We start from the raw sequence: 144,179 nt of genomic DNA, 5'->3' as shown, positions 1-144,179 counted from the left end.
TATTTTAAACCTCCTACTCTTTTGCTTTAAATATTCCATAGTCCATTTAGTATTTTCCATAGGCTTAACCGTTCATAAAATTTCCCTAAACAACTCTTTCAATTTCTAGACATGGCACATAAGCACTACATGATATTCTTAAAAGCACCTTGCCTGGTGGTGTCCTCATCCTCTATGCACCATCTAGATAAATGCAACCACCCAGCAACTTGTCCTGGTCAGACATTTGGGTGAAACTTCATTCTTCCTTATTCTTCCCCCACAAATGGATTCAAATATCTACTAATTTTTTCAGTGTCGAAAGCTCTCTAAAATTCCTTCATGTGCACCAATTTATCTTCAATTCTGACCTCACATTATTACCCATTGACTCCTTTTAGACTTCTATTTGAGCCTTCCCATCATCCATTTTGATCTAGGATTATTCTATATAGTTATTTTTTTTACAAAGTCTTATAATATCCAAATCTTTGAGAATTCTTAACACAATTTTTAGATTGTACCGTAACTACGTAAAATGCTTTATTGACTCTCCAGCCACACTATAATCCTTATCTATCCAGATTAGGCTGGCCTTGAACTCACAGTCCTCCTGTGTACTGACATTACAACTAAGCCCCACAATGCTCAGCTTTATCTTTTTTGTTGTGGTTGTTCATATTGTCAGATTATCATGTACTCCCTTGTATTTTGCTGTTCAAAAGAACCTTTAACAGACCTACGGTTCTGGAATATGATTGTGAATATCTGTGTTAACTTTCTCCTTTGCCAACTTCAAAACTCTCCTTTTAATATGACCCTCAGTTGTGGCTGTTTAAAGCCACATTAACTTACTTCTGCAGTGACACCCACCTTTCTACTTTGCTATTTTCCTGCTTAGCTATCTTCATTCAATAGCTTAAATACTGTAATCGTATTTCTTAGTTTCTTATCACTTACTAGAATGTACACCTAGAAAAATTAGGCTTTGTGTCTGCTTGCACTGATGTATTTTCTATAAACTATGTTTGAAAGCCAATATGTATTAAGTAAGTTACTGACTTAAAAATGCAACTCAATTACACAGAAATTACGCACTCATAGTTTTTTGTGTTTTCTGTAACAAAAGCAATTAGAGGGCAGGAAAATCTTGAATTGTTGCCAGATAAGGGATTCATACATTACAAAAGGAGATACATTTTAAGATTGCTGTAAAGAAAACTTAAAATAGGTATCCCTTCAAAATTTTAGAGTTTTAATCACAGTCCAAAAGGCCAACTTCCTTATTAATAGTAATAACAAAATGCAGGAGGAGATTTGTAGTTTAGAACCAAGACACTAAGATTCTCAGTGTTCATTCTAATTTTCTTTGTAAAGAACAAGAGCCAGGAGTTTGTTTGGTGTAAGACTTAGAGAATACCAACAACAGTTGCAGTAATAAGTGGGAGGGAGAAGAATATGATCAAGTTATACTGTATAAAAATATTTAAACAAACATAAAACTATGACCACAAAGAGAAGTTTAGAAAAGAGTAGTTATCCATAAGAGGAATAAGTGCAGGGAATTCCAATAATAGGCACTAGTTGGGTAGGTAAATACAGAGAAACTAAAGAAGTCATATGTGAAATAAAGAAATATTAGTATTATAGGGACTCTAACAAATCAGAAAACTAGAAGTTAAAATTACTTGGTGCCACACAGATAAGGGGTAAAATTAGAGATAGGCTTGACTTTTTATTTCATGTGTAGGTCAATTTCTGTCAGTGGTCCTTGGTCAGTGAACAAGAAAATCACTAAATATTTTTTGAGATAGAAGCAGTATGTAAGTTAGTGATTATTCAATAACAATTATTTAATATATAACACAGTAGGAACTATTTTAAAACATATTTCCAATGAAATAATTTCTAGATTTATTATATTTTATATATACATGCATTTACTTGGATTTTTGTGCACCATTTGTGAGGCCTAACACATCCCCCTCTTTAAAATTCATCCCCCAAATTTAAACAGTATGATACTTGCATATAAACAGATATATAAATCTGTGGACAGAAAAGAGAAGCCAGATAAATACTTGGATTCACGTATTGTTTCCACCAACCTCTGATCACGGTTTCAAGAACACAGTGTGAGGAGAAGTGAATCTCATTAGTAAATGTCTCTGGGAAGAGACATCATTTACATGCAGAAAAGTGAGATTGGCTTTATTGTCATTCACATATGAAATCCAACTCCATTCTCTGTGGCAGCACAGAGTGCATTAGAAAACAAATGAGGATGGAGCTTAACTCTTCTTTCTATTAACAGTGAGATGTATATGAGGTGATGGCCATGTTGATTCACTTGACTTGACTTTACCCTGCACAGGTGTAGCCAAGCAACACGTAGTATACCAAGAATATAAATAAACAGAGTCTGCCCACTAATAAACAGTAAGTAAATGAAGTTCAAATGCATACGTATTTTAGAGTATTCACATTTTACATAAAATATCAATATCCATAATATTGCACTATAGATCACAGCTAATAAGACAAATCTGCAAAATACTTTAATGCAAGATAAGAAAATGGCACCTAGAAATGGCTTGTGTTATTCTCATTCTCGATACACACTGCCAGCTTTCTTCTTGCACCAGCTGCTATGCAACATTGTCAACCACACGCTCTTGGAGTGGCAATATGTCTTTAGGCCAAAGAGTACTAGAGCCAATATTGTGTTTTAACACTGAAATTTAATAGTTATATCTTATTTCAGACTCTGAGAAAGACTAATGTTTTATTACATTATGGCTTTTATATCATTGACTATCTTATTGGAGTTAACAGGCTGTGGTAAGACATTAAAAGGCATGAGGTGTGTGTCTTTCATTTGATTTACCATGAGTCCCAAACTCATAACCCATGAAAGAGAATGCCCTCACCTATACGTGGCAGTGAGACGGGCAGAACACATAGCGCATAGATAATTCAACTCAATTGGTTTAATCTTGCATTTCTATCATGAAGCCAGAACTATTAAAAAGACACAGAACTAAAGTCGCTAGCTTCAAATATGTGGAACATTATCTTTCACTAATGCAGGTCTGTGAAACAATATTTTTCTCTGAATTCTCAAGCCAATATTGGTCAAATAGCTGTGAAAATGTTCCAAAAGCCTAAAAGATCATTTCATTTTAAAGGATTTTAGAAATGTATTAAAACTGTTATATTCAAACTGAGTCATCATCAGAATAATGTTAGTATCTATAACAACATACCTTAGCTACATTTTGCAAAGAAGAAAAGTCTATTTCAACTCACTGTGAGGTTGTGGTCAATAGCCATTTGGCCACAGTATTTCTGGTCCTGTGGTGAGAAAGAACACAATGATGATGGAAGGATGGTGAAACAATGTTGGCTGGGAAGCAGCAGAGTGAAAAAAAGAAGCCAGGGAGGGAAAGTACTGTGCAAGAGCACACCTTCAGGGAAGTCTGACTTAGACTACCTCTTCTCCATCACCTGCTGAGCCCAGTGAGTAATGAAGTCCACAGATGGAATGGCCTGAATCCTCATGAGCCAAACACTTCCTAAAAGCCCCGCTTGTAAACACTGCTTTATTGAGGACTAAGCCTTCAACACATGTATTTAGGGAAACACTTAAAATCTGAACCATAACGGTGGGTGTCAACTGCAATTTCAATGTAGAAACCTAATAAGAATCTAAATGAGTTTTTCTGAAGCCATAAACTAAAAATATACCATAATAGAGTGTCCAGATGACATTTATGAATGTGTTTCCCATGTAAATAATGGCAACCTTGGACTAAATTCCAACCTCAGAAAAAGGTGCTTATTTTAATATATATATATATATATATATAAAAGGAAAGAAGCAGTAACAGCAGCTAACCTGTTTTTCCAATTAGACGCGCCTTCTCATCTGGTTTCCTACACAAGGGAACATGATTTTGTTTATGTGCCACATCAACAGAAGTCCAACCAACTGAGTAAGACAACAAAAGTAAGCTCATTCAGCTATGCTTCACTAAAAACAAAACCGAGGAAAGTGGTTTATGTTAAGATTGAATAGGATTACCACCAAGCTGGATAGTTTCCCTGAAACCCTGGGCCATTTTCTCATCTGGCACTGTGTTCAGGGTACTGTTCCAAGTTCAGCACTCCACTCCACCCACCTAGCAGGATTGCACAAAAATTGCACTTTGGACACAGGTTCTCATAGATGCAAAGGACCAGATAGGTATCTTTTTTTTTTTTTTCATTTTGTTAATTAACTTATTTACCTTACATCCCAATAGCAGCTTCCTCTCCTCCCAGTTCCTCCCTCTTCCTTTTCCTCCCCTCCCTCCATACCCCCTTTTTCCTCAGAGAAGGGGAGGCCGCCCATGGATATCAACTCTCCTTGGCATATCAAGTTGCAGTAGGACTAGGTGCATCTTCTACAATTGAGGGTAGACTAGGCAGCCCAGCTACGGGAAAGGAATCCAACAGCCCCTACTCCTGCTGTTAGGTAATTTTGGCAGGGTAACTTTCCTTTTGTCCATTCTGATAAGCCTTTTCTCCCTGCCCGCTTTTCTATGTGTACTTCAACCTCTCTGCGAAAACGCCTTAGAAAATTCATTCAGGAATAGTTCTACCTTAATCGAAATGCTTTCAATGCTACCTTACGAAATGACCAGAGAATCTAGTTTCACTACTTAGCCCATAGAAGCTTTGTTTCATAGAAATCTTTGGTTATGAAATATGCATTTATTTGTAAATGTTATATTGCCGTACATCCAAATATTCTTTTGTTCAACATTTCTTTATATTAGTTAAAATAATACCTGATATATGCTCATTGAAAATTATTTGAAGAACAAAAAAGGTATGCAGATAAATTTTTATCAATAATATATGACCACACAGGTGTCACAGAATCACTCTCTACTGTGAAAGGCATTAATTTAGGTTTAAACAATATTCTCAATAAAAAATGAAGATGAAGGCTTTAAGACTCTGTTTTTCTTTGTTTTAAACAGCAATATACCCCACAATTTGGGAAAGAGACAAGAGGGAAGGATGAAAACATTTTATCCCTAACAGTTGTCTCTCATATTAAGAGCCTCCCACAAGTGCAGCTCTCTTTCCATTCAGAACCAATCAATATTCTGTGTGTGCAAACAGACTTACTTGGCCATTTAAGTATTAGCTTTTGAGTTCTGAGGAACAAAGCCACTAAATTAGAATAATTTTTTTCTTTTTCTTCCAGCCTCTCACCCAAACTACTGTTTTTACTCTACTTCCTCTTTTGGTAGGACTTTCCTAGTGGTTAAAGATAAACTTGTAAAAATCCAAATACCACACCAACCTTCTTCTAAACCTCTAGCAATCGGTAGTTCTTTATTCTATTTACATTACTCACTTGTAGCATAATCTTTCAACAGATTTGTTTCATAAACACTGTCCTCCCTGCTCTGCCAGCAGAGCCAGGTTAGGTTTCCAGCATGCACATGGCAGTTCACACTGCTCTGCAACTCCTGTGAGGCAGGACCAAGCCTCTGTGCAATCCATAAAAGCACTATCCTCAAAGTGAGCAGCCCAACCTGAGCAGTCAACAAAGAAGAAAATAGTAACAGCAGCAATGCCTCTTTTTTTAATTCTCCGCCAAGGTGGTTTGATTTTGTTTTGTTGCAGGGTCTCATTAAGTTGATGAGACTGCCTTGTCTGTAGTCTGTAGTCCACTCAGGCTTCACACTGATTTCCTTGCCTCAGGTTCCCTCCTTGGAAGGAGAATTCTGGCCTCACTGCACAATGAGCTAAGGTTTACGGTATTTTAAAAGAATGGTTGGTTTTATTTTTATGTGTTTATGTGCTTGAGTGTACATGAGAGGTCACCTGAGTCCCAAAAAACTGGAGTGTTCTGAGCCATCATGTGGGTACTGCAAATCCAAACTGGCTCCCCTGCCGGAGTGGCAAATGTTCTTTATCACAGAGCCATCTATTCACCCCTTTAAGTTCATTGTAAAGAAATTTGGACAAATCATTCCTCTAACATAAAGTTGTCAGTGCTATTTTAGAGAAGAAAATCTATAGCATCCCCTATTAACTGCTCATGTCCATGCCTTGAAAACATGTTAAACTCTACTACCCATATGTATATAGAGTCTGCTAAATGAGCTATGATTCTTGCTTCTGTTGGGCATAGGTGTAATAAATGTCAGTTCCAGTATTGTCCACCCCCAACAAATACTCACTTCATTTCAGGATTAAGAGAGTTCTTATATTTTCATGTATTTTGACAATTCACATATATTAAGACAAATTAAAATATGTCTTAATTTGTTATGGTTTTCAAAAGAAAGCACCTCAACTGGATATCTTAACAGAGTGTAATTATCGTTTTACAGTTCTGGGCGGGGGGGGGGGGGTCCATGCCCAAGATCAAAGATCTGTTTAGGACCTGTGACACAGAGCCTGTTCCATGCCTCCCCTAACTTCTGTTGGCCAACTGAACATCTGTGGTGTGTCTTGGCTGAGAAAGGCATCATCTTAATCTCTGACTTCACCTTCTCTTGATTCTTGTTGTGTGTATCAATCTGCCAATAAATTTAATCTGACTGTTCTACTGTTTGAGAGCTCACCAATTTTTTTTTTCCTTTTAACTTAATTACTTCTGAGACAATCTTACCTCCAAATAAAGACATATGCTATAGAAAATCAACACATGAGCTTTTTTGGGTACATTCAACCCACAGTGATCTGTATAGATGTATTTCAACACCTATGTCTCCATACAGTAAAATAAAAATTGATGAGGTAGATTAACCTCCTATAAGTTGTTCAGTTTTCTATTAGAGTTTAAATATCTGATGCAGGCTACATTGTAAAGTAAAAAAGAAAAAAAAAGGCTTGCTTTGGTTTATAGTTATTGAGCACAAATTCAGAGAAAGTTAACAGACTCTTGCAATGCCTTTATACTGCATCATATGATAACAGGGGTATATCTAGACCTGTCATGTTCTCTCTCTCCCTCTCTCCTTTTCCTTATGAAGCCTGCAGAATTTAACAGTGTGTGCTACATTGTAATGACCTACTAACGTTTGATCCATAACTTCCCATATGCCAAACTCTTTTTTTTTTTTTTTTTTTTTTTTTTTTTTTTTTGGTTTTTCGAGACAGGGTTTCTCTATGTAGCCTTGGCTATCCTGGACCCGCTTTGTAGGCCAGGCTGGCCTCGAACTCACAGCGATCCACCTGCCTCTGCCTCCCGAGTGCTGGGATTATAGGCGTGCGCCACCACGCCCGGCTATGCCAAACTCTTAAACACCATGCTTCCATCTCCATATCACTATCACTATTGCCTTAGTGTTTCCATTGTTGTGATAAAACATTATGACCAAAATCAGATTGCAGAGGAAAGGGCTCATTTCACTTCTACTTCTACATGTTAGTCTGTCACTGAAGACATTCAAGGCAGGAAGACAGGAACCTGGAAGTAGGGACTGAAGTAGAGAGCATGAATAAACACTGCTCATAGGCTTCCTCAGCCTGAGTTTCTATGCCATGTTGGAGCAGCTGCCCAGGGTGTCTACCACAACCTATAAGCTTGGCTCTTCTATACCAATCTTCTGCCAAGAAAATGTTCCACAAGCCAATCAGGGAGGGGTATTTCTTCACTTGAGTTTCTCTCTTCCCAAATGACTCTAGTTTGTCCCAAGTTGACATATAAATAGATGATTTATAGACAGACAGAAAGATGGATAGATATATAGATAGATACATAGATAGATAAACAACCAGAGGACAACATTGTAGATTAAAAATTAAATTACATGGTTTTGAAGGGCAAAGCATTTTCAATCTATAACAATGAACTTAAGATTGTAATATATCGTCAGTGTTTCCTTGGCTAGGGTCTACTTCCCCTCTCCATGTGGTGATGCATCTGGCTTTAGTTTGCATGAATTTTTTTTTTTTTTTTTTTTTTTTGCCTGCTGTCATAACTGCTGTGAGTTTATTTGTGCAGCTGGTCTATAATACACATAGACCCTGTTTTCTTGTTTTCATTCAACTTCTGGAAAAGTGAGCTTCAGTTTTCTTTAAACGTACAGCCACTGGTGGGTTGACCACAATCCAGTGGAAAGATATAGAACTTTGACCATATGAATAGCACAAATTGAGCTTGATGGATAAAATAAAAAAGAATGCACATTGCTAGGTGAGTGGGAAAGAGATGTAGATCTGAGAGAAGTTGGGGAGGAGAGGGAAATGCTGGAAACTTATTGTTTGAATGCTCAGCAAACTAAAAGAAAAATAATAAAATTTATGATTACAGGAAAATTGTATACTTATTTAGAAGAAGAAAGTTATGTAAGACTCAAATATATGTCCAATAGCACAAAACTGAAAAACATTAATTTCTTCCTGAATAATGCAAAAACATTAGATATGTTGCAAACTATTTGAAGTCTTCAAAATTATTTAAAATCCTCACTTCTCAATAGTATAAGCATGAGAAATAGCAATGAACAAAAGAAAAAGAAAGCAAGTAGATAAGAGACATCAAAGATAGACTGGCTGGCTAACACGGTCCCTATCTACAGTTTAGAAATATAATCATATTCTTATATTGATATGTATTTGACAAAATTAACTGATATACTCCTTTAAATGCATGTGTTATTCATATTTTTATTTTCTGTTAATTAGAAATTACTCCATTAAGTGAAATATCCCATCATTTAATTTCCTCTTTTCTCTCTGTTCTTTTTCTGCCATATTTCAAATCAGACTATTTGTATGAGTATACTATTATACAATATAATCATATAATATCATACATATTAGCATGGTTTCCTGATATATATGAAATAAAAAAATTTTTTTATTTCTGAGAAAATACTACATATAACTTGACAACCAACCGAAGTAGTTCTTTACAAGAAAGATAAAATGTATTAATTTTAATATATTCAAAGAATGTATCAAATAAGTTTTTGGGGCAGAGTGATGTCTCAATGGTTAAGAACTCCTGCTGCTCTCTGCAGGACTAGAATTTAGTGTCCCCACCCTCATGTGTACAATCACTTGTCCAATTCCAGGTCATCTGATATCTTCTTATGGCATCTATGACCCTTCCACACATACTACATACACTCAAACTAATTCACACCCATGCGTAAATAAAAATAAAAACGCACCCTTTAAAAGTTAAGTATTTTCTGTCTCTCAATATATTTCTCATTGTTCTATCAAGCTTACCAAGTGTTTAAGAATTTGTAGGGAAGCTGCTCATTACCATCTGCCATTTAATCACTTTATTAACAAGTAAGATCAAGTAATCATAACATATGTCATCCTGTGAGGCAATATGAACTAGACTCTCCCCTTTTAATACCTTAGCATGCTTTAAGACAGACAGTTAATTTGTTTAGAACATAAATTCTAAGGATTGTAGTCTGTACCTACAAAGTTCATGTGTTGACAAAAACAAATGGAATTAAAATGCTAAATTGAAGTTAGGCTCTTGAACTGAAAACTCTACTCTGAAGTATATAAGACTTAAAAAGCTACAAATACTTATAATTCCAAGTCAAGCCATACTCTTGTTGTTTTTAACAAAATGTCAGTCATTTAATTTTACCAATAAATATTGTTGAAGTGAAAACCTGCTAGCTCAGAGAGGAAGTGAAAAAACCTCAGCTGACGTTTCAGAAGAAAAAGGCTAGCTCTCAGTCTCCACAGCATATCAAAAACCCCTAAACTGAGTGTTCTCTTTTACTTCCTGTGTGTCTCCCTATCTATCCTCTTGAGTTTTCATCTTCTCTATGGTTTATTTCTATGTTCACTTTCTGTCAACTGGCTTGCTTGACCTAGGGTTAACTTTATTCAATCCTACTTTGGGGGGGGCAAAATTAAAGGTGGGTGCTAGACTTGAGCCACACCACAACTAGAAACAGCTTTTGTTTCCAGTAAATAATACAATCTCAGGAGTTCATAGTGTTATGAAATATCCTGCAGCAGACTGGAGAGCCTGAGGCTAAGGAAAAAATAAAAAATATTGATCCAGTCTTTATTTAATTTTTCTCAGATTTAATCATGCCAATAATTATGATTTTAATGTAACCTGGGAATTTATTTGTACCTCTGTTAAATTATGCGTCCAAGCTAACTACCTACTTCCTCAGTCCCAGAGCTAGATATTTATAGTAAATATCCTTTTCTCTGAATACTTCATGTAGGAATAAGGATTTGCTCATTAAAAATGCTAAAATTCTCTTTGTGTTTTCAGTTTGCATATGGAGCCAAGAACTTTATTTTTCTTTTTGTTTAATGAAGCACTATGTCATATCCAGCCTCAATAGATACTTACTGAATTTACTGACATAGTGGGGTTTGGACTACTGTTAACTTGATGATGGTATCTGAAGTTTATGTAGCTCACTGAGTGATGTGAAAGCTTTTAATAAAGTCACTAAGACATCTTAATATCTTCATCAGTGTTGATGTGAACTGTCTATATAGTGTGCTTTGGAAAGCATGACTGGAGTACAGATTGAGGAAAGGTAGAGCCTGTGAGCAGAAGGTGTATAAGTTTGTTTGCTGATAAGTTTATAGGTTGTATTAAATATATATCTGTGTACATATTTAATTTTGATGCACAGCTTTATTGCTGTAAGTACAATCAAGACAAACAGATCCACTTGCCTTACATGTGCGTTGAAACTACGCATATACCAGGTTGCATTAATATGTAGAAGGTTTCCATGCTTTGGCTGGGAGTCATTTACGGAAAAGAAAGGCTCAATTGATCAAATGTCCCTGTCTGAGAAGATATTCATCCTCATCAAATTGCTTGTGCTATTTTTCTCCTTGGCATTCCTGCCAAAGACGGCACTGGCGTTAAAAGGCAATTATTTCTCAGTGTTAGAATACTATAAGGTTTCTAAGCCACACCACAAAGAGGATCACAAGCCTCCTACTGGAACGGTGCTGACTGGGGCTTTTCACAGCACAGACTGGCTAATGGAGCAGCCTGCAGGAGCCCTGGCTCTTTTGCAAGAGGAAATTTCCAATATTTTACAGAGCAATGAGTAGAAATGGGAAACCTTCACACACAGCTACATGTTAAGGTAATTTCCCCCCCTAAAAATTTCCATTAAAATGCTGTCTTAGAAGTGGCGTTGCTCTGAAAGCACTTACTGATGCGCCGTTCCGCAGCTCCTTCATAGAAAGCGGTTTCGCAGACAATTTGGCCAGCCATTTGGAATTATACTCTCCATGTTTTATTTATACAATCAAAGCTTTAAACATGTAGGATTTCCTAAGACTCCTCCGTTTAGCAACCCTCAGTTTGTAAAGGAAGACTGGAACGAATTAAGACTGGAAATGACTTGCTCCATAGCTCTGATCACATGGTGACAGAACCGATGTTAGTTCAATCTTGAGATTTCTTTTCTGCCACTGGAAAGTGCAAGGATTAATTTTCCAAACTCATGCAGAGGGAATTTCTATCACATAAGATGAGGCACCTGCAGGGGGTCCTCTAATCCAGAAAAGTTTCTTTTCCCAGCTACAGCACAATTTTAAAATTTGTTGATTTATTGTAATTCATTCACCTTATATCCCGGTTGTTAACTCTCACTCCTACCTTCCTGAATCCCCTTCCTTTGTTTGCCCGCAGGGCCTCCCCACCCAGAAGTGATCAAATCAGGGGCACCAGAGTTCCTGTCAGAGGCAGTCCCGCTCCCCCCACAACCTTGGATAATAAGTTGTTCATTAGCTGTATCTGAATGGGGAGTCTAGGCTCTCTGCATGCACTGTCCTTGGTTAGTGCATCAATTTGTGCAGGCCCAGACCTGGGTCGAGATTCGCTGTCATTGATGGTATCACCGTGGGGCTCCTGAACACTCTGGGTCCTTGATTTCCCCTTCTTCCATACTACTCTCAACGCTCCTGCCAGAGTCTGGATATTCTATGAGCATATACAGGGGGAGGAGGTCCCCCTCAGTCATAGACATAGAGGAGGGGAGTAAGGGAGAAGCGGGAGGGAGGGAGAAATGGGAGGATATAAGGGATGGGCTAACAATTTAGATGTAATATGAAAAAATTAATAAAAAGTAAAATAAAAATAAAATTATTTTCCTTCCAAAAACAAAAACAAAAAAACAAAAAAGAAAGAAAGAAATGGGAGAAGTTAATTCTGTCACTTAAGTCATTGGGTCTGTTTTATTTTTTTTAAACAGCCCAAACTTGCTTTTTAAAAGTAGAGATAATATTTATTGGTAAATTCAAAAAGTGTGAGGGCCCTCTGAAGGGACTTGATCTCAACTCCTTTGAATGAGAGCTGAGTAGACATGTGGGAAAGAATGCATCTCTTAAAACCAGGTGTAGACCTTTAACAGGGAGAAAAGCTATTTCTTCATCTTCTACCATCACATCTCTGCTTACAGTCACAGCTAGGTAACCCTTTGATGCAATGCATGTGATGTAGCATCGAGGTACGTGTGAATATGCACACACAGGCACACACACATATACACATGCACAACCAATCATCTTTTTCACATCTTTATGAATAATACTTATCAGAGATGAGTTCAGCAAAATAAACATTTCAAAGTAAGAGAGAGAAAAATAATTGCATTCTAAAGGAATAATTGTTTCTTTCACTCTGCAAGAAATTAATTCTGCTAAGTAAGCATCAAATGTTAGTAACTAATTACTGACTCAATATGTCTTAAGTCCTAGTCACTAATTTAATTTAAGATTAATTGAGACTTCACAGTTTTCTCAATGGATTTAGAATGAGAAATTGCTTTCCATTCATGTAGGAAAGTTAGTCCAGGATTTCCCCAAGGCAAACTCCCAATGTTTGGTTGTTATATCCATTTTCAGACCCCACAAAAATTTCAAGTAAGTTTTACATATTTCAGCTAGGTTTCAAGTTATGTGAAAATGTGGATAACCTTAAATTTTTATTTGGTCTTTTTATAGTGTCCTAGATTTCTTGGATGTTTTGCATCAGGAACTTTTTAGTTTTAACATTTTATTTGACTGATGTATCAATAACTTCAAGTGTGTACTTGGTACTCTCTTGCATCTCTTACATTCTGCTAATGTTGCTTATGTCTGCAGTTCCTGTTCTCTTCTCTGTTTTCCAACTCCATTATTGTCTCAGATGACCATGTATGGTCAGAACCTAGACCAACAGCTCATATGAAGTAGATAAGCAGCATGGTCTCCTTATGGGTCCCATAATATGGGTAGAAGGGATTATTTCTGACATGGACTCTGGTCCTTACACACTGATCACTTAACCACTGGTAGGGCAGCCTTGTCAGGCCACAACAGAACACAGATACAGGCAGTGCAAATTACTTTATTGGTTGAGGTCAGATGTTAAGTGAGGAGGGCTCCCCCTTTCTGAGGAGTAGAGGAGGGAGGGAAGAGGCATGAGCATGGAGGGTGAGACTGGGAGGCACCAAGGGAGGGGACAATACTTGGGATGTAAATTGAACAGCAATAACAATAACAACAACAAAAGGAATGCTGATAGCAGTGGGCTGAGGTTGAGTTGAATGTGTTCACCCTGGGTAGGAACTATTTCAACTTATAATTATTTAATTAGTAAAAGGTCAGTGGCTGGAAGTAAAAGGATTTCACTAGGATCAGGTTTAGGCTATGGGATTTGGTTTGTAACTTCCATCTGAATAAGAAGTCTGTGCCTTCCAACAACTTCTGAGAAGCATCCAGAGAACAGGAGAAAATTAAAACCCTAGAGAGAAAAGAGAGTCTAAGAGCCCAAGAAAGAAAGTGGAGAAATGAGAACCCTGTGCCTAAGCTGTAGGTAAAGAAGAGAAGGCAATTAATCAAACATCAGGGCTATGTCAAGAGCATCTGTGAGGAAAACTGGTGTTAGCAAATTCACAGGCTTCTTCTCAGGACCCATAATCTCCAAATTAAGTTGCCACTATTGCTGGAATGCACTGAGACCTGGGGTGGGAGGAGCTAAGGTTCAGTGTACACCCTCGAATGGCTTTTCATCATCTGTAATTTATGTATAATCTTATCAAAATTCATCCTTTACTTCAAGCAGTACACACTTCACTCTTCCCCATCTTTTTTTGTTAATAGTAATTAAGGGGTTGCAAGTTGTGTTTGGTTTCTCTTAGGACTTTCACTATTTTCAATGTTGAGTCTACTTGCCATGCACACCCCCTCCATTCAAGAAGCTGCCAATCTCACTGACTGTTCTTATGCATTGTTCCTTTCCCTTGTGTGCTGGTATTATGTCTGTAACCAATAAAACTCCATTTCAGTTGGAAAATCTTTCCGCTTGGTCATAACAAACCTCCATCCTGTCCCATCATGCCTTTCATTGTTGGCAGCTTTCCCAACACTGCATCAACTTTTCATACCACTCGCTAAGGCTTTTATCATTTTTTAGTGTGCTGACAGAAGAAATCCTGTCTCTTATGTGAAATACAAACCTGTTTATTATTGGCCTAAAGCTACTTGTAACAACTTATGTCCAACTAATGCCAGGCAGATTGCAGGTGTCAACAAGAACAAACTCTAGCCTTTCTTTCTGAGTGACTTTGGCATTCGTCTTTTGCTATTTTTTTTTTTTTAATTAATTTATTCTTGTTACATCTCAATGTTTATCCCATCCCTTGTATCCTCCCATTCCTCCCCCCCCCCATTTTCCCATTATTCCCCTCCCCTATGACTGTTCCTGAGGGGGATTACGTCCCCCTATATATTCTCATAGGGTATCAAGTCTCTTCTTGGCTACTTGCTGTCCTTCCTCTGAGTGCCACCAGGTCTCCCCCTCCAGGGGACATGGTCAAATGTGAGGCACCAGAGTATGTGAGAAAGTCGTATCACACTCTCCACTCAACTGTGGAGAATATTCTGACCATTGGCTAGATCTGGGAAGGGGTTTAAAGTTTACCTCCTGTATTGTCCTTGGCTGGTGCCTTAGCTATGTTTTTATTCACTTTTAAATCCAGTCTCAAGACTGCTAAATTATATAAAAAAAATTGTCCATTACATAACAAAATCAGAGCCCACCTAGGTTGTCTTCAGTCTATCTCACTCCATTGATTTAATTATTATTTATGCTATTTCCCGTTGGCTTAATAGTATTGCAGCTCTTTTTATGTTCTTTGTTGTATGCTTCAGTTTAAGAAAGAGCTGTCAGCCATGTTTTTCAAATACAAAACTCCAATTAACCATTCTTTAAGTTGGTAACTTCGATGAATTCTAACCCTTCATGTCGGGTTGTCTCCTCTATAAATGGATTGTAGGAATGAACGCGGAGCATGTATATCAGTTCCTCAATGGATAGATACTTACAATGCATGAGAATTACTTGCTAGTCTCACCATTAATGTTATTACTTAATGCTAAACTCCATTCGCAAATGAAGTTTTGTAATTCTCTGTTGATTCATAGAGTTTAAAGTCAAGGCCAAGCCAGTATCAGTAATATAACTAATACACAGGGCTTACAGATACCATGAGGCCTACCTACACACAACTGCTTCAACCAGACTCACTGAATCTCATAATTTTCCACAAATTTCTCTCTTGTAGTATTCAACTTCTTACCTGCACATAGCCTACTGACCATGTGCACCAGTAGCCTCTAATTTATGTACCTGGACTTCCCTCTACTAAAAAGTTAGCACATAGGACAACACAGCAAACACCCATAAGAGATAGGATGACTCCACAAGTCAGAGCAACAATCATAGCAACAGCAACCTTGACCCAGCAGCAAGAGCTTACAACTTTTACACTAGCACCAGAGGATTCAGCATGCACAGTAGCAGCAGTCCAACAACTTCAAGGGAAGATTTTTCAATACCCTGCTAATAGGCAGCAGCCACAGTTTAGATGCCAGGAAGCCAGAAGGAAGTGTTTAGCTCTGGATGTTGCCACAGCCTTTCCTCTTATTTTTTTTTAATTAATTTATTCAGATTGCATCTTAATTGTTATCCCATCATTTGTATCTTCCCATTCCTCTTTCCCTCCTTCCTTAACCCTATTCCCCTCCCCTAGGTCTGTGACAGAAGGGTACCTCCTCCCCACCATATGGTCACAGCCTATCAAGTCTCTTCCAGATAGCCTGCTTATCCTTTCTCTGAGTGCCACCAGGCCTCCCCACCAAAGGGAAATGGTTAAATATGGGGCACCAGAGTTCATGTCAGAGTCAGCTCCTGCTCTCCAAACAACTGTGGAAAATGTCATGTCCATTGTCTGGATCTGAATAAGACTTCAATGTTTACTGCATGTGTTGTTCTTGTTGGTACAGTAGTTTGAGGAGACGCCCCTGGGTCCAGATCAACTCATCATGAAGTTCTTGTAGGTTTCTAGAACCCTCTGGATCCTACTATTTCTTAATTCTCTCATATTTCTCTGACCTAGAGTCTCAATAAGAAGTCCCCGAATCTATCCCAATCTCCTGGTAAGGGAACACATTCATGGAACATTCTTTTTGGGTTAGTGACCAATTATAAGTGAGTATAAACCATGTGAGTCTTTCTGTGTCTGGGTTACTTCACTCAGGATAATTATTTCTAGTTCCATTCATTAGCCTGAAAATTTGAAGATTTCCTTGTTTTTAATAGCTGAAGAGTATTCCATAGTGTAAATGTACCACAGTTTTCTTTATCCATTTTTCAACTAAGGGACATTTAGATTGTTTCCAGGTTCTGGCTATTATGAGTAAGGCTGTTATGAACATGGTTGAGCATATGTCCTTGTTGTGTGGTGTAGCATTTTTGGGGCATATTCCAGAGTGGGATAGCTGGGTCTTGAGGTAGCCCTATTCCCAGTTTTCGGAGAAAGTGCCAGAATGATTTCCAAAATGGTTGTACCAGTTTGCACTCCCACCAGCAATGAAGGAGTGTTCCCCTTTCTCTGCATCTTCACCAGCATGTGCTGTCATTTGAGTTTTTGACCTTAGCCATTCTGATGGGTGTAAGATGAAATCTCCAAGTCATTTCTCTGATGACTAAGGATGTTGAGCATTTTGTTAAGTTTTTCTCAGCCATTCAATATTCCTCTGTTTAGAATTCTCTGTTTAATTTTGAGCCCCATTTCTTATTGTGTTATTTGATTTGGTGGTGTTTAATTTCTTGAGCTCTTTATATATTTTGGATATTACACCTTTGTCAAATGTAGGGTTGGTGAAGATCTTTTCCCAGTCTGTAGGCTGTCATTTTATTCTGTTGACAGTGTCTTCTGCCTTATAGAAGCTCTCAGCCTCATAAGGTCCCATTTACTAATTGTTGACCTTAAGGCCTGGGCTGTTGGAGTTTTTTTTTTTCAGGAAGTTGTCTCCTGTGCCAATGTGTTCCAGGCTCTTCCCTACTCTTTCTTCTAAAAGATTTAGTGTCTCTGGTTTTATGTTGAGGTCTTTAATCCACTTGGATTTGAGTATTGTGCATTGTGCTAAATATAGACCTACTTGCATTTTTCTACATGTAGACATCCAGTTATACCAGCACCATTTGTTGAAGATGCTATTTTTTTTTCCATTGAATAGATTTGGCTTCTTTGTCAAAAATCAAGTGTCCATATGTGTGTGGATTTATTTCTGGGTCTTCATTTTCAATCCATTGATCAACCATTCTATTGCTACGCCAATACCATGCTGTTTTAATTACTGTTGGTCTATAGTACAGCTTGAGATCAGGAATGGAGATTCCTCTGTAGAATATTTTATTGTACAGGTTTGTTTTAGCTATTCTGTTGTTTTAGCTATTCTGGGTTTTTCTTCTTCACTCTTAATCCCCTTCTTGAGTTGACTATGGCCAATGATGGAGACTTTCCTTTAGGCTCCATTTTCCATGAGATTTTAGACTTCCTGTTAAAGTGAAATGTTGAGTGTTTTTGATTATCATTTCTATAATAATTCAGAACTGTTGCACTCAACATATAGAAACTCTTTTTTAAAAAATGAGAACAGAAAAACAACAAAAATTACAAACACCCAATTAGAAAATGCTCATAATGTCATATATTATGAAAAACATAATATTTAATAAATAAATTCAGGGGTGTCTATTAGATAGCTATTAGAAGAATGAGAATATTTAAGACTGAAAATAAGATTCTTTACACAAGAAACACATACGTATAAAATCTACTCACAATACATAAATTCTCATACAATATTTCTTAAAGTAAAATTTCATCTTTATTCATTAACCTATGCTTTCATGATTTTGGCATTTTCCTTCCAAATCATCCTAATACAGAAACAGGGTGCTGATAATCTTTTACATTTTTTCTTCAACTCCTGACTTCCTTTTATCTTGTACCAACCAATTGGAAAGTTGGATTATATGTAGCTCTAGGATGTGAGAGAGTCTGGTCCTCTTCTTTGTACCTGTTGTTATTCTCCTCTATTTCCCTTAGACTCTAAAGCCAACCGTTTATTTCCTATGCTCCGTGTACTCTGGATTTCATACACACCACTTACTAATTTATTTTCAGAGTCAAAGTAGATACTCAGTGTATTATTATAGAAGAATATGAGCATGAGTAATGTATTGTTATCAAAAACACACCTCATTCATATGGTAATTTTACAATGTAGTCAAACTCTATTCTTCAAATATAAACATTGATTCATTATGTTTTTTTAAATGCGATGAATAAAATCTTAATATTATTACATAACAATAATTTGCTGCTGGAGATAATCCCAGAAGCCTACAATCCATACCAGTCCCTACAAGTCTCCTAACAGTGAATCTCACTGTTTCCACAGGAGCATGAAAGTTAATGGAAAGGACAAATCATTCAATGCAGCTATAAGGAAGTCATCATTCACACAGAGATGGGAGTGTTTTGTTGTATAGTTGCTTAGGGGTCACCCACAGTCCTATAAGGAACCATTTTCTTAATTTTTGTATGTAATCTCAATAAAAACATTTGTTTTCCAGACTGGACTTGTGTTCTAATCCAACTTTGATTTGTTGTTGGTACCTTCTAAGCATAGTGTAGATGTTTGTTCCCCTAGGCATGTGGATACACACACACACACACACACACACACACACACACACACACACATATACACACAGGCATACACTCTTGCAGGCACACAGGCATGAGCACATACACATACACACCCCTTTTTATTTTAATTTTTTATAATTTATTAAGATTACATACAGATTGGTATCCCCTCATTTGCATCTTCCCATTCTTATGACCACAGCTTCTTGGGTCTCATTTGATAGCCTGCTTTCCCTTCCTTTGTGTGCTGCCGTGCCTCCCCACTGATAAGAAGCAATAAAATCTAGGACACCAGAGTTCATATCAGAGGCAGTCCCCTCTCTCAAACTTGTACAACCTCTTTGGAAGTCAATCTGGCATGTTCTCAAAAAATTGAGAATAATGTTACCTCAAGACCCAGCTATACCAATCCCGGCCATATACCTGAAAATTCTCCACCATACAACAAGAACATTTGCTCAACTATGTTCATAGTAGGCTTATTTGTAATAGCCAGAATCTGAATACATCCTAGATGTCCCTCAACTGAAGAATAGATAAAGAAACTGGGGTACATTTACACGATGGGATACTACTCAGCTATTAAAAACAAGTTAATCTCAAAAATTTCAAGCAAATGGATGGAACTAAAAATGATCATCCTGAAGTGACCCAGAAAGACATTCATCATATATACTCACTTATAAGTGGATATTAGCCCAACACCGATGTCCTCTGAGAGACTTTACCCAGGGAGCGAAGGATCAGGACAGATGCTGGGACTCGCTGCTGGACTCCAGGTGAGAGTGGTACCGAAGAATGGGGAGATACAAGAACACATACATCTCTTGCCCTTTTCTCCCCAATTCTTCAGTCCCCTATAGGGGACAGAGCCATTTATGCTGTGAGTTCTCGCTGCATGGGTGACTTCATATATATATCTCACCTACCTTCCATATCTTTATGAAGTTTTAGTGGAGCACTTTCTTGTTCTCCATGTCACATTCTAATGCACTGGGATGAGTACAAACTTACAGTGTGTGTTTACATATTCCCTCTAGAATGTCAGGCCCATGATAACACGGTTTCTGTGTTATCTTTGTACCATTCTTTAATATGCCCCAGCAAGCATTCTCATTAGAAGTCTGAGATTAATAAACATTTGTTGAATTAATAAAGTAGTTTATATGTATCATGTGGATAACTTTGCAATACTATTGAAAACTGCATCTTTGTGAAATATTTTATTTTCCATATACACAGTTCAGCATGCTGCTTGTTTAAGTAAGACATGAAGTTGTGGTGAGATTATCATTAAATATATAATCGGCTTTCTACTCTAAAATCTTCCCATTTGTAAACTGTTGTAATCCTGATGTTCTATCAGTCAATATAGTGAAAAATCACAAGATCATCAATAAAATAAAACCATACTAAAAGATACGTATTCAGTAGTTACTGTGTGCCATTTGGAATTGATGAATTAAGCTGTGGAAAGAAAAAGAGGCAAGGGAGTTATATTTATGCCAAGTTGAATCCTAGGACAAGCAAGCAATAGGTGAATAAAAGACCATGATCATGGCAGGGAAAGGGAGAAAAATCTCTACTGAAAGCGTGAAAGTGTAAGGTAATGAGAAGCACACCAACATTAGCACAGCTAGCTGGATGGTGTGATCAAGGAACAAAATCTGACTGTATTCTAAGACAGCAAAGCTGTAGCCAGTACTCAGAGCACTGCAGCAGAAAGAGAGGAAGGTACACAGCATCTGAGGACAGCTTAGCCTCTATGAGGTACCAGAAGGGAACTCCAGTGGCTACTGTGAGGAGCATGGAGGGGGGTTGAGCAGGTCTCTGCATCTTCTTTTATTCAGATAATTGTTTGGAAATTTTTGTTTTGCATGAAGGAGAAAAAAAGCAATGCAAAAAAATACTTTATTTGGGTGACTATATATTTTAAAACTGCACTTGTAGTCACTATAAAGGCAAGGCATAATGATTTCTATTTAAGACTTTTATTTTAACATATGTTTTTATTCATTTCTGACATAAAATGGACTCTTTCAACTTTTTTTTTTCTAATCTTAAGCTAGATTTACTTTCCTGGGGCTAAAATGTTCTCCCTTATTTGATATTTTTTAGTCAAATGTGGTGAGAAAGCCAATCCTCTACTGTATGTAACTATTTTTTCTGAGCTTTCCAAAGAAGACATTATTCTTGTATGCCTTGAATATTTATTTGTAAAAGTTCTACAAGGAAGGAAGGAAAACCACAGAAATTTTTGAAGCAAGAGATGAAAGGTAAACACAGTAGCTTGTTGAAACATGGTTAACAAATGATGAGGCCAACTGCAGAAAGAGCACTGAGAATTCTCTTTGGACATGGAAAGTTGTTGAAGTTGAGACCCACAAACTGATAAATCAGGGAGGGAATGTTTAAGTTTAAGTAAAATAAATAGGTTTCAAGAGAAAAGAGAAATTGTGAATCTATTCCGTCTTTGAATATCAGAACCAGACGGAATTCTTAGCTCTTTTAAAGTATAACTCAAATTAAACATTTAGAAGTAAGTTTACAAATGCCCTTTAGCCTTCAATAATATTAAATTTTACAAGATAATCAAATGTTTAAAATATTTTCTTGATATTCATTTATTTTCTAGGAATAGTGTCTTGGCCTATAAAACAGTAATTTCAAAAGAATAACATGAATGGGAAATTTAAAAGAGAGAGACATATGCTACTGTCAAAATATTTCAAATCAATAATTTTGTTAAAAGTAAAGATGGTACAATTAAAAATTTGCTAATAACAATAAACATATAAAAGCTTCTATTCTTAAACTCTAATAAATTTAGTGGTTTGTGTAGGTATAACTTGGAAATTATAATAGACAAGCTACTTATATTAAGACCATACATCTCAGCACTCCACACATTTGTCTAAATACAAACTGATATAAAATAGAACAGGGTACTTTTATTTTCATTCAGTCTAGGAATGTTTAAGTTTCCTTCCTGATTTCTTCCTTCTCTCAAGCTTGATTGAGTAATGAGTTGTTTAGTATCCATGAGCTTGTATACTTTCTGCCACTCTCTTGTTTTTTTGATATCCAGATTGAATCCATAATGGTCAGATGGAAATCAGCATGTGATTGCTATTCTCTTGTTGAAACTTGCTTTATCTCCTAAAACGTGGTCTGTTTTAGGTAACAGTCCATGGGCTGTTGAAAAGAATGGGTATTCCTTAGTGTTTGGGTAGAATGTCTACAGAAGCCTGTTAGGCCCATTAGATTTATGATGTCATTTAATTCCAGAGTTTCCTAATTACTTTATTTCTTCCCAGATGACCTGTCTATTGATGAGAGTGCAGGATTGAAAGCACTCACTGTCTTTTAGAGTTGATCTATGACCTTAAGTCTGTTAGTGCTTTTTTGCATTGTTTTTTTTCCCCCTTTGGGTTTTTCATTTGTTTGTTTCTTTTGTTTTTTGGATGGTCCTGTGTCCAGTGCATATATGTTTGGAATTGTTATATCCTGTTGCTGGATTTTTTTATTTAATGAGTATAAAGTGTTCCTCTTTGGAACACACTACCTAATTCTGAATTGATTTGTCATATTTTTGAAAATACAAATACATTATAAACAATGAAAATGCCAAGGAACAGAACCTTACTCTGGATGTTTGTCACATCTTTATATTAACTACAAAAACTTGAAAGTAACCATGATAGCCTTCAGAAAGTGACTGTCTGAATAAACTATAATAGATCCAAACCCCAAAAAAAAAAAAAATGTCATTTCATCTAAACAGTTATTAGCAATTACCATGGAAAAACATGAAAGAATCTTAAATCCATGTTGTTATGTGACATAGGATATATATGATTTCAGCTCTAGGATGTATGAAAAATATTACTCCTCAATAGGGTCTATTAAAAAACTTTGGGTGTTAAGAAGAAAAGGGGGGATTTTAGTACATAAAAGTGTGCTGTATGACATTCTAACGATACATGTCATTTTATATTTCTTTAAACCTACAAAATGTGTAAAATTGAAAGTTATTATGGACTTTGTATGATAAAGAACTGTTAAAGCAGCCTCATCAATTGTCACAAATATTACCATTAGGATGGGAACGCTGATAATGGGGAAGGTCAGTCATGTGTGTCCCTAACTTTGTTATGAAAAGGTATAGATAAAAAAAAAATACTTGTGGGGAAGAGCCTGGAACATATTGTCACAGGAGACAACTTCCTGAACAGAACACCAATGGCCCAGGCCTTAATGTCAACCATTAATAAATGGGACCCCATGAGGCTGAGAAGCTTCTGTAAGGCAGGAGACACTGTCAAGAGAACAAAGCGACAGCCTACAGACTGGGAAAAGATCTTCACCAACCCTACATCTGACAAAGGTCTAATATCCAAAATATATAAAGAACTCAAGAAATTAAACACCACCAAACCAAATAACCCAATTGAGAAATGGGGCTTGGAACTAAACAGAATTCTCAACAGAGAAATATCAAATGGCTGAGAAACACTTAAAGAAATGCTCAACCTCCTTAGTCATCAGGGAAATGCAAATCAAAACAACTCTGAGATTCCATCTTACACCCATCAGAATGGCTAAGATCAAAAATTCAAGTGACACCACATGCTGGCGAGGATGTGGGGAGAGAGGAACAGTCCTTCATTGCTGGTGGGAATGCAAACTAGTACAGCCATTTTGGAAATCTATCTGGTGCTATCTCAGAAAACTGGGAATAGGGCTTCCTCAAGACCCAGCTATTCCAGTCCTTGGAATATACCCAGAAGATGCTCCAGCACACAACAAGACCATTTCCTCAACCATGTTCATAGCAGCCTTATTCATAATAGCCAGAATATGGAAACAGCCCAAGTGTCCATCAGTAGAAGAATGGATAAAGAAACTGTGGTACATATACACTATGGAATACTACTCAGCTATTAAAAACAAGGAATTCCTGAAATTTGTGGATAAATGGATTGAGCTAGAAATGATCATAATGAGTGAGTTAACGCAGAAACAGAAAGACTCAAATGGTATATACTTACTTATATCTGCACACTAGCCCAAGGGGCATGTCCCACGAAAGCCTTCACTTACGAGGAAACTGGGACAGAGGGGAGGACATCCTATTGGGACTCTAAATGAGAGAAGCATGGGAGAATAGCAAAGTCGAAGGATCCAGAGGGTCCTAGAAACTTACAAGTAGAACATTATGATAGGCAGATTTGGGCCCACGGGTTCCACTCAAACTAAGGCACCAGCCAAGGACAATACAGGCGGCAAACTTTAAGCCCCTACCCAGATCTAGCCAAAGGTCAGAACATTCTCCACAGTTGAGTGGAAAGTGGGATATGACTTTCTCACATACTCTGGTGCCTCATATTTGATCATGTTCCCCGGAGGGGGAGACCTGGTGACACTCAGAGGAAGGACAGCAGGTTGCCAAGAAGAGACTTGATACCCTATGAGTATATACAGGGGGAGGTAATCCCCCTCAGGAACAGTCATAGGGGAGGGGAATAATGGGAAAATGGGGGGAGGGAAGAATGAGAAGATACAAGGGATGGGATAAACATTGAGATGTAACAAGAATAAATTAATAAAAAAATTTAAAAAAAAACACTTACCTTTCTACCCACATATAAGTGGTGTTCTCATCCCTCATCAAAGATGTTTTTTCCATTTATTTCTTTATTTATAGAGCCACTTTGCAATCTAATCCTAGCCCCACCTTCCTCTCCAACCAGTCCCAACTGCATGTCCTCTACCCCTATTTCTCCCTCATTCTCAGAGAATGGAAGGCCCACCCTAGCATCTAACATCACAGCAAGACTAAGCATCCTCTCCAACTGAGGCCTGACAAGACAGCCCATCTAGGGGAAAGGAATTTAAAAACAGGTGACAGAGTCAGAGACAGCCTCTACTCCCATCATTAGGGGACCCACATGTTGACTACAGTGCAAGGCGTCTAGGTCCAACTCATACATGCTCTTTGGTTGTTGGTTCAGTCTCTGTGAGTCCCCATGGGGCCAGGTAGTTTACTCTGTGGGTCTTCTTGTGGTGTCTTTGACACCTCCGGCTCCATATTTCCTCTCACCATTTCACAAGACTTCCCAAGCTCAGCCTGTTCTTTGGCTTGGGGATGGCATCTCTACAGTTAAAACATGACTTTTTTTGCAGCAAATAGAGACTACTGCAGATACCCACAGCTAGCTTAAATGCTGAGATTGACTATGGTCAGCCTGACACAATTGTTACAACTGCCACACAATCCCTTCTCTCAAGGCTCAAGGAAAATTGCAGAATAGAAAGCAAAAAAAAAAAAAAAAAAAAAAAAGATTAAAAGACAGAAGATCAGTCTTCCTGCTGCTAGCTAGTGTCATCTATGTGTGATTGGGAAGTTACATCCATAAAATCTCAACTATATGGTTGCCTGAACAAGACCTACGTAATGGCATCAGTTGACATGCCAATATTTACAGAAAAAAACATCCATATGGTCCTACCCCTTGATGAATAGCTACAATTGGCAAATGTCTGCTGCGAGCAGGGCAATCAATTTTCTCCAAGGATGTCTCTCCCCTATAGGTTGTCACGTCATTTCTATATACCTATACATATGAGCAATGCCAAGGAATATCAACACTACACACACACAACACCAACACCAACAACGAAAATTAAAGAAGAGCTCCTGAATTTGGAAGGGATGTCCGAGGTATCAGGGTTGGGAAAGAAAGACCAGGAGTGATGTCAATAGTGGATGAAACTCTCAAAAAATACTTTTAAAAATATTCTTTTAAAGGGACATAAAATCATTTTTAATATTTTACTTAACATAATAAAGGCCTTTATCTATTTGTTAATTTAATGATATTTTAAAATACAATCTAACAAGAGGGCAGATTCAGAATGTAGTGGTTCGTGGAACAGTGACAATCATTTTTTTAAATAAATCCACTTCATGACTAAGTCCCCAAAGAAGAGAAACCTCCCTACCAACATTAATTCCCTCTGGAATGTGTGAAAGTGCATTATGAAGACTTCATGGAGATAGTGTGACATTAATGATGGGTAATCAAATGAAACTCAAAATTGTTCCAATAAAAAATGCAGTAGATCTGGCTTCTGTTAAAACAATAAGTCTCTCAGGCCTTTACAACTCCAAAGCTTTAATTTTTTTTAAGATATAGAATTAGACCTTGACATCCAACCATGACTGATAAGATAAACTGTAAATGCAATTCTATTTTAAAGTCATGGAAATAACTTGTGAATTTCTGAAACTCATAACTGATTTAGAACGCTTCTTATATATTTATGTAGTGAGTTTAAAATGGCTTATTACTGTTCTGTGCTTAAACTCTCAATTCGGAGTAATCATTCTGAAAGCTGTCATTCTGCTTTCCACTTTGTTTTACAAACTATGAGGGGAGACTAAAGATTCTTTACTGCTGTTAACACCTAATCTGCCTTCTTTAAATACATGGGGGTTAGTTCAACTCCGTCCTTCTAATTCTCAGCCAGCCCCCATTCTATACAATGCTCAGCTTCTTGTCTTTTGGGGAGGGGAAATAGAGAAGCAGGCAGCATATAGGAAAGCTCTCTGTGAGCCAGCATGAGACCGCCTCATCTCATTGGAGTCTTCCTGGATCAATTGGGGAAACCTTAGAAAACCCGAATCTAATCGAATCAATCAGAACTGACTAGAAAGGCTTGAATCCATATGCATGCAAATGTGCCAACCTGTGTTTTCCCTATGTTTGAAGACATAGTAGGTTGAGGGAAAGGAATAAATGTTTAAGACACCGTTCTGAAGAAGAGAAAACCAAGCCAATTTTGAAAAACTATCTTGAAATATTACCTAGCTTTTGAGTGCTATCAGTTGAAAGACTGAAATTGTACAAATATTACTTCAGAGCTGAGCAAGGAAGAGAAAATGTGCTTTGCCATTTTGCAGTTATGAAGATTTAAAACCACAGAAGCATGCACCCTTGTCAAGAATCACTGGATGAAGCAAGCCCTGTGCAGCACACAAGAAATTAGAGTTAGGAGAGGAGGTTACTCAACTTAGCCGTGATCTATTCTGTTTGTATTTTTGAACATACATTCATTTGATATATATTCATTAAGTAGGCTGAACACTGAGAGTAAAATAAGCAGGACAACTGTGGCTCTTGCCTACAATGTTTAGACTATAGGACTGTTGTAGACTAGATTGATAATATCATCTTATGAAAATTATTGCTCACATTTAAGATGTTCGTTTCTAAGATTCTGGGTTAAGTTCTGCTCATTAGCAAATGGATAATTTGTTAGGAAATAATATGCAAGACAGAAGATGTTGTGAGAAAATCTGAATAGAAGGTTTTTCATCTCCACCTGCATGCATCTCCTAGAACATGTTCTGAGGTCATGATAAGGGTAGTGTCTGGCCATGCTGAGCTCACCACATAGGAAAGTGTCCTCTTTATCCATGGAAAGAGACAATGGTATTTAAAATATAAGCTAATGTCATACTCCAGATTTTCCTAACAATGTGACAATCGAGTTTATCTAAATTAAGTTTTCCTGGGGAAACAAGCTGCCATGAAAAGAAAATTTCAATTTTTTAAAGTCCAACTTCTGTCTAGTTTCTAAGCTGAGATTCACTGTTGAGCCTCTCCAGGAGGGGAGAGTATTTGTCACACGCCTTGCACTGGTGGAAGGAAGCATCTTGGTGCATCTTGGTGACATCATGGAAATTACTGTGGTCCTGTTAGTTCATGACTCTAACATCCATTGAAAATAGAAGCTTTGGATATTTGTTTTCTTATTCTAGTGTCCCAAAACATGCTTGGCTTTTCACATATGGTTGTTAGACTCCATTTATACCTTTAGTAAATGAGATTAGAAACCAGTTGTTAATTTTGGCAAGAACTCCAAATGTCATTGAAAGGGGTCTACTTTCTCATATCAAAGACATGGGTGCCCCACTCAAAGTCAAAAGGGATAAGAACAGCATGAGCGTCCTGCAGCTTACTTTGTAGTAGCTCTTTGTATTATTTACTTTCAATCTGATCTTTTCATAAGCAACCAAGATTCTTACCTAAAATCTAGAAACCTCCTGGGACAGTGAATGTTAATGTTATCTTACAGGTAGCTGGTCTCTTAAGGGTTTTAAGTAAATAAGCCAAAACAAACCTGCTAACACTTCTTGTGTTTCCATCAAGGCCAAAGTGTTATGCATTCCCACCAGCCTACTTCTAGGTTGCCTAGCAACCTCTGACATCATCACTGTTGCTGCCAGGTGCCAGATGCAATAAGAGACCCGCCAGCCTCAATCTCTGATGGGTTGAAGCCCAGATAGTTTAGTTTTACAATTAAGCTTAGTTGTTTAGGGGTTAAGATGTTTTTTACGTCTAGATAGATTTTTTTAAATTGATAGAGATGAGATATGATAGATATTGGTTTACAGTCAGAATTTTAGACTCACCAAGATAGGAAATATGTTTTCTTCAATTCCTTCATGGTTCTTGTTGCTGTGTGTAGTTTATTTTATATATGTGTAATAATATAAATATATGTAAAAAATTAAAAATAATTTTTAAAAAGACCCACTAGCCATCTTGTACACTCTCTTCTGGTCTCTTCTACTCTTTCTCTCTCCTTCTGTCTCTCTCTCCATCTTTGTCACCCTCCCCTTTCTCTCCACTTCTGCCTTCCCTAACAATAAATATCCTTTAATACCAGATTTGTTGCATGGCATCTTTATATATTATAACACCAAGTATAAGATTAGCTAAATTTTGATTACTTATTTTTGTGTTTTTATTTACATTCTACTATCTACACGTTCAAAATAGAATGACCATCCAAGGCGTTCTTTTCTTTAGACTTATTGTTATATTGAAATGTAAAACTAACAACTATATGGAACCAAAAATAATTACTACTTGGTTATCTATTTGCAAAAACCCTTTCAAAGGGGTACAATAAATGGATGCCATTTTGTTAGGTATTTAGTGTATCTTCTAAGGGAATTAAACAGAATATTAGAAACATTCCCAACAAGAATAAATAAAGCATTTTATTTGCTGAACTAGACACACATAAGTCAGTAATAAGTAGCTCAAAGTTATTTTAATGTCTGAAAGTAATTTGATATGAAGTAGACTTCAATATAGCAATACAGTTTTTCATAGCATCTCATTCAGGTGGTTTAAATCTTTGAGTTTTTACCCTTAATTATGGCTCACTCCTTTAATTCCAACACTCAAGAGGTAGGAGCAGGCAAACCTCTGTGCATTAGAGACCAGCCTATATATACAGGAAGTTCCAGGCCAGCAAGACCTACATAGTAGTTCATGTATAATGACAATAATGATAATGATGATGATGATGAACAAAATACATTGGATACAAGCAATATGTGTTTACTCTGTCTCATATATCCTGGCTCAAAAAACAAGATAGATGTGCAGTTCTTTAAGACCACTAAGAGGTCTTGAGTTTTAGGAAGTCTGAGGTTATGCTTCGAGCTCTTATGTTTTCTTGAGACACGAGTGTTCTGAAATCTGACAATAGCATTTTCTTCCCTGTTCACACAAAGTTCAGATTATCTGGTTAGAAAAACAGAGGCAACATGCATCTGGTTCCTTATTGCCAGGCAATACACGTCTAATAATCACCTGACATGCAATTGTTTTCCATGGGGTAGAGTTATCATCTGTTCCCACATCAATGAAGAAATATAACACTCAAAAGCACTTTAATGTTTCTAAATTAAATCAACTACTGTGGAAAACAGCTTGGAAATGAGGTAAACAACTTTTCAGTGAACACAGCAGCCTCAGAAATTTAGTTTACAGAAGTGATTTGAAATTCAGGATCGTACTGATGTTCTCAGGGGGCCATGACAGCAGAGACCTTGTAGTTAACATATGCCTTGCTCTATCATTCTGTGTTAGCTTTTGTAGTCTTCAGATTAATGGACATTCAGAATGTATTTACTAACAGTTTAAGAATGATGACTTTCTAACGACTACCGATGTTGATAACTAATCTAAACTCAAATGATAACTGCTCCAACGGGAGCTCACATCTAGGTTTTCCTGCACACCTACCATTCCCACTCAGCAGCTACCTTGAAAGTCCAATAAAACTGGTTTAATTAAACACCTAATATCTCTTAAGTGGACTCTAAGAAAGAAATCTATTTGGTTTACTAAGATGCCTCAGCACTATGGAAATTATTTCATATGAATTTAATATATGAATACACACTTGAAATATTTTGTGCAAAGAATTTTGTATGAGCCAAATACTGATATAAATACTGGTTTGGGTTTTATTACTCTGTCTTGTCACTATTCTACACTAAATCTTTTAATAAAGATTGTTATTTTTTGAGTTTAAAAATGAAATGCCTTTATTTGGGTGAGGAAGCACACACATAGATCAAACACATGCAGAGAAAGACATTCTGCAAAGCAGAGGAAGAGGAGAAGACTCAGAAAGATGCTCTCAGGCCTCTCCTTAGGGGGTGAGGGATTTTTAGAGTCTCAGAAGGGTCTTGCTACCCTAATTTTGTATTGATCATTTTGAAGAAAGACAGGATGGTTGATTGGCCCAGCACTCTTGAGCAAATCTGCTCTGACCACCTTGAACTTGTTAAGCCGGTCCATCAGCAAGGGGCCCTGTTAGGAGGAGAAAAGTCCCAAGACAGCTTTTTAAAACTGTCAGCAGTTTGTCTCGGGTCAGGAAGGTGAAGACGTTGGAAGCTCTCCATCTTGATGACATTGTCACACACTGTCCCTTGCTACCTGTCTGCCTACGAGGGAATCTAACTCCTAGTCACTCATTCCCTCTCTCAGAGGTCACTCTGTTTTTAGGGGCTTGGGGACACAGGCCTGTCCACTCCAGTTTCTTTCTTTCTTTCTTTGTCTCTTCCTTCCTTCCTTTCTCTCTCTCTCTCTCTCTCTCTGTCTCTCTCTCTCTCTCTGTCTCTCTCTGTCTCTCTCTGTCTCTCTCTCTGTCTCTCTCTCTGTCTCTGTCTTCTCTATCTTCTCTCTCTCTCTCTCTCTCTCTCTCTCTCTCTCTCTCTCTCTCTCTCTCTCTCTCTCTCTCTCTCTCTCTCTCTCTCTCTCTCTCTCCTTCTCTGTCAAAAAGTCCAATGAAGAAGTGCGTTCTTCAGAAGAGGAATGATCAGGGGGCTAAAAAAAAAGCTGGTGGCAAAGATCCAGAGCATGAGACACCCTCTTGGTTATAGTGTGTACCCTTACATGTTATGTCAGTGTGGCAGGATCTGTATGCAAAAGGTGAGACTGCTAATACAATTAAAACTCCTACTGAGAGTTAAGGAAATTCCTCACCTTTCAACGAAGGCAAAAAGAAGGCAGGCTCTTCAATACGAAAGCTTAATGCGCCCCCTAGTGGCCCGTTTGTTTAGTGTTCCAATGAGGGTATAAATTGCCTGATCTCTTGTGACTTTAAAATGTTAGGGTCAACTGGCCCTACTTAGAATTTCAATTTAGGAGAACACATTACATGTACTTTTCTTGAGTGGAGTTTTCGAGTCATGTCAAGAATATCTTTTTCTATGATATTCAGCCACATTTTAAAATTGTCTTATTTTCTGTTTACTTGCCTGGTTATATAATTAAAGGTTATTAATTAGGTAATTAAATCAAATTCATAGCTTTGCTTAGTGACACTTTCCTACCGTCCTGACCTCTTCTTAAGCTGAAGGAGAAGGTTTGGCTGAGTTCAAGAATTCCAGACCAAGCTGGACAACTTAGTGAGACAGCACTTCAAGGATACCAATGCAACTTATTAATTGTAGTTATGTCTAAGGGTCCTAGGGTATAATGAGAATGTCTTTGGATATTCAAGGGACATGTGCACATGTTGTGACTATACAGTATATTTGTTAAGTAAATGAGATGTAGCAATGAACTAACAAAGTAAAATTTTAAGTGTGGTTTTAAAATGTGTGGTCTAAATCCAACTAGGAAGAGAGCGAAAGGTGAAATAAGAGGACAGAAAAAATTTCATAGATCAAACAAATAACTGAACTCAAATATTGCATAACTAAAGCTACAATAAATGTACATCTTAATTTATACAAATGAAGGAATATGAGTTACTGATTCCTACCTTTTCTAGTAGTTTCTGGAAACCACTGGAGTCTCTCCACCATAGCTGTAATTGATCCTTCTGAGTCAAGGAGAAACAATCTTGTTGTCTTTAGGGTGTTTCCAATGTACACACACACACACACACACACACAATTTCTTTAAACTATATAATGTTTCATGTTTGAAACTACCTACTAATTCATTATTGTGAGATTTATTGTTTTGGCTTCCCTCACATAATTAGGAGCTTTAGAATATGGAGTCTACATTTCTGCATGGAATTAGCTCTATCTAGGAAATGGATAGATGTCATTTCCTCTAGCCTGGCCATGCTCTCGGTGTGCTGTACTTCTTCAGCACTGCTTCAGCCATTTAAGTTGACAGCCTGACTATTGATATTGATACATTTCTTTAAAGTGTTATGATGACCTCTGAAATGGTCTGGACCCACTCCAGTCCTTCAATCCTATTCATATGAACAAACCACAGTCAAGTCACTCCTAGACATTAGTGAGCCAGCAACACTGCCTCTCTTCCTCTCTCAACATTGTTCTCTTGGATGGTCTGTGCTTTATCTAAAGTTCTTTCTTCCATTGCTCTTCTCTAGACTCTGGATGAATACCTCCTGTCACGTAGACCTATGCCAATACGTTTACCAGGATCTGTGGATCTCTGCATATAGTCCAACACAGAGAAAATTAAATTACTAATTACAAGGCAATTGGTATTATTACTGGGAATATGTTAGTTAGGAAACCCAAAGAACTTTGCTTGAAGAGACTAATCCAAAAGGGGGGATACAAAATAATTTGAGTTATCAACAATAAGCTGGAATGTGAACTCACTATGTTCATAATATGTGCACTGGCCACTTGAATGATAACTACTCAAATAAATATTAAGTGTGGCTTACAAATAAAACTGTGAAGATGAAGCCAAATTGGACATATTTTTCAATGTGCTTCATTACAGATATATAGAACACAACATCCTGACATTAATATTCTTTCAACAAACAGCCAGACTCTTGAGTCTTTAATTCACGTAGTCTTTCCATGCCATTTCTTGTAAAGGTACCTTTAGTGGGAACTCCCTACATTAGCTCACTGAGAATCCTCTTCTTATTTCATATCCAGTTGTCATCACTGCCTTATCAGATTACTCATCATTGAGGCAATGTGAAAATGTTCTAGTTTGGGTTCATCAAGAACCTGTGAAAATTGTTTAGTAAAATTGCTCTTTCTCTTGATGTCTCCTTGTAGCAGTTTCCATCCACCCTACATTCCTCCCTTGTCTGTGCATCCCTGGCCATACTATATTTGTAATTGTGCCCAATCTCTCTCTCTCTCTCTCTCTCTCTCTCTCTCTCTCTCTCTCTCTCTCTCTCTCTCTCTCTCTCTCTCTCTCTCTCTCCACAAGTCTTATTGCTGTAATCTTCATATCTGTTAGAATAGTCCTGAATAAAATGGTACTTCCTTTGTTTAAATAATTGCCATTTAATGTTTTCCAAAAAATATAACTACTTAACAAGCTGCATTACTATACATAGCACTTGAAAGGCTGGATTTGTATCTATCCATTTTGGAAATTTCAGAATCCCATAGTGAATGCATAAAGACAGCTATATAGAGAACAGCAGAAACAGCCTCTGTCTGAAATCTAGACAGTCATTTCAGACAGCAGAAAGGACTGGAGATGAATAAGTAGTAATAAGTTCTTCAGCGCCACCTGCCGCTTTATTGTATTATTGCACAATGTTTTAGTAAACACTGATTTTAATAAAATGCCAGTATTTCAAAACTTAATTTTGTAAACACTTCATGGTAAGTTTAATTGCATTACTGTCAAATTAACATTGTCAAATGCATATAGACTTTCTCTTTATTTTTTAAAATACTTTTTAATCTCAAGTAAAGATTAGTCATAATAACTCAAAGAATAAACAGTCTTGTGCAGACAGAATTCTGCCTAAAATTGGGCAAGCTTGGATGCAGGCAGAGTCGATGGCCAAACTCTGAAAGTCAGGGTAAGCAGTCCTCATAAGCCCTATCTTACAAATATTCCTGTCATATTTTTAAACCAAAAGGCTAAAGATGATGCTCCAATGCTTTGGGCAGCTGTCTCTGTCATTTTCTCATTTAGGAAGCTCCTAACCTGTGCTTCTTGTCTATTCGGATAAGTAATTTTATTCCTTATTACGTCTCTGATGGGGCTGAAGACTAGATATTTTAGTTTTATAATTAAGCTTAGTTGTTTAGGGTTTAAGATGTCTTTAGGTCTAGATAGATGTTTTAGGTTGATAAAGATGAGACTTGATAGATATTGATTTACATTCAGAATTTTAGATGCACCAAGAGAGAAAGAATGTGTTCCTCAAGGTTGCCAAATACAAATAGCCAAAACACTATGAATGTTCCATTTATATAATTCCTGATTGTTTTCTGGTTATTCTTGCTGTAGGTAGCTCATTGAATATATGTGCACTGATATCAATGTATATGTATAAAAGGAGAAATAATAAAAAAGGAAAAAAACTTTAAAAAAAGAACAGGTATGTTCAAGGCACAATGTAGGTGAAATAGTATTAGGTCAAAACTGATAAGAGTGTTCTAGAAGATATCTCAGCAAGTAGTTTAGAAAGCTACATCAAAGCAAGAGCATGTTGCCACAAGAAAGGGGCATGAGAGACAGACAACATGAGAGGAGCCGTGTTTCTAACCATATGCACAACATTGTCTTCAGCTGGGGCATGCTACACTATTGAAAGCGGGGTCTCTGGGAAGAGTACATCAGGCTTTATAGGCTATTGATGGAATAAAAGTAAATTTTAAGATATGAATGGGTACAGGTGACAATGGTCCAAAAAGGATGATGTCAATGTAAAGACTGTTCCTGAATTTGGGATGCTTCCTGTGACATTTGGCACAATAACTTTGCTTTCTCAAGCAGTCTGTTACTTATTCTTTCTTCTTCCCACAAGAGACTTACTTTCCAATGTGGTTGTTGCAGTGAGTACAGCAATGTAATTGAGGCACTGATTAGGCCATGAGTGTGAAGTGTGATGTCTCTCACCTTCATGAGCATCTAAGCAGAAGTGAGAGGCTCATGGGGATGGAGAAGACCTGAATTTCAGCCCTCACCTAACACACCTGGTCAAGTATTTTCCTGAGAGTTAGTGCCTTATGCCCAGAAGAGTTGCCATTCCATGTCCGTATACATCACTCCCCTGACCAGGGCGGCTGGACCCAGCCTGTCACTACCCGCTCCCCAGCCGCACCTTCACTGCGATTTGTAACAAGGCTATAATCTGCATTCTTCATGGAAATTGCTTTCAGAAGTATGTCCCTTGGCCTATTCCAATGCTTTCCTTGTGCACATACATTTTACTCTTACTTATATTTGTGAACTTATGATTAGAATAAATACAGTTTCTCATAATATGAATATCCAACTTGTATTACAAATGGCCTGAGCACTATGTTATAATAGGTACAAATGTCATATAAAATTCAAATCCTATATCATAAGAAGCTTTTCATGATGCATACATTTGCCTGTGAGCCTTTCCTTAACTCATTTCCCCTTTTTCTCTTCATCACTTTTCTTTCTTTCTTTTTTCCCTTTCTTTCTTTTGTCTTTGGTACTAGGGGTTATACTGAGGCTAGGTACTTTTATATCCATATCTGTAATGTTTTCCAATTTTTCTTTTCAAATAAGGTCTCTCTATGGTGTACAGATTGTCTTGAACTCATTTTATAGCCCTGATCATCTTGGCGCTTATGTCTTCTGCTTCAATCAGCAGAGGAGTTGCGATTACAGGCTTCTTCTCCACAGGCTCAGACAACTCTCCATGGTGCTTAGATTCTTTTCAAGATATACAACCATATGTAAGTCTATCCTGCCTGAGTCATTTCTAACACCAAATGGACCCACTTTACTGCAAATCAGCTCACCAGCTTTAGCTTTCCCTCCTGTTTTCTATGCATCCTTTTAAGGTAGCAACCTCACCTTGGTTTTATTCGTCCTTTAAAAGCAGCAGTCTCAGGTTCCTCTCTTTATTTCCTCTTCCATTTCTGTTTACAAATGATACAGTCACTCCTTTGGCCTTTACCAAGGACTTGGATGTTCTAATGAGGAAGATGCCATTCTATTGTCAACTTTCTAAGTCTTCCAGCTTAGGTCTCCTGTCTGGTCTGCCACATTTCTGTTTCTTATTATTGCAAGTTTGACAGATAAATTAAGCTAATCATGATACAATATTTTACAAATTTCCATCAGATATAAGGAATGCACCGATATTTTGATTGTTGAGCTTTCATTACCTGACTATTGAATGTATCATTTCTAGTAATTACCACATTTGAAGAATTTTTGTCTCAAGAAATCTCCAAGTGAGATTAATGTGACTAAAATTCTTTCTTTTAAAGTGGTCTCACATATTGACAAGAACTGTAGTCGGCTTCTACGTGAACCAGCCCCCTTCTGGTTTTGATGCCAAGAGAAGACAAAATGTGAAGTTGTTATACACAGGTTTTCATTGGCTTTATATCTTTCAATGAAAACTGACCTATATAACTGAACCTAAGACAATGCCTGAAATAAAACTTTTCATATTAAAGTAATGCTTTGCTACCACAGGATACCCATATTTAGCCATCTGGAGCTGGAATGCCCCTCCTTCTTTTTCCCCTTATTGGTCATAACTACATGTTTAACCTCTCAGAAAATATAATCACTGCCCTTGGTGGCTGCCATCCCACTAGAATCCACTGTCCAATCCTCAGGACAAAAATAAATCAGAATTGAAAGAAAGATTCAAGCATCAATGTGCCCATTATGATGTTTCCTTTTATGGCAAAGCATTTAAATTTTATGTGGTATGTGTTGTTGCATAAAGGATAGGAAGTTAATTAGTTAACTGACTAATTAAAATAATATCTCATTTACTAATGTATTATCTCACCATAACAAAATACACAACAATTTACCATAATTCTAAAAGCCACCTAAACCAAGCATAGGGTGTTGTACTGTTTTCTTCCACCTTTTGCCTGCTTCACTCATCTCTGCTTCTCTGGCCTGTGAAATCTAACCATTTGACTCTCTCAGATCTCAGCTTTGTCCCTTCTGTGACTCAGTCATTTGACAGGATGATTTGGATTCCACCTCTCTGGAATGAATACTGGATCAGTACACAAAGAACTGTGGCAATCACAGGGCTGACCACAGTTAAAGGTCATTAGATGAGAGCCAAGACATCTTCCTTGCATAGGCTGGGTGTTTCCAGGAATCCCCAGGTGCTTGATGAAGGGGTTTCTTATCAGAAAAGAGTTGGGCTTATAATCCCCCTGAGAGCTATGTGAATTTCCCCAGATGAGGCAAAGAGGGAACTCTACTGAGAGTTCAGAGGCTATGTAGAAATGCCAGAGTTCAACCTTAATACCAGGGTTCCACACTCACTCATTTCTTCTCAATTGCTCTACTTCCTTTTCCATTCCCTACCCCAATATCTTCTTGTCTATAGTTCATGCATTATGTACTTTATTTCTTCAACTTCTTCTTTCAATGCTTCCTGTTCTCCTCATAGCCACCTTTCTAGTTTCAATATCTGTATGCCTAGTTTATATGCATACGGACATTAAAACTGGGTGGTCCAAGATGGCAGGACCAATCATACACCATATGAATCAGTGGAACAACAGTGACTACAGTTACTTAAGGACAAAACTGAGAGCTACAAAACACAAGTGCTGGTATTTCCCAGGTGAGAGGGGTTCATCTGTGAGAAGCACCTGTGCACTGTGTTCCATACTGAACTGTAAGCTATAAAACACCAGGGTCTGGGTCTTCTATCTCAGAGGAGGCCTTATGAACTGGAACAGAATTGGATCTGACTTCAGGTCACCCAGCTGGTCCCTGGAAAGTTCCCTGATCCCAACATGTGAGGGGTCTCAACCTATATCCACTCACCTATGAGCTGCTTTCAATGAAACAGAAGCTAAACCAAGAAATAATGACACTAACAGATGTTGTGAATCAAGTGGATCTAACAGATATCTACAGAACTTTCCACCCAAACAGAAAAGATTATACCTTCTTCTCAGCAACTCACAGAACTTTCTCCAAAATTGACCATGTAGTATGTCACAAAGAAAGCCTCAATAGATACAAGAATATTGAAATAGTACCTTGTGTCATATCAGATCACCATGGATTAAAGCTGGACTTCAACAACAACAGAAGTAACAAAAAGCCTAGACACACAGGGAAACTAAACAACTTTTTACTTAAAGACAACTGGGTCAGGGAAGAAAAAAAATTAGTGACGTCCTAAAATTCAATGAAAATTAAGGTACAATATACCCAAACATAGAACACAATTAGAGCCATGCTAATAGAAAAGTTCATAACACTAAGCCCCTTCATATAGAGATTGGAAAATCTCATACAAGCAACTTAGTGGAAGACTGGAATCCCTAAGGGAGAAAATATCAGACACACCAAAGAGGAGTAGATAGCTGGAAATAATCAAAATCAGGGTTGAAATCAATAAATTAGAAACAAAGAGAAAAGTTCAAAGAATCCACAGACCTGAGAGCTGGTTCTTTAAGAAAATCAACAAGATAGACAAACCCTTAGCCAAACTAACTAAAAGGCAGAGAAATACTATAAATCTACAAAATCAGAAATGAAAAGGGAGATATAACAACAGACACTGAGGAAATACAAAGAATCATCAAGTCTTACTTCAAAGGCCTATATGGCACAAAATTTGCAAATCTAAATGAAATGGACAATTTTATTGATAGATTCCACTTACCAAAGTTGAATCAAGATTAGGTAAACAAATTAAATAGTCCTATGTCTCCTAAGGAAATAGAATCAGTCATCAAAAGTCTCCCATCAAAAAAAAAAAAAAAATTCCTAGGTCCAAATGGTGTCAGTGCAGAATTCAACCAGATCTTCAAAGAAGCTAATACCAATACTCTTCAAAACTACTCCACTAAGTACAAATGGAAGGAATATTACCAAACTCATTCTATGAGGCAAAAATCACCTTGATACCTAAAACACACAAAGACCCAACAAAGAGAATTTCAGACCAATTTCCTTATGAACATTGATGCAAAAACTCTCAAAAAGACATTCAAAAACTGAATCCAAGAACACAACAAAAATATAATTTGCCATTAATCTTACTTAACCTTCATCCAAGACATGCAGGGATGGTTCAATATATGGAAATTCATCAATGTAATCAACCATATAAACAAACTGAAAGAAAAAAATACACATGGTCATCTCTTTAGATGCAGAAAAGCATTTTACAAAATCCAAAACCGTTCATGTTTAAAGTCTTGGAATGATCAGGAATACAAGGCACATACCTAAGCATAATAAAGGCTATATATTGAAAGCCAATAGCTAACACCAAATTAAATGGAGAGATACTCCAAGAAATTTCACTAAAATCGGGGACTACACAAAGCTGGTCAATCTCTCCATGTCACTTCAAAATAGTAGTTGAAGTTCTAGCTAGAGCAATAAGACAAAAAAGGGAGATCCAGGGGATCTACATCTGAAAGGAAGAAGTCAAAGTATAATCATTCTTATATGATATGATAGTGTACATAAATGACCCCCAAAATTCTACCAGAGAACTCCTACATCTGAAAAACACCTTCAGCAAAGTGGCCAGATACAAGCTTAAGTCAGAAAAATATCAATGGCCCTCCTATACCCAAATGACAGACAAGTGGGTGAAGAAATTAGTGAAACTACATTCTTCACAATAGCTGTGAATAATATTTAGTATCTTGGTGTAATTCTAACCAAGCAGGAGAAAGACTTATACAAAAAAACTTAAATTTTCTGAACAATGAAAAAAATTAAGATGATATCAGAAGATTGAAAGATCTCCTATGTTCCTGCATTAGGAGGATCAACATAGTAAAAATGGCCATCTTACCAGAAGCAATGTACAGATTTAATGAAATTCCTGTTAAAATCCCTACACAATTCTTTACAGACCTTGAAAGATCAATTCTCAATGTCATATGGGAAAAAAAAAAAAAAACAGAATAGCAAAAACAATCCTGTACAATAAAATATCATCCAGAGGAAACTCTATCCTGGATCTCAAACTGTACTATAGAGCAACAGCAATAAAAACAAGATGGTACTGGCCTAGAAATAGGCTGATTGATTAATGGGATCAAATTGAAGATCCAGAGATGAACCCACGTACCTATGGACACTTGATTTTTTAAAAAGAAGCCAAAACCATACAATGGAAAAAGTGATAGCATCTTCAGCAAATGGTGCCATTCTAACTGCATGCCTACATTTAGAAAAATGTGAATAGACTCTTATTTATCAATCTGCACAAAACTAAAGTCCAGGTGGATTAAAGACCTCAACACAAAACTAGATAATAAATCTGTTAGAAGACAAAGTAGAGGAAAGCCATGAGCTCACTGGCATAGGAGACAACTTCCTGAACAGAACCCCAACAGTTCAGACTCTAAGATTAACAACTAATATATGGGACCTCATCTAACTGAAAAGCTTCTGTAAGGCAAGGGACACTATCAACAGAACAAAATGACAGCCTACAGACAGGGACAAGATCTTCACCAACCCTATATCTGAAGGAGGGCTAATATCCTAAATATAGAAAGAATTCAAGAAATAATATGCCACCAAACCAAATTATCCAATTAAAAAATGGGGTACAGAGCTAAACAGAGAAGTCTTAAGAGAGGAATTTCAAATGGCAAGAAACACTTAAAGAAATTCTCAAAGTCTTTAGTCATCAAGGAAATGCAAATCGAAACGACTCTGAGGTTCCATCTTACACATTTCAGAATGCTAAGATCAAAAACTGAAAGTGACAGCACATGCTAGTGAGGATGTGGGAAAAGGGAAATACTCCTTCATTGCTGTTGGGAGTGCAAACTTGTCCATCCACTTTGGAAATCAATCTGGCGCTTCCTCTGAAAAGTGGGAATAGAACTACTGCAAAATTCAGCTATACCAGTACTGATCATATACTTGAAAGATGTTCCACATACAACAAGGACATTTGCTCATCTATTTTCATAAGGGTTTTATTTGTAATAGCCAGAAACTGGAAACAATCTAGATGTCCCTCAACTGAAGAATGGATAAAGAAACTTCAGTGCATTGACACAATGGATTACTTACACAAACATTACAAACAAGGAATTTTTTAAAATTATTTTTTTTCTTTAAATATTTTTTTATTATTTTTTTATTAATTTATTCTTGTTACATCTCAATGTTTATCCCATCCCTTGTATCCTCCCATTCTTCCGTCCCTCCCATTTTCCCATTTATTCCCCTCCCCTATGACTGTTCCTGAGAGGGATTCCCTCCCCCTGTATATGCTCATAGGGTATCAAGTCTCTTCTTGGCAACCTGCTGTCCTTCCTCTGAGTGCCACCAGGTCTCCCCCTCCAGGGGACATGGTCAAATGTGAGTCACCAGAGTACATGAGAAAGTCATATCCCACTCTCCACTCAACTGTGGAGAATGTTCTGACCATTGGCTGATGGAACTAGAAATGATCATCCTGAGTGAGGTAAGGCAGACCAGAAAGACACTCATGGCATGTACTCAATTATAAATGGAACTTAGCCCAGCAGATGTCTTCTGAGAGACTCCACCCCATGGGGAATAGGGACAGATGCTGGGGCTTGCTGCTGGACTATGGGCAGAGTGCTGATACAGGAATAGAAGAATGGGTGGATGGAAGGCCCCAGGAAATTCAGGAACCTCAAAAGAGGCAGATCTGGACACCGCAGGGTACAGGGGGTGCTGCACAATCTGTTGCACCAACCAAGGACAATGCATTCAGTAAACCTAGACCTACTGTTCAGATCTAGCCAGTGGACAGCTCATTCTCCATTGTTGTGGGAGGACCAGGACTGCATCTGACATGAACTCTGGTGTTTCTGATTTGATCACCTCTCCTTTGCAGGGAGACCATGCCGGCACACAGAAGAAGGGGATGCAGGCTGTCCTGATGAGACCTGATAGGCTGAGGTCACATGATAGGGGAGGAGGATGCCCTTGTCAGGGGTTTAGGGGAGGGAAATTGGTCAGAAGAGAGAGGAAAGATGGGAGTGGGATGATACAAGGGAAGGGATAACAAATGGGATGTAATATTAATAAATTATAATAAATAAATTATTAAAAATGAAGATCTACACTCAAGAGGACATAGTATTTTTGGTCTTCCTAAGATGTCATCGCCTTACTTGACATAATTCTTTAAATTACATTCACTTTCTTACGATTTCATAATTTCATTTTCTCTACACTGGAGTATGATTCTTTTGCGTACATATACTCTGTATTAAATATTCCCATCTTCTTCATCAGTTTTTCAGGATAATTTTCCTGGGCTACAACATCTTTAGTTTGTTGTCATTTGCTTGGGAATATGAAATATGCAATTCCTTTTTGTCCTGTTACTTTGAATTGCTGGGAAAAGATCTGAAGTCATTCAGCAACCTCTACCTTTGTATATCAGTCAGCATTTTCCCTTGCAGAATTCTTATCTTCTATTATTGACACTTTGACTATGATGTGGGTTTTGATGTTCATCTTAGATTTTTGTGTAGTTGGTATCCTAAATGCCTCTTGTATTTCAATTTCAATTGATTTCTTTCAGTTTAGAAGTAAATTATTAAAATTTTATTAATTTGTCTATATTTAAGTATTTCTTAGCTCTTTCTTTTACTACATAGACTATAAGGCTTCTTAAATATTCAAGATTTCTTGAAATATTGGTTATCTTCTTGAATTTGTTTAGTTACATATGTCTGAGTATATTTTGTCTAAGCCTTTGCTTCCCATCCATAAAATTTATTCTTTCATATAACTTTGCGTCAAGGTGTTGCTTTCTGAAAAATATTATATCACTTTGAAAAATACTGTATTAAACCTAATTTTTATAAGCTAGTGATTTTTTATTTCATACATAACATGTAAATTTAATATATATCAAAGCAAAGATACATATGCACTAAATATATATCTAAGATAATATATATGATATTATATAAGCAATATACATATATAAAGGCAAAGATAAATATATATTTAAGATATGCATATATGTGCATATATATAAAGCAGAAAAACCCCTATAGGGTAATAACACTTATTTTCTACATCATTTTCTTGAAGAAGGATAAATCATCAGCATTTTATAAAAGGTAAAAAGTGTTTCAATCAACTGTTGTGTGTATCCAGGGTTTAGATGTGTCTTATAAAAACAGAATTTGAAGTCAAATTATTAGTTCATAATATTCCATCTATCATCTATTTATCTATAATCTATCTACTTATTGTCTATCTATTATTTCTCTATCTATATGCTATCTTATCTATTATTTATTTTTATTTCCATAAAATCTATCATAATTCTATCATCTTTCAGTCATCTATTCATAATCTCTCAGCACCTATCTTCTATATTAATCTATTCATAATCATATCTATCATCTATCAATTTCTATCTATCTTGTCTTTATCACCATGTGTTTATTATCATCTATGTAATATCTATCAGTATCTATCATTTATCTTTGTATCTATCTCTCATTTATAAATCTCCCATCTCTGATTTATTTATTATCAAATTACTTTTTAAGTGGTTTTTAACAATATATTCTCTTAATCTGCAGCAAAATTTTATTTTCTAGAACTGAAAAGAATGAGTTCTGTGTTTACTTCTTTGTTTCATTTTTACATTGTTATTAAATGGAGGTAACAGCAATTTTAATCCAAAATGATAATCTGGATCATTTGTAGAAATAAACTTTTTAAAACACGGTCTTTCATTTTCTGGTAAATTGTTTTTCTGGTATAATTTCAAACCTAGGAAACAGCTACTATAAAATGCAAGAAAATCCTGAAGAATCTTTATTTAAAAGCTATTTTCATTTTTTCATTAGCTGTGTCTCTTTTATTATGTCTTACACCCATTCCCTGTATTTGCCTCTCTTTCTATGCAAGAGAATTTCAAATACTGGGAATTCAATAATTTGACAATAATACTGCAGTTGTTATGACTGCATCCTACTTTACTTCTCTCTCTTCTCTTTGGGTGAGGTTTCATCATGCATTTCACTGCTGTAATCACTACTTTCACAGAGTTTTCTCTTTCTCTTGTCCATTGCAAGAACTCTTTTTCTCTCTTTTGACTACATTTGATTCCACAAATCAGAGATATATGGATTAAAAATCTCTCTGTGTCATCAAACATAATTCCATCAAGATATACTCAATTCATTCTGGACTACATGGCAGAAATTTCTTCACTTGTAAGGATAATATTCCATTGTATGTGCACACTACAGTGTTTATTTTATCCCCTAAATTGCTAATAGACATTTGTTTCATCTCAGCTCTTTTGAATGCTTCTGTAATGAAAGAAATGCTGAGTTAGGGTATTCATATTTAAAGTACTGAAAAAACATTAAGTTATTTTACTGAGGTATGGCTAACACACAAAGTTGTATACTGAAAGCATACATTTCCCCCTGAGTTTTGTGGTAAGTATGCACACCTATGAACTATCTCCATCATAAAGCCACAAATGATTTCAAGGGAATTGAAATCATCTTAATTATATCTGACAATAACTGACAGTATGTCAATAGAGGAGTAATCAGACAGAGCAAAATCTTTCCAAGTGCCTCTGACTTAGATGAGATCACGCAGAGTCATTCTGCATTGGCTCATGGTACACAGAGATGTTTTTAGCCTCAGTGTCTTCAAGATTTCTCAATTTCCATTACTCCATGGTGTAGTGAAACCACATTGAAAGTAGAGATGTATGATACCTGAAAGAAAAATCTTGATCCATTTATTCATATTTAGCAAGGCTTTTTATGTAAAATGACATATAAGCACATATTCAGTGAATATTAACTGGAAAAAAACAATAAACACTGACACATAAACTTTAATAGTATGTAACATCAGAGTCACATTAGCCAATTTTGAATTTACTTTAGCAATTCATTAAATTGATCCAAAGTTAAACATTATAACATTCACTATATGATTCAGATATTGCTTTACAGATACCTAAACATCTAGTGAAATAATATTATTAGAATTTTCTAACCTTTATGATATCTCATGGAAACAGACTGTGCCATAATTCTGCCCTAATCTTGAGCCTTTTAGAAATTATTTATGTCTCTCTTTTCAATTATTTTTATGTTAAGGTGATAAGTAGCTTCATTCACAGAACTTACAATAATTAAATTCTGTTGTTGGAAGAAGATGATAATGAATATCCCATGAGTGGGAGAGAAGTCAAGATAAGTAAAATTCATGTTTGATTCCTTGTTCACATGAAAAGCCAATCTTAGGAGCTTCAAATACTAAAGGTGAGTTTGTGGATAATAGAAGAGTCCCTATAGAAACTATTATTAGGGAGTATACATCCTTTGGCTTCTGAACAGTTCCACTGCTCCAGATAAAATATTTTTTAGCTACTAGATTCTTTCTGTTTTTGTAATATTGCTTCTATGCTTGTACATAAAAAAACTACATAGGTGTGATTGCTTTTGAACTAAAAACGATAAAGCAACAGTTTGAATCCTTTGAAGTTTCCTTTATTTGACAAAATTTAACCTACAAAAAGATAAGTTTCAGAGCCATTCAACAAATAATTTATATCTACTGCATAATTGAAAAAAATATATAAGCAAAAAGTATTTTAATTATTATCTAAACATATTTAAGCATGCATTTGAAATTTACCTTGATGTTTTCATCCTACAGACATTAAATTATGTTGTTCATGATGTAACCCCATAAACTATTTACATTCCACAAAATGTTGAGGCTTCATGCTGCTTTTAGATGGCATGGAAGCATTCTCTAGACTGGTGTTAGACTGTATGCTTACATTGCGTCCAATATTTTTGCCATTTTTTGTCAGTGATATTTCCTTAATTTACTTTTGTAAATACTGCAAAACTCTACTGAATGGTCATCTGGATTCTTTAGTAAATTGTCTTTTCAGAAATATTGTTCTATTACAACATAAAATACTACTTATTATTTTGGTAAAAAATTGCATTGTAGCAGCGGCATCCAAGATGGCTGCACTATTCTCAAACTGTGTCTGATTAGCAGGAAAACCAGGACTTCAAAGCAATCTAAAGTCTAAACTGATATCTACAAAACACCAGTGCCGCTGATTCCCAGGTGAGAGGAATCCACATTGTGTGGAGCAATGGTGGGTCCTACCCCTGGCCACCCAGCTAACCCACAGAAATATGCCGTGGGATAGCCAACATTAGCCGCCATCTTGGGAAGGACTGCAGGATATCCCTGCAGCTTCGGACTCTCACTGCCCTCCTATTGCTTGCTGGATTCAGGACAGGGAGTGGTGGGCAGGTAGTGCTGAGTTCCGGCACAGGGCACAATCCACATTAGCTGCCTCCCAAGAAGGAGTGCAGTGCACTCAAGCACCTTTGAGCTCTGATCTCTCTCAGACCCCCAGCTGCTTGCCAGCCTAGCCTAGCTGGATTACAAAGCAGATAAGCATAGCCCTGCTATCTTAAGAAGACCTGTGGAGGGCAGAGATAAATCCAGGTACTGGCCGCAATCCGCATTAACCACCTACAAACAACTTCGGGACATAGTCTGTGTTTGTCCACCTGCTTGAAGCATACAGCTCAGACACAGCTAAGACACAAGGGAAACAGGCTGAGCAGAGACCTGCAATGGGCCACAGCCAGAATTGGGTGCTATCCTGTGAGCAATTTCAGGCCTAGGTCGATCTCTGCCCTCCCACCTGAAGCATATTGCTCTGATACAGCTAAGACACAAAGCAAACAGCTTGAGAAGAGACCTGCTCAGGCCACAACCCTCATCAGCTGCTATCCTGCTCATCTCACCCCACCCATCTACAGCCTATTGGCCTGATCCACCTAGGTCACAGAGCAGAGACCTATGCAGGCCACACCCCACGTTAGCTGCTATTTCATGAGCAGCTTTGAGCTCCAATCTCTCTCCACATGCTTGAGGCTTACCAGCCTACCCAAACTAGGGCACAGAGAAGATAAGTAAAGCTCTATCATATCAAGAAGGCCTGTAGAACACACCAGCAGCTTTGGGTTCTGGTTCCCCTCAGCTCCTCTATTGCTTAACATACTGACCCATCTGGAATACAGATCAGATAGACTGAGTTGAGTCTGGCACAGACCAAGATTCATATTGGCTGCCATTTCAAAAAAGGTCTGTGGGGCACACGAGCAGTTTCAAGCTTGAATCTCTCACAGTCTCCCCTAGGCCATCTGGAACACAGCAGGTAGACAGAGCCCTGCCATCTCAAAAAGGACTGTAGGGCACCTGATCAACTTTGGGCTTTGAAATCTACCAGCCCACTCCTCTTCTGCCTGACTCAACTTGGATACAGTCAGGGGACGCAGCTGACCTGAGCTGGGTGTAGGTTCTAACTCCACTGTCCAACCTCCTGAGGAGGCCTATGGGGAGCCCTAGAAAACAACCTTAGGATTGGAGCTCTCTTTATTTGCTCCCAACCTGCTAGGACAACGTAGGACACAGACAGCGACCTCATTGGAGGAACCTCTATGCCTGCTACCACCAGAGACAACCAGATGCCTAGAGGACAGTGCAAAAAGACTATAAACAAAGCTCAGATCCATATAACAACACCAGAAACCAGTGTCTAACACAGCAAGCCCTGGAGATATGAACACCCATGAAGTACAAGGAGAAGACTTTAAATCTGAGGTGATGAAAATGATAGAAACTTTGAAAGAGGAAAATAAATCACTCACAGAAACACATGACAATACATTCAAACAGATGAAGAAATTGAATAAATTCTATAAAGAACTACAGGAAAAATATATCCAAAGAGATGAAGGAATTGAATGAATCCTGTAAAGAATTAGAGGAAAATTCAATCAAACAGGAGAAAGAAATGAATAAGACTATTCAAGACCTAAAGAGGGAAGTAGAAGCAACAACGAAAACACAAGCTGAGGCAATCTTAGATTTGGAGAACGTAAGGAAGAGAACAGGAATGAAGGACACAAGCCATGCCAACTGAATACAAGAGATGGAAGAGCGTATCTCAAGTGTAAAAGATATGATCGAAGTTATCGATAGATCAATCAAAGAAAATGTTAAAACTAAACAGTTTCTGACACATAACACCCAAGAAATCTGAGACACTGTAAAAAGAACAAATCTAAGAATAATAGGAAGAGAAGAAGGTGAAAACTCCAAGCTCCAAGGCCCAGAAAACATTTTCAACAAAATCATAGAAGAAAACTTCCTCAATCTAAAGAAAGAAGTGCTCATAAACATACAAAAGGCCTACAGAACTCCAAATAGATTTGACCAGAAAAGAAAATCCTCCTGTCATATAATAATTAAAACATTAAATGTATGGAACAAAGAAAGAATATTAAAAGCTGCAAGAAAAAAGAGTCAAGTCACATATAAAGGCAAACCCATCATAATTACATCTGACTTCTCAAAAGAAACTATGAAAGCTGGAAGGGCCTGGCCAGAAGTCATGCAAGCATAAAGAGACCACAGATGCCAGCCCAGACTACTACACCCAACATAGATGGAGAAAACAAGATATTCCATGACAAAACCAAGTTTAATCAGCATCTAACCACAAATCCAGCCTTACAGAAGGGACTTTCTAGCTGGAAAGCTCCAACTCAAGAAGGCTAACTACACCCAGGAAACACAGGAAATAAAAACTCCACATCCAATAATCCAAAACACAGAAACATACACACTCTACCACCACCAACATCAAAACAAAAGGAACTAACAACCACTGGTCATTAATATCTGTAAACATCAATGGCCTCAACTCCCCAGTAAAATGACACAGGGTGACAGAATGGATGCCAAAACAGGATCATTCATTCCGCTGTAGACAAGAAGCACACCTCAGTAGTAAAGATAGGCACTACCTTAGAGTAAAGGGTTGGAAAACTGTATTCGAAGCAAACAGACTCAAGAAGCAAGCTGGAGTAGCCATTCTAGTATCTAACAGAATTGGGCCTTAAAAAGAGCAAGCTTGGATGCAGGCAGAGTGTGCAGGAGTCTGGATGCAAGAGACAGCCAAACTCTGCCACGACAGGGTAAGCAAGTTCTTAAGATTAATCATTTTTGCCTCACAAATATGTCTGTCAGATATATTGCACCCGAAAGCTGAAGAAGATGCTCCAACATTATAGAGAATTTTGGGTGACTATTCAGGTAGCTAACTGTCTCTGTGATCTTTTTATTTGGAAAGTTACTAACCTGTACTACTAGCATACTCAGGTAATCAAATTTATTCCTTCTCAAGTTCCTGATTTAGGTCAAGACCAGGTAACTTAATTCTACAAGAAAGCTTAATTGTTTAGGGGTTAAGATATTTTTAGGTCTAGATAGGTGTTCTAAGTAATGACATAATAACGACAATATGTTATGTAAATTGATTTACATTCAAAATTTTAGATGCACCAAGGTAGGAAAGATGTCAGCAGCCAGCACACAGATACACTAGGTGTTTTGGATCCCTGTGTTGCACTGAGCCTTTATCAGGGTGACCTTTTAAGCACAAAAATGATTATCTGGGTCAACACACTTCAGTTAACAAGAACAGTCATCCAGAAGTGGAACTACAGAAGCTAAAAAGCAAAGTTAGTACATTTTAAAACTTTCCCAGAACTATATAGACTTTGATGGACTAGGCCTTTGTTTTAGTTTTGACAGGTGGTACTGTCTATGAGCTGAGTTTTACAGCATGAATGGTACTTCCATTGTGGAGTCAGTTGTGCTAAGGTCTGGGGGCCTATTAATATGTGGGGCCCTGTTACAATTTCCAGTGGTGTTTCATTGATGCTATTGGTTGTAGACACTATTAAAGCTACAGAGAATATGGTCTAATTTGCTCCAGATGTAGAGCTCTCTGGTGCTGTTGTTTCTGTCTGGTACCACAGCTGAAATGTGTGCTTTCTGAATTCACAGGTAGTCTATGACTGGCTTCTCAGGCAGGATTTTAAAGGGCATCATAGCTCCAACTGGATGAGGTAATAATTAGTAATACTTTTCAGCAAAAAAAAGAGTAACATACTTTTAAATATTCATTCAAAAATATTTCATAATTTTTTTAGTAATAGATTTTACTACTGGCTATAAGAATTAAAACACAATTTGAAATGGCATTTCTCTCTAACTTTACTTTTGAAGTACAGCTATATATTTTTATTTTGGTTATATATATATTTATAGACAGTTTTATCTCCTAGATTCCCCTACATTAGAGCAGATACTAAAATCAGTAATCTAGGGCAAAGTCCCCTAATGTTGGAGTGAGGCAGATTATATTGTAATTTGATAACAACTATTAATATTCTTACATTTCTTTCAAAACAAGGAAAAAATGTAGTTATGAGATTTCTAAAGAAGACAAACTGGCTGAGCTGCCTAACCAGTGAGACATGTGACAGCTTCATTTGGATATTAGTAAAATGGGCTGGTTTAGTACAAGAAGTACAAGGTGGCTCTGCATTAAAAACACTGCTCTTCTAGAGGACCCAGGTTTGATAGCATTTAACTAGTGAGTCACAATCATCTGAAACTCCAATTCCAAGGCATCCAACACATTTTTTCTGGCCTCTGCTGGCTGAGGTCTACAGATAAAAATGCAGGCAAAATACCCTTTATACTATGAATGCATCTCTATCTTTACTTTAACACTGGTGCTCAGAGCCTATGCTAACAGAAGGAGGAGGAGGAGGAGGAGGAGGAGGAGGAGGAGGAGGAGGAGGAGGAGGAGAAGAAGAAGAAGAAGAAGAAGAAGAAGAAGAAGAAGAAGAAGAAGAAGAAGAAGAAGAAGAAGGGAGGAGGAGAGAAGACGATGACAATGACAAATCATGTATCTTCATTTAGATAAAACATCCTAAACCCCAGGAATGAGCATTATGAAGAGCCACAAGAATAAACTGGTACATGTCATACTACAAGGGAGAATGTACGTTCAGAACTTGATGCATTAGCCTGTCTATTGGTATTGTTCTTGTTCAGCTCATGTTTAGGGACTCATGTTGGTGAGGCTTTCTGGGTATAACTACTGACATTCCTAGGAGACACAGTAAAGTCCCTGATCCTCTGGTTCTTATCATTTCTCAGACATCTCTTTTTCACTGATCACTGAGCCTTGGGTGCAGGTATGTTTTGCAGATGTGTCCACTGGGACTGACATTACTATGCATTTTGATTAGTTGTGGTTTCCTGTAATGGTCTTTGTTGGAAATGTTCTTGGTGAGGACTACATGCATATGTAGATATAATGGTAAATATTTGGGATGTAATAAGTGATTATATGTGTTGGAACAGCATAGGGCGAGTCCAGAAGGCTTTAATGCTACACAACTACAGGCTCTAAGGAATGCTGAGAGGAGTAAAAAATAGTCTATTATAGGGAAAAGCACACAGATTAGTGTCCAATTACCAATTACCTTGACATATATACGTATGTAACATACAGATTGAGCAGGTTGTACTTATGTATGTATATATACAAGTGTGTGTTTGGATATGTATACATACATGATTGTTTATATACATATAAACTGATAAGTAGCATACTGCAAGGGAGGATGTACATTTGGAACTTATACATTAGAATGTCTATTGGTATTATCCCCATTAGGTTCATATTTAGGTAGTCATGTTGGTGAGACTTTGGGAATATGTATGTATATGTATGTGTATATATATATGTATATATGTGCGTATGTATATGTGTGTGTATGTATATGTATGTATATATACATATATGTGTGAATACATATATATATATATATCACAACAATTCTTGATAAAACATAAAATGAACATTAAAGAGATAAAGTGTATGTATGAGAGGCTTTGGATTAAATAAAGGGAGAAATTGTTTAATTATAGTGTAAGTATAAAATACACACATATTTTAAATTTGTACAAGAAGCATCATACCCTGCCACTAGGTGATAGACATGAGCTGATGATCTCATTGACCAATGTTCTTTGTTCAAAAACTCCATTTCAAAAATCTCAAAATTATGCTAATTAAAATGGTACACACGTATTTATAACTTAAAAATAAACATTTTAAACTGAGAAAATAAAAAAGGCAAAATAATTTAATACTGTGACCTGATTCTCTCTATAATATTATTTCTTTTATATTCAGTGGCTTCCCAACATGGTGCTTAATAAACCTGTAGTAATAAATGAGAGGAAAAGATGCACCGTTCTCCTACATTTATTTCCTCATGGGCTTACATTTCTTCATAGTTGTGCCTTTGTTTTAAATATTAATGGAATTTAAATAGTTTCTAAAAGATGGCAGATTAGGCTACAGTTATTTTTTAAATGAAATAAAATTATGTAATAATAATATAGATTATTTCTATATTGACTTAAAATAAGGAGGATTTGTTTTATTCAAAAATAGATACTCTTTCATCCTCTCTTTTAATTTGGGCTCATTTATATGGTTTTCTTATCTGATTTCTCTGGATATCATTTCCAGCTCTACAATGGATAGAAGCATTAATATCAGATGTGCTTGTTTTGCTCCAAATCTTAGAAGAAAAACTTTGGATTTCAACCTTCAAATACTATGCTATCTACACTCTTTATTATATTGAGGCCAATTTCTTGTGCATTTACTCTGTAAAATACTGTTTATTTCCAAATATAGATTACCTTCTTTTTCTGATTCTCTTCAGATGAACCTTCAGTTTTCACCCCCACTTTTGTTAGTGTGTTTCATTCCTATGTTGAACATTCCTTGCATCATGGTAAACTCCAATTAGTCATTTTTATATGCTACTGATGTGTGTGTGTGAGAATGACTGTGTGTGTGTGTGTGTGTGTGTGTGTGTGAGAGAGAGAGAGAGAGAGAGAGAGAGAGAGAGAGAGAGAGACTTGTATGTATATGTATATGCAGGTTTCGGGGACAGAAGGGGGAATTTGGTATCCTCTTTCATCATTTTCCCTTTATTCCTTTGAGATAAGGTCTCTCACTGAAATAAGGGCTCAAATTTACTAGGCTAAGCTGGGAACCAGTAAGCCTCAGCTTATATTCCTGCCTCTGTCTCTCTTAGAACAAGAAACACTGTGTACTGGGTACCAGGCTTGTTATACAAGTGCAGGGCTGTTAATTCCAATCCTCATGAATATACATTAACTTCTCTTAATCATGGAAACATCAATCTAGGACATACTGAGAAATTCTGCATAAATGTATTCGTGGATTGGCCTGGGGTTTGCACATCTCACCTTGTCTTTGTGTAGCTTCAAAATCAATGCAATGCTCCCGTCAAAACTCTGAGAAGCATTATTTCCTCATCAAACTTTTGTAGAATTCAGCAGTAGGCCATTGATCCCCAGCTGTTCTTTGATAAGAAAACCTTTTTCTCTTTTAATCCAATCTTCTACTTATTGCTGAACAGGTTTTCTCTTTGTAATTAAATATCTTTTTTTTTTTCTTTCTAGGAACTTACCCATTACTTCTAAATTATATAATCAGTGATAATAGTTTCTTATGATATTAATTTTTATCAGTTACAATATTTCCCTTTCATTTTTGAGTTTACATGAGCTTTTTACCTCCAATTTTCTTTATCAGACTAAAAATTTGACAATTTTATTTATCTTTTTATTTTATTTTATTTTATTTATTATGTATACAATATTCTGCCCACATGTACACCTCCAGGCCAGATGAGGGCATCATATCACATTCATGTGGTTGCTGGGAATTGAACTCAGGACCTCTAGAAGAGCAGTCAGTGCTCTTAACCTCAGAGCCATCTCTCCAGCCCTTGTTTATCAGTGTTATTTGTGTATTGATTTTAAATGGCGTGATTGCTAATAACATGTCCTAAAGACAACAAAACTCCACAATACTGTTGTTAAAAGTATATCAGTTTAATGAAATTGCAGGATAAAAATTAAGACAAAAATCAGTGACGTTTCTGAACATACACAACTACCAAATAAGAAAATAAGGACACTAATAATAATACAAAGAGTGAATTTTAAATCTTTTCTTCATTTAACATATTTTCTTCCACTCTGATTATTATATCTTTTTTCTTTTTTACATTATTTCTCTGGGTAGGATTGCAGCACAGTTACAGTAAAGAATGGAATCTATCTGCGTGGAAAGATGCCCCTGCTTAGACCTCTGGGTAAGCCAGTCTGGCTGATCAAGGACCCAGCTTAAGTACTCTCCCACAAGAAGGTGGAGCCATCCCTAGGAATGCAAGTTCATCATTGAGGTAATGGACTTTTTCTCCCTAGAATTACTGGCCCTCCTTGTGCACTGTTCTGGAAAGCCACCCTGAGGGTCAGCTATCTTTGACTGCCTTCCTGAGTCCTGACTCAAAAAGATATACCTACTCTTTATTTTCTCCCTGTCCTCTTCTTTCAGAAGGTGACTAGAGCTTGTGTGTGATTTCCCTAGTCTCTAGGCTTCTTTCCTGTTTCTCTGCATGTGACTGACTCCATGCTGACTTAACTCAAACAGCTAATTTTTCTTTTTTTTTCTCCACTCTCCTCCAGGTGGCTGCTAAGACATACAATTTATCTTCCCTAAGATGTTTCTTTTGAACACTAATGAAATTGCCTTTGAGTTTCTGAGTCCATTCTTAAATTCTTTTACACTTTTTTTTATTTACTTTTATTTTATGTAGATGGGTGTGTTTTGCTGTGTATGTCTGGTGTGCAGAGGAGAGAGGCCAGATGAGGATGTTGGATCCCCTGGAACTGGAGTTACAAAAGAATGTTAGCCACTGTGTAGGGGTTGAGAATTGAACCTGGGTTCTTTGGAAGATCAGCAAGTGTTCTTAATCACTGAGCTGCCTCTCTAGCTCCTTACATTCTTTTTCTTAATGAGACTAATACCACAGTTTCTTTATCCAATCTTCTACTGAGGGGCAGTTAAGCTGTTTCCAAGTTTTGGCTATTATGAGTAGGGCCGCTATGAACATGATGGAACATATGAGACTAATAACATGAGTGGATTCCACTTTTTCTGGAATTGTATGGCAACTCTGCTCAAACTCCCCAAAATATGTACCAAAAGTATATGTGTTTACATCAAGAAATAGGACCAGACTTTTGGACACACACCTTTAATTCCAACACTTTGAAGTAAGATTCAGGTGGAACTCTGTAAGTTGAAAGCCAGCCTGATCTACATAACTATTTCCAAGCCAGCCAGTGATATACAGTGAGTTTCTGTCAATGACAACAACAACAATAATGCAAACACACACACACACACACACACATACATACACACACACATACACACACACATACATACACACACACATACACACACACATACACACATACACACACACATACACACACACACATACACACACACACACACACACACATACACACACACATACACAGACACACATACACACACACACAGACACACACACACACACATATATATATATATATATATATATATATATGTTTAAAAAGTTCTATACAGCAATGAACAGAGTAAAAAGTCAATTTACAGATTGGGAATGGGGGGAGTAAATTGCTAATCCCTAAAACAATCAAGAAGTACCTAGAGTCCAGGATAAAAAACAATGAATAGCCCAACTAAAACATGGGCTAATGACTTTCATAAAATTTTCTCCAAAAGATAATTGTATTACTATTTGGAACTACATGAAGAGAGACAGTCATGTGGGTAATAATCAACGAATAATCTTCATGAATATTGACTTTCAGTGAACTTATTTTCTGTAGGACAGTACAATTGAAAAATCAGTTATCCCAGGGGAGACTTTCTCTCTAATGAATACTAGCACACATGCATGGAGCAAGAAGGCATTCTCCTTTACACTGAGAGCCTGAGACGTGTACCAAGAGAAAGAAGAAAACATAAGCATGTAAGTCAGGGAAATACATTTCTAAGTGACTTGAGCTCTCATCTCTAGCCTCCAATGGTCAGAAAACAAAGCAAAACAACAGGCTCAAGACCAGGACATAACTCCGTGGGGTGTAGACTTCCAGTAAAACCTCAGTTCTTGGGGCTGGAGAGATGGCTCAGTGGTTAAGAGCACTGACTGCTCTTCCAGAGGTCATGAGTTCAATTCCCAGCAACCACATAGTGGCTCACAACCATCTATAATGCGATCTGGTGCCCTCCTCTGGCCTGCAGGTGTAGATGCAGGCAGAGCACTGTATACATAATAGTAAATAAATAAATCTTTAAAACAAACAAACAAACAAACAAAAAACCCTCAGTTCTCAGCTTAGGCAAATCTCTTCTACCAAGGTCAAGACCTTGATGGAAGAGAAATGAAACTTAAAATCAAATAATCTACAAGAAGAAACTCAGCTTTAAATCACTCTTTTCTGATTTTCTGAGCTCCTTGGCCCCATAGAAGTGGCTCATCTCACCCTGCAACTGAATACCCTTGAAACTTATTTTACAAGAAAGTCATGACTGACTTTAACTTTCCATCCTGACTACCAGATTATTAACTAAGCTCAAGTCAACATATATTCTAAAGGGGTAAATTTGTTTTGCTTTGGAAAAAGGACTGGATTATAACTAAGAGGACACATGGCATTAACTCCTAAGAATGCTGAATGTGAACTTGACAGATCAAGAGTTCTGTGACCTAAAACTGATGACAGAATTCATCTATATAATAGTAGAAACTAAGAATCTAGTACAAATCCCAGCGAACAGTGATTTACTAATAGATGTAGCTGGTGTTTGCTGCTTTGTAGGTTCCTTTCTCTTTTACCCTTCTCGACCCTTTACTTCATCCCTTTAGACTTTCTAACACTAGACAGGAGAGAAAATCAGGATTGAGGGGAAAGGAGAAATAGTTATCATTAGACTATGTTGTGCTACAATTGCAGTGAGGATAAGAGCAGACTAATAAAAAAGAAAATATCCACTTAAAGGGTCAAGATTTAGAAACACCACCGTAAGTAGCTCAGTCATAGTGACACTTGGAAGTATCTGTCCCAATGCACGATGGGATGTATCGTTACACACAAAACTTTTTTACTTCTCCAGTGGGAGTATTTCTACAACTAAGTAAATTATGGATCGCTCAACCTAAAGTTTAAGGCATATACTCCAATAAGGAGTCATCCTTTTGGAGCCTTGTGTGGAGGTAAATGCTTTTAATCCCAGCACTTGGGAGGCAGAAGCAGGTGGATCACTAACAAATCAGCCAGGCTAGTGTTGGAGGACCAAAGTTATCTCAGTTTTATGATGATGCAAGCCTGTATACTATGCACTCATCGTCTGTCTTCAGTTACACGATATGTCCCCATTATTAGAAGAGAGAAAATCTTGTGTGTTTATCCACTGAACTTTTGTGGCATGTGGATGCCTGCAGAAAATTGACCACTGCTGGCACAGCTGGTTAGAGAGCCACAACTACCATTTGGTATTTCTCTTTCTTGTTATCCATTTTACATTATTTTTCCTCTGGGATAGAAGCTCTATTGCACATTTTTGAAAGTTCTGTTTCCACTCAACCATGGTATCACTCACTGCCCTTGATATTTATCTCCAAAGCACCACAGAGTAAACAGATGGATGTGTGCTAAAAAAAATTGCAGTTCCCCATTTGCAAGCAAAGGAAGCTTCTCTGATGATGGCTGAGCCAAACACTAAATTATTGGTACAGCAGAACAATAGTATTTGCTTTTCTCCTAGCCCATGGCCTATCTAGTCTAAGGTTCATGGACATCTGAGCAGTGTTCAGTATGGGTTCCTATTTGTGAAGAGAGAGAGAGAGAGAGAGAGAGAGAGAGAGAGAGAGAGAGAGAGAGAGAGAGAGAGAGAGAGAATATAACGTTCAGAGAATTGAAAGGTATGAAGAATGTGGATATGGAGAAATTATGATCAGAATGTAATATTTAATTTTTTTTATTTTTACATTTAAAAAGCTTTAAATTTTGCATTTGTTTGTACCAAATCCAAGTAAATGAAGTGAGCTCTCTCTCTTTCAATTGCATCTGATAAAATACCACTAATTTTCAGAATACCAAATATTTTGAGGTTTGTTGGTGTGCAAGGTTAAATAGGATCCATGGAAGAGTTCCAAAGAGTGGGAAAGATGGCTAAGAGTGATGAATGTTTGGTGATTTTGTAGAAGACCCAGATTTTTTTTCCAGCACCCAAATGAGGTGTCTCACAACTGCCTGTAACTTCTATTCCAGGGGATATAACATTTTCTTTAGTCCTTTGAAAAGACTTAAACACACAAGGTGGACATACAGACAAGTGGAAACACCCATACACACAAATAAAAGCAAATTAGTCAAAAAAACTCATTGTTTCTAGGATATGAAATTGTCATACACAATGAACATTATCTTTAAAAAATAAAGTTCTTTCATAACCTAATTAATAAGTTAATCTTTTAGCATGTATTGTATGTTCTAAGTTAATTTATATAATGACAACAAATCTTAAATACAACTACTTATTGAGATATCAGCACAATCTCATCTCAATTTAGATCTGTTTACTTTTGATTCGTGATTGGTATGTCACAGTAGATCCTTAATTGTCCACATGCAGATCTTTATGGCATATAAATCTGTGGACAAATGCAGCAGTAGAATTCAGGCACATCAAAATTTTGACATGTCACACAAGATTACAAGGCTATGTTGCAGAACTTTGAATCTCTTTTATTGTTAAAAAAATGTGTTTTCAAAGACCTTTTCAAATAGAGCAAATGACATCAAGATATAGTGACCTTACTTCTGGTTAAAGTCAAAATGTCTTCCTTTAAAATATTGTTCTTTTCTTAATAGTTCAACATCTTGACACCCCCTGTCTAGATGTTAAATAGATATTGTGTTTTTGTCATTGAGAAAAGAAAAAATACTGCATTAAAATCTTTAAAATTTCAATACTAGTACTAAAATGTTATTTGATTAATAAATATACCAATGCAACTATTGTACACTGTTAAGGTAATTATTATTGCTTCTGTTGCCACATATGTTTCCAAACTTGCTGATTTTGGTGAAAACAATAATGTACCCCATGATAACAAGTTTCCCCAATATTAACCAAAAATCTCAAGTGTACATTCATTAGATTATGTATAATGAATGAGAAAAGTATAGAGATCAGAGATTTAGGTTAAGTTTAGTTGCTTTATGAACTTACAATAAGCATATATTGGTTCCTCCTTATTGCATCCTGCCAATGAAATCTCTTCACTTTCTTAGGAAGCTGCATGGAGTCACTTGTGCTCTTGAAGGGATCAACTCCATTGTCACTAACATCTGCTGACTCGACTTTCCTAGGCCCTAGGGAGCATTCTCATTGAGAGATTAGTAATGAGAATTGTGACAATGTGATATTCTGAAAACCTCTCTCCCGTTCTAAGAGACCAGAACTTTTGCTGGAGCTGGTTGCCAGAATTAAAATACAACTTGAGGTCACTTGAGACTTAAGACTGCCAGGTTAATGCATACTCAAACTGTCTGTTTGAGATGCCTTTTAGAGAACATTGTAGCAACCAACCTTACTTGCTTTGGACATGCATGTAATCAACTTCACAACCTGAGCTAATTTAGAGCTGCAATCTTAAATCATATAATCGCGTGTGATACAGAAATTTGAAACAACTTCCCTAAAACAATTATAAAAGTTGAAAGCAACCATTTATGAGCTGTTGGTTGATATTTATTATCTGGGTCAGTTGGGATTGGGTTTTATATTTGTTAGCTAGGAATACAGGTTTCTTACTTTCCTCTGTATCGTCTCTTCCAGGTGGAGCAAGTGAAACAGGACTTAGCTCCTAGGGTAGCTGTAAACCTTAAATGAATGTATGTGTGTATACCTTTTATAAAAAATTACTGAAACATTTAGGGATTTTTTTCATTCCTCATAGAAGAGAAGTTCTCTCTTTGTGTATGGGATATAGTATGGGAGATGCAGTCCTGGAATCAAAGATATTTATGTAGTTATTGAATAATCACTATATGAACTGAGACTGAGGTGACTCAGTTAGCATAAGGAATATTCTTTGGGATTCATTATTAGGCTTTTCTTTCATTCCTTTCCTTGAAATAAGAGCTTGTGATACATTTTGGTAGCAAAATCAGCTGTCTAATATTACTTTGCTTCATATCATTGTATTTTCAAGATAAATATCCTAATCATATAAAAAATCATGAAAAAATGAAAGAAAGACAATAGTGCATAAATATTTATGAGTAAGTTGTTTTGTAATTATGGAAAAGACACCATGTACTTGACTCCAACTGGCTAAGAAAACTCAACAATGGATATAAAAGAAACAAACTCAATGTAAACATTTTGGTCAGGTTTTAATGTGTAACCACATGCATGTATGTGCAAACACACATAAAATAAATCACTGATATTTAATGGGACAGTAACACTCCATAGGGAATGTATGGTAAAGAAGACATTGTTGTAGCTCTTTTACCAAGTTGCATGGAGTGATAGGGAAGAGCTTTGGAAGGAAAATCTTTGATGAAAAAAAATGGAAATGTCGTGGAATTTGGATTCTATGCAACAGAAACATACAGAAAGAAAATTAATTTGAGAAATTGACAAATTTATATTCTTTTAGTCCATAAGGAAATTAGCTAAACTAATACTATATTTCAAATATAAAGCATATCAAATCATTCCTTGAATATAAAAATGAGTAAAGTGCATGAGATAAGTAATTTGATGCAGATAATCCCCATTTTCTCCATCTTGAGGTCTATTACACTGGATCTCTAGAATAGTGGCTCCAAAGCTGAACACACATGACAGGTCAGCAGCTACAGGAAGTTTGTTAGGAACTTTTTTTCTCTCGCAATTTTAAAGTTCGTATCTTGTCTTATTTTTTGATGTTCAAGTTAAAATATCATAGTAGTTCACACATAAACATTCATGTGTAATGCAAAGAGGCACTAGATTTCTTCCTGGAAATGTATATATTTCATGATAAAATGGGAAATGTGTGGGACATAACAAGATAGCAAACAAAATGTCATGCTTGTATGTCATTCAGTAAAGTGTATTCATGTCACATGCTTCATGGCTTGGTCCCGGAAACCTGACTAGGGTGATATAGGAATGAGGAAATGACATGCACACAAGCATGCATACAGAAAAACTGGGCTGTTTTCAGACAGATGGGCCATCTGATTCTTGAAGGAGCAACACCAACCATGTAACAAACTGATAGGGTAGCATATTTCTTACGTACAACCCAGAGAAGAAGAGTTAGCTAGTCTCCATGGGGCACAGGCTCACGTTTCAGTCACCAGGGAGGAAGAAGCTGTGCTTCTAGTGTTTGTAACAGTGGTCAATCATTGGTAAACCTTTGTATTTCGAGCAGAGCATACCTTTGACAAGTCCTGATACTGGGCCCTGGAAAGGCTTTACAATTTCCCATGCTGTACAGAATTCAGGTCCTTGTCAAAAATACACATTCACTCGGGATTTCATCTGATTTCATCTGTTCCTTATCGATTTTCTCGGGGCTTCTTTCTCTCATAGCATACTTATATAATCATAACGAGATATTTGTATGTTAATTTATTAACTTGTAGGATAAAATCATGGTTGCCTCTGGAGACAGAGTATAAGGCTTATGTGCACATTTGAGTTTTGAGGCACAAACTGGTGGTTCCTGTATTCTATCCCTACTCATCCTTATTTTTGGTACAGATGTCAGTAAGTCCTAACAATGACAGTAACAGAGTATAGAGAAAGGAACAGGCTAGAAGTATATGGAAAATAAACAATGAAATCATAACTCCAAAATATTCCCAAGCTTCAATTTGTCTTCTTATACTTTTCACATCTGAATCTATGATCTATATTGTTTACCTCATTTATACTTTCAGTAAAATATCCCCATAGCCTATCTTTATATACCCAAGACAGAAACAGGTAATGTCCAGATACAGAGCTTTATAGTATATTTGCACAAAGCTAAGTTATCACATGAAGTCTTCTATGTTGTGCTACTATCCTCTTTCCTCAGTTCTGCTAAAAACAAAACAAAACAAAACAAACCTCTAGAAAAAAAACAGGTCATGCTTGATTGCACATATTATGGTTATTAATCCACTGACCTATGATATTTGTCTTCTTAATGATTACTTGCAATATCTTGAATACAAAATCCCCCTTTAGTCAAACATAGCTTGAATGTCTGGTATTTACTTAGCTGGAGGCGTATAATTTAAGTGGCATATCTTACTGTCTTCTAAGGATATCCGAGATCAGCATTATTCTATATGTTGTTAGTTTCTAAGCACAATAGAGATATTGACATTCAGCTGACTTTATGCAGAGGATATGAATTCTATCCTCTTTTCAAACAAGGGTTAGCTAGTTGAGAAAGAGTTAAATGTGTCAGAAGTCGCCTAAAATTTAAAAATCAACATAACCAGCATATATATAAAGATGTCCTTTACAAAAGGACAAAGACCTGGCATATTGTGCCAGAGTTACAAACTATAAGTAGGAATACAGTACCAGAAACAATAAAATATATTTGGAGATACATTTAAGGAGAGTAAAAATATGTTCATTTTGGTCAGCTAATGACTGCAAGTCTTGGCTATTTGATATCCCCCCCCCCCAACAATTATTTTCTGTGGGAAAATTGCAATGTAATTATTTCTGTCTTTATAAAGTCATGAGGAATACATTTTATTCATATTGGCTTGGACTTGGAACAGATTCCTGCAATGTCATTCATAAATAGTTTGTGTCATTATACAACAGCAAGGAATACAGTACTTGAGTTTCTGAGAAATACAGAAAACAAAGAGTAAGGCAAAATAGGAAGCAATTTCCTGGCCTGAGAAAACAAACTATTACTTAAAGCTGCTCAGGAAACAGTTGAGATTAATGGGATGTAATAGAAGTACTTGAAACTACTTAAATGAAGAATAAGGTCTATGAGTTTTTGTAATATACATTTCAAATATATTATCCCCAAAGTTTGTGAATCAATCATTTGATCAGGAAAAGAAACAATAGTTATTCTAAGAGTACAATAATGTATAATGTAGATGTATCTTTAAGCATATGTATCTTTAATGTGATAAAACCTTTACAGTGTAATATAAATTATATCACAATGTGTCTCTTCAGTGTTATGCAAGCTTTCCCTGTGTTAGAAGCAGGAGAGTTGACAAGATATACTTCTTACCACGATCAATTGCACGTCCATCTTAAACTACTGATGGCTGAAAAAACAAATTTACATTTATTATTTTATTACCAGTTTTCATCACTATATGCAGATGCTGGCATTATTAATTATCTTATAAATATTAATAAGAATAATGTTTTACAATTATGTCCTATTATCCTAGAGTCCTTTATACACAAGAAATCTGACAACAGAGTAACCATCTTGTTTGATACCAACAGGGAACATTTAGTGTGACTTTCCTTTTGGATTTATAAAAATAGGTTTAGTGAAATCACAATTCTCTCCTAAATTGTACATCATAGTGACCTGGGAAGGGGATATTTGAATATTGGTTTTCTGAGGACCCTCTTTTGAGTTGACTGTAGATTTGGAGGTTAGCAGCTATATACAGCTAGTCAATTTTCCTAAGAAAAGTTGAGGTGGTCCTAATGGGTGAATGGCATTACTAAAAATACTTTTAAAACAGAATAGTGAGAATTTGAGAAAATCAAAATAACAGTGACTCCCTATCTCGGGCCATGAAATTAGACAGCAGAAACAGAACAGACAAATATTTTTGATGAAACTATCAGAGAGGGTTACTTTATACATAACAAACATTGAGACATCATGGTACCTGGCAGATTCAATAGAAGAGGATTTCTGATTTGCTATGTAAAGAACCAAGAAAGCTGTTAAAAGATTTATTTATTTAAAATCGTGTGTGTATGTGTATGCATGTAGGTGTATGTATTTTTATGTGGGGTTTTCATAAAGACCAGAGCACCTGATTCCCTATGGCTGGAGTTACAGTCAGTTGTAAGCCAATGGTTTTAGGCATTGGGAGCCAAACATTGGGAGCAGCATATGCTGCGAACTACTGAGGCATCTCTCAAGCATGTCTGACAGAATTTTAAATCTAATCTTGTCTTTTTGTTTGTGAAGTGTGCAGAGATATCACAGTTCAAACTGAAAAGACAGAAATGTGTTAGAAATTAGGGGGAAATGGAAGAGCTGTCAAGTATCCTCATTCAAAGTGGGAAAGCTAATTGATTATAATTGATTGTAAAACATATGATAGTACCAGCATCAAATTGTAGTAATTTGGAATATGAAAGAAATGTACACAGAGAGATGAAAAGGGATTTAAAAGTAAGTTTCTTATTGCCGCCACAACCTTTGAGATGATGGGACTTGTGTTCAAACATAACTTCAATGATGACATTCTTCGTGTGAAACAAACAAAAAATTGTATCAATGAGGAGCATAAAAGATACCGTCTTGTGGAAAATGCATGCATGCCCCTTCGTACTACACGATAGAGCAAGGATGAAGTACGTGCAAGCTTCTGTGGATGCATTTAACTTCGATTAGTAAGGAAAATTAGAGAAGGTGGCACCAAGGCACTGTGACCAGGCAAGCAGAGTCCTAGACATGAGAAAGGCAAAAGAGAGAGGAATACTGTTCCAAATGGAAGGAAAGGTTGTGAAATATCATGGAGTTTGTAAACCATGCTCAGTGCCAAGATAAACATATATGATCTTTCTAAATTTCCCATCATAAAACAATGCAACTTCTTCACGTGCCATCCCACATTCATCCCTCTGCAGTTTCCCTGGTTGTTCTACTGCCCAGGGACAGTAGGATTCTGAAATCATGTGGCACTTACATGCATGCAATGCGCATTTTAACAATCTATCAATTACTATCATTATTTCTTACAATGCTTTATTTGTATTTCTCCAAGATGAAATATGGGCATATGAAGAGTGAAATTCATGTTAATATCTCCTTAAATACTTTCAAGTACTCTGCAAAACAATCTTTATAGTTGGGTATTGAATAAATAATTTTTGGGCTAATAGTATTGGTTAACATTATATAAACGCTAGTTGCCACGGTGTTGACTCAAAAATATTTTACTTGTCAAAGATGCCAAGTCACGTGTAGTTTTAGAAAAACAATCTGTTTCTGTTGTTCAAAAGCATCATGGTTTGAAGTCATTGTTTTATTTGCAATCCTCCAAAGGGGATCATTGCAGAAGAAGGGTGGAAAGTTTGTAAGAGCCAGAGGATGACAAGAACAAGATGGTTTTTATGGGAGCACAGCTTCACATATAAAAATCACAGCAATTGAGAAAAGCACTCACAAGACCTGCATAAAATAAAGCCAGACAAAATTCCAGCATGGCAAGGGAAGGTGGTCACACAGTCCCACCACTAGCTGAGGAGCCATTGGCAATCAACAGTTTCTGGAATAGAAAAAAAAAATCTGTTCTTCTGAAAATGCTCATATTTCAGATATGTTCTGTCATAGATATGAAAGTTCGCTGAGTGCTGGCAACAAACAAAATAAAATTCATTAGGAAGAAAGTTAGTGTTCCTTAAAGTTGTAGCTCTTGTGGCAGATAATCAGGCTTCGGTAGATGGTCCTTCACCCATACACATACTGGCAGCATTATGTGAAAGCAGTAAGGGGGGAAATCGCCTTTTCACCTTAGACTGAGAGGAAATAATCAGGCTCAGGAATAAAGTAACTATAGGAGGATTTATAGCAGAGGACGTGGAAAGGATGGACTTGACAAAACCACATTGCATGTGTGTATAAAATTATCTTTCTTTCTTTCTTTCTTTCTTTCTTTTTGTTTTTGATTTTGAGTTATTGTTGTTGTTGTTGTTGTTTGAGACATGGTTTCTCTGTATAAACTTGGTTGTCTTGAACTCACGTTGTAGAGCAGGCTGGCCTCAAACTCACAGAGATCTGCCTGTCTCTTTGAGTGCTGGGATTACAGGTGTGTGCCACCACAACCCGCTGTGTATAAAATTCTTAAACAGTAACAAATGCATTAAAGAACAACATATACTCAATGAATGCACCAATTGAAACCATCTCTTGAGACAGTTTGACACACGGCAAGTTTTCACTGAGTAACTGAGTTGATAAAAGATAAACAGACATCAAAATTACCCTTAGCAATGGCCCCACCAAATTTCCATGTAGTTTTATGTCACCTAAAGACTGAATAAAGGATACTTGAAAGCTATGTCTGCAATATCCACTACCAATTTGACCTCTACAAATATAACAGCACTGTCTCTTGCCTCCTTAGTGATCTGAGCATCAAATCCTGAAAATGTGGGTGGGACCTCTACCTGCTTCAAGTTTGCCTCCACTTTGAATTAAATTGAATAAACTCTCATTTACATTTATGAGGTACTATTAACTATCACATATTCCCACATGCTTTTTGTTGTCTAGATTCTGTGAAATGGCGAAAAAAAAAAAATAGGCATTCTGGACTCTACAGCTTGTTTTCTTCTCTTTGTCCTTACTTTATCATTTCCAGGCAGCAAGTTCGGTCTTGTGCTTTGTTTGGTGCCAACACTCAGTGAATTTTCATACCTATTATAGAACATATTTGACATATTTATTTTAATTTTAACACAAAAAATATATTTCCGTGCTAATATAAGCAAATGATAAATGATATAAGTTAACTTTTATTAATCAATATGTCTACCTCTCCTATACAATGCCATAGTTAAGACAGTGCTCAAAGTAGTTTGAATAACTTTGAACTTGTTATAACATATAGCTAGTTACATATTAAGTTTAGATTAATAGTGTATATTACTAGTGTTTAATATTAAATCTTCTAGAAATAAGTAATGTGTTTCGATGCAATGCTAAGTAAAATTTCTGCAGAGTATTCTATTGGTTCTTGTTCTTCTGTATGTCCCTTCTCATTAAATAAACAGCTTGAGTTTAACAGTGCCTTGATGTTAAGAGTATCAAAACACCAGTTATAGATTACAATTCTAACTTCAAGTCTGACTTTGCTCTCTGTTATGTCAGGCCTAGAAATGTATTGTGTGGTCAATAAGCATTGATGAATAAGGCTACTTTTAAAACTGATGTAGAATTTAAAGGTAAGGTTTAACCCTTCAAATGCTAACTGACATTACATATTACTAAATTTTCAATACACTGAATCACTTGTAGAGTCTCAGACTTCTCTCTTGAAAGCATCACATCTTCTTTACCTGGGTGCCTGTACAGCATCCTTTTCCGTGAGACTTGCTTGACTCTGTTGCCTGTGACAGGGAGGAAATAGTCTTGAGCAGGCAGGAACCCTGGAAGGAATCAAATACAGGGGTGTGTTTGCAAAGGAAACGGTGACTACAATTCTTCCCTCTATCCTACTGCTTTCCTTCCTAACTCCAAGTGCTCTTGGTGTTAGGCACATTCAGTACACTTAGTGTCAGTTGTCTGTTTATGAATGAAGGAAAATCTACTGAAAGCTGAGTAGCCTTTCAATGGCTGCCTCCCTGAAGGCATAGACACCCTGCTTCAACCCCAGCAGCAGTCAATGTCAATATCTCTCCTGCTAGGAGTAAGAAATCATGATCCCCTTGCCCCTTGTCCCTGCTGGAATTTTGGCTGCCTTGACCTTGTGCAGATCCTGTGCGTGCAGCCTCTGATGCTGTGAGCCCACGTGTAAAATGGTCATGCCATGCCCAGCAAATGGCTCTTACAATCCTTTCAGCTCTGTGCTTTTTTTTTTTTTTTTTTTTAACTTTCTTGCTAGCTTTTCCTTTGCCCTTGGATCACATTATTTTACCTTTCAGAATCTGAAGTCCATCTTTCAGGATAAGAGCCAAGGTTAGAAGGATAACAGCTTCATTTGAGCCCACTTTCATTGTTAGGCATATAAAAAGGAGAATGAATCGCCCTTGATATAAATAAAGTATTTGCGACATCTTTCCTTTATTTTTGCTCCCATTTACTCTTCCAAAGCCCACTGCAGTGTCACTTTCTCATTAAAACTTTCTCTTGCCAGTGTCTTTGGACAAGAAAGAGTTCTATACGGCATAGAAAGATGCTGGCGTTTCAGTCAGCCCCTTATCACCCTGCTCTGTGATATAATTCCTTTTCTGCTGAAGGATGTGTTCCTGAAGAACACACTGTCCATTACCATCCCTGGTCTCAGGCCCTCACCTGTCACAATAGCCCAACCATGAAGATAATTACCGGATTGTTTCAGCCCTCCTCTGATTATTCCTGAGGCTCTTTGGTCTCTTACTTTGTGACTTCTGCCTCCCTTTTAATAAGCAAATATAATCATGGATCCAGATCTTGATTACACATATGGATAGTTTAAAATATTATTTGTGGTCATTAAAAAAAAAAAAAATCAGTGTCTTCCAATCAACCATACCAGTAAGTGACTCAAAGTCCCCGTGTAAAACAGTAATCATGATAAAGCATGAAAAATAACAGGGAGATTTTCTCAATGTCCTTGTTTCCACTGTCATCTCATTTGAAGGTGTCTCTGATTGATTTCCTTATGAACAAGTTCAAAAGGAAGGAGCAACTAAAATCTTACTCTCTGAAGAGGCACCATGCAACTGCGTAGAGACACGTCAAACAGAGAGCTCCTGTTAGAGTGAGGACTGCTGGGAACCAGCTGTCAGGCCTCCAGTAGTATGAGATCTTCCTTAAGACAGAGGTGGTAATCTGAGAAAAAAAAGTAATAAATAGTCTTAAGCATTACGAGAGCAAATGACAAAAAATATAAAATACAGTATACTGAGAGAATTTCTTCATATTTATTTTCTTTGTGACTGTTCCTGATAGAAAATAAACTATTATTGAACAAGGACTATTTCTGATGTATCATTGTGGATTCTGTGAAGATCTTTCTGGACACAAATTAATTAATACTGTCTAAATGGCATAAAAAGTGAGCCAGCAAGTTCTTTAAAGGACAAAGTATTATTCGAAAATGAATCACAGCATTACTGGACTTTTCTGTTTCCTACCAAGAAACACAACATTCCCTTCTTCCCCCTGAATATAAATTTCAACTACTATCCCAACTGTGACCGTTAAGAAACTACTAAGCAAATAAGGTTTTCAGCCGATTGTGACCAAAGTCCTTGCTCAGGTACCAGTGACATCCAGCAGATGGCAGCATAAGACAGGATAAGTTTGTAAATGCATGCATCTGGTGTGACATTTAAGGTAATGTACTCTATAAAGCTAGTTTCACAGAAATGGCATGGGAGAGGGGAGCACCGAAAATGGCTGCAAAGGGAGACATTTGCGAAAAGGATCAGTCAGCAGGGGAGGTGGATGTAATCTCACTACGTATGCAATTCAGCGAAAGGGAATCTAGCAGTGTTGAACCTGGGTGGCTGTTAAGATTAAGCATTGTTATGACTACCATTCGGAATGGTACACGAGTGTGGACATGTCCGAACAAAGAAAGAGGAGGAAATCAGATTAAGCTTAGACAATGCCTGTTTAAATGCTGTGATCTAATTCTCATAAATAAATATTGTTGTACTGTATTTCTAAATAATAGATAGACCCACAGGTTGACAATGTGTCACTTTTAAGCGCAGCATTATGTTCAGATCATTAAGACATAGCTGGGTGTGGTGGAACACCCTTAGAGTCCCAGCTACTGTGGAGGATGAGGCTGGAGGATTTTCAAAGCTAAGGAGCTGGAGTTCAGTCTGTGCAATATCATAAGACTCCCTCTCAAAAACTAAACTACTACTATAATACTAAAATGCCCTTTCGAGTACATTTGCCACAATATACAAAGAGAAAGGCTAAACTGAGCTTGTTTATCTTCCTTTCTCTCTTCCTTCTATCAAGTGTTTATTGAATATTTATAGTACTCTGGGGCTCAACATATAAAGATAATACAGAATCTCGAATCTCAGGCACAAGATTTATTTACTAACCACTGGGGACCCTAATGTCAAGCTACCTTAGTCATTTATGGCTCCTGATTCCCATCTCAGGGGAGAGGGCCTCACCATGGTCAAGGAAGAAGTGGAGGTGGGTGGTACCTCAGAGCCTCCTATATGGTGCCAAGTCCAAATGGCAGAAAAGGAGTTCACAGGCATATCTGTGTGTCTTCAAAGACTGAACTCCTTTCAGTGTCCTGTGCTACCTACTGTCAGACTTCGAGCATTGTGACAATTTTAAGTTTAAAAAGTGAGGCACAGTCTTGCAAACAGCCACTGTCACTCCCACACACAACTATTCCACTCTAGGACGCTGACTGACAGCGCTTGATGCTCACCTGTGGTTTGTGCTTCTCTCCCTGACAACAGGAAAAGACTTGTTTTCGAGGCTCTTCCTCTTTTGTTTTCTCATGTGCTCACCTAAAATTTATCTAACACTATTCATTTCTTATAAACCCAAACTTAATTGTCAATTATGTCAGCTTCCTTTGAGAAGTGACATAAAAAGAGCAAAATCTTTCTCCAGGTATTAATACAATATAAATGGCTTGTATTTGTACAGGGTGTTTAGTACAAGACCTTTTCTGTCTCTTGTTTCATTTTATCCTAATAAAAACTTTTGTTCAGCACATTGAATTATTCTAGTCCATCTAGTAATCCTGTACCCTGAGTAAATATTTAAATGTGGATTTAGTGTAGGTTGGACTCTCTCAAGCTACACAACCCTCACTTGTGATTCAAAACAACTTGTAAGTCCTAGATGTGGGATTTTATAGTCTCACTGCTCACAAAGCTTGTTAAAGTTTATGTTTGTCTTCAAGTCTGTTGGAGACCCCTGCCTGACCGTTTGTTATAGCACCGGTCTGTCTAACTTACTTGCCTCTGGGTTTGTTTTTGTTGTTGTTGTTGTTTTGTTTTGTTTTTGTTTTTGTTTTTCTACTTTCCAAGTTTTGTCAATCTGCCTAATTTAGTCACTATCCCTACCTCAGGCCAACCTCCCTTTCTGTCTAAGGACACATTGATCTTAGAGGGGAAAAAAAAAAGCCATGTGCTCTCGAATCTACATTTTCTCAACTGTGGCCGTTGCTTAATGTCCGTACTCCTCATTCTGGCCATCAGGACCCACCTAAAATTCCACCAACTCTTCTGGGATTTTCTCACATGCTTCATGCCAGAATTTGATATGACATCTGCCCCACATTTGTTTATTCTTTACAGCACTTGTCAAAATGACTTGTAACTTAATTTGCTGGAAACCAACCTCTGTGCTTACGGGGACGTCTCAGGCTTTGTGTGCTATGGACCTTTTCTTCTATTTTATGTTTCAGTTGCTACACTACTCACATGATTCCTCAAGTTTCCAGCCTTGCTGACTTTTTATGATCTTAATGACTATATCATTTAGTAAGTCTGTGGCCTTGAGATAATAATTTAAACTTGAGAAAAGAACTTGGACGTTCAGTATTTCAGTTTTTAACTTTGTAATGTGACAAATACAGTCAAACCTTTGAATTTGATTAGATTACATCACTTTTTAAATGTGAAAGCTCAAGTATCGATGCATTTAAAGACAAAAATTCCACTTCTAGGTAAGAAATCTTGCTCAAATGTTAATTGTACAATGTTCCCAAGGAAATTGACTTTAATTATTAAGTTCTAAACGTCACAAAATTCATTTTAAATTGTGCACTGACTGTCATGCAAAATGTATAATTTTAATGTTTGCTTTGAAATATAGCGTGATACATTTTTCAAATGCTTTCACATTTACCGAAGCAGACTAGCGAACTCAGACACTGAAGTGGTATCTCCTACCATGAAGAACATGAGGAGCGATGAGACAAACTGCCCTGGACTGGCCAACTCTGTATGTCATCAGACACTTATCTCACCCTTAGGTAAATCACTGGTGAAAACAGAAGAATTTCCCATCTGTCATTTGGTCCTGCACTAAACTTTTTATTGCTATGTGCAGCTAATTAATTTTGATTCATAACCTTGATTACTTAACTTGTTATACTTCACGGAAAAGACAATAATACTATTTCTTGTCATGGAATATTTCACCAGTGTTTGTAATCAGACGTACACAGGTGTCCCAGGCTATGTAGTTGTACAGCTCAATTTAGATGAGTTCTACTACCTTTTGTATTATTCCATTTCCCTGTCACTGAGAAAGACTTTTTAAAAAAAGGTTGTCAATGAGAATCTTCATCTTACTCTTATTCTCAAATATTTTATTAAATACAGAAAAGAGGTCTAATGAAAGTGTCAAATAACTTTAATTTCTGACTTAAGCAGAAATGATGTTTTTTTCCCACTTCCATAGAAACTTACTATAGATAGTAAAAGCTACAAAACTAACATTTAGAAAACCTTAATGTTATAAAGAAAACATAGAAAATTTTCTCCTATCTTCATGAGAACTATAAATGAGAACTAAGTTGTTTGTGCTGAAAACTTCATAACAAGAAACATCTATTTCTATGTTTTCAGTCAATAAGAAAACATTTATGAAGCATGTTATATATTAATTACATCTTGTGTTCTGGTCACTGTGCTAGGAAGTGTTGATGAAACCTCTGTTAGTAATCCTTATTGACAGACTGGAAGGTGAGGCTCAGTGTAGTAAATTACTCAGCACAGATTTACCTACTGATGGAGAGGAAAGACAAAGAGTCAAGCCAGGACCTGCCTCATCTCTAAGGCTGGACTCTGCCACTCCATCTGGACCTAAGATTGTTTTCTACCAGTATGAAAACTGTGTTAGCAGACTCTACATGACCTGACATCATTTTAGGTCTGATTACAGTTTCAGAGGCTTAGTCCACTATCACCATGGTGGGGAGTGAGACAGGTATGACACAGGAGAAGTAATTGTGAGCTATATCCTGATCTTCAAGAAGAGGGGGCAGGCTGGGCCTGGTATGGGGCTTTTGAAACCTCAAAGCCCACTTCACTTCTGGAGACACAGTTTGTCCAACAAAGGAATACTTTCTAATCCTCAAATAGTGCCACTTTTTTTGATGAGTAAGTATTCAAATATAGGAGCCATTCTTATTCAAACCACCATAGTTACATTATCATCACTGAAACAATTGGACTTTGCTCTATGCATTTTGTACAAGATTACAAACTACTGACCTCAGTGAGTGCAACCAGATACAATCTTACTCAGTGAGGATGCTATTGTTTCTTTTACTTTCTATGATAAATTATTTTACTTTTAATTATTTTTTGAGATTATAATATAATTGAATCATTTCATCCTTTCCCTTTCTCTTGCACAACTTTCCCCATGGATCCCAATCCCACCTTCTTTCACACTCAAGACTATTTCCTAAAGTGTAAAAGGCAACAAATAAAAGACTAACATAATGAATGCTTCTTTCTGTCTCTCTCTCTCTCTCTCTCCTAAGGATTCTCCTTTTCTTGAAAAAAACAAAAACAAAAACACACACGTATTTTAATGAGGTGCCCAGTGAGGCTTAATTTGTACTTTAGGCAGATGAGTAACCAAGTGCCATTTAAAAAAAGGAATTGTATTTCTCCTGCCTAGGATGTATTTCACTTACGAAACAACTGTCAGATACAAACCTGGTGATTTTTCCTCAGGGGTGCCCATACCTTTCTAAACAGTACCTTCCATGTGTCTATTCAGTTATTCTGTATTAATTTCCTAAGAAAGTTCAATGAGTACTGAAATCAAGAAAAGCTGACTAAAAATGAACTAGATATGCATGTAGCTTACTTTTAAAGGAGTGGTTATTGTGACATAATACACATAGGGATAAGTTCTCAAGCACTTGTCTAACATTGTCTAACATGTAACACACAATAGAGCAGAAAGTGAAATGTGTTCAGGATCACCTATTGATGACCTTTAGGTCCTGGGCACACCTGAGAAAGAAAGGTGATTTAAAGACAGTTCCTTTGCCTGCAACTTAAGAGCAATATATAGTCTTACAAATAGAGCTTGACCACTGGAAAGCCCAAACTATGTAATAGTATTTACACCCCCTGTGTCTTCCAGGGTCCTGTTATTATGAGTTCATACACAGAAGATATGACCATCATGCCTTTTATGCACGTGTCCTACATCCTGTTACAGCCAGTAAGACAGACACAATTCACTTCAAAGTTACACTTCACAGGCTCTTTAATTTCTACCCAACGATGAAGGTTCTATATTTATTGTTATCAGTTCACTGATTCAACATTTAATGGTCTGTTTTAGAAGTAATTTGATATGCTACGAAATTCTTTCACTTTACTAACAAGTTATATGTTTCCATGTCTCTTGGTTGTAGCCCATTAGTCCCAGATACTCAGAAGGCTAGGCAGGAAGACCACAAGTTCAAGGCCAGCTTTAGCATGTTAGTGAGACCCTGCCACAAAAAACAAACAAACAAACAAACAAACAAACAAAAAAAACACTTTGTAAAAGGAAATCTATGGGTGTTGCTTATTGGCAGAGTGATTGCCTGGTATGTGTGATGCCCAAGGTTAATTTTCTATGCCACAAAAATAAATTATTTAATATATTTTTCTTTATTCTTCATAAGAATGATAGTCAATCATTGGTGTCTAGAAAGAGTTAAGTGTGCATGAACATGTTTCAAAATGCAAAATTGGCAGAAAAAGTGGACAGAAAAGGACTCTGGCACTAGCTAGAAACTGTAGTTATGACTGTCTCTTTATTTGGGTAAACAGTCTCTGTTTGAGTCCAGGATGCATAGTTAGAAAGATTATAGTAAAGACTATAAGAATGTTGCATGAATTCATAGCATTCCCTGGCTAACCAGTGTATGATCATTTATTATTACTATGGCTCTTTTTCTCAGAATTCAGCCTTCATAACAGGAAAATAGAAATATCAAAGAAAATTCAGTTCAACAGATAAAGATAGGCAATGATCAAATAAATTCCAGAGAGCTCTACTTTCTAAGCTAATGCAGAGTGTGTTTAGACATAGCTCACAGCAATGCATACATTTATCTTATCTCTGCCCTTGCTTTATAAAAGCAAAGATTACATTTATCCTTGAGCACACACTTGTAATCTCAGTAGTTCATCTTCTAAAGCAAAGCCATCATCAATTTGAAACTATCTTGCAACATACAGTAAGACCCAGTTTCAAAATAAAAGCAAAAAGGCCAGACACAGTGGCACATTTCTCTAATTCCAGCATTTATGAAAGTAAATGCCGGAAGATGATAAGTGTCAGGCAAGCTTTAGCTACATATGGAGGTCAAGCCAAGTATTTACATGAGGTCCTGTATTAAAAATCAGACTAAACCAAACCAAAAACCATAAAAGGAAAATGATTAGAGTCAGGTTACCAGTTGCTTTTATGGGTACTCTCTCTTTCAAAAAATGGCTTCGGTGATGCGTTATTTTTTAAAAGGACTAAGTTTGTAAAAAATACATGCTTTCATCCATTTTGGTCACTTAATAGTATTTTGTTATTATATGTAAGAATGAATCCCACTCGCATTGAAATGTTTTCTATGCTTGAAGTTCCATAAGGAATAAGATAAACAGGTCTGAGAGCATGCTGATGTAACAACTCTAAAAAGACAAAACAAAGCAGAATCCTGGGATGGGGCCTTTGTGTACCTCTATGGAATCGTCCCCACGGTGATCAACTTCAAATCTATGGGAGGCTTATCAGAAAAAAAAAAAAAAGGACTTACTGAAAACTATAGTGGGCTTTAGTTAGTTACATTATTAATTGTAAATTATTTCATTGGATACATATTAACAAGTATATGGTTTTTTTTGTTTTGTTTTGTTTTGTTTGTTTTGTTTTGTTTTTTTGCATGACTGAAGCAGGCTTGGGAAAGTATTATGTCCTTGAGTACAGTAGGGGAGCAAGCAAACAGAGCTGGAAGTATCCAAGACAGCCTTAGAATTCACTTCTAAAGTTTAGATTCAGTACAGGCGACAAAGAATTACAAGTTCTGCCACACCGTGCACTAATGTCTTCTCAGTTCCTCACTGACAGGATAAAAGCCTTTTCACTGTACTGATATGCATCATGAAGTATGGATGTGTTACCCAGAAGACCTGATGAAAAGGGTGAGCAGAGTTATTTACAGACTCTCTCCTTTCTATGTTCTATGTTGAAATAAGAATAAAAACCATAGTTACAAATTAAGATGATTTAAAGTTTCTACCATCTTCCCTTCTGTCAAAATAGACATTAGGCCTGGAATTTTTATTATGGGCTCAATTTGCTGCACACAGTCTCTGGAATTTTGATTCATGATTCCTTTGGGGAATTGTATTTGCAGGAAACGGTGTCTAGCCAGTTACCTCATTGTCTCTTTAGACAACATACATTTAAGCTGAAGAATTTAATTCAGCTCATGAAAGATGACTTAGTGTCTCTCTTCCCTACCTGTCCTGAAGAAAAAGGCTCTGAATGAGGAGGTATGAGGTGACCAGGAGACACTTTACAATGCTTCTGTTTTTTTTCATCAGTCCATGGTTGGGCTTACTTATTGCTAGCCTTTTAACTAAGTCATTCTGTAGTTAAGTGATTCCATCTTGTTTCTGCCCTGTAGGCATTATGCTATTTATTTTAATGACTATCTTGCCAAGTGTCACCATGTTTTATAGTGCTCTCAGTGGCTAGGTAGTCTGACTTCTTTGTTTACTTTGTACCAAGGGGAACATATTTATTCATGGAAGCATTTTTTTTTTTTTACAAATTCAGAGGCAGTTATATACTATTGTTTTAATCAAGGTTTTGTAATTTCAGTTCCTTGTTTTTTTTTCTTACTAGTCTCTGAAGTGGAATATAAAATTATGCATATGCATGTATTGTTCTGGATTGAGGGAAGATAGACTTCCTCAGATTCTACAATAGCTCATGAACTCCCACGTTCTCCAATTAAAAAGTGTCACATAACTTTTTTATGGCATGTGATATTTTTCCTCTGATCATACTTGCGTTATAATTGCCATTATAAAATATGCAGAAATTTGTGGAATATTTTATATAGATTATAATTTCTGAGATAGCCTATATATTTTTCCCAAAACTACAAGAAACTTATGTTGATATCTCTCTCTCCTCTATCTGTATATATGTGTGTGTGTGTGTGCGTGTGCGTGTGTGTGTGTGTATACATATATATAAACATGTATATATATGTACATTATATAATCTTTCTCTCTTTGAATTTATAATGAATTTCAGAATGACGATGTATCCTATAGAATTTATGCCATAATTGAATAAAAACTTAACTTATTAAGCTTTTTATCATTAAGACTTCATTTCTGTAAAACTCACAGGGAAATATTGTGAGCAATCTGCTTTTAAGAATGTTCTATTTTTATAATGGGATTCGTAATTGTATTTTAGAATCAGATAAAATTCTGGCAGTGTACTTTGACCATTTAAAAATATTTTTAAGTTTTGATATTTAGTTTGACATTCTAAGTAGAAGATTGTTTTATAATAACAATAAATAGTTTATAATAATAACTGCTAAGGCTCAAGAAAAAATTTTATTCCAATGATGTATTATATTCATTTCCTTTTGAGCAAAATGCACAGAAATTTTTATATCATAGTATATATATGAACTATTTCATATATATATAATTTTTATGCAGCCATATATTTCTATACAAAGTCCTTATTTTCTGGCCTCCTTCATCTCAATCATTAATATAAATGGCTAATTTCAACTGTGCGCGTTTATTCCACAATGTTCACTTAGTATTCTTTTGGCTGTTATTAACGGCTATGAAACTTAGAAACATTGTGTCTGATACAAGTATCTCATGACCCCTCTGTAGAGCCTCCACAATGAAAAACAAAGCCTCTATTCCTTAAGTAGGCCATTAGACCTTTTAAAATCTTTCAGTAGGAGTCTGCGAGAATTCTCAAAACAACTTTTTGTCATGGAAGCCATTTTCAATCAATTTCTTCATTATCTATTTTTCCTTAACTTTCTTAAATATTGTATGCCAACAGCTAGCCGAAAGCTTTCTCAGGAGGTTTGTGAAGAGACACATAAAGGCATGGATGAATTTTATCTGACATTTTTTATAGTATCCTTAAATTAAATAGCATCTGCTCAGTGATTCTTTTAACAAATTTTTTTTTAATTCTATTTTTTAGGAACTATTTTATAACATGTAGTTGCTTTTGTATATATGACTACTAACTCTCAAGCAAGCACATTGAAGTTAGAAATGTTTGAGTGAAATGCAGAGATTGTAAGATGATTTACAGTTTGGTAACATTTTTCTGTAAGAAGGATACATATGTACCTCCCTGTAGGAGTCTATGTGTTATGTAAGTATGGAAACAAACAGTAACGTTGATATGGCTTCTAAGGGAAAAATCACTTGTTTCATGGAAATAATTTTGTAAAGCACAAGTTCGTAATCATTTCCAGACAGTTTTAATTGTCCTGCCTCTGTTAGAAAGCCTAATGTGCATCGCCAAGGGAACTGTATGGATTACAATACCACTTAGCTCTACTACAATTAAAAAAAAAAATCTGTGTATGTTTTGCTATAGAACTTGTTTATTTTCCCTACCATTTTAGTGTAATGGCTTCTGCTTTGCTAGACCTTCTTAATCAGCCTTTTGTTTGGCAGAAATTTGGATGTAAGCATAAGTTGTGAGGGACGTAGTTACCACCTCTCAATGCCAATGTAGGCTAAAATAATCTCTCACAGAAGAACAGGATCCAGGAGAGTAGAATGACTGAGAACAGGATGGTGAGGTACACATTGTCCCAGGAAGGAGGGACGATGCATTTTAACTCTTTGGAATACTACTCTAACTTAATCTGAGAACATTTCCAAAAATATAAGCCCATTGCAATGTTTACCTGACTTACGAAATAGTTCAATACATGCCCATGGAATGTGAAAGTTTGATGAGTATATACCCTGCAGTGAGGAGAGAGGCCTAAAACGAATTGCTGATGACCAGAATATTCCTATGTAAAATTGTAAATGATGGAGTTTGACTGAATAAAATGTATGACTAGAATCTCCTAAGCAGAAGACAAAGTGTCAATCAGAGAGTGAAACTATTTTATTTATGAAGGCTGTATGAGAAGGAAAATCCAAGTTGGTACATTCTAATGGTTTGATAAAGTGCATCGCTTCATTAAGCAGTACTGTGTCATCATAAGTCAGTGTATTTTCTTTAGCTTTAGAACTATTAAATTTGGCATTATGTTTTTGATTGCTAAAACAAAACTTAACCATAAAGTCAAGAAATGGGATGTTTTCTGTAACTTATTCAAAAAGTGACTATTTGGCTCCAAGTGTGCCTCTTCGGGTTAGAACTGTTACACAAAGAGCATCAAAGACAGATCAGTGAGCTCACGGATACGCTGCGAGACCTGGCTGTTTAAACTTTCCTTGTCTGAAGTCGTCTACAAATCGATTGTCTACCACACCAGAATTTGCTCTTTATTTGAATATTAGTAATGTCTTCCAAACACTATGGGTTATCGTCTCTGCTGTGAAATGACTGTAATTTCAGGTCTTTCCTAATACCCAAACCTTCAGCTTCAAGACATCCCATGCTCCCACAGCTTACTTATCTACCAGGCATGTTCTTCTTCATCAGTAAGCTACACCGTCAACACTCTGTTCCAAAAGGAAAAATAGCTTATGGCATCACTTTCTTGGCATGTATTATATTCTTCCTTGGATAACTGAGGCCTATTCCTTGAAATATTTTCCTCTGTTGGCATGAAAATATTAATATCTTTAAAAAAAAACCAACATTCTTGTTTTCCTCTACAATGGAGAACTAAAGACTTCCCGCCCAAACATACCTTATTTTCAACCTCAAATATTGAAATAATAATTTTGACACTGTGTAGTATTTGTAAACTATCCTAAACTTATTAAGTTCAGTGTGTTAAGGGCTGAACACCTGTGCTTCTTCAAAATACATAAGTTCCAATCCTAAACAACAACAGAATGGTGCTAAGAGGCAGGGCCTTCTTAGTGGGTGATTAAGTCTTGAATGGAGAGCCTCCATGAGTGGGATTGGTGCCCTCCCTGAAAACTGGAGAGAGCTCCTTCTACCATATGGGGACATGGTACTAAGGAGGAAATCTTTTTACTTTGTTCTGTTTATGACAGGGCCTCACAGTGAAGATCTGGCTAGCCTGGAACTTCCTTTGTAGTTCCAGCTGGCTTCCAACTCACAGAGGAGCATGAGCCACCAAGTCCTCCTACATGGGAATCTTGGATCTAGAAATAAGAGTGTATCCATCTAACTCAGCTACTGCATTAACCTTCTACTACTCAATGCTTACACGTGTCAAGTCTAAGTGCTTGTACTGTCAGTTACTAGTTATGTGGAATTGTTACTTGAATTGACCAACACAACACACAGCCTAACTTCTTGTGAGGCTGTATGCTTCTTAAAAGAGAAAGATACTAAATATTATTTCTAAGCATAAAATGATGCTTTTACCATAATAAATTATTCTTGACTACTAACTTAAACAGGGAAAAACATACTTTGACAAGAATCAACAGAACTATTAGACATTCTGAATAGCTAAGAATGTGAAAATGGCTATGTGTGATATATTCACCTCACTTTAGAACTGACAGCTAACCAACGCAATAGCTTCTCCTTATTGGAAGATGAGAATTCTACTACATTGAAGCAATTGCTCCCTCTAATGTCTTTCAATCCCAAAACAATAGAAAAACTGCCATGAGAGTTCTCAAGAGCTTTCTACAAGACCAATTCAAACTACTTCAAAACCCCAGGCCAGCGCTGTTACTCACCGTAGTTGTAGCTGTTCTTGTGGAAGAAGTTGGCCGTGATGTGGTCCAGGGGAGCACATGAATAATGACTGTAGTAGTGCCTGTCAGCTGACTAGCTTCATTCCCACCCAATTCATCAGTGACTTCAATAAGTAACTGGAAAGTCACCATATCTTGAGTTCCTTGAAATAGATCGCGCTGGAAATCCTGCCTGGTGGCCAGGAATGGTGACTCAGCACCTTCTCTCCAAAGTGTGAAGTGATTGTTTGTGTTTCCTAAGAATGATGAAGTAATGCAACAATGGAAACTGTATTATGAATGGTTATTTTCATTTCCGTGCTTGAGTTTTCATTTAAGATATATTTTATGATACAAAATGCCTGACATGAGAATCATGTAAAACGGCGTGGACAAGGCCAGTGTGAATTCACATGCTTTACCTTCCGTGATTGAATAGCTTAGTTGATCCTGTGGAGAATCCTGGTCTGCACAATTGAGGCGAATGAAAGGACCCCGAAATGTGGCATAAATCTGAGTTTCTAAATGTGGTGGTGTGCATACAGGAGGCCTGTCATTCACATTCTATAACAAAAGGAGATAGTCCTAGGTTAAATCCCCTTCCAAGATATCTCGCCATAGACAATTAATTGCTTTTCAACTTTCATTGCCTATATTGTTGGCCTAGATAATTTCAAGTAAACTATAGAAATACATCACACACACACACACACACACACACACACACACACACACACACACACACAACCAGAGTGGGGGAGAGAAATTCCTCACTTTTACAATGTGTCCCAATATACTCCTTCATGAAAAACTTATTTCATCACATATATTTTTTCTACTGACTTATGCAGTCACCTTTTTCTTTTTCCTCAAGTTACTAACTTGTGAACTCAAACAGGTATAGTAGACAGATGATACAATTGGTTTGAGCCTGGAATAGCTTCTTCATGAACCACACATAGGAAACATTATGATTTAATTTTCACGAGCCCTATTGTAGGTTTTGTTTTTTAACAATTAAACTTTATTATACAGCCCAACTAGCTTACACAAGAGAGAAAAAATGTTAAAGGGGAAAAAAGAGTGAACCTTCTGGTATCCATTCCATGGGACAGGTCCCTAGGTGTCTCTGGCCTGCGCGCTGGTCCGGCCTGTTCTCTGATCCTCCTTCTGATTCACATGTGCTCAAGCCCGGTATGAACCTGTTGCTGCTCTCTCCTCTCTGCCTCCCTGTCTCACGTGCGAAGGGCAGTCTCCTTCTCCCATTGAGGGTTGATTAGAAAAACAATAGTCCAGGGGGAGTCCCCAGGTCCACTTCCTGAATTCCAGGCCTAGGATGGCTCCACCCGGTCTATCTCAAGGTATCCATGGTATGTCCAAAGGTAAAGCCCGCCAAGACTGCTTTCACCTGTGACAAAGATTACAGTTTTTCCCACACCCCATGCTAAGGATTCCTAGAACCATGCAGAGGAGCTCTGCTGACTTTTCAAAGGAGGCTTCTAATGTCAAGTTATGAACTGATAAACAGAATCATCAAAGTTATAAGGGAAAGACTGACATGATAAGGACAGGAATCAATTAATCAGTTTAAACTGACAAATTCTGAAGGATTGTGGTTACCTTTAAAAATTAATCTATGTTCATAATGCAGATTAACAGGTATAAAAAAGTAAACACATCATCTTAGAAAATAAGGAAAGAGCCAAGAAAAACATTCTCAGAAAGAAATTCTCTAAACACTTTTAACAATTGTTCTTATGATCATATGTGGTTGACATTTGTTGGTGGACTCCAAGCGCACCCCTCTAAATAAACTCCCAGGACTGATCTTCTCCACAATGGTTTTGATATTCCTATTACATCTTGAAGCTCTGGGAACATTTTGGAAGAAGGAATTCTTAGTTCTCCAACATTATTATGGCCAGCTTTTAAGCTTGTTCTTAAATTAAACAGAGGGGACACTGCCAACCTTGAATCATCAGTTTCTTATTTTGAGGTGCTGTTTCTATGGCTTGGAATTTAATATATCATTCCAATCTTGCTTGCCAGAATTAATTTTGGCAAAAGACCCTCATTTTCTTAAATAACTGGATCTCCGATTACATTAGAACATAGCATATTCACGTTAGTAAATTATTATTCTTTATGGAAAATTGACCAATAAGAAATATACAAGAAAGCAAAAACTGTGGTTTTAGTTGTTCATACACCTTAAAAATTAGAATCACCATAATTCTGGAACAAACATACTCTGAAATGTTATTACATGTATTTATTGACTAAATTTCAATAAATAAAAACAAACTTAGCCAATGCATTTGGTAAATTCTTTAAAACCTGTTTCCAATTAAAGAGAAATAAATTGAGTTGCAATTATCTTTAAGTAATCTGGAAAGGCATTTTCGATCTCTGTGTTGTTATGCAATTACCTAAGGTGGTTATTAAATAAAACAGACTATTTAAATTTTCTTGATTTCTAAAAAAAGAAAATGTAGTCTCAATATATAATTATAATTTAGCCATATTTATATTTTTATTATATTTTGAATAAAATAGACTACCTTTACATACAGAACTCCAACAAGTTCTTAGCTGCAGATACTGGTGAATGGCTCAGCAGTTAAGAGCATTCACTCTTTCTGCAGAAGACCCAGGTTTGGTTCCCAGTACCTATATGACAGATCACAATCATCCATAACTGGAGTTCAAACACATTCATCTGATGAGGAAAACAGAAATAAGCAGTTTTTGTGTTTTAAATACAAATAGGGTAAACTTGGACAACTTGGGAAGCTTTGGATCATTTGTTTAATATGATTTATACTATACATTCTAGAACAAAACAAAAATATTAAGTAGATTACTTGTGTAATTGGGGTGTCCTTGTTTGGAGTTCATGGGTGTTTAGAATCATAATGTCCTCTTTGTGGATTTCCTGGAATGACAATAAAATATTCTGCCCTACCTCTTCTGATTAGTGCTGGTTGGAAGTTATTTTGTCAGTCCCAGCACTGAAAAGGGGATGGACATAGGGTCTCAACTTTAAACAAGAAGTTATTTGCAACTATAGCTCCTGGGAAAGGGAAAAGGAGTATTTTCACCACAAAACCAACTGCATGATTTTGTTCTCTCTCTCTCTCTCTCTCTCTCTCTCTCTCTCTCTCTCTCTCTCTCTCTCTCTCTCTCTCTCTCTCTCTCTCTCTCTGTGTGTGTGTGTGTGTGTGTGTGTGTGTTTGCGCACGCATGCACACGTGCGCACTCAAGCATGCATGCACTTTTGGTTTTGTCTAAGTGATCTTTTTCTTGCTTATCTTGATTTTAATTGTAGTGTTTTTTGAGAAAGAAAGGAATACAAAGTAGGCTGGTTAAGGAGGATCTCAACGGAGTTGTGGTAGAGGGAAATGTGATAAAATACATTACATGAAAAAAATTTAAATATAAAGCAATTTTAAAAGAAGAAAAGGGTAAAATAAATGACAAAATTGTCACAGTTGGTGCAGATTTGGCATGTTGAAAATAATTAGTATCCTTTATGATCTTTAGTCTCTTTATACGTGCATGATCCTCAATAATTAAAGACAGAAAAATGTTTACTATTGCTCTTCTTGAGTTTTGAAACATATGTATGCATTTCAAGAGAGAAAAACTAGCCCATGTAAACTTCTGTAATATGAAATGGTGAAATATAAACAAATTGCTACTGAAACCATTTTTGTCTGCTACTTTAGTGGGTATTGTTAATTTCCAATGTGGTAGAGACTTATCTCTCTGCTATGTGACACTGGGTAAAACGTAGCAAGCTCCTGCTCTGACTTCCCCACCATCAGAGACTTTATCTGGAGCTGGAAGCACAAATGATGCCCTTTTCTCTACAGTTGCTTTTGTCAGAGTATCTTATCACAGCAAAAGATAAAAGTGACGCAGACACCTTTTTAAAACATTATTTTTAAATAAAATAAAACAGGTCTGACAAGATGGCACAGAGGGTAATGGCCGTCACATGTCACAATCTGAGTTCTGTCCCTGGGATGCTCACTAAGGAAGGAGAAGCTCATACATAAAATACATAAAATAAATGAAATTTAATTAAATTTAAAAATAAGACAAAGAAATAATGTGAAAGTGAGAATCCAATGTCCATTTTTATTTAAAGACAATAATAAGAAAAGTAAGTGCATAGTGTGATTATAATGCCTAATGTTAAAATGTGTACGGATAGCATGCCTATCAAAGAGGTAAATAAAATGAACTCACATTTTATAGGCCTAAGTTGATAATGAAAAGTTTTCGGTAGTGACGCTGATGCAAGTCTTTATCAAGCTTTTCAATCTTTACCCATGATTTTTGCTTCTGTTTTGTGGAGAGTTGGAGCCCTCTTTCACAGATGTGCCTCTCCTACCTGACATTCTTAAGGGCTTTAACATAGAAAAGTCTTAGAGTAACACTACTAAGCAAAAATATCCAGAGCAAGAACCCTCTTTCTCAACCTTTAGTCCTCTATTTACTACCTTAGTGTGTGTGTGTGTGTGTGTTTGAGAGAGAGAGAGAGAGAGAGAGAGAGAGAGAGAGAGAGTAGTTTAACGTACCTTTTAACAGTTTTTCTTGCATAGACTCCAGTAACCTCTCATATGACCATCTCCTCACTCCTAGGTAACACTCCTCAGCAAGTGGCTCCCAGCACAGGACATGTCATAGGTGTCACCTGTGCTCTGAGCAGCCTCAATAAACTATGGGCAAGCCAGCTGTCCCAACAAGTTCTCCTTCTCTTCTATAGACCACTTAAGCCTGTCTAACTCTCTCCAGGGCTTGGGTAGCAGGTACACTCCAGGTCTTGTACTTCTGGTTACTGTGGCAGGCTGTAGGCTGCATGGAAGACAGACACCCTTCCCTCTAAGATGTTCTCCAGCTAAGAAGGAGGTCCTGTCATCATCCCATAGTGCTGGTGTTATCCTTTCTTCCTGTGCTTTGAGGTGGTGGCTACTTTTACCCCTACTACCTTGGAAACACTTGACATTTCCTTTTAGCGCCATTTTAGTTTTCCATGATCTTCTTCGTTTTTACTTCTTAACTCACTACTGAGTGTCTTATATTTAATAGTGTGATCTCTGTTTAGGTAGCATTATGAGCAATGATATAATATATTTTGACTGATTTGTATAAAGTATAAAAATACAGTCCTTTATATGAAATGCTGTTTAATTTTATGAATGGGGCTTTCATTTGCTTCATGCCTTCTTGATTTATTCCTGGGGAATTTTTTGCCACTGACAAAAGTGTACTGTGTAACTCAAAACAAACAGAAAAAAAAAAAAACAGTCAACAGAAAAAGAGAAAAATGTAGAAAAGGAAATATAAACACATCTGTTAACACGTAAAACAAAATAATAAATAAATACATTAACAACCATAATGAATGTAAAGGCACTAGTTTTGCCAGTAAAATGCAACTATATAAAAATGCAACTATAATAGTCAGTCATAAGCCATAAGATTATATAAAAATATTTAAAATCAAAAGTATAAGAATGTGTTAAACAGTACAAATAAAGAAATATATAGAAATGACATATCAAAATTGTACATAAAGCATTTTAGTGTATTTGTTTTTTGGTTTTTTGTTTGTTTGTTTGTTTTTTGGTTTTTTGAGACAGGGTTTCTCTATGTAGCCTTGGCCATCCTGGATTCACTTTGTAGACCAGGCTGGCCTTGAACTCACAGCGATCCGCCTGCCTCTGCCTCCCGAGTGCTGGGATTAAAGGCGTGCGCCACCACGCCCGGCTGCATTTTAGTGTATTTGTGACTAGCATTCATTTTTTCATTTCAGTGAACATCACTACAACTTGTCAGTCACCATCACAATGCAGTGGGGAGATGCTAGCTAAACCACACTGGTTAGAATAAAATGGTGACAACACCAAGCAAAGAAGGCTAATTAAATTTCTTGCACCACGTGGATTGGTATACAGCTATCAAGTCACCTTGAAAAAATTGTTAAGAGTTTCCAGACACCTGAGAACACATTTCTAGATGTGTCTGTGAAGGTCTCTGAGAGTTTAACACCTGCAACATAAGATTATATAATAACGAATACTCCAACCATGAGGGAAGACATTTTTCAGTACACTGAGGAATCAGACTAGAAAGGCCAAGAGTCTCATCTACTTCTTTTGGGCATGGGAGCTCCAGGCTATTTTGCTTTGATACTTGAGAACTTATCTGAATGTCCCCATCCCTAATATTGGCTATCAGTCCTTTGGGACTAAATGGGACAGTGATTCTGATAGTTCTTCTAGCTTTTCCTCCATAGTCTTAAGTTTCCAGGAATAAATTAAATATGAAGCACAGTTTCTACAGGCTTTTGAGAACTTCTGCTCAAGATAGCATAGTTATTTTTCCTCCCGGAGTTAAGACTTATCTAATTCTTATACTTTGGGAACCTCAATAAGAACTGTAATATAAATTTTGATCCAGAACACATTATATTTAAATAATGAAGAGCAGAATGAAACTAGATACATAGACATAATTTTATGATCCAGATAGTTCCTTTTCCATTACAATGAGGAAAACCTGAAAGGAGTATGTACACAAAATTGTAAATCACAAACAGTCCTCTATAAAATGACAGCATTATCAGAAATGGACCAAAAATATACTTGAATTGGAGTGCTATTTTAAACATTAAATCAACAATTGAAGATTTTATTAAAATACAACTATTTCATAATTTGGAAATAAGAGTAAAAAACAAGCTGCCAGTTTTATATGTGCTTATGTTGCTTGTAGTTTTTTTTTTTTTTTTTTAGTAAATCACTGATATCTACTCTTCTCTAATAATTCTAAATGATGTAGCCAGGAGGATGGTTCAGTGGGAAGGAATACTTGCCTCCACCCCAGAAACACATGGTAGAAGAGAAACAAATCTCACAAGTTCTCTTCTAACCCTTAACACAGAGATGATGGCATGTGTTGTGCTCAGGCATACACACATGTGTGCTCCTACACACAAATGCACACATACATAATAAACAAACACACAAACAAATAAATAGCACTGTAAGTGTATCATTTCCCAAAAAGAAGGAATCTTCCCTTTGGTGTTTCTATTGGAACTATCTACAACTTAAAATAAATTTACTATAATCCAACAGTTTCTGGAAAAAAAAATTAAACACGTACCTAAACTTTTATATAACACAGAAAATCAATAATGTCTGCCCTGTCTTTCTTCTATTGTTGTCTTTATCTGACTCTGCCTCCCTCTCTCTTTCTCTCTCTTCTCAAGTTGTTTGTTTTGTTTTTCAAGCAACAAGACAACGTAGTCAGTTGTGTAAGATTTGCAAAGAAACTCAGACAAGGTCTTGGAAACACTTGTCAGATTCCCCCACTTCACAATTTAGTCCTATTTTCTGGAAGTTAGGATAAAAGACTGGAATATATCCTTTAACTGGCATAGTGGGATTCAAAACTCATTCCTTTAATATGTTTTTCTTCTTGGTTTACGGGATCAATTTTCCATATGGTATTTGTAGTACTTAAAGGAAACTTTGTATGTTGGCTTTTTCCCTTGTAAAACATATGTTCTTGAGTTCTTGGACTCGTGAGTGAGCATCCTCTGTCTCAGAGGACACCAGAGGCATTTTCATGTTATCTCTGGGGCTTATGCTCACACAGACTCTATCCTCAGGCTGGGCTTTAATTACCATCTTAGGAAGGCCTTCCAATTCTGGGTGGGCACAGACATCATTTTCTCCTTGCCTGTTTTTTTTTTTTTTTTTTTTTCCTAACTTACACTAACCATCCTTGATCCAAATAACAAGAAAAAATATTAATAATACTCCCTGTTCTTCCACTTATTGTTGCTTTGGTTATTTGCTGTGTTGGGAAAATGACAAGAAAGTAGGTTGTATTAAACAACAGCAACATTGAAAATGAAATCAAACTCATATACAAGGTAAAAAAAAAAAAATGACAAAAATCAAACCAGCTCACGGGTCTGTTTCTGCATTTTCCTCTTTTGGCCAAAGAAGAAAGAGAAGACACAGAAAGAGAAGCACTCATGTGGCTAGACTATCCAATGCTGTTGTCGTTCCAATGTTCAGAATCTCATGAGGAATCTTGGTTTCCATGGCAAGTGCAATCCTATGTCTGACACGCTACTCTAATACAAGATGGTGTGGTTGTTGACAACAGCAAAATGGCACTGCAGCCAACACAAGAGTATCTGCTAATCATAATCTGGAACTTGCTTTGTTATGGTCTGGCAGACTTCCAGTGATCAAACTAGATTAAAAATAGCATCACTACTGGGGATTCTTCAGCAGTCATTTGTTCCAATCTTTTCCAGCTCCCTTTAGCTTCCAATAGATTTTTTTTTCAACATTTTTAGAATATGGCCCCATCTATTTTATTGAAGTCATTTGGGGCTTTTAACAATGTTTCTTATATTATAGCCCTTAAAATAAAATTTCAATGATATGTATGTATTACATCTCTCTTTATTTAAAACATGATTTCTCAAACAGGTCTTATCCATTCACTAAAGAGCATCCCACTTGTTTCTAAATTTGAGTAGTTATAAACAAAGATGCAATAGACACCCAAATACCCGCTTTGAAGTAGACATGCAGTTTTCAGCTAACAAAAATAAATGTTATGGAGCATAATTTCTAGATGGCAAAGTTGAATGTTTTTATTTTAACTAGACACATTGTTTTTAATATTGCTGGTAAGAAACACAAGTGCCTGTTGTCCCACAGCCTTGACAACATTTGGTGGTTTCAGTGGGTTTTCCCCACCATTTAATTGCATGTCTACTAGTCTTTCTTTGCAGTTTTACTACTTATGTCTGTAAGGCAATGCCATTGAGCACATTTTCTTATGCTTGCTTCCACCTACAAATTGTTAGTAAATTATCTACTCAGGATCTTTGTTGTTATTGTTCATGCCTTGATAGAGGTTCTTTTCTTACAGCTGACTTTTGTTCTGCATCCTTGGAATACTTTTGACAATAGTCATAAAGCAGGCAGATCTTTTGCACATATTTACTCTCACACTGTAGCTTGTCTTTAAATTTTTAGACATCATTTTGTCAGAAACAAAAACATTGAATTTTATGACGTTTAGTTGGCCACAACTTTCATGTGTCCTGTTTCCACGCTGTATATTTAAGATGGCCTTCTAAAAGCACTCCAGAAATCTTCTAGAAGTTTTACAATTCACATTTCACACCGAAATCTAAAATTCCTTGGAATGAAGTCTGTAAAGGTTATGAGTTCTTTCACTCCAGCACTATTCACTGGAGACACTATCTTTACTGAATGCTTTGGGTTTTGCCCCCATGTCCGTGTATCAGTTTATTTCCCTGTACTTTCCCTAATATGAAATTGTCTTAATTACTATGGACTTATCCTTTGTGGAATTGGCACTTCACATTGTAGCTATCTAAACCAAGCCAATCCTCCTATCTGGGCCTCCCAGGTGATGGAATTAGAGACACATGCCACCACACCCTGCTACATTTTCTTAAAGATTTTTTTTCATATCTTTCAGTATTTCATGTAGAGCCTTTGGTTCTTCCAAATTGCTTGTCAATATCCATAAAGTGAATATGTAGAATTTGGATTGCATTGCATTGAATCTCTATAGCAAATTGCAAGTAAGTGAAATGTTAACAATATTGAGCCATCTGTTTGAGGAAATGAAAAAGCTATCCATGTAGTTCTTTTTATTTTCTTCATTTGAAGTTTATAGCTTTCTTCATATAGTCCTATTTGTTAGCTTTATAACTAGTGTTTCATTCTTTAGACTTTTTATGTAAATCCATTTATGATTTTAAGTTCTACTTGCTCATTGTGGGTTATTAAATAATAAGTTTCAGAATATTATACTAATATTTGGTAAGCTTGTTATAATAAGGTCTTAATTCTGGGACTCTTAATTTATTCTTTCCTAATTTTCAAATACAAAAATATCTTACATGGACAATATTTATTTATTTATTCAAATACTTGAAATAAATAAATAAATATGTTATCCATTCTTGCACTAACTAGAATTTCTGCTTTAATCTCAAAACAACAATGAGAAGGGACATCCTTAAGCCATTAAGATATATTATCTGTCCTTGCACTAACTAGGATTCTGTTATAATGTTAAAATGCCAGTGAGAAGGTACATTAAGTCAAATATTAGGTTGAAGAGTTCTGCTTTTTTATTTCTTCTGTCAGTCAACGTATCTCTTTATGCCTACTTTTTTAGAATATTTATCATGAAGTAGTGTTTGATTCTATCAAATGTTTTTCCATCTATCAGTGTAATTTTTCCAATTTTCTTCTTTAACATGAAAGAATGATGGAATGTATTATTATTAAACTATTCCACTATCCTTGCATATCAGAAATTATTATATGATCATGATGTGTCTTTCTGTATCTTTTAGATATGGCTTGCTTTATTTTATTAGAGATGTTTGCATCTACATTTTTGAGACTCATTAGTATGTAATTTTCTTGTGAAATTTTCATCTGAATCTGATATGCAATTGTGTTAGTCTGTTCAGAAATGTTCAATTTTTTTCCTCACAAACAGAAGTAATTCTTATTAAGTGCTTCTGACTTTTACCCAAAAATGAGACAAGCATGCTGATAATATTTTCAATCACAAACAAGACAGGGGCCTCTACATGTCCTGGATGCAAAGAAAGCAATGGTTTCATGGTTGGACAGCATTTCTCTCTGCCATCTTTGAGCCAATAGGTTACAAGAAGACTCAGAAACCTCTTTTCTTTTAAAAAAAAAAATGACAATTGACTAAGAGAATGATACTTTGAACATATGCTTTCAATATGGGCGATACTAGTTTTCACTTACAATCAAAACTGAATTAATCACCTATCGCTAAGTAAATTCTACATGTCAAAGTATTGCCTGGTGAGGAGAAGACAAAATGAAAAGTGGGCATGTTGTCAAACCGCTTCCTTGTGTTTATTTTGTATCTATAAATTAGTGCTTTCCTTAGCTTTGACCAAGGAAATTTTCCCTTTCAGAGTATGGCGTTTATGCAAAGGCTTCTGGTTGCCTAAGTATGGAGACCATGTGGCTATTGTGAGCTCTAGAGGAGATCCATATAGCCTTCTCCAAGGTGAAGGGAGCATCACGGAAAAGCACACAGAAGGAATGGAGAGGAAAATGATAGGGAGGGTAGCTACCAAATTCTGTTCTAGGAGTACGTTGATGGCCAAGCACGCAGAGCTTACAGCAATTGCAGTTGCCCACATACAGCCTTCACAAGACGGAGACAGCAACAGTTCAGTCCCAGATAGGAGAAGGGATCACAGGGCCCTGCTCTGCCCAGAGGTGTGAATGAATGGTAGTAGAGGGCTACTAGAGGAAAGGAAATCATTGTCGTCAGTGATGTAGCCATGGCTGTGTGACTCATGATCCAGTAGATACCTTTGTACTCATGCCCATATGAGTGACCTGGTTAAAGTTTGGTGATTAAAAAGTGATAATAATGGGTTTCTTTGAAGACAAGTCTCTTAAGTGAATGTGTGTGTTTTTATGTAAGCTACATAAACAATGGTTGTTGACTCTTAAAGCATGATAATAGAAAGGCAGGAATAAGTTTGTGAGAATTCTGACGATTGATGGGATCCTTCTAGAAAACAGGGAAAGTCTTCAGTATGTAAAATGTAGTGGACCATGTAGTGTCAAAAATAAGCATGAAGCATGACTCACTATGCTTGAACTGAGACTAATTTTGACTGTGTCACAATTAGATATGTTTGATGTTTTTAAAGGCTTATTTTTATGCAATGACTTAGAGATTCATGTTCTTCATTGTATATCTTTTCCACTTGTAATGGCTTTGTTTCAGAGATTGGAAAGGTCATTCAGTTGGTAAAGTGCTTGCCACCATGTAAAAGTAAAAACAAGTTCAATCTCCAAATAGCCATGTTTGAGGGTTTATGTTGGTTATTTCAGCACTGAGTGAGAAAGCTAGGACCCTGTGACAGGATGACCAGGAGCTTTACAATTACAAAGATAATTCCAGGCCTGTGAAACTATCTTAAAATAGAAAATAGACAGTTCCTGAGGAATGACACACAGTGCTGACCTCTGGTCTTTACACAAAGGTACACACATAAGCAGATACATCAGGACGTGCATGCAGACACATACATACATAAACACACACACAGACACACACACACACACACACACACACACCTTCAAAGCAGCCATTCAAACAGGCAGACTGGACAGAGTTTTTGATGCTCGTCAAAGCTCTTCATTCCATTAGCTATTGACATGGCCATGGTCTTACTGAAAAGTAGCCAGGAAATATTACAAGCTTCTTCATGTAGAAAATAAAATATCCCTTGAGCACAAAACAGTCATGGCTCCTACATCATAGTAAAAACCCAGAAAAACATTTAAAATACCACATTAACATTGAGTAGTAATGAGGGGTATCTAGGTCTCTATTGTGTAAAAGGAAGAAGTATGTTTCCATTACATTTCCTCAAGCTCTAAAATTCTCCTTCTTTTGGAATTAATTTAAGAATTAGTGCATTTTCTCTACTCAAACTTTCTAGCCACGTTTCTAATATATATTCTGCTAAAAATATTTAAATGAATCGTTTTATTATTAGATAAAGGGAAAAGATACATGAGAAAGAATTGTGCCATCAAGGGCTGAATGATGTAATAAATTAAATATATTATTTTATAATTTACTTCAGAAGGATTTAAACGATGAAACATATATATATATATATGAAGAATCCAGGGGCCAGTGAAAAGAATGGTTAATATCCAGCTCTCGGCATCTACCAAAAGAGTGTTTGATATTTCTTTTGTTTCCCAGCTTGCATTCTTTTTCCCTCCAAATGTGATCTTACACAACCAATAAATAAAATCTGTAGTAGGTTAGCTCTTTATGCTATATTTTAAAATTCCCTAAACTCTGCCATGTTTAGTGCATGAAAGAAATTGATTTACAGTTTTTACAGTTTCAGTTTCATATTAGCATAAACAATTCAAGGAACATTGTGTTTTTAAAAAATATCCAAGATGAGGAATATTTATGTTCTAGCTTCAATTCCATAATCTATAAAAGCAAGAACATTTTAACCATGTTTATCAGTCACAGTTAAGTCGACTCTGGCTTTTGTTTGGTGGAAGAAATGATGGAAACTCCATCATGATAAAATGTCTTGAGCCAACAGAAAGACCATGTCAGTCATATTCTTCTCCATCTCTGAGTGGTACTACTTTATTTACTTGTTAATGACAGATGGGTACAGTATTCAGTGTGAACCTCTGAGTGCTTTATACAAAGCTACATTTTAAATTTGGGTAGACTACAGGATGACACCATGTGGTGTCATTAGCATTTTATGATGAGGAAACAATTCAAACTGTTTCAATAACCTGTGCTACATCCATAATAGTAAGTGGAGAGGCTTAGATTCTAATTCAAGTTAAGACTTTGAAATATGTACTTCCTTCTGGGACAAGTATAAGTGAAATTAAATGACATATTGACACTGAACATGTGCACATAGCTCCACATCATTTTGGTTCACAGCTTCTGTAGCTAACAGATCCAGGATTAATATCTTTTCCTGTATTGCACTGGCAGGAAGGTACAACCCACGTGTAAACCTTCATACTTCAAAGGGTCATTTCCTTTAAAAAGGACAATTATTAAAACTCCCTTTCTACATAGGTAGTTCCCACCAGACTTATTCTGCATGGACTCTCCAGACCAAGTGGTGCCTACAGGAATGAATTTTCAGACTGTGACCACTCTGAAAGGCACTTTCAAGGAGGGACAGACATTCATTCTTTAGCCATTATTCAATTATTAGTGGAGATGTATAGAGGAAGGGCAAATCTTTACATGTTCCAGAAACAGAGCATGCATCTGGCATGGGAGAGCCACAGTACTTTAGTCTGGAAAGAAAGGGTACATGCTTGGTAACAGTTTCTTCAAAAAGATTCACAAAAGAGACAGCGATGATTTAGAAACTGTCCTCTGAGGAAATTGAGCATGCTCTTCGCAGGAGACGAAACAGCCTTCAGTTTTGTATGCAAATTCTTGTCAGCAAGTGTACTATGGTGTAATACACAATATATGATCATGCTATGAAATGATTTTTTGCTTGGGGATTTTTTTTTCACTTTGTTTTGTTTTTATTTGAGTAAAAGCATCTGCCTTTGTTTTGCTTCAGACCCTGGCAGGCACACCATTGGGATAAAGAGTGATCCATGTACCTTGAGTGTTATGGAGACAAAGGTTTGGTGTCTGGCTGGACAGGAGCACAGTGCTGATTAGCTATGCTTATTGTTTTCCAAAATGAGACTTTGAGTTATTCACCCCATTTATGTACCAATTTATCATTTAACCTTGTTCCATTTATCTATCCACATGTTTGCTAAGCATATAGATTTAATAATGTATCGTTCAAATATTTTCTTCAAGCTTTTGTGGGCTGCCATAGAGAAATACAAAAAGTTGTAGGAATTTAGCCAGGCGTGGTGGCGCATGCCTGTAATACCAGCACTCAGGAGGCAGAGGCAGGCGGATTGCTGTGAGTTTGAGGCCAGCCAGCTCTACAAAGTGACTCCAGGACAGCCAAGGCTAACACAGAGACCTTGTCTTGAAAAAAAAAAACAACAACAACAAACAAACAAAAAAGTTGCAGGGATTAAATAACATAAAGTTTGTTTCTCGCAGTTTAAGAGAGTAAAAGTCACGATTTGTTGAGACTTTTGGTCTCTCTCCTGAGTGGTTTGCTGCAGCCAGTGTCTCTCAGAAGCTCTAAGCTCTAAATGATGGTGAGAAATTATTGCCTTGAATGTTTTTTTGTTTGTGTCTTTATTTTTCTCTGACTATCCTAGTCCCATCAGATTGGGACCCACCTTCCTGACATCATGTATCTAATTACCTTCTAACATGAATGCAAATGACTCCAAACAAATCACACTGGAGATGAAGATTCAACACAGAAACTTGGGTGTGTATGATCATTGTTCCCAAAAGGACATTAGCTTTCAATGTAAATAACACACTTGGTTAGATCATTTTGACAGATAAAGTATTGTTGCATTTTTACACTTCTGATTTAAGTAATAGAACTCTGCTATATTTATCTTCATTACGGGCCCCAGTCTCTGTTACAATGAGGTTCTATTTTAGAAAACCTACAGTTTTATATATTTGAGCATTGACTTACTTTCTGAAAAAGTATTAGTAACGTTCACCAAAGGTTTTATCTGGAATATTTTCAGAGTAAAGAGTGTATAGTTCTAAAAAAAAGAAGTACATACTTTGTCTGATGTCAAGATACCAAAATAGAAAAGAGATGAATGCTTCATCAATGAAGAATACAGCAAACTCTTCTCATCCTACCTACTGAATAGTAGACATTCAGAAGCAGAGTGAAATGTCAATAGTAGGTTTAGAAGTCCTAGCAATCAGACCTTCTCCAAACAGAGCAACTAAAGTACTGAGTGTGTCTAGGTGGATTACTAAAAGCTTGCATAGTAAAGAAGTTTCATTAGCAAATTGACATCCTTGAGTCATGGTTGAAACCATTCAAGTCACTTCATTAAATTGCTCTCTAAAAAGATTTTGGCCTGGTTTATTGTATTTTCCAGACGTAACGAGGCTGTAGAGGGGATTACAGCACTGAGCCATGGACACCGCTGAGAGGTTCGGCTCACCATAGCACATGTGAAAATGTTCACCTCAAAGCATTACGCAATGGCTCTACTCAGTGTCTGCAGCTTTAAATCATCATTTGTTTAGAAATAATTGCCTTTCTCTGGGATCCAGGCTTGAAAACCTTACAGTCCTCAAGCACAGAGAGGAACTCAATCATTTGATTAAGAGAGTTTGGCTCTATCTATAAAAATAAAAATAGTTTTGCACAGTTCCACCAATGACAATGGCACATTTGATTACATTGATGTAAAGCTCAAACAAGCAAGGTCAGATATATTCTCATGTTGAATATTTTAAAGTCTTTGTCTCATGGTATGAAACACTGACTGGTATGTTAGTCTTTACCACTTAAAATATGAAGGTATTCCCTCAGTAAAAGTGAGATGGGAAAAATATTAAAATGAACAAATAGACAAATTAAAATGAATCAGAGTTGCTACCAAAATCTTTAAAGTATGGTTGTTTGTTTGCAAATATATGCTTAATTGTTAAGTAGTATTTCTAATAAATTCAGTGCAATTTGTAATACCAGGACATTTCTTCATGCAAACTCTGATTATGTGATTCAGAAATCACAGAGTATTTTGTATGTATTAATGATTTTGGACCATACCTTTCAATCTGATCTTAGGTCATTGCTGAGAGATTGTACTAACCATTCCCAACTGTCCTCTGTTTTCATTGTTGAATTTGTTTGTGAAGAAATAACAATCCCTCAAGCATTGATGCATTCTTACCAGAACATGGATGGTCACCTGAGCAGTAGCACTTCTCTGCCTGAGAGGGTCAGGGAGAGCATCATTTGCTACATCTGTGACTCTCACGGCCATCTTATACTGAGAAGCTACTTCCCTGTCCAGAGAACTCAGCAGCCTTATTGTTCCTAGCACAAAAACAATACAAAAGGTGTTATCTCAGTGTTACTAAGTAGGTTCAATCAATGCAAATAACCCCAAACCTGTATAAATGAAGTCTTTGTGACAGGACCAAATAGAAATTACATGACATAATCATTTTTGTTACATTTTTATATAATTATTTCTACAGCTAAATCATGGCAGATGTTAATCCATATATTAGTCACCTACTGTACATTTCTAGGCATTTGGAAGAACACATGTGTGCAAAGGCTTTCTGAACTTCAATATATCAAAGATCAAAGCTTCAGGGTTTACTCTGTGGTTGCTAAGAATTATGGATACAGCTAACAAACCACGGTGAACAGTATGTAACTCAAGGGAAGGCCTCTGATAAAAAGTCTTCATTCCCAAGAATACCAGCTAAAATATATTTAAAATGAGATCTGTATGTTTTATTTTAAATTTTGAGAGTTTCATACATGAATATAGTGTTTTAGCATAATTTAAACCCTTCCCTATTCCTCCTCTATCTCATTCCATGACCATCTTGAACTCATTACCTCTTCTTTTATAACTGTTATTGTTGCACATATATGCATACATATATGTACTATTGTATATTATATATACAATTTACCCAATCCAGTTAGAGTTACTGGTATGTAACTCGTAAGCTCAAAGCTTACAATTTAGGACTGGGAAGCCTACTAGTGAGCTTAAATTGCCGCTAGAGGAATCCTAGTCTCCCTTTTATTGTTAACTGCCATCAGTGCTTTTACATTACCTGTATCTGATTCAATGTAGAATTTTGGAGGTATTCCAAAGTTGCCTTCAACAATGGTGTACTGCATATTGTTAAATGGCCAGTCTCCATCTGTAAATGCAATTTTTCCAACTAGTGTATCAATTGGACTGTTTTCATATATGTTGAAGGTAAAAGCCATCACAGATCCAACAGGATTCAGTTCGTTTATACGGCTTACCCTTAATATGATTCTAATGATGGCTATGGAGAAAAAGAATTACAAAATATATATAAAGCAATGATATGTCCTCTTCAATAATTCTTATTTTTCCTTTATACCAGGCACTGACCTATTAGATTTTATATGCAAAGATTTCACAGATACGTTCATACTGATGCTTTATTAATAAATTGTTAGCTTTTAGTTATAGAGTCCTTAAAACTAAGTTTAGCATAAAATGCTTTATTACTGATTTTAAGTAGTCTCCAATGTAGAACAAATTGATTCATTGTTGAATATCTTAAACATGCACATTTTACAGAAAGACTATATTAAAACTGTCTTCAAGGGACTGCAAAGAGCTGTATTATGCATTTGAGAGAATTATCTCAAACTAATTCTAGTTTTATTTTGGCTTTCAGTGTTTAAACAGTAATATACATGAACTAAATGAATTAATTTAATTATAACTATTTATATGCATTATTATAACTTATGATTGAAACATCTTTATCTATGAAAAATCTAAGAAATAATATTTAAGATACATAGTATCTTACTTAATTTAAACTATGTTAATATATTGATTTGATAACATCTTACTTGAGAGCACAGGAGTTCCTTCATCAGACACTCTTACAAACAATGTGTGTTTAAAGTCCATTCCTGCAAAAATTATGTTATCATAATCTAGATGCATAGGTCCAATCTGCACATGAAAAATAATATATTATTAGTTTTGTTTTGATTGTATACCCACTTTGCCAATTGGGTACCCAAAGTGAAGATAGTTAATAAGTAAATAAATAAATGTGTCATCTTACAATACTATTATTGTTTAGTTGAATGTTCTATGAACCACAGACACAAGCCATGTATTAGTTTTAGCTTAAATAGTAAACACAGGAAAAATTTAAAACATATGTAATTAATTTTAATAAAGTACTTTATTCAGGAAAACATTTTTAAGTGCTATTGTTTCAAAATGTAACAAAGAGGGAAAATACAGGACATGCATATACTTTTTATTAATAATAATCTGGTGGAGAATCTTGCTTGTTTCACAGTTTCAGTGTAACTGAGAAAAATTGCTTTTCAGGTGGTCAAGGGTGTGTTTAGCTACTGGCTTCCACGGGACAGTTTAAATTCTTCCTGTCCAGCAGACTCTATGACTTTATATATAATTTGACTGTTTTGTGGTTCTTATTGCTATAGATAACTTATTGTACATATGTGAAATGATATAAATGTGTATGTAAAATATTTAACTAAAAAAACTGTAAAAAAAAAAAAAAAAAAAAAAAGGCTAGGAGAGATCAGGGAAACAAGGCACATACCTAAACACAATAAAGGCAATATATAGCAAGCCAATAGGCAACATCAAAATAAATGGAGAGAAATTTAAAACAATTCTACTAAAATAAAAAACAAGACAAGGCTGCCCACCCTCTTTATCTGTTCAGTATAGTACTTGAACATCTAATTAGAGCAGTAAGACACCTAAATGAGATTAAGAAGATACAAATGGAAAAGAAGAAGTCAAAATATCGCTGTTCATAAATGACATGATACTATACATAAGTGACCCCCAACATTCTACTAGAGAACTCAGACAGGTGATAAACACCTTCAGCAAAGTGGCTGGGTAAAAAAATAACTAAAAAAATCTTTATACAGGTGATAAACAGGCTGAGAAAAAAATCAAGGAAAGAACACTCTTCAAACTAGCCACAAATAATATAAAATATCTTGGTACAAATCTAACCAAGAAAGTAAAAGACCTATATGACAAGAATTTCAAGTATTTGAAGAAGATATCACATGATGGAGAAATCTCCCATGCTCACAAAACAATAGGTTTAATATAGTAAATGTGACCATCTTACTAAAAGCAACCTACAGATCCTACACAATTCCCATCAAAATTCCAATACTATTCTTCACAGACCTTGAAAGAACAATTCTTAACCTTATGTGGAAAAATTAAAACCCCACAAGCTAGAACAATTTTGTATAATAAAAGAACTTTCGTTGGTATCACCATTCCTGATTTCAAGCAGTACTACAAAGCAATAGTTGAAAAAAACTGCATGATCTTGGCATAAAAACAGACAGGTTGTTCAATGGAATTGAATCAAAAATAAAACACACACACACACACACACACACACATACACACACACACACACACCTCTATAAACACTTGATTTTGATAAAGAAGCCAGAATTGTACAATACAAAAGAAAGAAGCTTTAACAAAGTTCTAACTACATGTCTACAGGTAAAAGATGGCAAATAAATCCATATTTATCATGCTGCAGAAATCTCAACTCTAAATGGATCCAAGAACCAAACATAAAACATGATACAGTAAATCTAATACAAAAGAAAGTGGAGAACTAATTGGTACAGGAGACAACTTCCTGAACAGAACACCAAAAATTCAGACATTAAGAACAATAATCAATAAGTAAAACTTCATGAAATTGAAAAACTTCTACAAGGCAAAGAGTGCCATCAATAGGACCAAAAACCAGCAGCCTACAAAATAAGAAAAGGTCTTCACCAACCTTAGATCCTATAGAAAGCTAATATCCAAAATATGTAAAGAACTAAAGAAAGGAAGCACCAACAAACCAAATAACCCAATTTTAAAATGTAGCACACAGTTATTCAGAGAATTCTCAACTCAGGAACTGAAAATGGCACAGAAGCACCTAACTAAATATTCAATGCCCTTAGTCATCAGGAAAATGCAAATGAAAACAACTCTGAGATTCTATCCATTACCGGTGGATGCACAATCTTGTATAAGCACTGTGGTAACCAGTCTGGCTGTTTCCAAGAAAGATTGGAACAGTTCTACATCAAGGCCTAGCCATACCTCTCCTGGGCATATACCCAATGGTTGCTCTACCATACCACAAGCACACTTGGTCAACTATGTTCATAGCAGCCTTATTTAACAGCCAGAAACTGCGAACAACCTAGATGTCCCTCAACCAAAGAATGGATAAACAAAATGTGGCACGTGTATATTATAAAATTCAGCAATTAAAAACAAAGACATCATGCAACTTGCAGGCAAGTGGATGGAATTAGAAAATATCTTCCCGAGGGAGGTAACCCAGACCTAGAGAGACATGCATGGTACGTACTTACTTATAAGTGGATATTAGCCATAGAGTGGAGGATGACCACTCTAAAATCTACAGATCTAAAGAAGCTAACTAACAAGAAGAGCCTGAGGAAGAATGCTTGAATATCACTTAGGAGAATAAATAAAATACATGTCAGAAGTAGATGGAGGGAGGGAACTTGATGAGAGGAGAGGTGGGGATGGGAACAGGGAGTGGGCGTGGGGAGAGTGTGGGAAAAGGAGGACTGGGAGAAAGAATGAAAGTCAGTGAGGGCCATCTCTTGGGTTGGGGAAGCTCTTGGGAGTCTGTGGGAGTGAACTTAGGCAGAACTCCTTGCAGATGGGGATATGCACCCTGAAGTAGCCATCTCCTGTAGCGAGGTGGGACTACCAGAGGAGAAAAGGGGATACTAACCAACCCATAAAACCTTGACACAAAATCTGCCCTGCTTACAAGAAGTTTAGGAATTAAGGTGGAGCAGGAATTGAGGGAATGGCCAACAATGACTGGCCCAATGAGACCCATCCCATGGGAAGGAGCCACAACTGACGCTATTAATAATACCCTGCTATGCTTGCAGAGAGGAGCCTAGCATAACTATCTTCTGAGAGGCTTCATCCAGCAGTTATGGAAACAAATGTAGAGACCCACAACCAAACAATAGATGGCGCTGAGGAGCCTTGTGAAAGATTGGGTAGAAGTGTTGATTGAGAGAGTCAGAAGGATCAAGAACAACACAAGAAGATTAACAGAGTCAACTGACCTAGGCCCATGGGTGCTTACAGAGACTGAACCACCAACCAAAGAGCATGAACTGGCTAAGCCTAAGTACCCTACACATAAGGTAGCAGACGAACATATTGTTCTTTATGTGGGTCTCCTAACAATTGGAGTAGATATTGTATCTGACTCTGTTGCCTGCCTTTGGATCCCTTTCCCCTAGCCTGGCTGCCTTGTACGGCCTCAGTGGGAGAGGATACATTTAGTCCTGTTGCAACTTGCTGCACCAGAATGGGTCATACATCTGAGGAAAAGAAGAGGAGAAAGTGAGGGGAAGGGGTGTGAAGGTAGAATTGGAAGAAGAGGAGGGAGAGAGCTACAATTGGGCTGTAAAGTGGTTAAATAAATCAATTAATAAAAAATAAAAACTGAACATTAAAAAGCAATTCAATTAAAAATGAAGTATTGAAATAAACAGAGTTTTCAAAAGATTTTGAAATACAAATTACTGAGATATATTTTTAAATGTTCAGCATTTTTATCCATAATAAATATACAAATTATAACTGCTTTGAGATTTTATCCTTCCTCAGTCAGAATGGCCAAAAATAATAAAACAAATGATAGCTCATGCTGAGAAAGATGCAAGCAAAACATAACAGTCATTTTTGGTGGGAGTGCACACTCATACATAACTATGAAAATCAGTATGGAGGTGCTTCAAAAACTGTAAATTGATCAGCTGCAAGATCCTGCTATATCATTCTTGGGTATATGTTAAAGGATTGTACATACTAATAGAGACACTTGGTCATCATGTTTGTTGATGTTCTTTTTATAATTCTCAGAACTTGGAAACAGTCTACATGTCCAAAGACTGGTGGATAGATAAGAAAAATCTGGTACATTTATACTATGTAATATTATCAACCTACCAAGAAAAATGAAATTTGAAGGTGAATACATAAATTTTTAGTTTTAGTTTTAGTTGGGCTGAGTTTGGTTTTGGTGATGATGTTGTTGTTGTTTGGAGGTTTTTTTTCTTAGGTTTGTTTCATGTTTTTTAGTTTTATCAGTTCGTTGTTTAATATGCTTTTTTGTTATTGCTTTTATTTGTTTTGTTTTGATTTTTTTTCTTTTTTTGGTTTTTTGAGACAGGGTTTCTCTGTGTAGCCTTACTGTCCTGTACTCACTTTGTAGACCAAGCTGGCCTAGAACTCACAGAGATCCACGTGCCTCTGCCTCAAAAATGCTGGGATTAAAGAAGTGTGCCACTACCGCCTGGCCTTTGCTTTGGTTTTTTGGTTTTTTTGTTTTTAGGGGTTTTTATTTGTTTGTTTGTTTGTTTGTTTTGTTTTTCCAAGAATGAGAAAGACCATGAAATTGGCTGAACAGGAAGGTGGGGGCACTTTTGAAAGAGTTAGAAGAAGGGAACTAATTTGATCAAAAAATATTGTATTAAATTCTCTTCTTTTTCTGTATTCTCTTTTCACACAATACATGCTGACCATGGCCTCTCCTCCATCCTCTTCTCCCAGCACTCCCACCTCTCCTCTCCCCCAGATCCATTCTTTCTACATTTCCCTTTAGAAAAGAATAGTGATATCTACTGAACACTACATAGCAAGATGCTGCAAAAACTAGGTACAGCCCTCATCTGAAGGCTGGAAAAGGCAACATAGTAGTAGAAAAGGGGTCCCATGAGCAGACAAAAGAGTGAGTGACAATCCTACCACCACTACTAGGAGTCCAACAAAAACTCTGACGTAAACAACCACAGATTGTATGCAGAAGGCTTAGGTCAGCACCTCACAGGCTCCTTGATTTCCACTTCAGTATCTGTGTGCCTCTATGAGCCCTGATAAACTGATTCTGTGGGCTTTCTTCTGGTGTCCTCCATGCCTCTGGCTCCTATTAAAACCTTATTCATTGTTTTAACATAAACTTTTAGTGCATGCTCTCAATCTGAGCTTTGAAGAACATAAAACTTGTCCCCATCTTTCTGTAACATGCACTCGTTTTGGGTTGTCAAAGAGTTAATGAATTATAGTTTTGTATTAAAAACTTTGTATGTAAATTATGATCTTGTTGTAGTTAAATAGTTGATATTGTCGAAAAGCCGTAAATATTATTCTTTCAATATTTCTATAATAAATATTAAATTCGTTAAATGCTAAAATTGTGTCATTTTATTTAAGTGGCTTCTCTTCCCTGCCTTGGAGAAAGATAAGAATTTAGGCATAATAATAACCTTTCACACCTAATTACCCTTTGAGTAAAATAACATCTTTTTATTACAATCCTTTAGCAAATGGAAGAAAAAGAAAAAGTAAATTGTGTTATGTATCAGTGAGTTTAGCATCTTATATATGGTTGAATGGATTTGATTCTATAAATCGTGACTGTTTTCAGAGAATTAGTAAAAATTAGAATTGTTACAAATCAATAATTTTGCTGGTTGTTCAGATACTTCACACTCTGTGTTAGAACTCCTTAAATATAAATAATTCAAAGAATTATAAAAACTTCCACTATTTTTATATTTACTACTTCAGGCATATTAGTATTTTTCCACCATTATCAGATTATAGATACACTTAGATTACAAAGATCTCTTTTCATATTTCAATCCCAACAACCTTTGCAGTGACGAATTTGTCTCATTGTGACTTTTAGAAGTCATTTCTTGCTATCCACTGCAACCAGCCAGTTTCACCTGGCTATCCCTCATGCATTAAGTCAATAATTAGTAGAATCCCAATCAGCACTATACATATTCCAGACATTCATTTGGTGTTGAACTTTTTTCTTTTATTTTCTAACTAGGGACCATTGAAATGTTTAATTGGTCGACAGAGGATCAGAGACAAAATATTGAGAGAACTCAAGGACAAACCTATGACGCAGACACAAGGCAGAAGAAATATCAGGGTTGGATTCGTATGAGAAATGTATACAAAAACTACTAAGCTATACAAAAGCACCTGAGTAGTGGAGACAATTAAAAACTAAGAAGTTTTCTAACAAGATGAACAGTATAAATTTCAAAACTGAAGACATCCATTTTTAAGATCATGGATGTGATTTTCTGCATTTCTTTCACACAACATGAGGTGGCAAGCATATGAAGGGTTTGTATGAACTGTATCTTGGATAGAAGTTCAGTGCAATGGAATCCATACCAAAATAAAATATAAATGTACATCTTACTTCCATCCTGCTCATGCACAGAATATTGGGTTGTTTGTAAACAGTTATTTAGATGTGCTGCATTTAATTTCCACATTGAACACAATGCTTAATCTCACTTTGCATAAACTACATTCAAAATGTATGAATGTATCTACATTTAGCCTAACTTAGACTTCAAAATATACTTGAAATGAATATCAATCTATTTTTATCTATCTGTTTGTCTATCTGAGTATCTATCTGCCTACCTATCTACATACACACACACACACACACACACACACACACACACACACACATACACACACATTAAATTAGTCAAAAGTTTTTGAGCTGATGCACACTACAGGATGCAGTAGTAAAGTATGCATGTTTGTTCTACTTAGTTCAAAATTAGCATATTTACCAAACATATTTCAACACATTCCAATTGAATACACAGAGTTTTATCCCAAAACTATTCTAAGAAATTCATAACCTTCATAGTTCAGTTGTCTAGATCAAAATTGCATTCCATCATTCATCCTGAAGCAAGCCAGGCTTTCAGCAATTTAAGGTTCAGTTGAAAATCCAGGAAGAAGTTCTGCCATCAGCTGTTTGAACTACTGCAGTTCATTAACAATTTTATAATAATAAAAATAAGTGTATTTTTAATAGCTCAGGCCACAGACAGGAGTGACTTTACAGTACTCACTTTCAGTTCACTGTTTGTAAGAGTAAAGGTTCTGTTTGAAAAAGTGTCTTCAATCAAGTGGTAAGTTATATTGTTATTTGGAGTAGTTCCATCCTGATCTGTACAAGTTAGGGAGATTAGAGGGGTATCAACTGGGATGTTCTCAGGAAGTTCAATTCTGCAATGAGTAGAAAAAGTTACATATTGAACTTGGTTTAGTCAGATGATTTTAGTTTAATATAATAGATGACTTGAAATGTGCTTATAATTTAAATAGCCCCTTTGACCATAAGTATTTCCCAGTACCCATGAAAAATTGCATAATACACGATATAGCAGTTGTGATAAAGCTAAGGGAAATGGTGTTACTCTTATGCTAGATCCCTGAACAGCACATTTAAGATGTAATAAATATTACCAAACAAATGACAGTTTGTCCCTCCTCAGGTTGATACTTTTATATTTGCAGATGATAAAGTTCTCTGTGATCTTATGAAATGGACATGCTTTTTCTTAAAACTGGTACAATACCATTCTCCCCACCTTAAAAATAAAGAATCTAAGAACTGCTGACTATTTACATTTAGTTATCAGTGAACTGAGAGAAGTGATTATATATTAAATATTTTCCTGTTTACTAAGACAAAATACTAAGAATCACTAATGAGGAAGGATGCATTTTGGCATAAGTTATGACATGGCAGGCATGAAAACAGGAATGTGAGGCATGTAGTCATATCTTATTTGTGGTGAGTCTCAGAGATTTTTGAGGCCCAGCACATTTTCTTTTTCCTTTTCAGTCCAGAAACCCAATTTTTACTTTTTTTTTTTTAAGGATGAAGGAAATATATATAGTCACATTTATTGAACTATTATAAAAACTCATTGTCAAATATGCTCAGTACCTGTTTCCAAGGTGATTCTAAACCCACTAAGGGTGATAGCTAGTATAACTATTCAACTGACATAAATTTCATACCAAAAATAATCACATATTCACATAGATCTCAGTTTCCCTATAACCGTTGCAAATGGCTTGTGATAGGTCTACTGGCAAATGGTATGGATATTGATAGGTTCAACTACAAAAGTTCCTAGTAGATGCTTAGAATGTGGAAGGGCATCTACATGTGCATCTCCTTTCACTACTTGTGGTTAGAAGTAGAATGTAACAAGATGTCAGACACATCCCTGAGTCATGGACCACAGGAGAGTCAGTAGATTTTTACTATACTTTCCATCAATGCAAAGAAATGCTGATTGGGTTGAAGATATATTGTTGACAGTAACTCAGCAGTCATTTGTTTGGCTATTGCAAGCAACTACAATGGTGTTTCCCATCAGTTTGGAGGGAATGTGTACAACTTAACTTTACATTACACTTCTGCATGAAGCTCAGACATGATCTGAATTAAGATGACACCAGTCCATATGCCAAAGCTCTTAATATGCCTTAAGACCTCAGCCATACACAAAAACATACAGTCAACTAAGAAATGCTGTGAATGGGAGAAATAATATTCCCCAAGAAATAGTCCACCTACTAGTTACCCAATACCAAGTGTCAGCCCTGACAAATATAGAAGCAAGTAACCTTAAATAGACTGAGTAGATTGTAATTAGGAATATATGTGTATATATACTGATGCATGTAATAACACTGAAAACGAAGCCATTAATTTTGAAAAGAGCAAGTTGAGTTGGAGGGTTAGGAAGGAGGAAGTGGAAGGGAGAAATGTTTTAACTATAATCTCTAAATTAAAGAAAGGTAAAACAATCATTTTAGCATGAAAAATAATGAAATGAAAGATAAATTGTCTGTTTTGCTAAGATTAAGAATGTTCTAGAAAGTTGTTCTTTTATTGGTCTGAATTCATCTGCCTTGTTAAACATTTACCATATATTTAAGGTGATGACATTTAAATTGCATTCTTTAAGTTGTGGAAAAATACAGAGCACTATGGTTATCTGTAATCGCCCCACTCCACATTAGCATCTCAGAACCTCTGCTTCCGTCCTGCCACTCTCCCAGGCCTCCAGCAACAATCAATTATTCCTATCTGTCAGATCATAGAGGTTGGTTTCAAAAACTCAACAGAGCAGCGGTGTTAGTTTTATGTGGAGACTTGTCCTGTGTCCTATTATTCTTAAGTAATCCAGACATGCCTGCACTATATATACAGAAGGTGTTCTGCTAAGTGAGCAAAAAGTTATTCAAGGAAGAGTACCCTAGGTGTTAAAACATTGTTTGTGCTACCAAATTGAAAATTTCCAGCAATCGGGAGAGCTCATGGTTTAGACTACAATACTATTTGCTCTCCATTGTAAGTAGCTGGCGTTATTTTCCTCTACTTGATATTTGGATGCTAATAGTACACATTTCTAACTTTCCCTTAGGTTTTCTGTGTACAGATGGAAAACTCCTTATCTGCCATTATGGTGACTTTCTAGACATTCCAGAATTTGGAGCAATTCAGCATTGATTTTTATCTTTGGTGACAACAAATAGAGCAAGTCGACTTGTGTCAGGCAGTTGAAAGAAGAGGCTGTTCATGTGTGAGAATGAAGACAAGGATGAAAGGATCCTGCCTTGATTCGAGGATATGTGATGCCCACTCATGCATTCATGTTATGGTTTCTCCGAATGTCTGAAGACACAACAATTGCTGACATTACTTACACATAAATATCCTGTGAGCACCGGGGATGGTTGTCATTTATATCCTCTAGAATCACTGTAAGTGTCCCAGTGGTTGAATGTGTTCGCTCATTGTCATAAGCTCTAACATATAAGACCCAAGATTTTGGGATTGTGTCATCTTCATAGTCCAACGGATAAGCAACAGTGACTTCTCCAAAATCTAAATGGCAGGCAGATACCATCCACAAGACAAAGAATATGTGCATTAAAATCATGACATGATTAGAGAAGCCCTAGTGATAAAAATAAAGGTCAGCTGCTGACCCAAGGAAGTCACAAACAAATGACAATTGTACACATATGAGAAATGGAGGTTGAACGTGTGACAGAAGACAGAGCTTCCTGTGTCACATAGGGTGCCCTCATGGGAAAGTCATAGCAACCGCAGTGGGAAACACAATGAAGCTTCGGCTGGATGTGAAATAGTGAACGCAGGACAGGCAGGTAGAAAAATAGGGGTTCTAGAAGAGGGAGCTGTTCGGATGGCATCCATCAGAAAACAACAGGAAGTAAAAGAAGACATTGTAGGTGGGGAGGACTTCCTAACTATTTGGATTGCATCTACACTTTCAGAGCGCGCAAGCTCATTATGCTGGTAAATCTTCAGCAGGGTCACTTCTTTATCAGCTCCCTCTCCCTCATGTCTGCTCTCCTCTGCGGAGTCATTATTTTTCTGAATAAAAATGTGGTTAAAGATTTATTTGTTTGCTTATGATTATAAAAAGTTGCAGAAAGGGAAGTAGATGTGAAGTGCTTGTGAGTGCCAGATTCCTTAAGTGGAAATCTTTGTATTTACGTGATGGACAGTGTATGTTTGTTTAATCTTACTCTACTTACGTGTGAAAGAGTATGTTCTCCCCTAAGAGAGGGAGAAATATTTATTTCTTCTGTATTCTAAATTCATTCCTAAGTTGTTAAAAGCACAGAACCCCTTTCTCTCTGAGCATGTGAGATGTGGACCCAAAGTTACGAGTGTCATGGTCAAACAGGCTGAATCCAATTGTATCTATGTCATGGAATTTCATCCCATTCATTATAGGCTGAGGATCTGAGTAGCAAAGAGTTGTAGCACTCCACTTGCTTAGCATTACAAGGCTCCATCTCTGATCCCCTCCATGGTGGTGGGAGAAGGGAACAAAAACTCCTCCCGTAGACTATAGTTCAGATGGGGATTGGTCCAGTAAAAATTCAAACTGGCTTTTACATATGTAATGTCCTTACAAGAATTTATGACATAAAATGAATATTCAGTTTATGATAACTAATATTCTGGTTTCCATGGGAAAATTGGTTTCTCAGAGAAAGCTCATAAAACAAGTTTCCAGTGCAACCTTACACATTTGAATTGTTGAAAAGTCTGCCAGAGCAGACCAACACTGAGAACACTTCCACACTTCTAACAAGGAAGGAAGGATTACCATTTCCCTCATAAAATATATGTTAAGTGCTCGCCCACATATTTTAAATAGCATTTCATTCTAACATCGTGGCTTGAGAGCTTAGCTTAATGAATAAAAATACTTTGTAGTAGGCTTTCTGAAAAGATTAACCATAAAAATTATTATACCTTCATTTATAGCAAACTCTTTCTGTGTTCCTATAAATTCATAATGTACTGAATCCTCTATATCTCTATCTGTTGCTGTGAACTTGGCCAACTTGGTTCCAACAGGCAGATTTTCGTTAATAGTTATAGGTGCATCTGATCTGTATCTATAGGACAAACCAGAAGTTTTGTCACTCAGTGTAAACAAATGTCACTTCCCATCTATGTCACATAGCAAACATTTGAAATTTCATGCTGTACGTCCTTTGTGACAATTTATAGTCTTTGAATTAAAGTAATTTATAAATTTCTATATATACATCTTAGTCATTGTTGGTATATTTAAAAATGAATCTAAACAATATACTATCAATTCTATTTCTTTAGTCTTTAAGCTGATTATTAATTATACCAGACAAGAAAATACTACAAACATTTCAGCAATGACTTTTCATTTTGTAGATTATTGGGCACATATCCATGTCACGAACTATTTTTGTCCCAGTTCTCTTAAGTATACATTGATCTAACAATATGAACATATCACTTTATTTTCATAACACTTTTCTTATTAATGATGAATAGCAAAAAATAAGAAGCTTATATTCCATCAAAAAATGATCATTTTCTGTACTTCAAGAGAAAAGTATACATGCAATTTATTGTATTTAGTGCTCGTGAGAAAAGCAAGGAACAATGCTCCAAAGCCTGTAGAAGTTTGTTTTCTAAATCATTTTGAATATTACAAGGAATTATGCAATGAAAATAATGGTAACATGCTGATACTTATCCTGCTATAAAAAAAAAAAGTTCTAATGGTTAAATTGAGCCATTTAAATATTTAGATTAAGCATTGCTTACATCAGAACAGGACTCTCATCATTAACATTTTGGATGTTTATAGTGATGGTGCCAACACATGACTCCAGAGACAAGCTGTCCCTATTTCTCACAGCAATTACTAACTGGAAAACCTAAGAACAAAGACAGAATGTTTTAGGTCTTTTTCTTTTTTTTTATTTTGAGTGCTTAGTACATACAATCTTCTTTTACATTAAAATAAATATTTTTAAATGAAATGAAAAATATACTGGAAAAAACTTTTATCATTCTTAATTCCTTAACATTCATTAATAGGATTATCTCCTATTTTATATATGTATTACTGCAATAAATGCTAAGTTCCAATTACCATAGATATCAGTTTGTGCAGAACCAAGGACTGCAGAAAGGGAGAGTCCTGAAAAAAGAAACACCAGAATTCCTATAGAAGTCTGACCCAGAGCCCCACCAAACTCCCAATCCTAGGATGGGTGCTGGCTGGCTGCTTTAATGAAGTTTGTGTTTCCCTTCTCTTTCTGTGCTGTTTTTCTGGTCCCACCCTTAAGGCCCTCAAGATGCATTCGTCACTCTCACTTTCCTGGCATCTGCACCTTTCCCATTCTTCTGTCACTTTTACTTTCTCAGTATTGGCCTTCTTTATCTCTTTGTCCATTCTATAGAACAGTACAACTCTCATCCCAAGATCATAAGATGCGCTACTCAATATGTGTTTAAATGAATTTCTATAGATCTGGATTAACTGGATAGCTTTTTATTTCAATTTAAGCACATTTAAAAGATTTTGATTAAAGGGGTAACATAAAGGCATTAGTTATTTTAAAGTACTGGTTGTTCTCACCTTAGGATCTGTTTCATAATCCAAAAGAGGTTCTGTGGATTTAGAAATGACGCCACTATGTGAATCCAAAGCAAAGTAAACAGTGGCATTGGTTGAAGAATTTAATATTAAAAACTGGAACAAAACCCAAAAATATGGCTGATATATTATTGTAAAAGCATGAATTTTGAACTGACATTTTTGATGTGATTATTTGGCAAAAGCTACCTTCAGCTTCACTGTGTGAAGACAGTACCCATAAATAAAATCTGAACGTGCTTTTATACCCAGACTTCAAAAACAATGCAAACATTCCTTCACGTTCTCAGATGTACTTTCTCCATAGTTTGTTTTGTACTTAAGAACCAGGGCATCCTGGTAAATAGCTGCCATTCGTTTCACAATTAGTTTACTTCCTAGTGTTACATTGACACTCTTGTACATTGAAGAGGTGTAGCCAAAGAGGCACACACACAAACTATTTGGAAGAAAGCACTCAATCTCATCCCAGTGTTGATTTTAGGCATTAAAAATAAATTAAAATAATACTTTAAACAAATAGTTTTTTTAATGATCAATGACATAGTATTCTCCGTCATTATTATCCAGACTTATAGTTGGATAATGAGGCCCAGACTTAGATAAATAGTGTAGGATATAAAAAATTATTAAAACGCTAAGCTGTAAAAAGATGAAAAAATACATCCCACTTTTGATTCAAAGAAAAAACAAAACCTGGGAGATGAGATGATTAATACTCAGGAATACATTGGACAGCCATGCTCATCGACATATTGACTTACTTTACTTGGTTATTTCTGAACAGCCAAAGTTGTCTTATTTTAGATTAGAACTCTAAACATTTTTATGAAAAAAAATCTCTTATTTCTTCGGTTTTTATGATGATTTCGATTGCCTAAAAATGTTATTTTTGAAACCTCAGTGACTTGTAACGCAAACATTATAATGATTTCACTTAGAGAAAATATACATGTTTAAACCTACATATGAGCTATACACACCCCCATAAGTGGGTATCCCTCACAGCCTCCAGTGCACGAGCTTATGTTCTTACATTCTCCTCTCCACCTCCACAATACCCTCTCACAAATGGGACCTTTGTGACCATTAAGAAGGAATTATATTTTCCTGTGTGGTTTTGTCAGTCTACAAAGGCTGAAGTCTCCTGAGAGCTAAATCTCAAACTTTAGCATTAGCCATATTCCCAAGTTTATTTATAAGTCTATTGTTATAAACAAGAGCAAACAAAAACTTCTTGCCCACTCTATCAAGAAATTGACTAAAAAATTAAAATTAGGAAAGGATATTCCAGTGTATTGATATGATTTATTACATTATCAAAAAACTAAATTTGTTTCTTAGAAATAAGATTATGGGCCATATTAAACCATAAAATTTGAAGAAAACACAGTAATAAATTTCTTCTTTCTCCCATTAAACTGTAGCTATTTCATAATCTATTACTTACTTATTCTTGATTATTTAAAAATTATTGCTGAAACCAAAATAATATGAAGATTGAAAATATCATTTATCTAAATTCAGAATCTAATAAATAAAATATGAGTGAATGAAAATAAACAGAAGAGATCATTCTAGAGTGTATAATCATTGTCAGATAATTTGTAGCAATGGGAGACTTTACTTACTGTGTTTTCAAAGCATTTTAGGCCTATGACTTCCATTTTCTGTCTTATCATTTTTATTTTGCTATTATATTAAAAATCTTAATTCCTTCTCTCATTTTAGTAAGCATCATATGACACACCAACTAGCTTAACTAAAATCTGAGGGGAAAAAATTGCTCATTAAAACTTAAGCCACGTGCTCCACTTTTTAAATATTGGGGGAAACAAATGATAATTATAAACTCACTTCAACTTCTTGTCCCAGATCTGGATCTCTTGAAAGGATTGCATATATAAAAGCAGATGAGGGGATATTTTCAGCAACAGAAACTGAAACACCTACACAACCATGCAAGTTATTAACAGTAATTAAATGACACATGCCTCCCACCCCTTCTTGCTTCACATGGCTGCCCTAAGTCATCAGGCAATAAAAATCTCTATTGAGTAATTTCTTTAAGGATACTTGCTCTAGAAAACACTACAAATGTTTGTTCAGATGAACATCAATGTTGATCTTTCACTTTAACTTTATTTACATCTTGGGGGTGGAGGGCGTATGTATGTTTACCGGTACAGTTGCCCACACAGGCACATGTGAGGACAAGAGATTGATGTTGGTGTCTTATTCAATCATTGCTTTACCTTATTTTTTATTTTTTAACATATACATTTATATTATTACACACACACACACACACACACACACACACATAATAAACTACATATAGCAAGAAGAACCACAAAATTATCAGGAATTATATAAAGGTTAATTCATAATGTTTTGGCTATTTATATGTGGCAGCCTTGAAGAAAACATCTTTCCTATCTAGGTGAGTCTAAAATTCTGAATGTAAATCAATGTCTATCATATCTCATCTCTATCAACTTAAAACATCTATCTAGGCCTAAAAACATCTTACCTCTAAACAACTAAGCTTGATTGTAAAACTAAACTACCTGGTCTTATACCCCATCAGAGACTTGAGAAGGAATAAAATTAATTACCTGAGTACACCAGGAGTATACTGGTTAACAGCTTCCCAAATGAGAAGATGACAGAGACAATTTTCTGCCTGGATAGTCATCCAAAACTCTCTATAATGTTGGAGCATCATCTTCAGCTTTCTGGACCATTATATCTGACAGACATATTTGTGAGGCAGAAACTATTGAGGATTTGCTTAACCTGTCTTTGCAGAGCTTGAACGTTGACTCTGCCTGAGTCTAAATGTGACAATTTTAGGCAGAATTCTGTTTGTGGCCAAAAAGAGGACATTTTGTCCAGTGGCTGGTTTGCCACATTTGAAGCCATCTCCATAAGGAGGTTCTTTGACGCTCATCATCTACTTTGAGGTAGGCTGGGTGTTGCTAGGAGTTAACATATCTTATTGTCAATGAATTGTTAAAATAATAAAAATATCTATAAGTGGCATATTCTATAGATCTCTTAGGTTTTTTAAGATCTTATCTATTTTACCTTATCTGCCTATAGATTAATATCTATCTGGTCAACCTAGGATATATATTCTTGTAATATAAATAGACTAGTAATTGACATGATCATGATTTTATCAACTAACAACTAACTTGTTAGTTGTTAACCTACTTATTCTAAACAGCCTGCAATAGCACTTGTATTGTATTTGAGTTGTATGGGTACAATACCTCATATTTAGAGTAATATATAGATATCATATAATATATATGCACTATAAATTAATATATTAAATATATTATTATATTATTTATTAAAAATATTAATATATAAAATATAATATATAGTATGTGTAATATATTATATATAGAGAGTAATATATATATATAATGTGTGTGAAGAATAAACAAATTTGAATTCTATACCAATGTATCAAAATTAAGCCTGGAATTTCTCAATATTTAGAAACTGGACCACAAATGCTATTCCTAGCTTATTTAACCATTTCCCCAATTTTATTTGGGCCCCTACAAAGGTATTATTCATCCCTTCAGCCAGAAGGAACCTTACGAAAATGATGACCCATTTCCCTTAAGCAAAGTTGGGTAGGTTTTTGGTTACTTTCTTAGGCAATAGATGTTTATTTTCATTAGGAGTTGGCTATAAGTTACTATTGGTCTTATTAAGAAAGAAAATGAGGTTGGACTCAGGGATGTGTCTCTTTTCCTTTATTTTTCTTTCTTAGGTTTGGAGTTAGGGGTTGAAAAGAAAGAAGGGGGAATATAGAAATATATAGGGATGATAGGACAAAAAGTAGATTATTGAATCTAATCCTCAACTTAATGCCTTAGTTATTACTCACAAGGTTATTTTTAAATCATTGCTATAGAATGTTGTATATTGATGCTTTACTTTATTTCTTGAGACAACTTTCCTAGCGGGAGCTCTCACTTTCAGCTGTACTCCCTGATGAGTGCGCCCCTGGGAATGCATTTTATCTTCCCAGTAAAGGGCTTACTGATGGGCACCTTCACACCCAACTTCTGTGTATATTCTGGGGAAATAACCCAAGGCTTCATGCTTGCATACCAGTACTTAAGCACTGGGTCACGTTTTACACCCTATTTACATTGAAGGACATAAGAGTTAACTAAGCTTTCCAGGCTGGTCTCCTATGGGTGAGCAGAAGCAATCCTGCCTCAACTTCTCAAATAACTGGAGCTCTAACCTGAAAGCACAGGCCCAGACAACTACTTTTAACTTTGGACATTTAAAAGAATCAGGACAATTCAGGTTTTTATTTTTAAATTTACGCATTTGGTCAATGTGAGGAATGAGATGTAACTGTTCAGTATCTGCAACGTCAATAGGTACGATTCACAAATGCAAAATTTTTGAATTGTCTATTCTTTTCCACAGTAATGTATAAAAATAGATACAAACAGTGAAATAAAAATATGTTTTAATTCATACTGCATCCCCATTCTTATTTGTACAACAGAGATAACGTACATTTCAATGTTAGTGTGGTTCTAGGAAGTAAGTGTAATATGTGAATATCTCACACAGCTTAACAAATGCTATGCTTTGCAAACACTGCACTTTATCTTGGTTCTGATGTAATCAAGTGTAATTTTGTGTCTGTCTTGTTCCAAAATAAAATAAGACAGAGGTACACATGGGTATATAAAGCATTGAGTTCTTCATCTGATTAAAAACCTATTCATCTTTAACAATATATGATACATTCATGCATTCATGCATACGCATAGTCACACCATACATATATAAACACAAAAAGAAGGAACAAAAGAAAGTACATGGGGAGGAAAGAATGCAGAAGAAGAAGAAGAAGAAGAAGAAGAAGAAGAAGAAGAAGAAGAAGAAGAAGAAGAAGAAGGAAAGCAGAGCAGATATAAATGCTGGCATCCAGTAGAATTAAATGAAAGAGCTTAGAGTTAATTATCTGCAAGGACTTAATATGTTCAAATATTTTTAGAATTTGCACTTGAGGATTCTTGCTTACTATGCACATGAGTTTAGAATCAAGTCTGATGTATTTTTTAAAAGACTTATTTTTATTTCATGCTTATATGTAAGTATTTGAATATAGATGTGTGTACCATGTTGTTTTACTGGACCCAAAGATGCCAGAAGAAGGGCTGGATCCTTTGGAACAGAAGCTACAGGTGGTTATGAGCCATCATGTTGATTCTAGGAAGCAAACCCAGAACCTCTGCTAGAGCAGCAAGTGCTCTAACCACTGAGCAGTCCCTTCAGGTCTTTGCCTATTGTTTATAACCTACTTTTTAAGTCCCACAGAATCCTTATGTTCTTTGATATTTCTAAGAATATTTACTGAACATACTTTTGTATGAATTAAAGTTAGTTTACTTTGAAACTTTGCTTCACACTGGTTGTACATGGACATCTCGTTAAGTGATTCACTCTGGGAAGTTGTTGCCTCTGGGCAATTAAAAGCAGGAAGTGCATTGATCATGTGTATGTCAAATCAGCAACATGCAAATAGTCATAATGTCTTTCTGGAAAATTTCACAGAAGTTGGCCCATTGTTGAACTGAAAGTGAGTTCTTCATGCCTTGCCTTAGTTGCAAGCAACCACTGATATGATGTGACAAAGGCTTCCTGATCTCAAGTGTGCCTCAGCAGCTCAGCCAAGTCTATGGTAGAAATCAGGTCAGAATGACCTTGAGATCCATGTGCAGCTTTTACAAGTTTACTATAATGTGGAGACACTAAAATGAAATTACCAAGAACATCAAATTGTTTCATAGTCATCCAAAAAGATAATATCTTCATGAACACTAAGACAGAAAACAAGTCTACACCAAGATCCTTGTAAGATTTGTTATATCTTTTTACTATTATTTAAAAGTTGAGATTATGATATTATAACATCATTTTCCTTTTTCCCTTTACTCCTTCCAAATACTACCATGTAGCCCTATCCCGTAGGTTCTTTCAAATTTATGACCTCTTTTTATTTCATTGCTGGTGTGTGTGTGTGTGTGTGTGTGTGTGTTCCTAAATACATAAATTCTGCCTTCATCATCTATGTAGTGTTACTTGTACGTGTGTGTTTTCAGGAATGACCATGTAGTATGGAGTAAACAATCCCTGTCCTTTTTCCTTTGGAAAGACTATTCTCCTGCCCTCAGATTTCCTCAGTCGCCAGTAGTTCAATGTCTAAATTTGAGCTTTCCAACTGACAAGGCTGACTGGCCAAGGTACTCCAGAGACCCAACAATCTCTGACTGACTAGCGTTAGAATTATGAGCACATAACTCCAGCTGTATTTTGTTAGGTAGTTAATTAGTTTGGTAGGTAGGTAGGTAGGTAGGTAGGTAGGTAGATACGTAGTTTTCTGCTGGTTGGTTGGTTGGTTAGCAGGTGGGCTGGCTGGCTGGATGGCTTCTTGGTTAATTAGTTAGTTAGTTAGTTAGTTAGTTAGTTAGTTAGTTAGTTAGTATAGTTTGTCCATTTATTTGTTTGCTTGTTTATGTTTAAACAGTTTTGGGCACTTTCACACAGGCCCTCATGCTTGTAACACTCACCATAGTGATCACAATTTCTCCACATAAGTTATATTTTACTGTTTAGATTTTTCTACATTTGACAAGTTATGTGGGACACATTAAGCCATATGTTACAGATGTATTTAGAATACTATTTTCATTACTCTTCTCCTCTGTCTACCACACAAACTAATAATTATAATTGGAATTTGAACTATACAGATGCATTTTCTTTACTTTTTAGTCTACCTCTCAACATATCTAGCTTTTAATTTTTTAAATATTCCTTTTATCTGCCTTTAAACTCTCCCATATACCTGTCCTTGCTCATTTTCAAATTCATGACTATTTTTTGTTGATTATTGTTAATAATCCTTTTCAAGCTTAGTGTCATACAATGGGAGAAGGACACAAAGGCATCACAAATTCAAGCCCAGCTTGAGCTATGAAGTGAACCTTTGTTTCAAAAACATCCGAGAACTAAAACTTTAGCTCAATGATGGAGCGTGCCTCTAAGTACATAAGGCCAATGCTTCAATCCTTAGTGCCCTGCACCCTGAATCAAGTCACCAAGTAAGCTCAGTTATGTCCATGGCACTTCTTCTATGATGATGTTTTTTTGAATCTTTGAAATAAAATTGCCTTGTAATATACCTGCCCCTGTTGAAAAACTTGGATCACAGGAAATAGGGTCATCAACATTCTCCACGAAGACTGTGAACATGTACGAGCTAGTGTTATTGCTGTCATCTCTGGCTTCAATTTCCAACATGTAGAGTCTGGAGTTACTTGGATTGTCAAGACTCAAAGGCTGAAGAACAGTGATTATACCTGTGACTAAGGAAGGAGATAAATAAAAATTACTAAACTAAAATAATTATTCCTTTGTTAGTTTATAATAATGCTGTTTACATTTATATAAACATATAATTTTATTTATAAGAAAGTGATGTTTACCAAGTATATATTAATTGAAAATATTTAAACCTTTTTTTAAAAAATACAGGCTTATAAATCTTTTTAAATGACTATATATTTGTTTACCAAATAAGGAAGTAATAGTCCTACTCTAAAATACCAAACGTAAGAGGTCTCATTTGACATTGATTATAATGTATCATAGTAGTGAGTGTAAAGACTCAACCCAGTCATTCATTGCTTCTGATAAAAGGCTTTGGCCATTTTGTTACACAAAATGGTAGAAGGAAGATGAACCCTAGTTTTGACCTAAAATAAGAAAAGTTTCTTAAAATGAGGTGACTCTTCATCCCTAGTATTATAATCTACATTTCCTCTAAGAATTTGTTCTTTTTTCTTTGAAATGATCTACTTTGACATTATCCATGTCTTCATAACTTTCACAAGGCTTTGTGACGCCTCTAAAATTTCCTTACTTCCTTCTTCCACTGATATTTAAATTTGAAGATTTATAAGCAAATTGAATGGATTCAATAAAAATTTCAAATATTGACTGATCAGTATGATGGCATTATAATGTGCCAACTTGACAACTCTATTTTTATTTATTTTGGATTTTGGTGGCAAACAGGGAGATACCTGGTGAACTTGGAGGTTGGAAAGGTAGCAGCAGCCTATTATATTGTTTGATCAACTGTATTGCTGCTAAAATGAAGTGGCTACAAACAAATTCGTAAGTCTCTTATCCTCCCCTCAGCCTTTTCAACCTTTGGACATTGTCCCAACACCCACTGTTCTTCAAAGTTCATGCTCAGGAACAATGCAGTTGAGTTATATTAAAACTGAAACACACCCACACCTCTTAATATTTTGAGTAGGTTTATAATTCAATGTTGCCGTATTCATAGCTACACTGAACCTCAGATTCAGCACATCTGTGCGATTCTTCCATTACTCTGACTGCTAGGATAGATGTACATACTAAGCTCTGAGACAGAAAGATCTAGACTCTGAAGGAAACCACCACCATCAAATGAGAGGCAAGAACTCTCAGGGGTCAAGTCATGGTGGTGAAATCCCCCTCACCTTTTTTTATTCTAATCTACTCTAAATTTTTCCACTTTATGTCTACCTTCCTTTCCTGATTTCACGCTGTAGAATTAGATGGAGACCATAGCCTATCTTGAACTACATAGGCAACTTCCACAACATATGTTTGGTGCTTATATTTTTCTGTTTGGTTCTCATATTTCATAATACCAGGTATGAAAAATCCACAAAAACAATATTTCAGAGTAACTGCTTTGCCAACATAGATAAAATTCTACCAAATATCAAATATTTATGATTCAATAATCTGGTAAAATCTCAATTTTTACAAATATGACACTATATATATATATATATATATATATATATATATATATATATATATATATATATATATATATATATATATATATATATATATATCCATGCTTAATATCTCTGAAGGAGAATGGCATATAAGAGAGTCAAAGTTTTATATCATTCTCTATTTCATGAGATCATTTTAACAAGTAGGAAAGCTGTAAGTATAAATGTCACATGTTTCTGCTATGTTTCCGACTCTGTTTAAATTTGAAACAGTAATTTTACCAGTCCAAACTCCCAAGAGGGGTGCAGAGATTGGTGTATGTTTAGCTAAAGTAGTCTAGAAGTATTTATCTAAAACTTACAAGGGTCTAAACCAAACATTTCCTGCTGGGTTTTAAAGGAGTACATGATGCTGTTGTCTTCATCACGGTCTGTGGCCTTTACTCTTGCTACAAAATCTCCAATGGGTTTCTTTTCAGTCACATTAATTGAATCCATAGGAAATCGCCTAAGAATAAAATTGTCAAGAAAAAATTTAGAAACAACAACTCTTACTATATAATTGTCAGTATATAACTTAATGAATCTTATAGATTTATGATGCCATTTCCTCTTTTCAATAGTAAAAAAGCTCCAAACATCAAGTGTTGTGATTTTAATATGATTTTTATTGTATATCATCTCTGCTATTAAACAATATTATCAGAAACAGGAATGGAATCTTATCATAGAATATGAGAGATAGAAAGTAAAAAACAAAAAACAAAAGACAAAAACAAAAACTGAATGGAACCAAAAATCTCCATTGTTCCAGATAGAAAATGAACACAAGACACTAAGTATATTCATTTTCATCTTGTAATTTGGGACGATGAGTTACTTTCAAAAGCTATCATTTAGAGCAAGGTAGTACATCAATTCCTGTAACACTATTTACTAGCTGCCTGCATTGCATAAAATGTTCCTGATAATCGCTACGATATTTCTGAAATGTAAGTTTCTTTATTTGGCATTTTTTTTCAGACATCATACCTAACTGGTGACCTATGTGTCCAGTGAGGTCCAAGGACAAGGGAGTTGACTGAGTGATGTACAAGCAGCATTCTTGATCATGTCACACTTGGCTCCTCTTTCACAACTACTAGAATAAGTATAATTCCCATAATAATCACCTTCTAGGACACTTTACATCACTTTCTTTTCTGTTATCCTATTATATTAAGGTTCTGTGTCTCTTCATAAATCAAAAACAATTAGAAACTATTTAGTAATTTTGCTATGGCTCATATATACTTAGTAATAGATTCCGTTAAATGAGTAATACATTTATGTTTATTAAGTAATGAAAGCAACAAAATATTATTTTTAAATTATGGTGGTGCTTTTACTATAAACAAAGTTAGACCTGCAGATTGACTATTTTCAGAAATAAGGGATTATGGAATCTCTAAATTTGCTTTAGTTTTTCAGATACTGTAACCAGGTGAGTTCAGGAACACAAAAAAATTACTCCCTCTTGTTATCTCTAGAGACACACCTTAGTAACACAAGGAAAGTAACCTTAATACTATCACATTTCTGTCTTTAGTAATCTAACAAGTATTTGATTACTCTTCCATTTTAGATTAAAATTTAATTACAACATTTTGAAGTATGGAAAACGCCAATTCACAATCTTCAAATATTTCCTAATGTCAAGTTGTATGTGGAAATATTAAAATAAAATATTTAAATATTTTAAACTCGTTAATGTCAATGTAGTCATTAGATATCAGTGTAATAGCTTTAAAAATTTGAGGGAATGAAAACAGAACCAGAACCAAGTATTTCCACCACATTACAGGTTGACCACTTCTAAACTTATTTTGAGGATTTTCTAATACATTTTGTACATTGTGTCCATGCATGCACCAGGTGTAGGTATATTCTAATATGCTTTTGACAGAGCAAAACATTTTCTCCATTACCGCATATCTTTATTGTAATTTATAGTATATATATATATATATAAAATCTTTAAAACAAATGCGCTTACTCAAATTGAGGTGTCTCATCATTTATGTTTCTAATATTAATAATTATTGTCCCTTGGCAGAACAAACCCGTTGTATCTGTAACTCTCACTGAAAGCTGGAAAGTCTGGAAGAGAGGTTTTGAAAAATAATAATACACTATTTGATAACTGCCAATATGTCTCCTGCTATATACATATTACATATATATATATGAATATATATATATATATATATATATATATATATATCCTGAATAGTCATAATAAGCATAAATAATTCTTTAACTACACACAATAAATTTCCAAAAAGCTTAATTTTATATGCTATAAAGTTTCATTCAGAAGTCTTTAAAGCTTGGCTGCTGGCCTAAATATAAAAGCAGTTGAAACAAAAACATGAATGAATTCTGTATTTAACCAAAAGCCCAAAATATAGTAAACTAAAGATCCTAACAAAGCAGACTGCTTGGGGCAGATCCCAAGATATGGGGCATCAAGCTATTCTTTAGGATAAGCACATGAAGCAGTTTTCAAAGGGCTAAGAATGCCAAGAGTGCACTCCTTGTCAGCCTGTTCCTTCTCCCACCCCTTAGATAGCATATATTCCTATCAAGTGCCACTTTGGCAACACAAGCAAAGGACTCCTAGTAAAAGGTCTTTAACAAACGTTAATAAATGCCGACAACTACACGCTTCCATGCTGAATGAAAGACGGTCATCATGTGGGTAACACTATGCGCCTCCATGTACAATTAGTTGCTGAAGTGTGTAGTGGGGATAAAACAGAAAGAAATTTTAGTAGACTGCATATACTGGTGTGAATGTGTGAGCAGACACAGAAGGGTGGCTCTGAACTGCTTCCACTCACAGGGAGGTCCTATACGTGACTTCCACGTCCCTCCTAACTTAACATCATAAAGCAAAGCTGCAACACTTAACGTTTCCAAACTGAAGTTTAAAGAAGATTCATTTGCATCCCTCCCTCGGCCTCTTCTTCTTATTCAGGTTAGAAAGTTGAAGTCTTCTTCAACTTCACCCAATATCAGCAGCAGCTTCTTCACTTTTGTTCTAGAGCACTGGTTCTCAACCTGTGGGTCCCAACCCTTCTGGGGGTCACATATCAGATGTCCGGCATATCAGATGTTTACATTATGATTCATAACAGTAACAAAGTTACAGTTATGAAGTAGCAATGAAATAGCTTTATTGTTGTGAGTCACCACTGCATGAAGGACTGTATTAAGAGGTCACAGTATCAGGAATGTTTGAGACGCACTGCTGAAGAGTCTTATGTGCTCTGTTTCTCAATATTTTCTCAACTGTATCATGAGTTAGCATATATGGAGGCATTTCTAAAGCAGAAATAGTTTTATAACAATAGTAACACCTGCCATAACTTATATTCATCTTCCTTTCACACTGACCCCAATGGCCATTTAGCTAGGACATCTGTGATCATTTTGATTGAAATGCCTTTAGAAACTTTTATATAGTTAAGGTACAATCCCTACACACTGTTAGCTGTAAGACTTACATCTAGACCTTTGGTTAACTATGCAAATCCTTGAAAATGAATTTCACAAAGTATTTCCCTGTGCAATGTCACTATATCTTTAATTTTTCATAAAGCATTCCAAGTGTTTTCAGTTCACTTTCATTCTTAATTGAGGAAGAAATAAAATTAAATTACATGGTAGCCAGCATCAAAGTCTAAGACATTGTCGCCTCTTAAGCTAATAACACCATTTGCAGGACCCACGCCAAAGGAGTGTGCCCCTCTCTTTGGTCCAGATAACTCTGTCTCAAGGTTGTACTGGAAAATAAGATGTGTATTACTCACTAGGAAATGAATCAAAAGGCACAGGAAATATGTTAGTACACAATAATATGATGAACATATAGAGAATTCCTTAGCGTTTTTACACTTGTCACTCCTATCGTCTAGTTGGCAGAAAATCACTGGCATATTGTCATTTGCTAGAAAAATCATCATTTACTTACCATATATTATACTCCCTTTGCTAATATTTAATAGAGTTACATACCACATTTTCCTAAAATAATTTTTAAAATGCTTTTTTTTCTGATTCTACAAATGATTTTCTATATGAAAGGATATACATACAGAAAAAAATGTATTGTCACTTTTTACATTTCAAAACATTCAAAATTTACACACATTTAAATTTTTCAAGTATTAATGTAGCTGGATATGCAGGTTTTAAAATTGTACTGAAAGTTCTCCAGTGATTTAAGGAGAAGCTAAAGCAGATAAATCTATTTGCAGAATTATTTGACTAGAACGTTAAAAGAGATAATAATTCATTAGAGAAAGGTCCAATTAGTGTTGTGAATTCATTTTTAAACTGGTATAAATCCTATATCCCAGATATAGAACCAATTCTCAAAATATTATATTTTGAAACTATCACCTGCTGGTCTCTCTCATGTTCCTAGAAATATTTGGCTGGCAATAACTATTTTCAGCTGTACCAGAGATTATTTTTCTTCAATAGACTGAAAAGACATTATCTAATAGGAAAGATCTCAGATTTCTTAACAATTTTACATTGGCTAGTCTTCAAAAATATAATTTTGGCTATTCCACAGAGAATTTTACTGCCTTGACGGATAACAACACATATCATTGAGGATTAGGGAAAGAAAAAGAAATATCATTTAATGGTGGAAATCAAGGGCAAGGGAGATTATGTGACTTTCCCTATGTCATGCCGGTAGCCTAGGGTAAATCCAAACCAGCCCAGGTCTGGAGACAGCCCAGCATCCATTGGTGCTCCAGTATGTCACTGTGAAAGCTACTGACTTGGTAGTGAAAATTTCACTTTAGTAGTTTTTTTTTTTTTTTTTTTTTTTTTGGTTGTTGTTTCCAAGCCTACAAGAAATTGTATAACCATAAATCAACTATGAGAAATGAAATTTCTTTAGAATAGATATTTACAAATTAATAAATCAAAGTACCAAAGTCACATAAACACACACAGACACACATATACACACATAGACACATACACATATAATGACACACATAAACACACATAAACACCAACACACATACAGACACACACACACATACATATAGACATATACACATTCATTTATCAAGATACATTCTGTATTCTTTTAAACTGTCTCAGACACTTTGTCCTGTGTGCCTGCTGCAGAAATACATGCATCTCCCACAATGATGGCCACCTACTGTTAGCCTGTCACCATGTACAATGTCTTCATCTGTGACAGTCACTTTATAAATGGGTTGAAAGAGTGGATAGTCCTCAGCAATTTCAAAGGTAGCTGTGAAGCAAAAGTGAAAAACATTGCATTAAAACAAAATACCAATTATGTTAATGTGAATTTTAGATTATTGTGAGACTGAGATAACAATTTAGGACAGCAATTCCTCTCTCTCACTCACTGACTGACTCCTGTCCCACCTACTGCTTTTCTTTACTCCATAGCGTTACTGGCAGCAACTATAGCTTAGTGAGAAAGAACTGACATGAGGATGCAGTAAGGTGCCATAAATTATTTCTATATCTACTGGAGTCATTTCTCACAGAAATATTTGAGTAGATGAGAGTTAATTTCCAACTCACACAAATCTTCTAATATCTCTTACAACACTAAATATATGTTTTAAAAATATATAAAATCTATAACAAATAAGGCATGGATGGATGCAGTGGGCTTAGGGTAAGACAGGATAAGTGAAATGTTTTCTTTATTTCTGAAATGAGTACACCTACTACCACACACACACAGTGTCTGTACGCGTGTGGGTCTCTGTGCCTGTGTACTGATCCATTAGACCTTATTGAAACATGATATCAAGTTCAGTGACAAGGGTTTTCAATTTTTTCCTAATTTTTTATCGAAGAATTAGACTAAATTAAAATTATGATAGAATCAAAATTTACTGGACTGATCAACTAAATGTACATTTTGTATTGTTAAAGGCAATCTCTAAGAGATTTTGGTGTAGTTGTGGTAGTGCTGCTATGTAGGAACATGCCTCCCATATTTTCCCCAGAAACAATACAGAAAGGAGGAGGAGAAAAGGAGGAGGAAATGGAGAGGAAGAAGATGAAGAAGAAGAAGAAACACACACACACACACACACACACACACACACACACACACACACACACACACACACAAACCCTGAGCATAATTTAAAGACAGACCGTCACCAAATTTTAAAGTAACTTAGGTGAATTAATAATATGAAGAATAAATCTTAGTAAACTTGGTAATCAATGAATTAAGTTTTTATTATGATATCACATGTCAATTGAAAAATAACCAAGACAAACTGCAAGAAAAATGCAGGCCTAATTGTGCTGTGAATTGTTACCAGAAAAGTTAAATATATTCAAAGTGCAAAGCCAGAAAATTCTGTTCAAAAAACCCTGATTATACTGTAGTGTAGTGAGGGAAGGACAGAACGACTTACAAACATATCTCAAATTTTTTTCTTCTTAAAGTAAAAAGTAATAAAAAATTACTTTTAGATCATTTTAAGTTGAGATTTAACATGAATGATTGAAACGAAGCCTAGGCAGACAGACACAGGCTTCTAGAACTCAGCTTGGATCAAATGATCAGAATACTCGATTTAAGAGCTTTTTTGAATTGTTCAACTGCTGGCCAATTGTCAGACTGTTTTGAGTATTGATGAGGCCAAGCTATTATCTACAAACAGAATCATTAAAGGTTTAACTGTACTGGACCCTCTGTGCTCTGCAGCAATCTCCATTAGTGTCCTCTTTAACTTTCTACATCATTTCAGTTTGTTTTTTCCCCCCCTAAACGTTTAACCCATTCTCATCCACCTTGAAGTCCATAGAAGAGCTTAAAATATCACAGGATAAACAACCAATTAGTATAGAAAGATTTTAAGTTATCCCAAGGGTTCTGCAAACCTGCTCACTGTGTGGTGTCTCCTTTGCTCTTTTGTTGCTCTGACCTTTCCTCTCCTGTCAGTCTTCCTTTCACTTCTGCCCACTGCTCCTTTGTATGTCAACAACTTCCATTTCTTTAAGGCATTACACCTGTGCAAGCACTATTTACCCATGGCCCCAGTTTCTCCTATATCATTGTCATGGTTTAAATTATCTTAAATCCATTCCACAGCAAAAACAGTTTCCCCAAACTTATTTGTAAAACCATGCTTGCTAGCCAAATGGACCACATGTAGTGTCCATGTTGTTAGTCTCCCATCAACATTCATACGCATGCTTCTTTTTTCTTCACTTGGCAGATGAAAGAGCACCACTAGAAAGGTTTTCGTCTAAATCTCCCAGCACCTGTGGAAAATATCTAGCGGGAAACTCAAAGTTGGCAGTCTCCAGAGTAGTTGTGAAGTTCTTTAATTAGGCAAAGCCTGATACAGATTTTCAAGTCATGCCCAGCAGACTTGTAACTACCCATAGTCTCTGGTGACTACCTCCCTTATTCTGTCACTCTTGAGCACACATTTATTATCATCTCATATACAAGAGGGGACTCCAAAGTAAGAAGTGGGTAGTCTCCAGACTCAAGAATCATAGGAGTTTGAGATCCAGAAAGACTCAAGAGCGCAGAGAAGACCAAGAGAGAAAATCTGTCACCTCACTTTTTGACCATGATAGGAAAGAAAAACAAACACAAACAGAACCCACTTACTTAGTTAAATCTACAGTAAATACTATTGAAAGGGGGTATTCATATTTTCTTTCCCTTTGAAGACTAACTGTACATAATTGTTAGGGAGCATTTTTTTTTCATAGAGGTAAAAGCAAGTAAAGGCTATTTTGCATTGACATTGCGGAATATATATTCCATTTCCAAATGCAACCGACATTTGTATGTAAATGCAATAGTTGGTTGAGCAAAATACAGTACAAATTTTGTATACTTCCAAATATAAATTCCTAATTTACTTGAATGATCATTTTTACAATATTTAATATGGACCATTTAGTAAATTGAATATTTTATTTTGCCTCATACATTTCAAACTTTAAAATGCTATATTTTAAAAATTATTTCATGTTTCCAAAAGAAATTTACAGTTCAAATTCATGATCTTCAAAATTGTGATATAATACATCATATTTTCATGGAACTACACTTTAATTGCAGTGATAAAGATGTCTTTGAAGCAATACACAAGTGAGACACTCAGGTTACTAGTACGTTTTCAGAATGTAGAATACAAGTATAATTTGTAAGGAGAAAATATAAAATTTCAAGGCATTCTTTAATTTGATAAACACAGAAAATAAATTAAAATGATAAAGGCATATAACTGTTTAGGAGAGAGATGCACTCAGTGATAGATGTTTCATTAATTCCAGCTGTGCTTTTATGCTACCCACTTCAGCTTTCCTTCACGTAGCTCAACCTCCCAGTCAAATGAGTCTTTTCTGTTTGTTTATGAAACTACCCAATGTCTTCTTTTAAAAAGAGATAAACAGACAAGATTTAGCAATACCATATAACCCAGTCACTGCCTTCTCTCCAATTTCATACTGAGATGTCTAAAGAAATGTTCTCTTTCCTCAAACTCACTAATCAACCTGCAGCCCTCTGGCTTCTATGCCTACGGCATGGTAAAAATATAGTTTCTAGGCTCATTAGTTATGTTTCTTTATATTGTTTGTGGGAAGCAATGGGAATTGTAACCATTTGAGTTAGCTCTAGAAAACACTTCTACTAAGAAAGCACCTGAAAGTCTCCTGGAAAGTTCTTTTCCTTTGCTATTCACAGCATAACTCTCTCCTTTTAATACCACCATTTTGAGTGTTCTTTCTTTTCTTGGCAAGCTAACTTTCATCTCCATGTCATTAAATGTATTTCTTCAGGGTTTGGCCCTGTGCCTTGCTTTGCTCTAGGTCCCCACTGTGATTGAGTGATTTTATCCAAATACATGGTTTCAATTACAAAACCCTGTATGAGACCTCTGAGCTCAACTGCTAACTTAAATCCCTCCTCTAATATACGTCACAAAGGCACATCAAATATGACATGTTTCACTGAGGATGTCATTCAGTGGAAGGTTGCTTGCCATCCTGTTTAGGGTCCTTATTTATCACCTAACCTCTTAACAAACAAACCAGGTTCATACTGAGATGCAATTCTCTTAAAATGTCTGTTCCTCAGTCTCCCTTTTGTGCTGAGGATCTCTACTTCAGTTTTACCAATCAGAGAGCTTTCCGTCTTCCTTTTCATCCAGTTTGCCATCAAGTTAATCTAATATGTAAGCATTATCAGGACAATTGTTTTCATTTATTTCTACCTCATTCCTAGGCAAAATTGTACCATACCCTCCCTAGATTACTGAAACAAACTGTGGGATGTTTTTTCTCTGTCTGTCCTATATATCTTTAAACATATTCAAGAGTTACATCTAGAACTTTGTCAGTGTTTCTATGAGCTATGAACTATAGTAGTTTTTACAAAATAAAGTGAATTAAAATACAAAGAACAAACTTTTGCAACACGAAAAGATATATGAAGCTGGAATTTCAATGTTTATAAATAACATTTATACACCTGTTTGTTGTCATCTATACATTGTTGTATTTCTGCTATACAGGAGCAAAGTTGAGTAATGGAACCCATCAGTTTAAGTTGTGAGCATCAGGCATCCAATACTCAACAAATTACTGTTGTTAATAATCACACTGACCCTCTATGACTAGAAAAGAAGAAAGTAGGGTAACTGACACAATTTTAAGGTATGTGAACTATTTTGTCATTGACTTTTTTGTTGGAGAAAATTGTATTTATTAGACAATATCTCCACAGTTAAATTTATGATGCATAACAGAGAGCATAGACTAAGCACTGACCATAATAACTTAATTGAAAAATAACTGTTAGAAAAGTTGAATACTTTAGATGAAACATTTTATAATGACAAGGTTTAGTTACAAAAACAAATAAAAATGTTAATACAATGAAAGTAGATTCTTAAAGTCTCACTTGTTAGTCAAGAAGGTAGAGCCATTTCCTAATACATTTGCTTATATATCCCACGTACTTTCTGTCTTCTTTTATAACCCTCTTTTAAAAATACTTAATTTTGATGTTTGCTTTCTATTTTTTTAATTTTATTTTTTTAATTTTACATACACATTTATATTATCTCACATATATACAATAAACTACCTATAGCAAAAAGGACCACAAAACAATTAGAAATTATATAAATGTTACATTAATAGTGTTTTACCTATTTGAATGTAGCAACCTTGGAGAAAACATCTTTTCTATCTTGATGAGTCTACAACTCTAAATGTAAATCAATATCTAGCATATCTCATCTCTATCAACTGAAAAACTTCTATCTAGGCCTAAACCATCTTAACCCCCAAACAATTAAGCTCAATTGTAAAACTAAACTATCCGGTCTTCAACCCCACAAGAGTCTTGAGAAGGATTAAAATTAAGTTTGTGAGTAAACAGGAAGTGCAAGTTAGGAGGTTCCAAAATGAGAAAGTGACAGAGACAGTTCTCTGCCTAGACAGTCAGCCGAAACGCTCTAAAACAATAAGATTCTATAGATAGATAAGGTAAGATAGCTAGATAAGGTCTTCAGAACTTCAGAGACCTACAGATTATGGCATTTAAAGATGGTTTAACGATTTTAAGGATCCTTTAAGAATAAGACACATTAACTCTTGGCAACACCCAGCCTACCTCAGAAAAGACGATGAGCATCAAAGAACCTCCTTATGGAGATGGCTTCAAATGTGACAAACCAGCCACTGGAGAAAATGTCCTCTTTTCTGCTATAAACAGAAAGTTGCCTAAAAGTGGGTAACCTTGGACAAGGGCAGAGTCGGGGGCCAAACTCTGCAAAGACAGGGTAAGCAAGTCCTCAACGGTTCCTGCTTTACATAAACGTCTGCCACATATAATGTGCCAGAAGGATGTGTTTGTTTTCTAAGCTCATAAGTGTAAGTGAAAATGTCTACCTAGGAAACATATTTTCAATCTATTCTAGTGAGGATTTGTGTGTTTTCTGAGACACATGCATATTGGCATATGTTTGTGTGCATGTATGTATACATATGTATTTATGTATGTATGTATGTATGTATACATTATTTGTCTAATAAAATAATCCTGAATATTTTCATATTAAACAGTATATTTTATCTCTTTCACTGTAGATTTCTACTGAAACTAAACAATAGAAAAAATAAGAATCGTACCTGAGCCTGAAGAAAAGAGGGGGTCAACAGTACAGTCTGGAGTTTCTGGAACATCGATTATATTAATGGTTAAAACATGTCTCATGACCCCTCCAGTATCAACTATAAGTAGAAATCTGGTTGGGTCTGTTTCATAATTAAAGATTTTCGTAGCTGTGATGACACCAGAATCTAATAAAGAGATAATTAAAATCATAAATACTGTCTACTAATCTAGTTACTGTGCTATCTAGCTATCTTTCTGTCTATAAAATACTTAAGATATCTATAAGTGTGTTATAATCATGTTTTAGTAAATAAGTTGCTTAAAAGTAAATATAAACTTACTGAATACAGAGAAAACTATTATAACTTTGGAGACATTCACTATTTTCAGGAGATATCATTTTTAAAACATATAGACTTACTGAAATTCTCTTATCAGTTTAAAATGGCCAAATATTCTGACCATTGGCTAGATCTGGGGAGGGGTTTAAAGTTTACCGCCTGTATTGTCCTTGGCTGGTGCCTTAGTTTGAGCGGGACCCCTGGGCCCAAATCTGCCTATCATAATGTTCTACTTGTAGGTTTCTAGGACCCTCTGGATCCTTCTACTTTGCTATTCTCCCATGCTTCTCTCATCTAGAGTCCCAATAGGATGTCCTCCCCTCTGTCCCAGTTTCCTAGAGAGTGGGATATGACTTTCTCACGTACTCTGGTGCCTCACATTTGACCATGTCCCCTGGAGGGGGAGACCTGGTGGCACTCAGAGGAAGGGCAGCAGGTTACCAAGAAGAGACTTGATACCCTATGAGCATATACAGGAGGAGGTAATCCCCCTCAGGAACAGTCATTGGGAAGGGAATAAGGGGAAAATGGGAGGGAGGGAAGAATAGGAGGATACAAGGGATGGGATAACCATTGAGATGTAACAAGAATAAATTAATAAAAATAAATAAATAAATAAATAAATAAATAAATAAATAAATAAAATGGCCAAATAGTAAGTTTTCCAGAAACAAACTTCCTGCAAGTTCTTACAGATTTCCTTTTCAATTTTATGGGATGGTAAGTGCCAGATAAACTCAAGTCACAGCAAAAGCAAAACATAGTACAACTTGAACTTGACTCACACTAAAAGGGAGTTTATAAGAGGTAATTTCAAATTGGAGTGCTAGATTCAACCTTGAGGGAATATAAATAAGATCAATGACAGGACTTATTTACGATGGTGTCTCCTAATGGGTCTCATCTTCTTAGGCTGAATGACCCTATGAGTCTTCCCTATCTCTCCAACAAAAAAACATTGGTGTTAAAGATATAATACATAATTTTTTCTGGATCAGAACAGGCTCTTCCCAGAGGACACAGGACCAGGTGAGCCAGTCCTGCCATAATGACATGAGAGCAGGTGAGCTGGCCCTGCCCTGAGGACAAAGGAGCCAGTGAGCCGGCCCCGCCCTGAGGAAAAGGGAGTGGGAGAGTGGGCCCTGCCCTGAGGGCAAGGGGACAGGCCCTGATCCAGGACTCTGACTAGACCTTACTCCAACATCTACCCCTTGCATGACCTGCTGGAACACATGAAGGGGCTAGACCTACAGATTCAAAGATTAAATATCTCCTTGATAATGGCAATAACAGGATATCCAACAGCAGTCCCAGTGAGCATCTGGTAATGCTACTGTAGGCCTCAAACCAAGCACATGACTCATAGCAATGATCATTTGAAAGTAAACATATGTGGACAAAAGGCTATACTGCATGATACACTATAGTTTCTGTGACAAGAAATTTGTTTGTCTGTTTGTTTTATTTTACTAGTTGGAGGAGAGGGATTTTGGTGTATGTCATATAAATCATAGACATTCAACAAAAGTAAAAAAAAAGATATAATACGAAATTTTTTGTATTTATATAGATAACATATAAAATATTGTTTGCATTTGGCATGTGAAGGCTCAACTATCAAAAGAAGTAGATTCATAATAGTACATATACTGGTCCCAATGTAGTCAAAGATGTTTGGTGATGACAGGGTGTAATTTTAAAAAGGCTTTAGAATCTGATCTAGTTTGAGTCTTTGAATCCATAATGTTTTATACAGTTTTATGTGCTAAAAGCTGAGTTCATACTTTGTGATATTGGATGTGATGAATTCTTCAGAAGTGGGGACTAGTGGCAGGTCTTCAGGTTATTAAAGAGTGTCCTAAAGTAGAATTTTGTGAGATCAGCCTTTCTTTTCTTCTTTCCTCTCTCCTCTGTTCTCTCACCACCATCCTCTTTTTCTCTCTTTTTGAGATGTTTTTCCTTGCCATTCATCTGTCCTTTGTCTAAGAGCCTTTCAGACCAAACAGCAAAGAAGCAACCAAACAGAAACCATAACCTTCCAAACCCTGAGCATGTTAGAGAAAACAAAGACTGTATGGTGCGTTAAGTAGAAATGGCCCCTGTATGCTCAAGACTTGAGCGCTTGGTCACTAGGGATTGACTTAATTGAACTAAGTATGGCCTGGTTGGAGGAAGTACGTCACTTGGGGTGTGTTTTAAGGTTTCCAATGCTCAATCCAGGCCCAGTAACATTCTCTTCCTGCTGCCGACCTATCCAGATATAAAACCTTTGGCTCCTTCTTGAGCACCATATCTGCTTGCATATATATGGCCATGCTGCCTACCATGAGGATAATGGACAAAAACCTCTGGACCTGTAAGCCAGCCTCATTTAAATGCTTCTTTTATTAGAGTTGCTGAGGTCATGATGTCTCTTCACAGCAGTAGAACTTTGATTAAGAAAGAATGTTTAGATAATATTGACAGGCTCATTTCAAGGACTGATCAAATCATTTCTTTGAGACATAGTTGAACACATTTTTAGAATTTATACTTAGGAAGAAATACAGGAATATAGGAAAAGTCATTTAGCCAATTTACAGAACATAAGAAATGAGGCAGCATAGCTTAAGGCTACTAAATAGATGTGATTTGTTATGAACACAACAAAATAGAAGAAGCACACAGATCTGAAGAAACAGATTAAGTATTAGAGGTAAAGACATGACTTTAATAGTACAGGGACATACACTAAAGAGTCAAAGGCATAGAACTTATCCATTTATTTATCAATAAATAAATTCAGAAATAGAAGATGATAAAGACTTACAGTACATGAAGGGAGATAGGCATGGTGCCACAATACCATAATATTATTATTCACGAAGTGAAGGCAGGAAGTTTACTAAAGACTAGCTCAGATCACTTAGAATCTCAAAACACAAAAACAAATATCAACAACAAAAAACACCAAGAAAGGAATGGAATGGAAGGAAAGACATGGGTGAAGAGGAATTAACAGAGAAGGGAATATTTTAATCTTAAACTGAGACCAGGGTACATTCTAAAATAATGTGGGTTTTTTTTTTTTTTTTTTTTTTTACATATTTCCAACTGACAAATCAAAGCTAGGAAGGGGTTACTACTTAGGAGAAGAATAAAGAAAGATAACATGATATGTGCCAAGGCCCAAGAAAAAGCTGTGCCTAGGAGATGTTAACTAATACATCAAACATGGAACCAACAGTGCTACTTTTGAAAATAGAAGTATAAAAAGGAGCCACATTGGTTTAAAGAGTTTGTCTTTTATCTTGAGAAAATAAGAAAAATTATATAATTATGTGACATAACATAGATAGCTTTCAGAGTGTTGTTATGCGTGACCATATTTGTTCTTTAACAAAAGGCCTGTTAATAAAGATTTAAAAAAAAAAAAAATAAAAGAAATCTAGAAGCAAGGAAACTGTTGTGGAGAGTGGAGTAAAATGGACGAGATGTGATGTGAAATGGTTGGGAGAGTGATTTTAAAGACAAAAATTATGTACCAAAGAATTAGATTCCAAATAGTTTGAAGTGGATTTAATCAGACAGAAGCTGTGGGGAAAGTCTGCAATCCACATTTGTCACACATTTTCTAACGGGCACACAGTAGCAAATCTAATATATATCATGTGTGTGGTGCTCTGAGAAGTGGTAGATGATGCAGGCCATGGGATATTTGAAGGCTGTATGTTCTTGTATAGGGCTTCTTTGTCTTCAGAGAGTAAAGTATTATATACAGGACTCCCACATCAGTTAAAGTAAAAGCTGTAGGAAAAGCTAATCAAGCCAGATTTAAATAACTAAACATCAGGTGCTTCTGAGTATCTCTTTGCAGAAGGTATATTTAACTAGAGTCCAGTCACAACATTTGGGCTTTGCGTGTGTAGTTTGAGATCATGCAAATATACTTTGTAACTGTGGTAAAGTGATAGATATATATGGTTTTAGTCAAGATGGTGTATAAGTGAATGGAAACCAATAAAGCCCTGAAGAACAGGATTTTGGAGAAGAGGTGGAAGAAAAGTATAGTTGGGGGAACTCAGTAGACTACAGTGTCATAGAAATCCAAGGAGGAATGTGGTGGCTGAAGAGCTAGCTCAGTGGTTAAGAGTACTGACTGCTCATTACAAAGACCCAAGTTCTAGCCCATCCCACGTGCAGCCATCTACATCTCCAGTTCCAGAGGATCTAAAACCTTCTTCTGAATTGTAGAAACCATTGTACACATATGGTACACAGACATACGTGTAAGCAAAGTACCATAGACGTAAATTAAAACTGAATACAACCTCAAAAAAATAAGTGTGGCCCGGCAGTGGTAGTGCACGCCTTAATCGCAGCACTTAGGAGGCAGAGGCAGGCAGATCACTGTGAGTTCAAGGCCAGCCTGGTCTACAAAGTGAGTCTGGGACAGCCAAGGCTACATAGATAAATCCTGTCTCAAAAAAAAAAAAAAATTGAGTGTGTTTTTAAAAGCAAAGGATAACTTCTACTTGCAAAAACACAACAAACATAAAATTTTATGGGGCAAAGACCAAACTATAACTTTAGATCTACCACTAAAGCAGAGTGGTATGTTTCACTGGAATCAGACTTCACACCGAACTTTACTCAAGACTATATGACAGAGGTCAGACTTAAAAAACAATGCTGAAGACAGTTCATTACAAACATTGAACAATTTAAAGAGAAATGCATGTCTTATGGAGACATGTAAGTTATATTAAAATAAGAGTGACTTAAATGATTACTGAAATGATTAGTTATTCTGTTTAAATAGTTTGGAAAATAGCTTGAGTTTGAGATTATGAAACTAAGGGAACACAATAGGGATTGGGAATTTACTCAGTGGTTAAAGAACATGTTCAAGTTCAAAACCAGAATTCATATCCCCAGTATGCACACAAAATCTGGGCAGATGTAGCCCACTTATATTCCCGGTCTTGAAAAGGATTCCTGGCAGAAACCAGATTAGCTAGATTTGTGAAATTGGTTAGCTCTGAGTTCAAGTGAAAGACCTTCCCTCAATGCAGAGCTCAAAAGCAATGAAAAGAAGGAAGATACTCAAGGTCAATCCTCGCCACCCCCCAGCATATGTGTATGAGCATCTATATAAATATACACAGCTCTAAACATATAAACACATATAAACATATATGTAAACAGGCTACACACATACAAAGAAACTGAATTCTGAAGCAAAATTGTTCTGGATGTGCAACTTACTTTAATGTTACAGACATTTGAGTACAGGGTTTTACATTGACTCACAAAAGAGATTGAGCTTCTGGGACACTGGATAAAAGACAGTGTGAAGATCGAAGAAACAGAAGAAACACTGCAGCAGCAGCAGAAGAAGTAGAAATAAATAGTATGAATGACATAAGCAAGTCCCCAGGGAAATGACTATGAGAGTGTGGGAAGGAGTGAAATATCCGGAGCTGAAAATAAGCAGAGAAAATTCCAAAGAGGACCAAAGCCACATTCAGGAATCAGTTATACAGACTGAGAAGTATGCTGACGCCTCACTTCCTGACCCAGAGATATGAGATGTGTGGGAGTGTGAGTAATATCAGCAGGAGACATGCTATGGTTTTCCATGAAAATGAAACATTTTGGTAAAATCCAAGATGTAGAAAAATGTCACAAGATAGGTCACTAAAGAAAGGATTCTTTTAGAAAATCAATTTTGATTAAGGAGCATACATTGGGAGCAGAACTGAAGGACTGAGCAAACAAAGCTGCTTGTGATTGGCTCAGTGAAGTGGCTGAGGAGGATGCTGGTGAGCAAGAGGAAAGGATACGCTTCCACCTTAGTCAATACCAAAGACCACAGGAGATTGAATGTGCATATGTTTTCCATAATTAGATGCAGATATAGTCTTGTTGTAAACAAAAGTGGTGAGCAAGGGATATGAAGGGTTTCATAGGAGGTCCATCAGGGATTCAAGCAAGATCTACACTGTCACCCCAGCAGAGGTCAAATAGGAAAAAAAGTAAGTGTTGGGTCCAAATAGCAGGTAGTTAAAGAATCTTATGAGAGGGTCTAGGAAAAATCAAAGACCCTGTGTCTGGGAAAATGGTTCAGTTGGTAGTGTTTCTTGTGCAAGCATGAGGATCTGTACTCAGAGCCATATAAAATCTGGGCACAGTTGCATGTTGTGTAATCCCAGAACAGGAGTTGCAGAGACAGGAGGATTCCTGGATCTTTCTGGCTAGACAACCTAGCCGAATTGGTGGGCTTCAGTTTTATTGAGAGATCCTATCTCAAAAAAAAAGCAATTGAAAAAGACCCCCTCCCATGCCAGCCTCTTGACCTACACAGGCATGGAAAAAAAGATGGCAACTTCAACAAATGATGCTGGTCTAACTGGATGTCCAAATGGAAAAAAAATGTAAATAGATCCATATTTATTACCCTGAACAAAACTAAAGTCCAGGTGGATTAAAAACCTCAACATAGTACGTGAGAAAGTCATATCACACTCTCTACTCAACTGTGGAGAATATTCTGACCATTGGCTAGATCTGGGAAGGGGTTTAAAGTTTACCTCCTGTATTGTCCTTGGCTGGTGCCTTAGTTTGAGCGGGACCCCTGGGCCCAAATCTGCCTATCATATTGTTCTACTTGTAGATTTCTAGGGCCCTCTGTATCCTTTTATTTTGCTATTCTCCCATGCGTCTCTCATTTAGAGTCCCAATAGGATGCCTTCCCCTCTGTCCCAGTTTCCTGGTAAGTGAAGGTTTTCGTGGGACATGCCCCTTGGGCTATTTGACCATGTCCCCTGGAGGGGGAGACCTGGTAGCACTCAGAGGAAGGACAGCAGGTAGCCAAGAAGAGACTTGATACCCTATGAGAATATATAGGGGGAGGTAATCCCCCTCAGGAACAGTCATAAGGGAGGGGAATAATGGGAAAATGGGGGGGGGGAGGAATGGGAGGATACAAGGGATGGGATAAACATTGAGATGTAACAAGAATAAATTAATAATAAATAAAATAAAATAAATTAAAAAAAAAAAAAAAACCTCAACATAAAACCAGACACACTAAATCTGTTAGAAGAAAAAGTGGGGAAGAATGGCAAGCCCATTGGCACAGGAGACAACTTCCTTAACAGAACAACAACAGCTCAGGTCCTAAGATCAACAATTAATATATGAGACCTCATGAAACTAAAAAGCTTCTGTAAGGCAAGAGAACAAAACAACAGCCCACAGACTGGAAAACAGTTTCACCAACCCTACATCCAACAAAGGGCCAATATCCGAAATGTATAAAGAACTCAAAAAGTTAAACACCACCAAGCCAAGAGGTACACAGATAAGCAGAGAATACTCAACAGAGGAATATCAAATGGCCAAGAAACCTCTAGAGAAATGCCCAACGTTCTAAGGCATCAGGGAAATTCAAATCAAAACAACCCTGAGATTCCATCTTACATCTATCAGAATGGCAAAGACCAAAAATCCAAGGGACACCACATGCTGGTGAGGATGTGGAGAAAGGAGAACATACCTCCTTTGCTGGTGGGAGTGCAAGCTTGTACAAGCACTTTGGAAATCAATCTGGCGCTCTCTCTGGAAATTGAGAATAATTCTATCTCAAGATCCTGCCATACCACTCCTGTGCATACATGTGAAACATGCTCCCCCATACATCAAAGACACTTGCTCAATTATGTTCATAGCAACTTTATTTGTAATAGCCAAAATCTAGAAACAATCTAGATGTCCCTAAGCCAGAGAATGGATAAAGAAACTGTGTTACATTTACACAATGTAATACTACTGAGCTATTAAACACAAGGAAATCTTGAAATTTGCAGGCAAATGGACAAAACTAGAAATGATCATCCTGAGTGAGGTAATTAAGACCCAGAAAGACACACACTGTATATATACTCACTTTAAAGCGGATATTAGACCTGATTGTCTCATGATTCTTCTTGGCATAGGTAGTTTATTGTATATGTGTGTAATAATATAAATGTATATGTAAAAAATATTTAATAAAAAAGTAGATATTTGTCCAACATAGATGGCCTCTGAGCGACTTCCCCCACAAGGGATATGAACAGATACTGGGATCTAGGCTATGATGGAGCTATGGAAATTGAATGGAAGAATGGAGGGATAGAAGGACCAGAGGGTTCAGGAGCCCCACAAGGAGAACACCAAGGTCACTGGATCTGGAACCTTGGGGCCTACACAAACTGTTGCACCAACCAAGGGCAATGCATGTAGTGAACCTAGACCCCCTGTTCAGATCTAGTCAGTGAATAACTTAATTTCTATGGTTGTAGGGAGAGTGGCAACTGCCTCTGATCACTTCCCCTTGTTGGGGAGGCCCAGTGGCACACAAAGGAAGGGGAAGCAGGCTCTCTGGATGAGACCTGATAGGCTGTGGTCATATGGTGGGAGAAGAGGTCCCCTTTAGTCAGAGGTCCAGGGGAGGAAACTCGGAGGGAGGGTGGGAATGGGTTGATACAAGCAAGAGGATAACAGTCAGGTTGTAATCTGAATAAATTATAATAAATTAAAATTTAAAAGTAAAAATAAAAACAAAAGAAAGAAAGGAAAAAACAAACAAAAAAAAGTAAAGGGATAAATTAGAAACCTGATAGCCACGGGAGAGTCCTAGTATTACACTATAGTTAGAATAAAATAATCGTAAATATGAGGTTAATGCAGAGTCTCAGCGATTGAGGAGAAGGGGAGGATCTGATGAGCAGGAGTTGGAAATGGAGCTTTTGTAGAGTGTGGAGCTTGCACTGCTGTTGATAGAGTATTCCGAAGAAAACACATGGCTGGAAACTGAGACGCAAAGCTATTTCTAATTTTAAAGCCTATTTTCTTACATTTATAAAAATTATACCATGCAATGTTTTCTTAGTCTTGAATATAATAGACAACTATATGTGTGCATGCCTTTTAACAGCTGTCTGAAATATAAATAATAGCTATGCTCTTTTTATAAATAACAATTAGCTCATTTCATGTATAATTATAAAGCTCGTGTTTTGAACAACAACAACAAAAAAAATCATAGGTAAAATCCAGCTGATGCTCTTTCAACAATCTTCCCAAGTCTCACCTGTACTTTCAAGTGGACCTGGACCACAGGATAATTGGGGGTGGAAGTGAATTTTGCTTGCTTCTTCAGTGTTTCAACTGGGAGCCTGTTCCTACCAAGTTACTGAGCACTGAACACTGCAAACTGCCTGTCTAGGAGCTGGATGCTGCCAGAACAGTAGGAAATACGTGTGCTCCCTGCCTTAACCGATGCTGGAGTAAATCTCATGGAGACGTCACAAAGACACCATCAAAATGTTTTCAAATTCTTTCCCTTGAAATTGGTTCAAAAAATCATCTATTATTCAAGAACTATATTTTGATCTAAAAAGGAAGAAGCAACTCTCAAGCTAATTAATAGACAAAACTTATTTTACTCAAGAAAGAACCCTTGGGGTAGTATCAGGCTTATTCTGAATGTGGAGCAAGACAGAGGGGAAAATTTCAGAAACTGTAATTATCTGAAGCAAAGTTTGAGCAAACATTCTAATGTACTATTGGAGTATAACTAAATAATTATCTTCAGAACCTCGCTTTAAAGTAGCAGTTATAAAATAAATGAAAATATATAAATGCTAAAGATAATTTACTTGCATCGATGACAAAATCCTTTGTTTTGTTCAAAAAGCGGTAGGCATTTGGTTTTCCAGCCACATCCTTGTCATAAACACGGCTTAGTTCTGTTCCAGGAAGCTTATTTTCAGGCAGATTCACAGGGTTGATTAATATCTGAATTTCTGCCCCAGCATAGGAAAACACTAAAGCAGTAATATGGAAAGACGTAAGTAAAACCAAGAAAGAGCAATACAAAAGTAAAACATATTCCCCATGACCATTCCATAGGTTTGTGTTTATTTGTGATTCAAGTCGGCTAAAGGGTATATTTAAAACCAAACCAGCATTGATTTTTCTTTTTGAATGACATTTTAATATGCATTTTCTGTTAGGCCATGCACTATAAAATTGGACTAAAGAACAGTCCAATGATCCAATCCTTTTTATCTTTAATTTATTTCTTCATTCGATTTCACTGCTAAACTATTACCAAGAACAATGATTACTCCTGTCCAAAGGGAATTTCACAAATTCCCTCTTTGTTATTGATCAGTCAAGCAATTTTGTGTGTTCACTTAAACTACATTTTAATAGAAACTTTACTGCATTTTTTTCAAAACACCACTTCAAAATATCAGTATACTGTCTATTATAGTTTTAATTCACTTAATTATTTTCACTGTTTTTCATCATCATGGAAAAGAACTCATTTTCACTTTAGATGTGGCACACTTACACAACTCCAGACCTCTACAGCCAAAAAGCAAATATTAAATGTTGTTAAACTCACTCTCAGAGTGTGGAATACAACTCATGAGATAATAAATGAGCATTTGCAGTATCCAGAGAAATAGCATAGTGTGAAATCAGTCATAAACTTAATAAAGTTAATACATGCGTCGTATGATGCTGTTATATTGAAGAAAAGATGTTCCAGGTGAACAGTGCTATGGAAAGGAAGACTCTAGAAGATATCAAGTGGAGTTCTGTGTGAAACAACCCAAGGCCATATCAAGGTTCTTTCCTTACTCATACACAGGTACATGCACATGAGGGTAAGTGGGAAGTTGAGGAATACTAACTGAAACTGATAGAATCCCAGCACAAATCCAATTCCTCAATGCCCCAGTCTCTTACTTTAACTCACCTCTGCATATTAACAGAATCTTGAAGATATTCATGCTCAGGCTGGCTTCTCCGATGCCCACACCAAGGCCTACCAACGAATGAACAACTTTGGCTATTTATACAAATTCAGTCTTCATACAAGTTAAGCCAGCAGGTCAATAAGCTGTTACTCAACCATGATGACAGTGGGTTTACTCTGCTTAGCTGAGTGATTATGTGCACAGGTCATGTTTCGGCCCCCCCCCCCCGGTGTTTGTTCCCACACAAATCCGGTGAGATTACCAGCAAAGTCGGGATCGTTATATGCCACCTATTCAATTTACACCTTTCAGTTAATGGGTGGTTTCCTATGGGGCATTTCTGGCTAGAAGCCAGGTGATCTCTTTTTAATCCTTCTTGCAAACCCTCCCTAGACATGCACTTGAGTGGCACTGGCTGTAGTCACCTCTGTACTTAGAGCTGCTGAGGAGATGCAAGGAGAATCAAGACCCACACACAGATTGTGCATAACCTAGAACACATAAAGAATGGATAAAATAACTATACCTCTCATAAGGGAATTTGGGGGGTCAATAAAGAGTCATGAATGCTTGGGTCAGAAAGAAATACTTCTCAAAAAAAATAATATATATATATATATGTATTGCTGTAAACAACTTTACTTCAGTTTCAGTGTACCTTTTTTTTTTTTTTTTTACTTTTTTTTATTAATTTATTCTTGTTACATCTCAATGGTTATCCCATTCCTTGTAACCTCCCATTCTTCCC

General features: G+C 36.2%; 1 protein-coding gene across 1 annotated transcript; it reads right to left on the bottom strand.

Annotated features, from left to right (window-relative positions):
• Positions 1-64,259: 64,259 nt before the first annotated feature.
• LOC127194141 (protocadherin Fat 4-like) lies at positions 64,260-143,464 on the bottom strand. Its single transcript, XM_051151486.1, has 21 exons — positions 143,431-143,464; positions 142,319-142,486; positions 132,306-132,476; positions 126,302-126,396; positions 124,775-124,897; positions 123,106-123,209; positions 121,433-121,578; positions 119,451-119,633; positions 114,070-114,161; positions 111,375-111,487; positions 110,535-110,680; positions 108,947-109,127; positions 106,288-106,444; positions 99,145-99,250; positions 98,361-98,582; positions 97,454-97,599; positions 81,404-81,545; positions 80,985-81,238; positions 68,813-68,943; positions 67,470-67,559; positions 64,260-64,395 (listed from the first exon to the last, which is right to left on the bottom strand). The coding sequence occupies exons 1-21, from the start codon at positions 143,462-143,464 to the stop codon at positions 64,260-64,262; spliced, it is 2,940 nt and encodes a 979-aa protein (XP_051007443.1).
• Between the last annotated feature and the right edge of the window lie 715 nt (positions 143,465-144,179).

The sequence above is a fragment of the Acomys russatus genome, chromosome 10, assembly GCF_903995435.1.
Source record: "Acomys russatus chromosome 10, mAcoRus1.1, whole genome shotgun sequence".
In the NCBI taxonomy this organism is placed as follows: Eukaryota; Metazoa; Chordata; class Mammalia; order Rodentia; family Muridae; genus Acomys; species Acomys russatus.
This window is presented reverse-complemented; position numbering and strand designations above follow the sequence as displayed.

Coding starts and splice junctions, on each gene's coding strand:
- LOC127194141 (XM_051151486.1), bottom strand. CDS start 143,464: ATGAATATCTTCAAGATTCTGTTAATATGCAGAG. Junction 111,488..114,069: donor ATCTGGGACAAGAAGTTGAA/GTGAGTTTATAA, acceptor CTTTGTTCTTAG/GTTTTCCAGTTAGTAATTGC. Junction 109,128..110,534: donor AGAGTTTGCTATAAATGAAG/GTATAATAATTT, acceptor CCTGCCATTTAG/ATTTTGGAGAAGTCACTGTT.